Raw genomic sequence first — 144,179 nt, 5'->3', positions numbered from 1 at the left:
ATCTCTAGAGAAACCACCCCCAACCTCCAGATGTTTTGGACTCAAATCCCCATTTTGCCTGAGAGCCCTCAGTTTTTGGACAAGAGGAATGATGACACAGAGGTCTGGAAAGGGTTAATAAGGAATTATGTCTGACAGACAATGCAAGAAAAGGAAATAGACAGGTAAACTGTTGTGATCTCACCACTTTATTATTAGTATTAGTATCATTCAATCAGAGGAGACACAGATTACTTTTTCAGATGCCGAAGAGATGTTTTGCTATGCCCGATGGTGTTCCTCCCTGTTCTTTCTCAGGCAGCTCAGCCTTTTTTGTGGGGTGATGGTTGCACCCAGGCCTTGTAATGTGGTGGAGGTGGAGGTGGAGGTGGAGGTGGAGGAGGAGGAGGAGGAGGTGGTGGTGGCGGTGGTGGTGGAGGTGGAGGTGGCGCAAGACAGCAAACATATCCATATCCTTGGGATGAACAGGCGCAGTTTGCACTGGCATCCACACCATAGGAGCAATACTTGCCACAGCCTCCATTACAGTAACTGCCACATTTTTTGCCTGTATTGGCTGAAAAAAGATAGTCCAGGGTTAGATAATGATAAGACCAGGAAAAGATCTGCAAGGAGAGATGCAAGTGGTCCCCAGGAAATTGATTCAACAGCTAAGCCCTAGAGACAAGGGAGTGATGTGGCAACAGGAGAGACAGCTCCACACAGATGTCTCCCCAAAAATGCATCTCCAACAAACAGAGCACAGACAAAAAACAGCCCTGAGGCCTAGACTATGAGCAACCTTCCTATCAGCCATGCAAAGGAAAGAGATGTGATGAATGGCACTCACTCAGTCCACCGTCAGGACACAGACTCTCAGCAACAGCTTCAGCCCCTTGTCCAAAGGCCCTCAAATGGAAATTGAGGTTGAACACATCTCTCCTTATTTTTTAAAGCCCTAAATGGCTTGGGTCCAACCTATCTTCGGGACTGCCTCCTTCCATATAATCCTCCCCACACACTTAGATCCTAAGGGAAAAATTTGTTACAGCCTTGTAAAACAAGGCTGTCTATGATCTCCCAGAGGACCTTCTCAGTTGTTGCTCCCAGATTGTGGAATGGCCTGCCGGACAAGATCCGTCACATTACCACTCTAAATAGCTTTTTAAAAGCCATAAAGACGGATCTCTTCCAGCAGGCCTTTCCTGAATAATTCTCCGGCTATCAGAAAGAAAATCTAATTGCTGACCTCTGACTTCACCACAATTATTGTGTTGTTTTTAAGTATCTTTTGTATTTTAAATTGTACATTGTTTAATTATATTTTAAGGAGGAGTGGGTTGTGGGTTCGGATTGTATAATTTAATCTTGTAAACTGCCCAGATTGCATTTTGTAGAGAGGCGGGATATAAATAAATTTTATTATTATTATTATTACTATTATTATTATTACTACAAGGCTGGGCTTTAATTCAGATAAAATGCTCCCCACTTCCCAGGGTCAGGCCATTCAACCAAATACTGAAGGGCAGGAACCTGGGATTACTGAAAGCCTTTTCCCACATCACAGAGATTTTAAAATGGGATGATTGTAAAAACTCAATAAAAATGTAATTAGAAACAAATGGTGGAAATAACTGTTAAGGGAGAGTGCAGTGAGATGCTCCCAAATATTAAAATCCAATTTGCATGCAAGGATGTCAGTCAGTGCAGAGTCCTGTGCCATCCTTCCCCATCCTTTCTCCAACATTCATGGTTAAGGATTGGCTGACACATGATAAGCAAGGGACTGACCACCAGTCTTTGATAATCCATATTGAAGCAATAAATACAGGCTAGCAGTGTGGAACATTTTGAAAATGAATGTCTCGGAGTTGCAAAGCAAAAGCAAAGGTTGAAAATGCTTGAAATGTTAGATGAACTCTCAATTTGAGATCCCTAGCTGCCCTGTTCATTACAATCACAGACCTCAAGGTTCACAGGGACAGAGGGGGGAAAGCAAAAAAGGTGAAGTCAACAGAGTAATAAGTATATCTTTCATGTTTCCCAGCCATTCTCCTTTAGCAGAAGGGATGCAGGTCTACAGCCATGTCACAGACCTCAAAGTTAGTAAGGCCGGAGGGGGGAAAGCCAAAAAGCAGAAGTCAGCAGAGTAAGTATATTTTTGATGTTTCCCAGCCATGTTTGGAACTCTTCTCCTATAGTCCCAGGCACCTAGTGGGTAGTACAGTATCTGTGCCCTGGAAACCATAAGGACCTCTTCTTATAACCAAAACACTTTCAAAACTCTTTTAAAGAGTTTTTAATTTGTAGAAAGGTTGGCAAAATCTCATTGATTCTCTTCTGTCAAGAATGAGAAAAGCATTTAGGCCATGCCAGCCTCTGCCCACAGCCACCTTGCAGTCCTGACATTTCATCATCCTTAAGCCAGTTTTGAAGATTCTACAGTCTTCTTCTCTGGTACTAGATGACAGAATCTGATTTAAAGGATGGATAGACAATGCTGGCTATCTACTCCTTGCCCTTTTTGGCCTACAACTCCCATCAGTCCTTACTAGTAGCACTCATGATAAGAGATTTTGGTGTTGTAGTCCACTGCTATATGGGGACCCTAGATGGCCATCCCTATCTTAAAGACCCCCCCCCAAAAAAAAAAAAGACTCTAGGAGAGCAGTGAGTCTTCTTCACCCAGCAATTCTCTTTTCCATCCTTCACCTTTCTACAAGTAACAGAGGGTTGAAAAGGTTCATACAGAGTTTGGAAACATTGTCTTTTGGGACAATAGCTGCAAGAATCAGTGGAAATGACGACTGATGAATTCTGGGAATGTTCATCCCCAAAGGAACTTTTCCAGATTCTGTGTGACTTTCACATTAAGAGAGCAATCACCCTACTGTTCAAATCAGTAATCTCTTGGTAATGAGGGATACAAGTAAGCATCTCGGCCAACCCGGTAATGTCCAAAAGGGACACCAGTGACTCAGAGTATCATAGAATCATTGAGTCAAAAGACACCACAAGGGCCATCCAATCCACATAAACACACACACCCCATTACCTTCAGTGGCCACAATGGCCAGCAGGAGCACCGCAAAAGCAAGGAAGATGGCCTTCATGGTGAGAATCTGGTTGAGATCCCCTTGAGTGGGAACTGATCCAACAGAGAAGTCACTCACAAGATCGGATGGAGACCAAGGATATGAGCCCTGGTATTTATAGAGGACTCGGTGAATTGTGGGAAAGGGATATGGAGTTGAATGACGCAGGATCTTTTGTCTCATAATACTATTGTGTAATTCTGACCTCAAGAGGACATTGCAGGAATGTCTCACTGCCATCTCTTGCTACCATTTCATGTGGAATTCCTTGGGTGCCAGCTCTTGATATCAAAAGCATCAAGTACATCTTCAAAGAGCATAATGAGAGGCAAAAGGCCGGGATTGTGATTGAGAGTCTGGAACAAACTTTTCATTTGAAACAATGGAGGGTGTGCAAATAACTCAGTCATCAAAGGCCTCAGCTGCCTGCATGGTTCCCAGAATGCTTTGCCAATTTTCAAGCAACTTTGATACCCATTGGTACATAACTGAATTTTGCTATTTTATATAAGGGGTACCATTTTATTATTGCATTGTATTTAATTGGATAAGTATCTATGGATTTTCGTATCTACTGAGGGGGACAGATCCTGGAACCAAACTCCAGCAGATATCAAGGATCCCCTGTACCTTCCCATATGCAACACCAGCTTTATGGAGCTATGGCACACCCTTGTTTTGCAATTGAGAAAAGGGATGACCCATTATCCTTCTGCACCTCAATAGATGGGGGTCTACCCTAACCTTAACCCTAAGTTTAGCTGTAACCCTGAATGAGCTCTTTGTGGACCAAATAATATTTTAACATGTCTATATAGAAATTCATACATTTCTTTGCATGCATTCTTGAATGAATTTTGTGTTCTTGCAAACTGAAAAAAAGAGTCCAAAATGAACAGGCTGGGGGAGGGGGAGACAAGATAAAAGGAGAAGACAACAAAATGTGATTATAACCAATATTGTTAACCATTCTATTTATTTCAAACTTTAACATGTTTTATTAACATTCTTGCATAAGTCTTGAAGTATAGACTTTGGATTGTTATAAATATTGAAAATAAATAGCTGGTTACATCTGCATATTCTGCAGGATTCTAAGCTATTTCCAAGTGATTTCAAAATTATGTGCATAGCGTTGAAGGTACGTATATTTTCTTCACTTTTTCAAAATTTTGTACGCAGTTTTGCGGTCTAAATGGGATGGCAAAATTCTGAAAAGTGCCGATTTCCTTGCATTCTTCTGTTGCTGTGAGTTCTGGAGAGCCAAATTTGGCCTAGCTGATCAGAGGCTGCATCTGCACTGTAGAATTAATGCAGTTTGACCTCTTTAACTGCTATGGCTCAATGCTGTGGAATTCTTGACTCTGACGATTTGTGAGATATTTAGTCTTCCCTGCCAGAGAGCTCTGATGACACAATAAACTACAAATCCCAGAATTCCATAGCATTGAGCCATGACAGGTACAATGGCTTCAAATTGCATTAATTGTGCAGTGTGGCAGCAGCTAGAAATTTCAACAGAAATTTCATCTTTATCCCTATTTTGTGAGGAAAGATAGCAAAGGGTTGTCTCTTTGTACTTCTTGTGAGAGGTTCTTCCACAATGTAGAAGCAATGAGTGCTATGATTGTCAAAGAAATAACTCTCATGGGTCTTTACATGAAAACTGTGGAAAAGTTCCTTCTTCAGACTTCATATCCAAGCTGGATAGGGACCCTGGAGGATCAGTCCAAAAAAAGAAACTTCACCAGCTTCTACTCACAGGTGGATCTCCATCACTTGTGAGCCAAGTGTCCTAAAATGAGGATTCAAGTCCTTTAAGGATTAGAAGTACCAAACCAGAACTGGGTGTAGATATCGAATAGTGGGTTCCCAAGTTGCTTCAAAATAGGCAATGTGTGTTATTTTCAACAATATGAGGTTGAGGCAAAGCATTCTGGGAACCATGCAGGCAGCTGAGACCTTCAAAGACTGAGTTATTCAAATATCCTCCATTGTTTCAAATGAAAAGTTTGTTCCAGACTCTCAGTCACAATCGTCCTGCAATGTCCTCTTGAGGTCAGAATGACACAATAGTATTATGAGACAAAAGATCCTGCATCATTCAACTCCATATCCCTTTCCCACAATTCACCGAGTCCTCGATAAATACCAGGGCTCATATCCTTGGTCTCCATCCGATCTTGTGAGTGACTTCTCTGTTGGATCAGTTCCCACTCAAGGGGATTTCAACCAGATTCTCACCATGAAGGCCATCTTTCTTGCTTTTGCGGTGCTCCTGCTGGCCATTGTGGCCACTGAAGGTAATGGGGTGTGTGTGTTTATGTGGATTGGATGGCCCTTGTGGTGTCTTTTGACTCAATGATTCTATGATACTCTGAGTCACTGGTGTCCCTTTTGGACATTACCGGGTTGGCCGAGATGCTTACTTGTATCCCTCATTACCAAGAGATTACTGATTTGAACAGTAGGGTGATTGCTCTCTTAATGTGAAAGTCACACAGAATCTGGAAAAGTTCCTTTGGGGATGAACATTCCCAGAATTCATCAATCGTCATTTCCACTGATTCTTGCAGCTATTGTCCCAAGAGACAATGTTTCTAGCCTCTGTATGAACCTTTTCACCCCGCTTTTACTTGTAGAAATGTGAAGGATGGGTAGAGAATTGCTGGGTGAAGAAGATTCACTGCTCTTTTAGGGTCTTTTTTGGGGAGGTGACTTTAAGATAGGGATGGCCAACTGGGGTCCCCAAATAGTAGTGGACTACAACGCCAAAATCTCTTTTCATGAGTGATACTGGTAAGGACTGATGGGAGTTGTAGGCCAAAAAGGGCAAGGAGTAGATAGCCAGCATTGTCTATCCATCCTTTAAATCAGATTCTATCATCTAGTACCAGAGAAGAAGACTGTAGAATCTTCAAAACTGGCTTAAGGATGATGAAATGTCAGGACTGCAAGGTGGCTGTGGGCAGAGGCTGGCATGGCCTAAATGCTTTCTCATTCATGACAGAAGACAATTAATGAGACTTTACCAACTCTTCTACAAATTAAAAACTCTTTAAAAGAGTTTTGAAAGTGTGCTGCATATAAGAAGCAGAGGTCCTTTTAGTTTCCAGGGCATAGATACTACCCAATAGGTGGCTGGGACTACATGAGAAGGGTTACATAGATGGGAAACATGGAAGATATGCTTCCTCTGCTGATTTCAGCTTTTTTGCTTTCCCCCCTCTGTCCCTGGGAACCTTGAGGTCTGTGACTGTAAGAACAGGGCTGCTAGGGATCTCAAATTGAGAGTTCATCTAAAATTTGAAACATTTTCAACTTTTGCTTTTGCTTTGCAACTCCGAGACATTCATTTTCAAAATGTTCCACACTGCTAGCCTGTATTTATTGTTTTAATGCAGAATATGAAACACTGGTGGTCAGTCCCTTGCTTATCATGTGTCAGCCAATCCTTAACCATGAATGTTGGGGGAAGGATGGGGGAGGATGGCACAGGACTCTGCACTGACTGACATCCTTGCATGCAAATTGGATTTTAACATTTGAGAGCATCTCACTGCACTCTCCCTTAACAGTTATTTCCACCTTTTGTTTCTAATTAAAATTTTATTGAGTTTTTATAACCAAACCATTTTTAAATCTCTGTGATGTGGGAAAAGGCTTTCAGTAATCCCAGGTTCCTGCCCTTCAGTATTTGGATGAATGGCCTGACCCTGGGAAGTGGGGAGCATTTTATCTGAATTAAAGCCCAGCCTTGTCCAACAAGGAGAGCTGTGTTCAACCTCAATTTCCATTTGAGGGCCTTTGGACAAGGGGCTGAAGCTGTTGCTGAGAGTCTGTGTCCTGACGGTGGACTGAGTGAGTGCCATTCATCACATCTCTTTCCTTTGCATGGCTGATAGGAAGGTTGCTCATAGTCTAGGCCTCAGGGCTGTTTTTTGTCTGTGCTCTGTTTGTTGGAGATGCATTTTTGGGGAGACATCTGTGTGGAGCTGTCTCTCCTGTTGCCACATCACTCCCTTGTCTCTAGGGCTTAGCTGTTGAATCAATTTCCTGGGGACCACTTGCATCTCTCCTTGCAGATCTTTTCCTGGTCTTATCATTATCTAACCCTGGACTATCTTTTTTCAGCCAATACAGGCAAAAAATGTGGCAGTTACTGTAATGGAGGCTGTGGCAAGTATTGCTCCTATGGTGTGGATGCCAGTGCAAACTGCGCCTGTTCATCCCAAGGATATGGATATGTTTGCTGTCTTGCGCCACCTCCACCTCCACCACCACCGCCACCACCACCTCCTCCTCCTCCTCCTCCACCTCCACCTCCACCTCCACCTCCACCACATTACAAGGCCTGGGTGCAACCATCACCCCACAAAAAAGGCTGAGCTGCCTGAGAAAGAACAGGGAGGAACACCATCGGGCATAGCAAAACATCTCTTCGGCATCTGAAAAAGTAATCTGTGTCTCCTCTGATTGAATGATACTAATACTAATAATAAAGTGGTGAGATCACAACAGTTTACCTGTCTATTTCCTTTTCTTGCATTGTCTGTCAGACATAATTCCTTATTAACCCTTTCCAGACCTCTGTGTCATCATTCCTCTTGTCCAAAAACTGAGGGCTCTCAGGCAAAATGGGGATTTGAGTCCAAAACATCTGGAGGTTGGGGGTGGTTTCTCTAGAGATAGCTAAAGGCCTCAGCATAGAAAAGGAAGCTCGTAAGATGTTCCCAAGAAAGGATTTTTCGTCCCTAAAAGTCAAGGGAAAAAGAAAGAAAGAAACATTACTCTGTATGTGAAAAAAGAGACAAGAGCTGCTGCCACACTGCAGAATTAATGCAGTTTGACACAGCTTTATGTGTCCTGGCTGCCTACTATGGAATCCTGGGATTTGTAGTGGTCTCAGATAGAGAAGGCTAAATATTTCACAAAGCATCAAATCCCAGAATTCCATAGCATTGAGTCATAGCTAAAGAGGTTTAAAACTACATAGATGCAGCCAAGGTTAATAATCACACACACACACACACACACACACACACACACACACGGAATATTCTTATGGTCTGGTTGTTATACCCCCAGTGTAGCCCATAAGCAAGCCTTCAACATTTCATATATGAAAATGGGGACATATGTGAGAAAGAGTGTGGTCATGTTGTGAAAAATAATTAACGAAAAAGAACAGATATGCTAAGAGAGGCTGCAACAGTTTGCTTTTGCCTGAGCTGAGTGGGAAAAGCAATATCCTGCTTCCTCCTCTCCTCTCTCCCCTGCTATGTTAATTCAGTGCAAGGTACTTTTGCACTTTGACCTCAGTTTGCAGCAATGAAAGTAAGCTGAGGATGAAGGGGAAAGCAGTAAAAGGAAAGAGAAACTGGGACATTTGCAAAGCAGCTGTAAAAGTGGGATGGCAGAGGATTAGTTGGGACTGTCATTGCCAAATCAGGACTATTAGACGATATGCATAACTGGTACATCCCTGTCACTTAGAATCATAGAATCATAGAGTTGGAAGAGACTGCAAGGACCATCCAGTCCAACCCCTGCCATGCAGGAACTCTCAATCAAAGTATCCCCGACAGATGGCCATCCAGCATCTGTTTACAAGCCTCCATAGAAGGAGACTCCACTACACTCCAAGGGAGTGTGTTCCACTGTCGAATAGCTTTTACTGTCAGAAAGTTCCTTCTAATGTTAAGGTGGAATCTCTTTTCCTGGAACTCGCATCCATTGGTCCGTGCTCTAGTGTCTGGAGCAGCAGAAAACAAGCTTGCTTCCACCTCAATGTGACACCCCTTCAAATATTTAAACAGAGCTATCATATCACCTCTTAACCTTCTCTTCTCCAGGCTGAACATCCCCAGCTCCCTAAGTTGTTCCTCATAGGGCATGGTTTCCAGGCCCTTCACCATTTTAGTCGCCCTCCTTTGGGCATGCTCCAGTTTCTCAATGTCCTTTTTTAATTGCGGTGCCCAGAACTAGACACAGCATTATTCCAGGTGGGGCCTGACCAAAGCATACTAGAGTGGCACTATTACTTCCCTTGATCTAGACACTTGATGCAGCCTAAAATCACATTGTCTTTTTCAGCTTCCATGTCGCACTGATGACTCATGTTCAACTTGTGGTCTACTTGGACTCCTAGATCCGTTTCCCATGTAATCTCATTCAGCCAGGTGCCCCCATCCTATATCTATGGATGTCATTTTTTTCTACCTAAGTGCAGTACCTTGCCTTTCTCTGTGTTGAAGTTCATTTTGTTAGCTTTGGCCCAGCTTTCTAGTTTATTCAAGTAATTTTGAATTTTCATCCTGTCCTCTGGGGTATTAGCTACTCCTCCTAATTTGGTGTCATCTGAAAATTTGATAAGTATGCCCCCAATTCTGTCATCCAAGTCATTGATAAAGATGTTGAATAGCACTGGGCCCAGGACCAAACCCTGTGGGACCCCACTGGTCACTTCTCTCCAGGATGAGGAACGACTTAGGGAGCTGGGGATGTTTAGCCTGGAGAAAAGAAGGTTAAGAGGTGATATGAAAGCCCTGTTTAAATATTTGAAGGGCTGTCATATTGATGAGGGAGCAAGCTTGTTTTCTGCTGCTCAAGAGACCCGGAGCAATGGATGCAAGCTGCAGGAAAAGAGATTCCACTTCAACATTAGGAGGAACTTCCTGACAGTAAGGGCTGTTCCACAGTGGAACAAACTCCCTCGGAGTGTAGTGGAGTTTCCTTCCTTATAGGTATTCAAACAGAGGCTGGATGGTCATCTGTCAGGGATACTTTGATTTAGATTTCCTGCATGATAGGGGGTTGCTTCCCCTTTCTGCCAATCTGTCAAGCCCCTTATATTCATTTAGATTAACCAGGTATTCCTGTACTATCTCTTTACTAATTCTGTGCTGAAACTCCCCTATTCTGTCCTCTGCTCCATTATCCTCAGGTTGAGCACCCTTTGCCTTTTCTGAGAACACTGAAGCAAAGAAGGTTTTGAGTAATTCTGCCTTTTCTCTGTCTTCTGTTAGCATTTTGCCATCTTCTCCACTTAGTGGCCTTACCATTTCCTTCTTCTTCGTTTTGCTGTAGACATATCCAAAAAAAAACCCTTTTTATTGTTTTTAACCTCTCTAGCAAGCCTGAGTTCACTCTGTGCTTTAGCTTTCCTGACTTTACTCCTACATAAGCTCACTATCTTTTGAATTCCTCTTTGGTGATTTCCCCATTTTTCCATTTCTTTTACATGTTCTGTTTAAAACTTGGCTCAGTTGAAAGTTCCTTAGTCATCCATCCTGGTTTCTTGAGACACCTCCCATTTTTCTTCTTCACTGCAACTGTTTGAAATTGTACTTTCAATAGCTCCCTTTTGAGAAACTCCCATCTGTCCTGAACTCCCTTCTCTTTTACTATTTCTAACCATGTGATCACCCCCAGTATTTCTCTAAGTTTATTAAAATCCGCTCTCCTGAAGTCTAGAATGCATGTCTTGCGGTCGGCTTCCAGCTCCAATCAATCCTGGATGAAACGGATTTTCTAGACCCATTTCAAACCAGCTTCTGGGCAGACTATGGAGTTGAGACTGCCATGGTCGCCTTAGTTGATGATCTCCGTCTGGGCATGGACAGGGGAAGTGTGTCCCTGTTAGTGCTTTTGGACATCTCAGCGGCTTTCGATACCATTGACCATGGTATCCTTCTGGAACGCCTGAGAGAGTTAGTTATCAGGGGCACTGTGCTCCAGTGTTTCCGTTCCTACCTCTCGGGTAGATTCCAGTTGGTGCAGCTGGGGGACGTTTGCTCCGATAAGAGGGCACTTAAATCTGGTGTCCCTCAAGGAGCTATTCTGTCCCCCATGCTATTTAACATTTACATGAAACCGCTGGGAGATATCATCCGGAGATACGGGGCGCGGTGTTATCAGTATGCTGATGACACCCAAATATGTTTCTCTGTGTCTCTGACTGATGCAGTGACTAGGGATGGCATCTCTCCTCTAAATGCCTGCTTGGAGTCGGTAATGGGCTGGATGAGGGAAAACAAACTCAGTTTGAATCCAGAGAAAATGGAAGTACTGGTGATAGGTCCCCCGGGTCTGGGTGGTGAGATTTGCCATCCGGTCCTGAACAGGGTCACGCTCCCCTTGAAGGACTCGGTCCGCAGCTTGGGAGTGTTCCTAGACTCGTTGCTCCAGCTGTCATCTCAGGTGGATGCGATGGTCAGGAGCGCTTGTTATCAGCTTTGGCTGATACGCCAGCTGCGTCCCTACTTGGACCGGAGGGACCTTGTAACTGTAGTACATGCTCTGGTAACCTCTCGACTGGATTTCTGCAATGCGCTCTACATGGGGCAACCCTTGTACCAAATCCGGAAGCTACAGTTAGTGCAAAATATGGCAGCGAGATTGGTCGCTGGTTGTTCCAGGTCTGACCATATAACACCTATTCTGAAAGATCTTCATTGGCTGCCTATTCGCTTCCGAGCTCAATACAAAGTGTTGGTAATGACCTATAAAGCCCTAAATGGCTTGGGCCCAGGGTACTTGGAGGACCGCCTCTCCCCATATAATCCGCCCCGCACACTCAGGTTGACAGGAATGAAATTGTTGGAGGTCCCAACAACACGCTATGTGAGGACCTCACAGAGGGCATTTTCTATCCTGGCCCCTAGATCTTGGAATAATCTCCCAAATGAGCTCCGCTCCACTACATCCTTAGTTCTTTTTTAAAAGAATCTAAAGACGTTCTTCTTTTCCCAATCCTTCCCACCGTGAAAATCATATTATCCCTTACCCTCTTTTATTGACGACCTTGTAATGTGTATATCGACTCCCCTATTCATCTGGCCCTTTTGTTGTTATGATTACTGTGTTGTTTTTAATGCTGTTTTTAATTGATTTTATTGAGATGTTTTATACTTCAATTGTATGCCGCTTTGATCAAATTTTGGAAAAGCGGATTATAAATACATAAACCATATTACTATGCCTGGCTTCTCCTTTCCACTGTATAACAAACTCCAGGACAACATGACCACTTCCACCTAATGATCCCACCACTTGAACCCCATTAACCAGGTCATCCTTGTTGGTTAGGATCAGATCTAAAATAGCTGACCCCCTTGTTGCTTCTGGACAATGAAATTGTCTTCCAGGCAAGTGAGGAATTGGCTAGACTTTGAGGATTTGGCTGAGTTTGACTTCTAGAAAATATCAAGATAGCTGAAGTCACCCATCACTGCTACATCTCTTCTTTCTGAGTGTGTGGACATCTGTTCTACAAAGGCATCATCCAATTCCTCCATCTGATTTGGGGGTCTGTAATAGACTCCCACGCATTTGCAACACATTTGTTCCCGTCTCTGGCCTAGAGCACAATTGGGGAGGCCATTAAAAAGAGCTTAGGAACCATTTCTGTTTCAGACATCAGCTCTCAAAATGTTCAGGATAGCGCAGGATGTAATCACACTGGGTGGAACACTGTAAGAGCTATGCATTCAAGAGAGTAATTTTCTTGGGCTCCCGCCCTTCTGGGTATTAGGTAGTGAAGCTGTTACAGTGAAGCAGCACACAGAGAACCAATACCACTGGGAATAGGCCAAAGAAGTCAGTTTCTCCTCCAACAGTCCTTTAGGACTCTAGGAAAGTCCTAATATTTCCCTTCAGTGGATGACCTGACTGGGCCCTTACAATATTCAATAGGAAAGGAAGCATCTCCAGTCCACTTTCTCTCTCCCTGGGCATAATGTATAATAAAATACTATATTTTTATTAAAAACCAAGAGTGCTCTCCAATGGCTCCTCTTCATCTTGGAGAGAAGTGACCAGTGGGGTGTCACAGGATTCTGTGAGTATTATTCAACATCTTTATCAATGACCTGTGTCTGAATTTCATATCATGAATCTACACATAAAGAGCCATGCATTAATTAAATGAACCACCAAGCATCAGATGTGTCAGTAAATGCACAACCAAATGATGCATCCATACACAATACACATTCATGCCTAATGTGTATCTAAGCAGAATGACAATCTGCATACACAATAAGACTAGATGCACAACCTCACTCCCATAAACATGGACTTCATACAGGCATTCATGTCCGAACAAAATGATGTAGGGGATCTGTAGGGGAAGCAATGTATGCATAAACGAATGGGATTCTGGTCAGAGTTCAACTGTGGAATTCCCGGCTACTAGGAGTGATGATGACTATGAACAAGGATAGCTTTATTATGAAGCATTTTCAGATCATATTGTGTCAGATTTTTGGTTCAGAAAATGGCAAAGTATTATTTGATGGTCTGGTGTCCTTAAAATCAAGAAACTGAAATTAATGATTCCTTCTACCTGTTTTCAAAATGGACTTGATATGGGCTATGTCCTGTTGTTTTTGTGAACAAAATCATAGAAATGGTGGCCTGCCTCTGAGATTCTTTAGGGTCATAACAAATATTGTATATTTTATACTTTTTAAAAACTTTTGTAGTGTTTTAATTTCTATAGTTTTAAAATGTTTTTAGCCTCCTTGAGCCCTGTTAATGGGAGAAAGACAGGATATAAATCAATAATAATAATAATAATGCCAAAAAGACCAGGCATACCTTGACTTTCCACATAAAATAAACCATGTTTAAACATCGTTGTTGTTGTTGTTGACTGCTTTTGACTTGACTCATGGGGACCCGGTAGATGAGATGTCTCCAAGTCTCCCTATCCTCAACTGCTTTCCTTAGGTTCTGCAAATTCAGATCTGTGACCTCCCTGATTGATTCCATCCATCTAGCATGCAGTCTTCCTCTCTTTCTATCATCCTCCAGCTTTCCTAGCATTATTGTCTTTTCTAGTGAGTCATGTTTTCTCATGATGTGGCAAAAGTACAGCAGCCTCAGTTTGATTATCTTTGCTTCCAGGCAGAGTTCCAGCTTGATCTGTTCCAGGATCCATTTGTTTGTCTTTTTGGCTGCTTGTGGTATCCTCAGCACTCTTCTCCAGCCTCACATCTCAAATGAGTTGATTTTCTTTCTATCCACTTTCTTCACTGTCCTGCTCTCACATCCATACATGGTGATGGAGAATACCACAGCATGGACAATCCTAACTTTAGTGTTCAGTGCTATTGTTGGAAGTGTAAAAACGCTCTGCACTGAAAGAGTTGGTGCCTCATAGTGAACAGTAGTAATAGGGTTAGATTGCATGAGTAACCCAAAGTGTCCTCTGTTCTGGTCTACGTCTCCTGACTCCTCTCTCATGTAAACTGAAACTCTTAGGGATATTTCCACTCCTCACTTTCACTCTTCTCTAAAACCAGCCTAGAGGTGTAGCTAGATTAGAATAGCTCCATCAATAATTTTCCTATCTTAGATTAGAAAGATGGACCAAATGTACCAAAATGAATTTCAACACTTAGAGCAAAAATTAAATACATAGATACAGGATGGGAGACACCAGGCTTAACAAGACTACATGAGAAAGGGATCTAGGAGTCATGAGTCAACAGTGTGATGCGGCAGCTAAAAAAGCCAATGTGATTTTAAGCTGCATCAATAGAAGTATAGTGTCTAGATCAAAGGAAGTAATAGTGCCACTGTATTCTGCTCTGGTCAGGCCCCACCTGGAATATTGTGTCCAGTTCTGGGCACCACAATTCAAAAAGGACATTGAGAAACTGGAGCGTGTCCAAAGGAGGGCACCTAAAATGGTGAAGGGTCTGGAAACTATGCCCTAAGAGGAGAGACTTAAGGAGCTGGTTATTTTTAGTCTGGAGAACAGACGGTTAATAGGTGCTGTGAGTGCCCTTTTTAAATATTTGAAGGGATGTCATATTGAGAAGCTTGTTTTGTGATGTTCCAGAGAATAGGACCCAGAATAATGGATGGAGGGTACAGGAAAAGAGATTCCTTCTAAACATTAGGATCTGTTTGATAGTGAGAGCTGTTTGACAGTGGAACACTCCCTCGGAGGGTGGTGAACTCTCCTTCCTTGGAGGTCTTTAAATAGAGGCTGGATGGCCATCTGTCAGGGATGCTTTGACTGAAAGTTCATGCAGGCAGGAGGTTGGACTGGATTGCTCTTGTAGTCTCTTCCAACCCTATGATTCTATGTTTTGAGAATGAGTTTCCTATAATAAAGTGTTTAGTTTGTTCTCTAAGCCATTGGTGTCTTTGCTTCTTGGTCAGAACCTGTGTATTGCTGCACTGCACTAATTCTAATAGTTTTATCTTTGCACTTTTATGGCCTTGTTTAGTTCTTTCATAGCTGCCCTTCCCATTCCTAGTCTTCTTCTTATTTCTTGACTGCAATCACCATTCTGATCAATGTTTGATCCAAACCTTGGAATCTTTTACTGTTTCAATTTTCTTGTCATCTAGGATGTATTACTCTTATTAGCTTGTAAGAGGATAAAAATGTTGTAAATAAGTATTGAGTATTGCGTATGACAGTTTCCCCCCCAGATTATTTAAAGGACATTTTAGATGGCCCCCACTAATTAAAAGAAGAGTAGACGAGTAGTGGACAGTGCAATGGTATGCAAAGGGATCTTGTAGCACCTTTGAGACTAACTGAAAGAGAAAAGTTGGTAGCATGAGTTTTCATAGACTTGAGCCTCCTCCTTCAGATGCATGAGGTCAATGCAATGCAATGGGGAGCCCTGATGACACAGTAGTTAAATGCCAGTACTTCAGCCAAAATTTGATCCTACAGGGCTCCAGCTTAACTCAGCCGTCCATCCTTTCGTACGTCGGTAAAACAAGTGCTCAGCTTGTTGGGGGCAATTGACTAACACACTGTAAACTGTTTAGAGATATAGAAATGTAAGTGCTATTGCTATTGCTAATGAGTAATGTAACTTGCTACTACTACTGTGCATGCATGACAATATTAATGATGAAAAGCAGTTTTGCAAAGAGTAATGTAGAGGGCAACTATTGAAAAGCAATTTACCCCTCTCTGGTCAAGGCATCAGATGCCACTGGCCAGGTCTTTAGCATGACTAGCCCAGTGACTAGACCCTTTTCAGCATTAAGGACCACAAGTTACAAAACTGCCTCTGTGACAGGTTAGAAAAACTGTCTCCAGGTACAGGTTTTTTTTCCCAGAACAGTTTCAAGACAGATGTCTCTCCCCTGATTTTTCATGATCCTAGACCTTCTACTGTCTCTGTATGCTGTTCTTGGTTTTTTACTTTATAGATACCAATTTCCACCACAGCATTTATACTATTCTTTCAGAGGGGTGGAGGAGATGTGGTCAAAGGGCCATATGTGGCCTTCCATGTTTATGGACTCTGAAGGCCTCCAGGGGATACCAAAGCCTACAGACCACCTCTTTACTAGGAATATTCCTCTACTGAGCCAAAACTACACAAAAACATGGTGGTTTTGTTTCTCGTACATGCAAGTCCCTTAAAATTTAAATTCGAATTAATGTCATGATATAATTGATGTCATGTTATGAATTGATGTGATATTATAAACTTCCATTTTATAAGAAATGTGCTCCCATGGCCTGATGAGGTCAAAGTTCAATTAGGTTCACAAAATACGGTAGATCAAAAGGAAAGATGAGCAACTGCATTAGAGTAATAAATAATAATAATAATAAAGATTTTATTTATATACCGCCCTTCCAATGATCAGGGCGGTGAACAACATATTAATAACAATACAAATACAATTACAATAAAAATTAAAATACTATACAACCATATTAAAAACAAAACTAAAACCCCATCAGCCAGCTGCCATTGCCGTCGAAGGGGGGAAAACTAGCCGGCGCTTGATTCGGGGAATGCTGATCGAAATAGGAAGGTTTTTAGTTCCTTCCTAAACTGGACCAGGGAGGTGGCCGAGTGTACCCCCAACAGGGAAAGATCAGCCCTACCCTTTTATCTATTGCATATTGAGAACCTATTTGAACCTGCACTATTCATAAAGCATTGACAAGCTGAAGTATGGCATCTCTGAAGGACACTAGGTTGAACAAAATAGCAAGCAGCAGGAGGAGTAATGGAAACAATTAAAAATAATTTTGCTTTACAGAAACCCCGCAGTTGCAATTGACAAGAAGGACACAGATGGCTAAATTGTTGAGGTCTCACCACTTTTTTATTACTTAAAATGAGGAGACAAACATATCTTTTGCCAGAGTTGAAGCGAGATGGCTGGCACCCTTGATGCTGATCCTCCTTGCTGATTCTCCTGGTGCTCAGCCTTTTTTGGGGTATGATGGTGGCGGTATCCAATGTTTATAATGTGGTGGTGGAGGAGGTGGAGGAGGTGGTGGTGGAGGTGGAGGCGGTGGAGGTGGTGGTGGAGGAGGAGGAGGTGGCGGAGGTGCAAGGCAGCAAACGTATCCATATCCCTGGGATGAACAGGCGCAGTTTGCACTGGCATCCACACCATAGGAGCAATACTTGCCACAGCCTCCATGACAGTACCTGCCACATTTTTTGCCTGTATTGGCTACAAAAAAAAAGTCCAGGGTTAGATCATGATAAGATCAGGGAATGAAAGATAGGAATGATCAGGAATTAATCAGGGAACTGACTTGGCCATGACAGTAGTGGCTGGGGGCTTCCATATTAACTGGAAGGTGGACACATTCCAGGTCTTTGGGAATTTATCCAAGGTGCTGAAAATTTCATAAATGACTTTGGTACTCTGGAGAGCTAAATCAGTTTAAAACTGGAATGCAGGTATGTCTTTTAGTGTTCCCAACTAGGAAACCTGAATAGAATGGGAGCAGGCGCTGCACTTCATTATAGGAACCTTCAATTGCTACCATAAATTTTTGGAGTACAAACCAGAACAGATTTACAGGCCCAGGCTGCATCTACACTGCAGAATTAGTGCAGTTTGACACTGTTTGAATGACCATGACTCAATGTTGTGGACATCTGAGATTTGGTGAGTTATTTAGCCTACTTTGTCAGAGACTGCTGGTGCCACAACAAAATACAAATCCCAGGAGCCCACAGGAAGTAGCCTTGATGGTCAAAGTGGTGTCAAACTGCAATAATTCTGCAGTGTGGCAGCAGCCCCATTTATAGGGAAACCAAAGACTGCCACTGCCAAAAGATATTGCCCAGTTACCAGGCAATGATTTCAGGCCACTGGAGAGTAGCTAGGCTCCACAGATCTGGCTTAGAAGGAATGATTTGGTGACAAATGTCTCTCAAACACCTAGAAGGCCTGAGACTTAGTCTGAATATGCTCCTTCTGCCAACCACAAAAAGGAAGGAAACATGGTGGCCACAGTCCTTGGTCAAGAGACAGGTCCCCACTTCAGTTCTAGCCTCTCCATAACTGTACAAGGGCTCTTGGTCCTTGCAGAATGATGAGAATTGGCATCCAACACATCCACGGGGCCAGTCAGAAGGCTGGGCTGGAGCTTTAATTTCAAATAAATGTATTTTCCCTTCCTCGATAAGAAGCAGGACAAGGATCTCCAGAATTACCTAATGGCAAGGAATGGGGTTATTAAAGATTTTCTCGCTTGGCAGGGTTTAAACATTCAGGAAATATTTAGGGTTGATGGGGTTAGTTTCAAGGGTTTCCAAACCAAATTTCCAAAATTGGAGGTAAAAATGTCTGCATTCTAATCCCAGCCTGATGCTTTCCATTTTGCTAATTTTGAAGAGTGTATTTATCTTTATACTAGACTAAAAGGAAGAATAAGCAATGGTCCATTTGTTGCAACCTGCACCTCCTATCTGTCCTAGCCAGAACCACTAGTAGAAGATTTTATGGGAGTTATACCCAAAAGCATCCGTCTTAAAGAGTAAATTAAAAAAACCAAAACCAGTTGGTTTCTCCACTCAGCAATTCTCTGCTCCCATCCATTACATTTCTATGAGTATTATCCAAAATCAAAAGTTAGTGTAGCACTTGGAATAGTTACCTTTTTGGACGACAGTTCCCAGAATCAGTCTATCTGCTGGAAGAGGATTTCTTGAAGTCTAAAAGGTGACTTTTCCAAGCTTGGGGATAGCATGACTAGAGAAGTGGCCCTAGGTGCATCTACACTTTAGAAATAATGTAGTTTGATACTACTTTAAATGGTGTAGCTCCATCATATGGATCCTGGGACTTATATTTTTACAAGGTTTTTACTCTTCTCCACTCAAGCATGCCTTACAAAACTACAAATCCTAGGATTCTGTAGGATGGAGCCATGGCAGTTAAAGTGTTGTCTACGGTGCAGATACACCCAAGGTCCCTAAAGGAGACAATCCTATATTTACCCTTTGGGTTAGACATACTCTCAGGAAATACCTAGTTCAACTCTGCTACCACTCTGAAGAAATATTGCTGTATGACACCACTTTAACTGCTATTGTTTGATCCTATAGAATTTTAGGATTTATAGTTTTTTGAGATATTTAGTCTTCTCTCTCAGAGAGCTCTGGTGCCATAACAAACTCCAAATCCTAGGATTCCACATCATGGAGCCGTGACAGTTAAAGAAGTGTCAAACTGCATTAATTCTGCAGTGTGGCAACAGACTGTGACACACTAATGTGTTCCACCCAATTCCCAGGTTACCTTCAGTGGCCACAACGGCCAGCAGTAGCACCGCAAAGGCAAGGAAAATGGTCCTCATGGTGAGAGTTTAGTTCAGATCCTCCTCAGTGACAAGTGATCTGTTGACAGGTGATCCAATGATGGGGAACTCACACGATTGGATGAAGAGGGAGTCTCCAAATCCCAGTATTTATGGAGGATTCAATGAATTCACTTGGAGTTGAGTGACGTTGGGATCTTTTGTCTCAGGATACCATTGTGTCATTGTGACCTCAACAGACCACAGCCAAAATGCTTCATTGTCATCCCTTCCCATTTTCCACATAGACTCTATTTGGTGCCACTTGATACTGGAAATTCTCACCTTCTAGATCTTGGTCTCTGATTTCACAGAGTAATAGCACATAACTGGTGCCTTAACAGCTCCCGAGATCAAAAACATCAAGTATTGTCTCCAAGGAAAGTGAAAAGATCACAGTCAAGATTATGGCCTTTGACAAGGATCACAACATCAGAACCGGAAATAAAATTTTCACTGGAGACAAATGTTGGAATAGCTGAAAGGTTGAAGCCCTGAAGCTCCCTCATGGCTCCCAGAATACTTTGCCCCAAAATTTCTCAAAATTGATCCTAGAATGAAACTTTGTACAGAATTTTAAAACTTCTGGTTAAACACACCTGTCAATAGGTTGCAGACAGGAGACCATGGGTGATTGTGATAAGAACCGTCTTTGACACTTAAAGTCATGTGTATCCCGTCAGGAGAAAGACAGGATACAGCATGTGCGATAATCTCACAAGTTTCTCCTCATAGGGCATGGTTTCCAGATCCTTCACCATTTTGGTCCTTTTCTTCTGGACACACTCCAGTTTCTTAACATCCTTTTTTAATTAATGATGCCCAGAACTGGACACTAGATTCCAGCTGAGGCCTGACCAAAGCAGAACAGAGTGGCACTATTCTCTTAATCTAGACACTATACTCTCACTGATGCAACCTAGAATTGCATTGGCTGTCTTAGGTAAAGCATCACACTGCAGACACATGTTCACTCTTAGATCCCTTTCATGTGTATTGCCTTTAAGCCAGGTGTCATCCATCCTATATCTGTAAATTTCAGCCTTGATTTGAGGGCAAGGATCATAGACTGTAAATCCACAGAAGAAGCTCTTTTCTCAGTCATAGAATCCTAGAGTTGGAAGAGACTACAAGGGCCATCCAGTCCAACCTCATTCTGCCATGCAGGAAATCTCAGTCAAAGCATTCCCTGACAGATGGCCATCCAGCCTCTGGTTAAAGACCTCTAAGGAAGGAGACTCCACTTTCACAGGCATGGTTGGTGGGAACCCAAGAGAGGGTCTTCTCAGTGGTCGCCCTACGGAACTTCCTCTCTAAGGAGTCTAAAATGGCCCCCTCTTTGCTGTTCTTTCATAGGCAAGCAAAGTATCATCATCATCATCATCATCATCATCATCATCATGAACAAGGAAGTAGGAGTATTGTTTTAAACCATACTACTTCACTTTAAGAAAATTTTTTTGGATGTGTATGTTTTTAATATATAGTTTAATTCAGTTTTAATATTGGCTTTTTGTATGTTTTTAACTGTGATCCTTTTAATACATGAGCTGTTTGGAGTCCCAGTCTTGGGGGGAAATGGGGACAATAAGTCAATCAATCAATCAATCAATCAATCAATGCCAGTATTCTATATCAGCTACATAGGTTAAATCTATATTGTAGAATTAATGCAGTTTGATACCACTTTAAGTGCTGCAGCTCCATCCTATGGAATCCTGGGATCTGGTGCCTAACAAAACTACAGATCCCAAAATTTTGTCAAACGGAGCCACGGCAGTTAAAGTGGGGTCAAACTGCATTATTTCTACTTGGTCTAGACACATTTTTAGTAAAGCATCATGATACCAGAATCTGAAATTATTTACTTGTTTTATTTTACTTATTTACAAATAAGGGTGTTACTTAACTAAGTAATTTATCTTGGCCTCAGAAACATTGGAAACAAATGGAAACATCATTCACTCATGCTCCAATCCCTGACCGAATGGACCTCTTTCTCCCCATGCAAGTGATGCACAGTGAAGCAGATTGGGAAAGAATTACAATTGTATCAATAATGTCATAATTGTGACTGAATACCAATTATAAATATGGTACCTAGATTCACCCATCTGTAATGGTTCTGTAGCCATGATCCTCATAATCCCAACCTGAAGCTCTGTCAATAGGCTTCGAAAATGGATGGTTGGGTTCTTAAAATGATGGGCGATGTGGCACAGGGGTATGAAGATCAAAGGAGGAAGCCTACAGAACAACTTAGGATGCTGGTGATGTTTAGCTTGGAGAAGAGATGATGGAGAGGTGATATGAGAGTCATCTTTAAATATTCATATATGTTGTGTGTAAGATGGAGGTTGTTTTCTGCTGCTCCAGAGACAAGGGGCACATCTACACGGACAGAAAAATCTAGTTTACCTTTGGGTTACCATGATCGATGGTGACCAAGGGCTTATCTACACACACCAAGATGACTTCAGGAGAACCAGTCACACATTTCTCCTTTTCAAACACACCTTTGTCCAATAAATCACAGTATGCATGGCCACACAGATATGGTCACTCTAGGGTTTTCCCCCCATCTCCCCATGTGCGTGAATGTATGCATTTCTGTGGTCCTCTCCCCAGCCTCACACTGATGCTATAGAGCAGTCCACCAATAGCATCCACACAGATACTATTGCACAATTACATGAAGGCACAAATATTTGGATTTTCCACTTAAAACTGAGTCTTTCAGCACACTTGCTTATTTTTCATTACAAGAAACCAAACAGTGTAATCCTAGGCATGCCTGTCAAGCATAGGAATGCAACCTGATATTTTTTTAGTTCTTGGTTTTCGTTGTTGTGTGCCTTCAAGATGTTTCCAATTTATGATGACCCTAAGGCAAACGTATCACAGTTTGTTTTTTTCTTGGCAAGATTTATTTAGAGGAGGTTTGCCCTTGCCTTGCTCTGAGGCTGACAGATGCCCAAGATCAGCCCATGGATTTCATGGCTGAGATGGGATTCAAACCTTAGTTCCCAGAGTTGTAGTCCAAAGCTCAAAGCACTGCACCACATTGCTCATCCAGAAAGAGACTAGTGGTGTCTTTGAATTTCCATTGTGGAAAAGGCCTTGCATTGTGCACTTTGTTGATTTCTATCACTGTGCTTGGCATGTGTGTGTTTGCAGAAAACTATCTGGCTCTTGATGCTGCACAATGGAAACCACTGTCAAAACAATTGTTCTTAACCAGGAGACAAAAGAGACAGACAGTCCCAGAACGGAGAGTTCCATTGGAGCAGAGAAAGAAGTTGATGGCTTTATGTTTTCAGTCAGTGTCCAACTGGGGCTCAAAAAATTGCCGTGGCCTAAAATCATGGCAAAAATGCTCTATACTGTCCCTAGAGGGTGGTGGGGAAAAATCTGTGTTTTTTAAAGTAAAATGTACAGCCCCCCCCCCCCCATCCCCAAAGTTTCCTGGGCGATAATGCACAACACCAACCAGCCATCTCTGGGTTCAGCCTGGTTAATATCTGGATCATCAGGAAGTAGTAGGGGGACTTCAGCCAGGACTAGGAGAGACTCCTGTCTGAAAAACTGGACAGATCTACTGCTAGTCAGAGCTGACAGTACAGGGCTGGATGGAGCAAAGTTCTTCTGACTCAGCATAAGGACTCCTCCAGATGGCGCAAATGTGTGGGGCCTTGTGGTATTTGCAGCTATATTCTCTTAGGTGGCTTCCTGCTAGTGAGACACTCATGCATAAATCATGCCATACGCATGGGTTGAATTATTTGCCATAGTGCAACAGACACATTCTGCTGACAGTGGCAGAAGTGGAGTTGCACATACAGCAACATTGTGCACGAAACAATAACACCCATAATCCACAAAACAGAGATATCTTTACTAGGCCAACCAAAATGCACAAAATACAGGATGCAAGCTTTCAAAGTTCCACTGGCTTCTTCATCAGGCAAAGGTGCTAAAAATCATACAGGAGAGAGAAAAATATGAGGATGCTAGAGTCACAGGCTTACAGTTTGTCCAGTTGTTGTTGCTGTTGTTCTCAGTTAAGATGGTACAGAGGGATCCATGTAGACAGAGACCATTCCTCCCTTTTGACCTTGTGGACTCTGGGAGACAAAGAGTCCTAAAGTCCAGAAAATATCATTTAAACTCCATTAGCAACACAAAAAGTTTGTGAAAAGATGGATATCCCTCCCTACCATCTTAACTGAAAACAACAGTCTGGGACCTTGATATATCACAGGGAATCAGCCCTGGTGATGCTACTGAGATGCTTTGAAATATCAAATCTGACCATGGTAACACATGCTTTAATTCCATCTTGGGTGGATTATTGTAATGGACTTACATGGGGCTGCCTTTGGAGACTTTTGGAATTCAGCCTAAAAATCAAGCAGTGTGCTGGTTTTCTAGGATTTGGGAATGATGGTCTCAGTGAGAGGTAAGGGAACCATGATTTATTCAGTTCTTTATTTTTTAAAAAATAGGGGTCTGGGAGCTTTGGAAGACTCCTGGAGGGAATCGGGGACCCAAAAATGGGATTCTGGGGGCTACATGCAGCCTACAAACGACACTTTCCCTCACCCCTGACTGAAGGTCAATCTACACTATAGAAATAATGCAGTTTGACACCACTTTAAAGGATGTAGCTTCATCTTATGGAATCCTGAGATTTGTAGTTTTACAAGGTCTTAGTTTTCTCTGCCAAGGAGGACTGGTGCCTCACAAATCTTCAGATCCCAGCATTCTGTGGGATGGAGTTATGGTAGTTAAAGTGGTGTCAAACTGCATTAATTTTGCAGTGTAGATGCAGCCATAGTGGATGTGATTGATTGATCGATCGATCGATTGATTTTATTTTATTTACATGCAACTTTTCTCCTTATGCAGGAGCCAAGGTAGCTATGCAACATCATGAAGCTATACAGCCCATCAGAGTGGGCTATATACCAAAGTAACTAAAGATTTTATTTTTAAAAGCCCATTAAGAGTCAGTGGAATCATTATTAGGGTGCGGACTGTGCCAGGTGACACCCTAAGGAAGGGGGTGACACCACTGCTCTCAGACACCAACCATTTGGCAGAAACAGTCTGTGGAATTCATCTGCTTCCCTTTCAAATGCTTTAAAAGATGGTGGGAGTGGGGAGAAGCTCAGAGGGAGAAGAACGGAGAGGCTCCAGATTTTTTTTAAAATTCAAATGTCATTTTTTAAACTTTTTTAAAAATTTAAATTCTTAAATTCTTTTTAAAATTTTCTTTTTAAAAATTACATTTTAACCAAATCGCATACGTAAACACATTTAGGTTGTACCTATGATATTGTCATTTGAAGGTATAATTTTAATTTTGCTAGTTGTTTATGTCACAGCTATTAGCATTACACTCAATGGCATATGGGAATTACGATTTACGAGTAACATTTAGTGCAAAAAAAGCATTGCTAAGGATTCTGTAGGGTGTGAAATGGGAGGAGGTCAATGGGAAGTGTGTGCCATCATGAGTTACCAATCGTGGATGACACCAACCCTAGAGATGCCACTGTTAAGAGCGGGGGCAGTGCTTCCAAGCCTGGCCATGTGGATGACCATCACAGCCGACTGGACTGGCCTGGCTCTCAGACTCAAGCACCCTCATTGCCCTCTAGTGCCCTCTAGTGGCAGTTTCTGGAAAAACCTTGAGTGGGAAGGGTTTTTTTTTGCAATGTAGCTACAGATTTGTAAAAATATGAAATGTCAACCCTAAGAAAAAGAACATGGTCAAGACCAGTTAAAGGATAGTTAAACTATGCATAGCATTAAAACCATTTAAACAGTTTTCAGACTGCTCCTTTCCTTACTGTTTTTAAACCTCAGTTTAAAATGGTCTTATTATCCAAAGCTATTGAAATTTTAGTCAAATACAGTTTATAATCTGGTAAATTTTGATATTTTATATATATATATATATATATATATATATATATATCGGTTTGTTTTATATTGAGTTGTTGTATTTCTAATTAGATAATTTGTTTAGAATTACGTTGCATTAGTTTTATGTTTGTATTACTCCTTCCTTCCTCTCTCTCTCATTCTCTGTGTATTAGATTGTGGCACCTTTGCCAGGGCTGACTGTTTTTAATATTAAAAATTTAAATATTATAACAGCAATACCAACATTTACAATATAGTGATTAAAAATAATAAAATAATAAAACACTATACTCTTCAAAACTCTTGCAGTCGTTCCTCCAAAGCTTGTTCGAACAGAAGTTTTTACCTTTTAACAAAAGGACAACAATAGGGGGAAGCTGGTTTAAATTGCTTTAAAAGGTGTTCCCTTTTCCAGGGGCAGTTATCAAAAAGGCCTTCTCCTACATTCCCATCAAATACATTTTTGAAAGTGGTGAATGAAAAAAAGGATCTACCCTGGGGCTGTGAATATTTATTTCTGGTTTATTACAATGACAGATCACCTTTCTTTGTAATGTACTCGAGGCAGTTCAACATTTAAAATGTTGGCCTGGAATTTGCTTGATGCAACACCAAACAGGGAGGGAAGAGGAAAAATGATCAAACTATGGGCATCTTGAAAACTGTAAGAGGAAGGTCAGAGAATGGGAGGGGTCAGGATGAGTGGGAGGAGCCAAAGGGCTGCCTCTCTCTACCAAACCAACAGAGGGCGACATAGTCCATCAAAGTGTCTTTCTCAATCTCCATTGAGGAACATAGGACCAGATGTTGGCCCAGAATTTTGACTCAGAGACTCCTGTCCCATCAGAACCATGGACAAAAGCTGTTGCTTTTTGCATGTAATGTGCATACTCTTTCGTGGACCTTCCTGTGCCCCTCCCCATATATATATATATATATATATATATATATATATATATATGCCTTCTACTGAGCTACAGAGCTAGCAAAAAATCCATTTCTGGATAACAACTCAACCCTTGTTTCGGACAGCATGGTATAATCTACCTTAGCTATGCAGTGACTTCCTCAGATCAGGTCATTCTGCCTCATTCCTGGTCTGCCAGAGTCTTAAACAAATGGTGACGTGAGGATTTGAACCTGGAACATTCACCATGTATGGCATGCACTCAGCCACTGGGTTGCCACACAGATTACCTGTCCAGCTCCCTATATATATAGCAATAGCAATACATCAATAAGCTTTTGTACAAGGAAGCATTCTCCACCAGCTGCCTTGGATACTATTTGGAGAGAAATAGTCATCCCTGGAGTATATTCATAAATAAATATTACTCAAACATGAGATTCTGATCCCCATCATCTCAGGTGGGTCAAGGAATGTCTTGCTTATTCAATAGGCAACAAAGAGACTAGACACAACTATTGGGTTGGGGAAAAGGGGAATCCCTCATTATATGGAGATAGAGTCAGTCAAGGAAGCCATGGCTGCCATGAGTTTGTAAGATCTGATCAAGGCAATGGAGAAGATCTCTGATTCATAGGGTCACCATAAGTCAATGTTGACATAATAGTGTCAGGATTATGGTCCAGACATGGTCCTGCCATGCTTAATTGCTGTGCTTGGGTATTTGTGTGTAAATGCAGGATGGTGGGTTATGCTATCCTATTGGTGATGCTGAGGAAAAGAAAATATTGTGTATCTGTAGTGGCCTGGGATAATGAGCTACGTGGGCAGCTATGTGGGGAGAAAGTATGTGCTGCAGATACCAAGCCCGTTCTTGTGGGAAGATGTTACATGGTATGGGGAGGAGGGGTGAAAGCAGGGAAGACATGTTTTGAGTTGATGGCAAATTTGCAATAGGTGAATTGCTTGAACTCTAAATATACAGAGTAATCAGAAAAAGACATATCAGTCCTGACAGCAAAACTACGTGCTGTGATCTACTATCCTTACTGAATAAAACTTTACTGAAGGCTTGTGCTCCTGGAGTTAGCCTGAACATTGCAGACAACAATTAATAACATAATCCAGGGATGGAAGAAGGAATTGTCAACAAGAAGGTTTCCACAAACAAATATGCCAACAAAAACCATCTAAGTTCATACCTACACATCATGCCACCCTGCTTTTCCAAACAATAAAGGATTGTTGGGTTTTGAAAATTCATGTGTGGGCAAACAGACCCTAATGTTTCCAAACTGGAACATCATATCTTTATCCTAAAATAACAGAGCATTAACCTAACATTTAAGAACTGCCATTAAAAAAAAAGAGTTTCTCTCAAAAGACCATTTTAAATGCAAAATTGTGGAGGGGAGGAATGTTGGTGGTTTTAAAACAGTCATCTTTCAGACTTCTGAAACCCCCTGCTATGCAAAAAAAGAATAATCACAGAACCCTGCCACTGAAATAACTACTAAACCAATTTGAGCATGTACTGAAGATATATAGTGTAAAAGGCCAACATCCTCAGACTTTGTAGAGATCTCTGCATACTAGCATTGTTCTGTTTTATACACTCATTGTCTAGTGTTGCCTCAGTGCCCCAAAGGCTCCAAATCCTGTCTGATCTTGGAAGCTAAGCAGGGTCAGTACCTGGAAGGCAGACTACCAAGGAATACCAGGTGCTACAGGCTGTATTTAGTGGAAGGCAATGGCAAAACCAACTCTGAGTATTCCTTGCCTAAGAAAACCCTAGAAAATTCATGGGGTCCCCAAAAATCAACAGGAGACTTAAAGGTGCGTTTGATACTTGTAGCAATGAAGCTATGGAGAACATCAAGTGTCCTCCTAAATCAGGCCAAAGGCACATTGAAAATCCAGCATTCTGTTCATACAATCGGCAATCCATAGATGTCTGTCAAGAATTCACAAGCAATTCATGAAGACCAGCACTTTCTTCAACTCACATTCCTCAGCAGCTGATATACATAGACTCTAGAGACCAGGGTTCGAATGTCCTACTTAGCCATGGAAACCTTTTGGGTGACCTTGGGTGAGTCACACACTCTCAGCCCCAGGAAACAGTGTGATAGGTTCTCCTTAGGATTGCTGTAAGTTGGAAACAATTTGAAGCCATACAACAGCAACGAAGTACAGATTTTACTATTTTAATATAAGGCACACCATCCTACTATGTCATTGTATTATACAGGACCTGAGCATCCACAGATTTTGGTATCCATGATGGGACCTGGAACCAGACCCCAGAGGATACCAAGGGTCCAATGTACCTCTGATACAGGCAGTAATACATAGCCATCTCCATGAATCTATCTAATTCCATTTTTAATCCAGCCAAACTAGTTGCCACCACTACCACTTTATTATTGAATGATATTCCACTATAAATTCCACAATTTAATTATTTGCCAGAATCCTGTTGATTTTTTAATCTATTTAAGTACCCTTTCAGAAGCAGATAGACTTTTTTGTCTGATGCAAAATGACTCTATTAAATTTAACTCAAGTAGAGTTGTGCATGCCACTTAGTAGCACACTGCACAAAGTAGCACTTAGTAGCAAACCGCACAAAGACGTTCATCTGCATTGCACACTGATATGCATAGTTATAAATAATAATAATAAAAAAGTTATTGTCCAAGGAAGCAACCTCTCCATGCTCTGATTGAATCCAGCCCACTTGCAACCATGCCATAAAAGGCACAGCAGTGAACCCCCTTGACAAGGTACCTTCAACCTTCCGGAGCCACAGCAGCCAGCAGTGGAAGCCAAAAGGCAAGGAGGACACCCCTCACAGCAAGAGTTTGGTTTGGATCTCTCAGTGAGTCCTGACAGCAGGTGCTCCCATGAAGGAGAAATCATTCAGAAGGCTAGATGAAGAGTTTGGTCTTCTTGTTATTGTTGGGTGCCTTCAAGTCATTTCCGACCTAAGGCAAGCCTGTCATGGGGTTTTCTTGGCAGGATTTGTTCAGAGGATTAGTTCTTCCCCTGAGACTGAGAGTGTGTGACATGCCTAAGGTCACCAGTGGGTTTCACAGCTGAGCTGGGAATCAAACCCTGCTCTCCAGAGTCAGAGTCCAATACTCATACCACTATGCCACCCTGTTATTTATTGTGAGTCTGACAAGTTGATGACAGAGCGTTTGGTTTGGACCCGTTATTTATGGGCAGTCTGATGAGCTGAGGGAAAGTTTTAAAAGAGGGTAGTGCATTTGTGTATTGTCCTGGAACACACCTGTGGCATCCTGACCCAGACGTGCATTCCTAGCATTTCCCTCCCCTCTTGGCCATGTTATTATCCAAGGATCAAGTGAAAAAGGTTTCACGGGCATCTCCCACTCCCTTCCCAGATGGAGTCCTTTTGGTGCCCAGTGCCGGAACTCACCTCCCTCTATATCCGGCTATGCAGTTCCAGAGAGATGAGATGGACAAAGGTGAGCTTAATGGCCCTTGAGATCAGAGATGCTGAGCACACCTTAGAAGAGAAGAATGGGAGATAAAAGATCAAAATAGAGATTGAGGTCTCTGAAGTTGCTCAGAAAGGCAGAAAGACCTGGGCCAAATCTTGCAAGGGAGGAAGGCAGTATTTCAGAAGAGAGAGCAAAGAATAGGATTGGTGGTGCAGAGAAACTTGTGTGCTGGTAGATGAACCCATTGTTAGGCAGGGTAAAACAAAGAAGCAGCTGCAAGGAAAATCAACTCATGTGAACCATGGGGCTGGTAGGAAAAGGCTGCCATTCCAATCTCAAGTTGCACACTTTGAGTTCCATCTTCCAATGACAACAACATGCCTTCCGGGTTTGAAAACTGGATACTTGAAAGTTGGAAGGATGTTACATGTTTTTATAGCCTACTACAGCCATTGATTTCTAAAACTATCCCAACTGAGTGTCCTCCTGATAAGTTGACTACAATTCCCATAGCCTCAGCTATGACTCATGACTCATTACCATATTAATTGAGGAGAAAGGGGCATGTAGTCCAGTGGTTTGAGAAAGGCTAGGTTAGGCCAAGTAAAGAACAACACCTTCTTCCCAAGGCTTGGAAAATTTATTGAGAGGAGTGGGAAATTCAATTACTAATCCCAGGCAGAGCAGATTCATTAAAACATGGGATTCATAGTCATGTAGACTTATAATTCAGCTAGTGATTCCACAGGTTTATCGTAACTGGGATAAACAATTGGCTTTAGGTCTTGGACTACAGTTCCCAGAATCCCACAGCCACCATGGCCAGGAGACATGCTGATTGGGGGATTTGGGGATATATAGTCCACAAAAGTAACTTCTTCAAGCTGTTTTCTTCTAGGGTTCCATTTAACCTTCTAATTGTTGGTGAAAAATAAGGCCCTATCTACACTCACAATATGCATCTGCTTTATGTTTCTTGGAAATTCATGGCTTCCTCACAATGAATATATAATGGGATTATAATGTGGTGAGGTACAGCAAACTCTTTATTACAGGTCCCCAGCCACCACCATCATCCCATCCTTGTAGAAACGTACACAAGACATTTCATGTTCAATCCAAACTTTAATAAAAGCCAAGAATCTAGCTAGACACTCATCTTCAAAACAGAATTTTGAGCATCTCAGGAGCTACAGCTGCACACAAAAACTAAAATAAAACCTCTGCTTTGCAGACTAGAAAAAAACCCCACTACCTATTTTCTTATTGTTCAACCAACATCTTTGCCTACTCTCCTAACTTCAATAATACAAATACTAATAGTTTGGCATCAGGCATATAGAGTGCTAGCTTGTGGTTTCCATATCAGTGGAGTGATGAATCCACTCTGGGACATAGTTCAAACTCTAAAGGAGCTATGCAAGGTGCTGACCCTTAACCCTCAAAACAAGTTTGTAATCTTAGACAACCCCATTAGAATAAAAACCAGAATGGATTCATCACCCTAATGATAAGGGGAGCCACCAAGTTCCACATACATATAGTATGGTGAGAATCTGGAAAAAGAAAGATCTTGCCAACTGAAGCCAATGTTGTTTCTGTCATGGGTAGCTTGGCAGTGTTTCAAAATGTCTTTCTCATGGGTAACTCAATAATTCTTATTTTGGATTCCAGTTGTGTATCGCTCTCCTTGAACTGCATTCCTTCCTGCAGTAACCTGATGAGGACACGCCAGTAGGTAAGTGCTTCCAAATCTGAAAGGCAGGATGAGAAATGCTAGGTTTGAGCAGTGTTCATTTCACAACCATAAGCATGTGCCTTACCCTCATTTCAAATGGAAATCTAACTTTGCATTTTTTGCACAACCAACTTAAAAAAAAAACTGGGGAAGGAAAATGGCACTTCAGGTAGAATGTGCAGTGGGCATTTCCACCTCTTCTGATGACACCTGAGGTTGACATTGTGGACACCACCACGTAAGTCTTTTCAACCCATCTAGAGGTCCAAAAGCTGCCTTCTTCACCTCGTGCCCTTCAGGGCATTTATCTCTCCTATAAATCTGTAGCTGTAACCTTTGCTTCTGTAACTTGCTGTGAAGCCACTCCAAGCTAAATTGAACAACAGAGTGCAGCAAGGATTCAAGGTCCGAGAGTGGCAACATAGAGCCGAGGGAGAGTGGATGGATCCGGGCAAGATACAGAGCCTCATTCTTAATTCTGTTACCTGGAGCAGGTGGGGAGGGTGGGAGGGAGAGAAGAGAATTCAAGAAAAAGAGATAAAAGCAGAGGAATCAATAGAAGCAAAATAAAATGACTGCCACCCTGTTATCACAGTTCAAGGATTAGCAAGCTCTGAAATTCCAAGGTTTAAATTTCACTCTCTGGCCTCAATCTTCAATCCCCGCAACATATTGTAAATAACCACATGCAAAGCTATGTTACAATGAGCCACATAATCTCCGACCCCACCCCAACTTAATGAAAAACCTATGAAGCATCTGACCCACGTGGCTATTCTGTGCTTCACAGGGGGCAGGAAAGCTCAGAGAACTGTTTGGACACCTTCCCATAGCCAGATGTGAAATGATTACAGCATGGGACCACTGGCAGATCTCAGCACATCATTTCACATCTGGCTACATGGACATAGCCAGATGCTTTTCCAATCCTGCCTGCTCACTGCAAAGCATGGAATAGCCGTGTGAGGAGGCTTCAGGGGCCTTTCAGTGAGTCAGGCAAGGGCTTTTGGGCACAGAGGCTGGATGGCCATCTGTCAGCAATGCTGTGGTTGTGAGTTCCTGCATGGCAGAATGGGATTGGTCTAGATGGATGGCTCTTGGTGTCTCTTCCAACTCAATGATTCTATAAAGTTAGGCTGGCTCCATCTCTTTTATGTTTCTGGCGAACAGCCTAAACATCATTGTTCCACATGGCATTCAGTGTTTCAAATTGCTGTTTTACTCGTAAATGATTTAAAACTGGATTTTAGGATTGTTTTTAGATAGCTCTTAGAAGTTTAGGGAGTTGTTTTAAAGTGTTTTTATAATGTGTTTAACCTTTATTGTTTTAATTGTTTTTTATTTCTTCATTGCCTCAGGAGCCTTTGTGGACAGGGAGTGATACAGAAATATTTTAAACAAATACATTAAAAAATAAAGGAGACAGAAAATGGCTAAATTGAGGCTATCATAGTTTGGATATATCATGAAAGTCATGATGCTTGAAAACATTGGTAATGCTCTATAAAGTGGAAGAAAGAAAAGAGGAAGACTGAACAGCAGGTGGTTTGCCTCCATCAAGGAAGGAGAGGTTTGCCTCTCAGTTTACAAGACATAAGCAGAATTGGTAATAACAGAGTATCTTGGAGGTCTCTCATTCAGAGGGTTGCCATATATCCAAACTGACAACAATGTCCATTGTCCCAAGGTGAAGCTTTCAGGTTGTTTTAAAATGTTTTTAAGTATTTTGGTCTGTTTTTAAGATATTTTTTTTTAAAAAAACCCAACAACTTTATATTGTTTTATTTGCTTTACTTTGTTGTGCATCGCCTCAGCAGCCCCTGCGGGCTGGGAGGCAAACTATAAATACCTTAAATAAATAATAAAATAATAAGCTCTTTGGAGTAATAATAGGTGAGGAAACATTTGAGAATATATTTCCTCCTCTCCTAGTTTACTCTGAAATGCTACACACCACCACAATCCCTACCTCAGAAGGGAACCAAACCTTAGGCGACACTAAACTTACCTAGCCCTGAGAAATAGGTTTGGTCCAGGAGGGTGTGACACACAGGCTTGGCTTTGCGAAGAGCTTCCAAAGCCTTTCCCCGATCAAACTCTGGGCTTAGGATATCAGTGGATGGCTCAGTTGCAGGAGAAGAACACAGCTGAATCTGGCAGTTGTAAAACACAAGGAAACCTCCGCCCTCAAAATTTAGAATCAGCCTAAACATAAAACAAACAATTTCTTAGTTTGTAAAAACTGGAGTAGCCATGTGTCAGTATCTGAATCCCTCTGAGTTTCTGCCATGCTTGTTTGTCAATAATAATAATAATAATAATATTTATTTATATTTCCTGCTTCTCCCTTCAGATCGAAGCAGGATTACAACAGTAGAAACATCATAAAATTCATAGATAATACAAAATACATCAATCAAAATAAAAAATAAAATATAAAGGGGAAGAGTTGTTACAGTGTTGCTCACAGTTGTAAGAATGGAGTCATCATATTCAGATGTTCAAAATCGGATTAGAGGAGATCCATTGGATAGGCCCACCAGAAGAGATCCGTCTTCAATGCCCTCTTGAAGGCTTCCAAAGAAGGTATAAGATGGATCTCTTCTGGGAAGTTGTTGCAAAGTCTAGGGGCCATCGCAGAAAGCATTTTACAAGAGGTGGTTTTCAACCAGGTTTTGAGTTGTTCTAATATTTTTGTGCCAGATGTCCTGAGAGCGCGGGGCCGATTGTGTAGGGAGAGGCGTTCCCTAAAGTAACTCAGGCCCAGGCCATGTGGGCTTTATAGGTAATAACCGACACTTTGTATTGCACCCGGAAGCTAATCGGCAGCCAATGTAGAGATTTCAACACCGGTGTAATATGCTCTGATCTCGGTGTCTTGGTGATCAGTTTGGCTGCAGCATTCTGAATCAGTTGGAGCTTCCGAACTTGGTACAAAGGTAGCCCCGTGTAGAGTGCATTATAGAAATCTAAACGAGAGGTTACCAGTGCATGTACTACTGTTTCAAGGTCCCCCTGAGCCAGGTAGGGACACAGTTGGCGTATCAGCCAAAGCTGATACCATGCACTCCTGGCTATCGCCTCCACTTGAGATGTGAACTGTAGAGACGAGTCTAGGAGCACTCCCAAACTGCGGACTTCATTCTTCAGGGGGAGTGTGACCCCGTCAAAGATGGGTTGGCAGATCTCCCCTGCTGGACCAGGGGCACCTATCACGAGTACCTCCATTTTCTCTGGATTCAGCTTGAATTTGTTTTCCCTCATCCAGCCCATTACAGACTCAAGGTAGGCATTCAGAGGAGAGATGCTATTCTTAGTCACTGCAGCAGTCGGAGACATAGAGAAGTGAATCTGGGTGTCATCAGCATATTGATAACACAGTGCCCCATCTCTCCCAGCGGCTTCATGTAAATGTTAAAAAGCATGGGGGACAGACTAGTGCCCTGAGGGACACCAGATGTCAGTTCCCTTTTATGAGAACAACTGTCCCCCAGCATCACCATTTGGAATCTGCCCAAGAGATAGGAACGGAACCACTGGAGTGCAGTGCCCCCAATACCTAGCTCCCTCAGGCGCTCCAGAAGGATACCATGGTCAATGGTATTGAATGCCGCTGAGATGTCTAAGAGCACCAACAGGGCCACACCTCCCCTGTCGATGCCCAGACGAAGATCATCGACTAGGGCAACCATGGCAGTTTCAACTCCGTATCCCGCCCTAAAGCCAGTTTGAAATGGGTCCAGATAATCGGCTTCATCCAAGACAGCCTGGAGTTGGAAGGCGACTGCCCTCTCGATCACCTTGCCCAAAAATGGTAGTAAAGAGACTGGCCTATAGTTGTTCCTTATCAGGGGATCTAGAGAGGGTTTAAGAGTGGCTTAACCACTGCATGTTTAAGCGCTGATGGAAATTTCCCCTAAGGGATGCATTTATTACAGTCTGAAGCAGTGATGTTACAGCATCTCCTCCCTGAACGGTCAGCCAAGATGGGCAGGGATCGAGGGGGCAAGTCATCCTCCTTACACATCCAAGGAGCTTGTCCACTTCATCGGTACTCACAAGCTCAAAACAATCCAGTCTAACGCAGTCCGCGGAGTCAATGGATACCTCTCTCATAGTCTCTGTTTTAATGCCGGCATCCAGATTGACCCTTATCTGAGAGATCTCATCGGCAAAGAAGTCATTGAATGCGTCAGAGTAGGCTGCTGTTGGTTCTAGTAATACGTTCGGGGTGGGAGGCAGTTGGATTAGCTCTCTGACCACTCTGAATAGCTCTGTATCTGCTTTGCTTTGTATTACCGGGTGATGGGTAATGTCATAGATTTGGTGTTGCTGGATGGAAAAGCTTGTTTATCTATTCTGCAGTTGGGTAATGAGCAGATGTAGGAGGAAGGGAACAGGCACTGGGAGCTGCCAAAGTCTTGTCCTGGGAAGAAGAACATTGTGGTTTAGGAACTAATGAGGTTTGTTCATGGGAAAAGGTTTGATTTGTTTGTACTTTTAATATACTGTGTAACTGAAATTGCTTTAGTCCTATCAACATTGCCATGCTGTGAAATACTTTAGTTTCTGAATAAAGCTGATTGTCTTAATACTGAAGTCTGTATTTCTAAACTGATGTCAGCCAGTTGTTAAGATTCCTGAATAATACAAAAATGCATTCAGAAAAGGCCTTCCATGCCAGTGAACTGGAGATAGAGAGGCGCTGGACACAAGGTGAGCTGAGCTGCAAGTCACTGTGTCCAATGTACAAGAGATTGAGGAGTTGGATCAAGATGAGGTTCAAAATGAAGGGAGGAATGAGGGGGGATATATCTCTACAAATACTTTTCAAGTAATGTTTATGGATTCCCTCACTCAGCTGGCCCTGTGTTGTTATTGTGACTGTTTTTAAATGTTGTTTAAAATGTTTTTATCTTGGTATATTTTTTATCTAAATTCTGTATGCCGTTTTGATCAAAGTTGGAAAAGTGGGATAAAAATAAACTTTTTATTTATTATTATTATTATTATTATTATTAAGTCAGTGCTCTCACCTTGAAATTCCTCCCTGAGAACTGGAGAAGGGCCAGGCTATGAAATCTGGCAAGCTTACACCTCCTACACTCTAAAACAGTGCTTCTCATGCTATCTGATGTATGGGTTCGGAATCTTTTTTCCTAATGTGCCATTGTTTCCGAACTGTATTTATGCTACAACTGTTTCTTCCCACTGGCCAGCAGCCAATGGTTCACAGAACAACACCACTCCATGGATCACTACTTTCAGTAGCGCCAGGCAATTTGGATAGGTTCCTACCCACTCCAGGTCTTTTAGACCTGTGGGGCTTTCCTGCCATGAAGTATCTCCTGCTCATTTCTTGTTTCAAAAACAAAGTCTCTCCCTAGAACTAAAGAGAGTGATAAGAGACAACAAGATAAAGAGCACAAAGTGCTATTGTGGGAGAAAATGTAGGTGCCCAATCCGACAAGGAAGAAAAAGGGAAAGAAGAAGGAAGAGGAGGAAAGAAGAGGAGGAGAAAAAAAAGGAGGAAAGAGAAGCTCATTGGTCTAGAAATTATGATTCAAAATAAAAAAAAAGTATTAACAATAAGAATGTACAAGCCACAAAAGAAAACACAGAAATTCTTCCCACAAAATATATGCAAAATACAAGAATATAGTTATGACAAAATGATTATAATGGGAGAGCGTAATGGGGTTATAGAATCCAAACTGGATAGAGTTTCAGGGAAAAAATAATAAAATAAAAACAAAGGGCGCTCCCAAACACAATTTTTTAAAAACCTATTGGATAATTTAACTTTAGTTGACATTTGGAGACTTAAACATGGAGAAATAAAAGACTATATTTCTTTTTTTCAGAACAACACAAATCTCATTCAAGGATAGATATGTTTTTGGTTTCTAACTTTCTACGTCTGAAAAGTAGTTCAAGGGATTTCAAAACAAAATTATCTCCAATCATAACCCAATATCTTTTACCTTTAAAAACACAAGTTCAGATTTTATGTGGCTTTTAAATGATAACCCATTACACAATTAAAAAAAAACTTAGAAAAAGTAAAACAAAGGCACAGTACAGACCAGCTTTAAATGGTGCACATTTTAACTCCGGAGGGACACTGCAGCCAGCAAACCACACAACGTCCCTCCAGAGTTAAAAGAACCTGGTTTTTCTGGGTTCTTTTAGCAGTGCCAGGGTTACGTTGTGAGTGCGCCAATGGCGCGCTCATGACGTAACGGACATGCAGTGATGTGTGCACGCTGTGAGTCCGTTACATCAAGATGGCAGCGCCCGTGTGGATGGGACCCCGCCATCAGGCCGCCACCATTGCATACTAGGGTTCCAGACTGTGCGGTTGCTGCACAGTCTGGAACCCTAATATCATCGCTGCCACGCCCCTTTCGGCCTGTCTGTCTCGGGCCTAACTACTTTTAAAAAAGAAAACATTGGGAAAGGAACAGATATAGGGGTGAAGCAGATGGGACAAAAGGAGCAGCCAGAGGCTAATCCAGGCCCAATCGCTTCAGAACTGTGGCAACCAGATGGAGCAATCCCAAAGCCAGCCACTGCCATGGTCCCAAATGGGCCACCAGCAGGCGTGAGTTTTGCTGTTCCTTTTCAGGCAATCTTGGGTAGCCTCAGAGCAACCTCCAGGCGGTTTGGGAGCATGTGGTGTTTGAATGCCATACCCCCAAAGTGCCCAGAAGTGGGATCTCTTTTCCTGTAACTTGAATACATTGCTCTGGGTCCTAGTCCCTGGAGGAGCAGAAAACAAGCTTAACATCCCTTCAAATATTTAAACAAGGCTGTCATGTCACCCCTTAACTTTCTCTTCTCCAGGCTAAACATACCCAGCTCCCCAAGTTTCTTCTCATAAGGCATGGTTTCCAGACCGTTCACCATTTTGGTTGTCCTCCTCTGGACACACTCCAACTTGTCAACATCCTTTTTTAAATTGTGGTGCCCAGACACAGTATTCCAGGTGAGGCCTGACCAAAGCAGAACAGAGTAGTATTATTACTTTCCCTGATTTAGGCACTATACTATTGATGCAGCCTATAATTGCTTTGGCTTTTTTAGCTGCTACATCACACTGTTGACTCAAGTTCAGCTTGTGGTCTACTAAAACTCCTAGATCCCTTTTGCATGTACAGTGGGACCTTGTTATTTGCTAGGGTTTGGTTCCAGGGCCTCCCATGGATACAAAAATCTGTATATTTAAGTCCCACTAAATACACTGGCACTGTAAAATGTATAAAATGGCAAAATCAAATTTTGCTGTTTGGGTTTTATATATTTTTAAAATATTTCCAAATCACGGACACTTTCCATGGATAAAAAAAATCCATGTATATGGAGGGGTGACTGTACAGTTGTCAAGCGAAGTGTCACACATCCTGTATCTCAGCCTTTCTTTCTTTCTTTTTTCTGCCTAAGTGCAGTATCTTACATTTCTTCCTGCTGAAATTCATTTTGTTGGTTTTGGCCCAACTCTCTAATCTGTTACAGTCATTCTAATAGTACCACTGAATTCTGCTCTGGTCAGGCCCCACCTGGAATATTGTGTCCAGTTCTGGACACCACAAATTAAAAAGGATGTTGAGAAACTGGAGCATGTCCAAAGGAGGGCGACTAAAATGGTGAAGGGTCTGGAAACCATGTCCTAGGTGGAACAATTTAGGGAGCTGGGGATGTTTAGCCTGGAGAAGAGAAGGTTAAGAGGTGATATGATAGCCCTGTTTAAATATCTGAAGGTGTGTCATATTGAGAGAACCAGCTTGTTTTCTGCTGCTCCAGAGAGCAGTACTCGGAACAATGGATGCAAGCTCCAGGAAAAGAGACTCCACCTCAACATTAGGAGAAACTTCCTGACAGTAAGGGCTACTCGACAGAGATAGTGGAGTCTCCTTCCTTGGAGGTCTTTAAACAGAGGCTGGATGGCCATCTGGGGATGCTTTGATTGAGAGTTGCTGCATGGCAGAATGGGGTTGGACTGGATGGCCCTTGTGGTCTCTTCCAGCTCTACGATTCTATGATTCTATGAATCCTGATCCTGTCCTCTGAGGTATTAGCTACATACACACATTGCTATTTTAAGAGAACAATTTTAGGTAAGACGTAGGGTAAAGGCCAGCTGAAGTTGGGTGGAAATTTTATTTTTCTCTACTGCAACTCTCTGAGAGATGTATTCCAAGCTCTGGTATGTATTATGTAATACAGTGAGGAAAGTACAGCATGTATGCATCCCCACCAGGAATGTTTTGTGCCCCCGGCACATTTTTGTCATGCCCAGGTCTCTCTTTTTGTCACTTCTTTAAAAAAAATGCACCCCAAAATTTATACCTAGGAACTGGATCTCTCCAATCTCCCCGTTTGTTTGCCTTATTGGCTCTTGCAAACTCGTTGGCGCGGATGCTTCCATACAGGCCAAAATGGAACCGCAGCCACTTCCAAAGGTCACCAGCAGTGTCTTCGGCAAGCAATGGCGAATCTCCATCATGCTCCACTTGTGGCATTTTTTGAAGATCATGGGCATCAGCCACTTTTTCATCTTCCCTCATGAGAAAGGAGCTGCCCTCACAAGCTGCCAGCCCTTGACCAGTTGATCTCTGTTTGGATGATTCTGAATCTGCGCTCTCACAGCTGGCCACCGCTTCCTGAGAGATACCAAAGGCCAGAAACAAGTTCTTTCCATGGACCTAGAAAATAAAGTATTGTTTATGTAAATGTTTGTGTATTGTTTGTGTATTAAGCACCTTCAAGCAGACTTAATATCTCACTAAACTACAAATCCCAGAATTCCATAGCATTGAGCCATGGCAGTTAAAGCAGTGTAAAATTGCATTCATTTTGCAATGTAGATGCAGCCAAGGTCTTTATCCTTCTCTGCCAAAGAGTGCTGGTGCCTCACCAAACAAATCCCAGGATTCTAAATGATGGGGCCATGGAAGTTAAAGTGGTTTCAAACTGCATTATTTCTACAGTGTAGATGCACCTTGTGTTGCCTCTTTTCCCTCACTCGTCTATCACTTTGTACCAGTCAAATTACATTGGAAGAGGATAACAGTCATGGAAACTATTTCAACATAATGTGCAAATGTGACCAGTTTAAGGTAAGGCTGGTAATTCTGTGGCCTTCCAGATGTTGTCAGAGAGCATCTCCCCTGAGTCCTAACCAGTATACAGCCAACAATGAGAAATGCTGGGAGTTGCAGTCAACCAACCTGTGGAGAGCTGCATGATTCCAATTACTGGCTTACAGTAAGGGTAGAGAACTTCACTTGGACCGAGGGCCAAATCCGACTTTAAAGAAGAGTTCCACATTCCTACAGTTCAAGATAATCACTGGTCCAATGATCCAAAAAATTCCAGCATATTTTATCTTATTTAGCATATTGTAGCTCTTCCTGCAAAGAGACTTTGTAGTGTTTTGGAATGGTGGAAAATCCATTTGGAAACTGGGAAGCCACGGAATCACAAGGAAAGAAATGTATTCAGCTGGAGCATGATGCAAGCCAGCTTGGTGTAGTGGTTTAAGCATTGGGCTATGATTCTGGAGACTGGGCTCAGTCCTGGCTCAGCCATGTAAACCCACTGGGTGACCTTGGGCAAGTCACATTCTCTCAGCCTCAGAGGATGGCAATGGCAAACCACCTCTAAACAAATCTTGCCAAGAAAAACCCATGAGAGAGTCACCATACGTTGGAAATGACTTGGAGATACACAACAACAATGCTGTGATTCCTGGAGGGACAAACTCAACCACAGGTTCTCTAGCCATGCTGTGGACATACAAAATGTTTAAGCAGATAACAACATATCTACAATCCCAGAGGAATCCAGAGGGTCCAGAAAGGAATGTCTTCATTCTAGAACCAAAGTGGGTCCAGGATGCTTCTATCACTGAGCCAATCTCTCAAATTCATAAAAGGAATGTGAAGTTGAAGGCATTCATGGCCGGCATCCATAGTTTTTTGTTGGTTCCTTGGACTATGAGGCTGTGTTCTAGAAGAGTTTATTCCTGACGTTTTGCCAGCAGCTGTGGCTGGCATCTTCAGAGAATGCTGGTATGGAAGAGAGTGGGGTTTATATGCTGTTGGTTGAGAGAAAAGCAATTCACATGTTAATCTGTGTACTGTTCTGTTGTTGCTGAACCCTGTGGACTTGTCATTCAACCCCACTCTCTTCCATAGCAGCATTCACTGAAGAGGCCAGCCACAGCTGCTAGCAAAACGTCGGGAATAAACTCTTCTAGAGCACAGCCTCATAGCCTGAAAAACCCACAAAAAAACTACTCATAAAGGGAATTTGGAAATAACAGAGTCTGTAAATTCCTTGGAGGAAGGACCTGCGCTCTTCTGTTTCTGATACACTTGTGATATCCTGTATATGTTAAAGTTATTTTTACTTGTTAATCACTATTTGGAGGTCTTTAAACGAGTCTGGATGAGCATTTCTCAGTAGTACTTTGGTTGGGTATTCATGCAAGGGGCTTTTGTTTCCAGTTCAACTCTATGATTCTAATCCATTTTTAATTTTAAAAAGCAATTGCTAAAGAAAATCTTTTCCTTTAAAGAAAAAGATGCAAAAACGAGCTTAGTATAGTTGAAAATGATCGGTCCTAACTAGAGCCAGTTCACTATGACAATAAGAACTTGGTTAGTCAAACCTTAGGTAAGTTCCATTGCTTCAATGGCTCTAATCATGACTTTTTAATTTGTATATTTTAAAGAATGTACTCATATGGGTATATTTTAATGATACTGCACTATATTTTAACTGTTGGTTTTATGTGTTTTCTGTTTCTTCTCTCTCTTTTTTATGTTTTGTATTTTAATATTTTTCTGTGTCTTGTATTTCCTGCATTCCCCAAATTTCTTTGATCTCCAAATGTGCATGACTAGATTGGAAATAATAATAATAATAATAATAATAATAGTAATAATAATAATAATAATATAAATTATAATAATATAAACTATTCTCCCTGTATTGGGAGAAAAATGGGATATAAGAAAATAACAACAACAACAAGTTGTACTCTACCTTGAGCCTTAGGAAGGCAGGAAATAAATAATAATAATAATAATAATAATAATAATAATAATTGGGCTTATGCCAAACTAATTGGGGCTGGAATGCTGACTTACCTGGGAGTTAAGTTCCAGTTTTTTCTGTAGGGTACATCTTTTGAGCAAGCATGGATAAGATCATATTAGAAGAGTAAACTGTTTGGGCAAGCCAAATGCAGCAAGACTCACCTGAGCATCGGACAGCACCAGTGTTTTCAGATCATTGGGGTTCATCTGTTTCGTGCTCCCTCCCACTTTGGTCACTGTCTGCCCCACAAAGGGAGAGCAGAGGAGTTGAAACTTCTTTACGGATGGGCCTTCAGGCATTGCGGGAGGAATTAAAAGGCCAAGGAGCCAGCTGAGGTCGGCAGTCAAACGAAAAGCTGCAAAGTTTGTCAAAAATACCGTTCTATGCAACAGATTTTTACATGGATTGCAGAACTTCCAAACAAATAAACTAAATGGCCAACATAACTACACCTTACTTGTTTTTGGATTGTGATATACCACACTGTAGCTGCAACAGGGGAACCCTGAAGAGTGAACCAGCGGACTGGGACCTTCAACCAAGGTAAAACCATGTTTTTCTTCTCAAATTTGGACCGGATTGGCATGTTTTACCTCAACATCTACCAAAATATTCCTGATGCAAAAACATGGAAGTTTATCGCACTGGCCCTGAAACGGGCCCAGTGCATTCTAAAACGTGCGTGCGCACAGGCACGCACTGAACGAGATGGGGCTAAGAACCCCATTTTACCACACGCTGGAACGCCGCCTTTACTGCCGGGAGTTCCAATTGCGTCCCCGTTCCATTCCAGAGGGCACCATTTCTGAGAACGCTTTAGAACAGTTCTCAGAAATGGTGCCCTCTGGATTGGAACGGGGATGCAATTGGAACGCCCGGCGTCAAAGGTGGTGTTCCAGTGTGCGGTAAAATGGGGTTCTTAACGCCATCCCGTTTCGTGCGCACCCGCGCACGTGCACATTTTAGAACGCACTGGGCCCGTTTCAGGGCCAGTGCGATAAACTCCATGGTGACTTTTTGAGGGATCCATTGTCCTCTGCCTACAAAGGGGCCTGTGGCCTCACAGGAATGGAGACAGATTGGATTGCAAAAGAGAGGTCCTTGATACATAAACGGACTTTAAATTTCCTGGACTTTGCCCAACTGCCACATGGCCAGAGGAGAAGGGGCCAGCCTGCTAAAGATATGCTCCCCATAATGGGCTTGTAAGAGGATGGGAACTAGCTAGGCTGGCTGTTGATGGCTAGAAATAGAGGGAATTCCAGAAGAGGAGCTGGCTTGGTCTCTCGCAGTGAAAAGGCAGTCAAGTGGCTTCTCAAAACAAGCAGTTTTCTAGTGGTACAGCCAGTCCTCCATATTCAAGGATTCTACATCCACGGATTCCAGCATCCAGAGCTTGAAAATATTTCTCACGCACAAGAATTCCCCAAAGCAAACCTTGCTTTTGCCATTTTATGAAAGGGAGACCATGTTCAAAACTGAGTTGAAGATCATCCTGTTCAGGGAAGCATTCCCAGGCATTGCGTGACTATTATTTGTTATTTGATGTTTTTAATTCTTTGCCTGCTTTATTTTATTGAACCCTTTCCTGTACTGTTACGTATTATTTATATGTATTATGCTATTATTTCTTAGAATGTACGCCATGGGCAGGTTTACCTTTATGTATTTTATTGTTTGTATGTACAGCACTGTGTAAATCTACAGCACTATATTAATAAATAATAATAATAATAATAATAATAATAATAATAATAATAATACCATCTTAACTAAGGCACAGAAACAACACTATAGAAATAATGCACCTGGACACTACTTTAACCGCCATGCCTCAACCCTATGGAGTCCTGGGATTTGTAGTTTGCTGGGGCACCAGAGCTCTCTGGCAAAGAAGGCTAAATATTTCACAAAACCACAAGCCCCAAAATTTCACAACGCTGAGCCATGGCAGTTAAAGCAGATGCAGCTCTGAAAATTGTTCCCATTTAAAACACTTCTGCTTGTGTTGGCATTCCCTGGGTCACTTTGCCTCCTTCTTTTCTTTGGATGCCTGCACTCTATCTCCAAAGGCTCTACTGAGATTTTAAATTACTGCCATGCTAGGAAAATTTCATGGAGGGGGGCAGAATTCCTACTGGGGAGGGCAATGCCTTCATTTCCCCCCCTCTGTAAATACACCCACCTTGATCCAACCTAAGATGCCATGCTGTATAAGGGAAACCATTCAGATGTGCATGCACACATTGACTCACCAGGTGCATAGTAAAGCAGGGCACATGTCAACACCCTGAATCATTTTCCAACTCTTCAGCCAACCTAGATTCTAACTCTCAGCCTCTGATAACTTTGTTTCTAAACTCTGCTGGTGATTTGCTCTCCTTCAGAGAAGCTTCATTCCCCTTCCTGCTTTTCCAGATGATGGTGATATAAAGTTCATTCACAAATCTTCCCTTGCCCTGATCACTTTCTCTGGTAGACCTAATTCATAGAGTACCCAACAGCTCCTCTACTGAACAATCCGATCGGTCTCCCTCCAGCCTTATTTGCAACTGCAGGCAATTGCAGAAGTTGCAGACCTTTGAGTTCCTAATGTCCATGGTTCTTTTCTCTGTGAGCCACCTTGGGTCCCTTCTTGAAGAAAGGAGGCATGCAAATGAGGTAAAAATAAATAAATAATAATTATATTGAATAATAATAATAATAATAATAATAATAATAATATTTTTACTTCACTCTCGCCATTCCTTGAGGCTGGAAGTGGGGTACAGCGCATTAAAACACAATTAAATTGAGGAATTAGATAATTGGGTAAAAGATATAAGTGAACATTAATCTATCAGTTTTCCAATTCTCTTCATTTCCTTTAGTCATAACATATGAGATATCTACAGGAAGGGAAATTTAAAATGTATATTCATATAACTGAGGAGAAAGTAACAAGGAAAGATATATCCAGTGTTAAGACTTTACTTTTAAGGTTAATGTAGTTTGTAGGATGAATGGGGTATGACTGAGATATGTAATCTCTGTAATGTTTTTATGTTGTATGTTTATATGTTTTTATATGTATATTTCAATAAAGCTTAATTTTTAAAAAAAACACAATTAAAAATGCCCTAAACCACGGTTAAAATACAATACTATCAAATCATGAGAGCCAGTGTGGCGTAATGGTTTTGAGTGCTGGACTAGGACTCTGGCGAACAGGGGTCGAATCCTGGCTCAGCCATGTAAACCCACTTGTTGGCCTTGGGCAAGTCACACTCTCTCAGCCTCAGAGGAGGGCAAGGGCAAGCCCCCTCTGAAGGAACTTGCCAAATGAGAGGGTCGTCATGAGTCAGAAATGACTTGAAGGCACACAACAACAGCAACAACAACAACAACAACATTAAAATGCACTCATATTGAGGTAGAGGAAAAAGTAGCCTCCTTCAGATGTACTGTACTCTATGCCACACACTCCATTAATCTGGCATTCTCATGCTCTCCAACATTTCAAGGATGAAAACTGGGTCACTGGCTGAGCAACATCCAAATGTAGTCAAGGTGGCAAAAGTAACCAATGAAGAAACTAATGAGAAACTAACTGTCCCAATTGAAACCTCTCTGCTGCAATGATGAGAGCTTTTAAAAAATGAATCAACCTTACCAGCACCTGGCCTTCAGGAGTCACACCAACTGGCTTGCAGATCAAAGCTGGGCAGCCATCCCATTGGTTTGACCCCAGAGAGTCAGGGACCGATGAGAATCGACGTTGGGCTGTCAGCCAAACGGTTTGACCCCGAAGAGTCAGGGACCAACAAGGCTCAAAATTGGGCTAGAAGCCAATTGGTACGACTCCGGACGGGCTGTAAGACAGTTGGTTTGACTACAGAGAGTCAGGGACCAATGATGATGATAATGACATCCAATTGGTTTGGATGTCCAGTACTGGGCACCACAATTAAAAAAGGACATTGAGAAACTGGAGCATGTCCAAAGGAGGACGACTAAAATGGTGAAAGGTCTGGAAACCATGCCCTATGAGGAACGCCTTAGGGAGCTGGGTATGTTTAGCCTGGAGAAGAGAAGGTTAAGAGATGCTATGATAGCCCTATTTAAATATTTGAAGGGATGTCATGTTGAGGAGGGAGCAAGCTTGTTTTCTGCTGCTCCAGAGACTAGAACCCGGAGCAATGGATGCAAGCTCCAGGAAAAGAGATTCCAGCTCAACAATAGGAGGAATTTCCTGACAGTAAGGGCTGTTCGACAGTAGAACACACTTCCTAGGAGTGTAGTGGAGTCTCCCTCCTTGGAGGTCTTCAAACGGAGGCTGGATGGCCATCTGTCAGGGATGCTTTGATTGTGAGTTCCTGCATGGCAGAATGGGGTTGGACTGCATGGCCATTCTTGGGGTCTCTTCCAATTCTACGATTCTATGATTCTATGGTTTGACCCCAGGGAGCTGGGGACCGGTGAGGACCAAAGTCAAGGCAGCCAGTAACAACTCCTCCTCAGGAGAATGAAGAGACAAAAGCAAGGCGAATGGCCCTGAGACAGTTTGTCCGCAGCAAAAGAGAGGCTATAGTCAAGCAATTTCGGAAGGAAGGCCTGTGGCCATTTTATAAGTTTCACTCAGAGATAAGAATGTGAAAAGTGAGCCAGTGAAGGGGCTCCATTTTAAAAAATTTCCTCAGGAATAAAAAGGGGCTTTGCCAAGCGCGCCAGGAAGGCGAGGAGAAGGCGAGGCAGGCCGCTGTTAAACAGCTCTACCTCAGAATTTAAATTCACATTTAAGTATAATATTATCTTTAAAAAACCATAGCATTTGCTTTAAAATATGAACAATTACCACCAAAACGCAGATTTATCCTGTCAAATTGAGTTTTTAAAAGTCTGACAGGAAAACGAGTTCCTAGATGCTGCTGCTAGTGCAGCGGACAAAAAGGAACTGAGGGTGTTGGTGGGAAACCGGCTAATAAAGCAGTTGGAGGGTGGAAGGGGCTACCACCAAAACGCCTCTAATATCTCCAAGAAGGTTCCAAAGCTAACTGTGCAGGCAAAAAGCAAACCTTGATTTTGCCATTTTATAGAAGGGACAACATTGCCTGTGTGTCATATTTAGCACGTCTCCAAATATCATACAGGTGTGTGGTACCTGACACACCTAGATGTCTGGGACAACAACTCCCATCATCACCAGCAAGCCCATTGGCTGGGGATTTTAGGAACTCATCTGGCAAATAACATACAGGATACGTCTGATTTTACCAAACCACGCATGGGCTGTCCTGAACCTTAGACAGATGCCTCCTCCACTAACTAATGTCTAATCCAGACCTGCACAATTTGGAAGTAGGCAGGGGCCAAAATTAAAATTGCCAAACTTTTTCAGGCCGCAGATAGGTTTTAATTAATTATTATAATGAATTATTATTATTGATTTATTATTTATTAAATAATATTATTGTCAGCACCTTGCTCTTTGTTGAGAGAAGGCCGAGCAGAGTAGGAGCCTTGAGCAAGGTGACCAGATGTCATAATAACCAGAATGGAGGGAAAGAAACCATAAAATGGAGGACATTCAAGAAAAACGTAGGCAACATTGCAGAAGAAAAGCTAAAAACAATAATATAAATTCACAACATTTATCAATATAAATGCACAAAAAGCTCTCCTGATGCCCCCCATGCCATTGTGCTCCTGAGCTAGAAAAGCACATCTCACTCCAGAAGATTAATATACTTGAGCAGTTTGCACTCTATGTCTTTCTATAATAGCTGCTAAATTGAATAATGGTAAGTATATGGGCCACTTAGGTCCAAAACACACTGCAGAAATAATCCAGTTTGAGACCATTTTAACTGCCCTGGTTCAATGCTAAGGAATCCTGGGAACTGTAGTTTTCTGAGACATATATCCTTCTCTATCAGAGAGTACTGGTCCCACAACAAACTACAACTCCCACAGTTTTTTGTGGGTTTTTTGGACTATGTGGCCATGTTCTAGAAGAGGTTATTCCTGACGTTTTGCCTGCATTCTCTGAAGATGCCAGCCCCAGTTGCTAGCGAAATGTCAGGAAGAAACTCTTCTAGAACATGGCCAGATAGCCTGAAAAACCCACAAAAAACTATGGATGCTGGCCATGAAAGCCTTCGACTTCACATTACAATTCCCACGTTCACTAGCATTGAACCAGGGCAGTTAAAGTGGTCTCAAACTGGATTATTTCTGGAGTGTTTTGGACCTTACTTTTTTAAAAAATAATCCAAACATAAATGCTGCTTTGAATTTTTTTTCCATGTCCCAGCTGTGAAATGGTTGGGGGGAAAGGAGAAAGTGTTGGGGGAAGGGGCTGCCAATCTATCAAGTCCTAATATATTGGCAGTCCCTCCCAGCATCACTTTCTCATTTCCTCCCAACCATCTCTTAACTGGGAGATGGAAAGAATTTTTCATCTCTAAGAATTAGGTGATGCCTTCAAGGGTATGTACAATTTTCGGCCAAGTAAGTGACCCTGGGCACGTCACATACTCTCAGCCTCTTTTGAAGAAACTTGTCAAGAAAACCCCATAAGGTTGCCTTAGAGTCACCATAAGTCAGAAAGGACTTGAAAACACAGAAGAACAACAACAAAAGTCTGCAATAGTTTCATAGGTAGTACATAGGAATAGGAGCCAGTGTGGTGTAGTGGTTTGAGTGTTGGACTACGACTCTGGAGACCTGGGTTCGATTTCCTGCTTAGGTATTGAAACCCACTGGGTGACCTGGTCATCTCACACGCTCTCAGCCTCAGCAAGGCAATGGCAAACCTCCTCTGCACCAGTATTGCCAAGAAAACCCCAGGATAGGTTCGCCTTAGGGTTGCCATAATAAATCTTGCCAAGAAAAGGGCCGGTCAGAAACAACTTGAAGGCATGCAACAACAATAGCAGTAACATCACCAAAAGGGCTTTTCCTTCCTTTTTTTAAGAGTATTTATACCCCGCCCTTTAACCCTAAAGGCTCTCAGAGCAGCTTACAATTATTATTGTTGTTTTTCATTAGCCGGTTCCTTGCCCTGAGGCTTACAATCTAAAAGGAGAAGGTGGTGGGGCAGGGGATCAGGCCCAGCAGCTCTGCTTTCCCTCTGAGGCCTGGACCAAGGCAGATGGACTGAAGCCAGGGCTCTGCTTCTTAATCTAGGCCAGGCCCGATGGAGCTGGGAGGCGGATGGCACCAGATGGCCTGGAGGGAGGGCTCTGCTTCTTAGCTTAATAATTAAACCTCCCCACTGAACACACCCAGATGCAGCCATCAACATGGCTAGGGAGCATAGTGGTGGCGGCCCTGGCAGCAGAGGGAGGTGACAGAGATGGTGGTGCCTATAATGCAGACTAGCAAACTTTACCTACAGCTGTGCCTACAGAGCCCACAAACTCCTGCTGCAGAGGGAAGAGTGGGAGGGAGAGGAGGGATGAAAGAGGGAGGGAGCAAACTTAGAATTGCAAAAGTGGAGAGGAAGGTCTCCTCCAACAGGGCACAGGCTGGTCTGACAATGAGGACACCCTCTGAGCCTCTTCCTCCTCCTCCTCCTCCAGCTCCTTCCTGCTCAAGCTGCTGGCTGGCGCAGGGGCTTTTGCCCCATGGGTGTGGCACTGCTGGCCAGACAGCTTGCTGGGGAAAGTGTTGCTGTGAGGCTGGGGGGGAGCCGCTCTTTGGTAGCCTCACCTAGAATAATGTTCTGGGCACCACAATTCAAAAAGGATGTGAAGAAACTGAAGCATGTCTAAAGGAAAGCGACTAAAATGGTGAAGGGTCTGGAAACTATACCTTACCAGGAGAGACTTAGGGACCTGGAAATGTTTAGCCTGGAGAAGAGAAAGTTAAGAGGTGATATGATAACCCTGTTTAAATACTTGAAGGGTTGTCATATTGAGGAGGGAGCAAGCTTGTTTTCTGCTGCTCCAGAGAACAGACCCGGAGCAATGGATGCAAGCTCCAGCAAAAGAGATTCCACCTCAAAATTAGGAGGAACTTCCTGAGAGTAAGGGCTGTTCGACAGTGGAACACACTCCTTCCTCGGAGTGTAGTGGAGTCTCCTTCCTTGGAGGTCTTGAAACAGAGGCTGAATGGCCATCTGTCGGGATGCTTTGATTGAGAGTTCCTGCACGAGCGTCTATGATTCTGTGCTCCAGCAGCAACAGCAGCTTTGAGGGCAAGTGGTCTAATCCTCTTGAATAATATTTCCGATCTCTTTGGTTGTGAAAGCTGAACAGTGAAGAAAGCTGATACAAGGAGAATCAACTTGTTAAAAATACAGTGCTTCAGAGTTACAGGGATACCATGGGCTGCTAAAAAGACAAAGCAAGCCTGAAGTCTTACTAGATGCCAAGATGACTAAGCTGAGGCTGCTGTGCTTTGCAGGTATCATGAGAAGACACATTAGAAAGGACAATAATGCTTGGTAAGATGGAAGGCAGTAAGAAAAGGGGAAGTTTTCATTACAGGTGGATGGATTTAAGCAAGGAAGCCACGGCCCTGGGTTTGCAAGACCTGAGCAGGGCTGTTGATAACAGCATGATTTGGAACTCTCTCATTCATCTGGTTGCCATAAGTCAAATTTGACTTGATAGCAATTTACAACAACGGCCCTTTCTAAGTAATGATGCCAGGGGTTGCAACTGTGACATTGGCATGTGCCATCTAAGAGTGCATCTACATTGTAGAAATAAGGCAGTTTGACCCCACTTCAACTGCCATGGCTCCATCCGACAGAATCCTGGGATTTGTAGTTTTGGGAGGCCCCAACATGCTTTACCAGGGAAGGGAAAATACTTTGTAAAACTACAAATCCCAGGATTGCATAGGGTGGCGCTACAGCAGTTAAAGTGGTGTCAAACTGCATTATTTCTACAATGTACATGCTCCCTGCGTAGATGATGTAGAATACTGGTATTAATTGATTGTCCTCATAAAAAGCCAACATTAAAAGCAAATTAAACTAAGTATACACATCAAAATATACTTTTTAAAGTGAAGTGGTACACCCAGTGAGGTTTTTAGATTATTTTTTCAAAGACATTTGTACCCATTTGACAGGTTTGTTTAACTGGTTTGTTTAACTGGAAGTCTTAACACCACATTAACTGCAATGGCTCCATCATACAGAATCTAGGGTTTGCAGCTTTGAGAGACAGCAGCAGTCTTTGGCAGAGAAGGCAAAAGAGCTTGTAAAACTACAAATCCCAAGATTCCATAGTAAAGTGGTGTCAAACCTGCACAATTTCTACAGTGTAGATTGACCCAAAGCCTCAATGATTTTAAGTGACTGTGAAAGATGTAGGAAATGAGGCTTCACTCTAAATTGCTTATAGATTTCAGCCCTGGGCAAAATGGAAGCTGTACACCTTATTTTCTTCTTCTTCTTTTTTGGAGGTTGGAGGAATACAAGCATCAAACACAGCCAGGTTTTTTATTTAGGATTCCACTTTATTGTGCCATTTGCTATTCCGCTTGATCTGAGATAGGTAAAGACATGATTTATTTTCACTGAAACCTGCTCAAGGACATTACAGCGTCTTTGTATTCGTGGGCATCATCGCGGCTGCCTCAAACAGAGCTCAGTCTTTTTCCAAGAGGGAAGATGTAAACAATCAGCGTATTTCCACATTGTGATTCCCATCATTTTTAAAAGAAAAAGAAGAAAGCCTATGGGAATTGTATTGTTAAAGCCATTTGATCCACAGTCTCCTGGCCTTAAAAATAATAAGCTGGTTGAAGAATCCCAACCAACCCCAGTCCGCCATCTGGACTCTCAAGGAAAATCCTTATATCAGAGTAAAGTATTTGTCCATCTCATCCAGGGCAAGAACTTGGCAAAAGTTACACTTTTGGACTGAAGCTCCCAGAAAGCCCATAATTTCCTCATAGCTGGCGGACAAATCCCTCGATCTACCAGCCAGCATTACCTTTCTGGCTAGGGTTTCTGGCAGCTACAGTTTTAAAAAGTAACTTTTCTACCCAATAATGTCTATTTTGACTGAATGCCTCAAACAGGAAGCCATCCCTCATTGTCTGATCCTCCTTCTCCCTTCTCCTTTTCTATTCTTGTTCTATTTTTAAAAAACCAACAATGCCACGCATTTAACCAGGACATGGAAAGTACGACTCATTGTCCATCACCATAGAATGGAGTGGGGTTGCCAACTGACCAGAGCAATGGGCCTGTGCAGCTCTTGTGCGTTTTGCTTTTTTGCAGCATTTTAATCTGCTATTCCAAAATCAAGAGGCATTTTTTCCAGCTGCGGACAGAGATCTGCCCAAACCATCTGTAAATGTGGCATGCAAGGGGGCAACTCAAAGCACAAGAGCTGGGTGAGGTAAAGACAATGGCGATCCTACCTGAAGATTAGGTGCAGTCTAAAAGGCTGCTGTTATCCCATATCACTTTTTATTTAGCTCATGTGGCAAGTTTGGCAGCACAGGAGTGGTGGCTGTGTTTGGGATTTAAAAAGTGACCTTTTTTGTTTGCATTGGGGAAATCTTACCGCTTATCCAGATGATTTGCAGTTTTTCCATATTCTCTGTCAAGTTCTGCTTGTATTGGGGAGGGGGAGAGTATTTAAGGGCATTAGAAACTCCCTCCTTCAGTTTAATGTCAGGAAAGGGAATGCGGAATTGCTGCTTGTAAAGTAAGAAACATTAGATTCATCACTAGTGACAGAAGGGGGGAAATAATCAAAATTACAGAAATGGAATGAATTTAACACTGGCACAAGCTGCAGGGAGTTGTCAGATCACTAGATCCATGGGATCCCCTAGGCAGTAGTGGATTCTGCCAGCTGTGATCTCAGCTACCCGAGTCAGAAACCTTGGGAATCTTTCTCCCACCTTTCAAAAGGCTCTAAATTCTTGGGACCCTTTTTCAAATCTTCAGCTTGTCATTTATGGTGGGATTTTACTATATCTTATTAAGGAAACCCCGTCCTAGATTTAGAAAAGAGGAAGACCTCAATCCATCCTGGTAACTACCTGGAAGCCTAAATTCATTGCAAGTCAAGGTGCTCACCTATAGCCCACTATTGCATCCAGGACTGGCAGGTAGGTGGACAAACATAACCCCCCAGCAGGGCAGAGTTTGCACAGTGGCTGCCAGTGGCTGATTCCCCACCTGAGAAATCATTGGGACATCGCTGAATTGTGTCCAACTAGTTCTCTTTCTGTTTTACTTTCACCAAAGAAAGTGCCGCCCCATATTTTTTAAAAGATGTGAGCAAAGATGTCTTTCAGAGGTCTTTCAGATATCATGGCCTTGCACCTCCCAACATCTTCAACACTGGTTTTGCTGGCCAGAGCAGAAGGGAGCCACAGTCCAACAACATCTGGTGAGAAAGACTTTGCCCAGCCCCATTTCATGGTCCTCGTGCCCATTCACCTTACATAACTATAGTGCTGTGATTCATTCCATCCACCCATCCATCCATCGTGTGCCCATCCATCTGTTCACTCACCCATCCATCCATCCATCCATCCATCCATCCATCCACCTACCAAACCATCCATCCATCCACCCACCCACCCACTCATCCACCTATCCAGCCAGCCAGCCAGCCTGCCATCCACGTACCTGCCCACCTGCCAACTCATTGGTCCAGACACCTACCCAACCACTCACCCATCCATCCACCCACTCACTCATCCACCATCCACGCATCCATCCATCCATTCACTCACTCATCCCTTCATCCATATCCAACCTTTCGCCCAAGCTGGGTCTCAAGGCAGCTTTAAGAAAGGGGATGGGGGGGGTAAAGCCTCAATCGACTCTAGAGGTTTGCAGTTTGGTGAGACATCGGAAACAATTTGGCCATGAATCCTAAATGCCCCCCTCCCTAAACTGCTAATCCCAGGATTCCATAGGGCATTGACATAACAGTTTAAGTGGAATCTTGGCTCTGTAATTGTGTGGTGTGAATGGGCCAGTCTGAGCTGCACAAATGGTTTGGTTTTTCCAACTTTGTTGGGCTCAGGGCTGTCTGTCTGAAAAGCCTTATTTTGTGCATGTCACATGGAGCAAGATGAGAGCTCCACTGGGTTTTAAGTCAGTATTTAAGTCATCACGTCACAGTTGTATGGAAAAGTTGTTCACACAGCCAAATCTTATCTATGAATGATAATGAATGATGGCATGAGGAGCATGGGGCAACTTTCCCCCAGTGTGTCCAGGGACCACATTCCCCAGCATAAGCCCATATATCTCTATTTCCATCTCCATCCCCTCTTAAAATGTCACCATTTTGAGAGAGACTATAGAGGGAAACTGGGTTATTTGGGTATTGGGATGTTTTTAGGGATGGGATGAGGTATTTTCATGTGCTTTTGTGCACTTGTGAGGCTTTCTATGTGATTTTTTTAAGGCAAAATTGCCTGGAATCACATTGAAGTTTTGAAAAAAAAGTGGTGAGTTGGGAGTTTTTGAGGGACTGGTGGGGGCTTGCACCATGCCCACACCTTATTCTAGCTGATCTTGGAGTGAGCATTTTCCAAGTTAAGTTAGTCCAAGGAGGATCTCTGTTCTCCTAAACTTTTTGAGTGAAGCAGGAGTCTTGAATAGATGATGAAAGTCAAGAAAAAAGCAGAAACATGGCTGTCCAAGTCATCGGGTGCAGAGTTTTGTTTCATTTTCTTGAAAGAATTAATCGTTTTTGTCCGTTGTACTGAAGGTAGCTTTCTGAACCACTGCTGGCCAAAATGTTTCCATTTGTTCTAACAGTTGATGGCCATCTTCACAGAGTTGAATCCAAAGATGGACCCTTTGGCCTTCAGAAAAGCCACCTCCAAAGGCCAAAGCTTGGAATGGTTCTACTAAGACTGGTATACCCTTCAAGAAAATGGGCAGAGAGAAAAAAACCAAAACTTAAAGAAAAACAATCCGGTTTTGCTCAATCGTGTGATTCGTCTATGTGTCTTGTACATCCATGGAGGGCAGAAGATGGTTACCCTGTGATGATGTCTCCATGGTTTTCACCTAAGACCAGGCCATTCCATGAGTCTTGCTTGGCACTAGCCTGGGGAGACTGGCTGACGCTTGCCTGGTAACCCTGGGGGGAAAGTTTGAGGGATGCCATGGTGGAATGAAGAGTGGAGCTGTGCCCGGACGCTGTAGCGAGTGGAAACGCCTGGAATGGGGAAAAAGCAGGGCAGGTAGAAAGAGAAAGAAGAAAATAGGTGGTCAGTAGAAAGATGGAGGAGGGGACACAATACCTTCCCAACATGTCACAGATGAAAACCAGGATATGCATTCACAAACAACATCAGAGTGCATTCAAGACGGCAAAGTTACTAATGAGGAAGAACACACAAACCAGGAGAGGCTGCAGCAGTTTGCTTTTCCTGGTGCCCACTGGCTTCCTCTCTGGAGTTAATTGAGTCCAAACTACTTTGAACACAATTTGCAGAAGTGGAAGTAAGCAGTGGACCAAACGCCTTTTCGGTTGCCCTCTTCTACACCATTTCCAACTCCACAATATCCTTTCACAATACTCTAAATTGTCCCACACCACAACTTTGTATTATGGCTTATGTGACATTGGCAGTTTTATCCCCTTAAACCACACCTTTTCCATGTAAGCATCAACCATAAAAGGTTGAGATTTTTTAAACCGGCCCTGCCTGTCCTAACTTTATTAGGGGGTGGGTAGGAAAATAAATAATATAATTTAAAAATTCCTGCTTTTTGCCAGGCAATCAAAGTGACATACAACAAGCTAAAATACATCCATATATACATAGTACCCCCCTTAAAACAAGATTAAACAGTATAAGATTAAAACTAACATGCAAAAATCCAAATAATAACCATGCCCAGAATTCAATAGATGGGAAGTCTTATTCGTGGCTGAGTATTTTATTCTGGGAAGGCCTGCTGGAAGAGATCCGTCTTAATGGTGTTTTTTTAAAGCTCTATAGATTGGTAATTTGATGGATCTCATCTGGCGGGCCATTCCATAAATTGGGAGTGGCTGCAGAAAATATCCTCTGGGAGGTCGCTGTCAATCTGGTCTTTAAGGGGTGTAGTAGATTCCTCCCAGAGGACCTGAGTGTACGGGGGGGGGGGGGGGGGATTGTATGGAAATAGGCAAACCCTTGGGCCCAAGCCATGTAGGGCTTTAAAGGTGATAACCAACACCTTGTACTGTGCCTGGAAACTAATAGGCAGGCAGTGAGTGACTTCAATATTGGTGCTATATGGTCACTCCTTGCTGTTCCTGTGACCAACCTGGCTGTCATATTCTGTACTAACCTGAGTTTCCAGACTAGGCACAAGGGTAGCCCATGTAGCATTGCAAAAATCAAGTCTTGAGGTTACCAGTGCATGTACTACAGATTCGAGGTCACTCCGTTTCAGGAAAGGGCACAGCTGGCGTATCAGCCAAAGCTGATAACAGGCACTCTTGACCATCACATTCACCTGATTCATCATCTGAAAGCGACAGGTCAAGAAGCACCCCCAGACTGTGAACACAGTCCTTCGAGGAGAGCGTGAACCCCTCTAGGATTGGAGGTTGCAGCCCAATACCTGGTTTGGGGGGCCCTACCATAAGCACCTCTGTTTTGTCTGAGCTTCTTTTCCCTCATTCAATCCATTATTGCCTGAAGACACTGGTTGAGGGGAGAGATGCCATCTGTCATTGTTGCTGATGATCGGGACATGGAGAAATATATTTGGGTGTCATCAGCATACTGATAACACCCAGCCCAATATCCACGGATGATTTCTCCCAGCAGCTTCATATAGATGTTAAATAGCATTGGGGACAGGATGGTGCCTTGAGGGACACCACAATTAAGCTCTGTTTTTGAAGAGCAACTGTCCCTGTGCATCACCCTCTGGAACCTGCCTGAGAGGAAGGAATGGAACCACTGTAACTCAGTGCCTCCAATTCCTAACTCTCTCAGGCATTCCAGGAGGATGTTGTGGTCTATTGTATCGAATGCCACTGAGAGGTCTAGCAAGGGTTACGCTCCCTCTGTCAATGCCTAGATGAAGGTCATCAGTTAAAGCGACCATGGCAGTCTCCACCCAGTCCTGAAGCCCATTTGAAATGGATCAAGAAAATCGGCTTCATCCAAGACCATTTGGAGCTGAAGAGCAACTGCCCTCTCAATCACCTTGCTCAAAAATGGTAGATGAGAAACAGGCCTATAATTTTTTATGTCCAGGGTGTTAAGGGAGGGTTTTTTCAAGAGCGGTCTAACAATCGCTTCTTTCAGAGAGGATGGTATATGGGGTTATTGGAATTGTGATTATAATACTTTCTGTACATGGACAGACAAAGTATATGACAAATGGAAAATATAAAAATGATTAAGGAAGGAAAAAAATATTTGCATAAATAATCAAAAAATTAACTTATTAATTAATTATAATAACCTTGTTTCTTTTTTACTTTTAAGAAAGGTGTATTAATGATTAACAGTTCAGTGTGATTCCTTGGCATTGGGGAAGCTCCTACAAATTTGTTGTATTTGAAGTTGTTTATTTGTAGTTATGTATGGGGTTTTTTTTTGTCTTTGTCTTCTCTGTTTATGCATTTGTAACATAACGTATGTGTAAAACTAATTTTAAAATTACCAGACAAAATGCCCTTCCCCAAAAACAAAATCCAAAAAGCAAACCTCGATTTTGCCATTTTATTTAAGGAGTACCATTTTACTATCCCACTATATAATGGAACTTGAGCATCCATGGATTTGGGTATCCACAGGGGAGCCTGAAACCAAACTCCAGTGGCACCTCTAGGGTTGGTGTCACACACATCCACACACACACACACGCACCCAGTGTCACCATTGGCAGATACCAAGGGCCACTTTTTTATTTTAAAAAAGCTGGAATGATTTGAAATTGTGGTTTTAGGTGCATGCTGACCAGAAATCCCACTATTATGGCGGCAGGAGAAAATATTTTAATTACATCAGAAATAATAATCAAGATTCACCTGAGGAATTGGACTGAGGTGCCCATAATGAGATGAAATCCCCGGTTCTGTCTTGATGGGACGCATTTCTTCAGTGGTGTTGGTAGTTGTGGTGCTGGTGCAGGCAGCTGAGCTGATGGCTGAGGTAAGGTTTTCATTATTACTTGCTGGTCCTAGATAATGATGAGTGTGAGGAGTGGAGAAGAAGAACACTTGTTAAACCAGATCCTTCTTGAAAAACTAAGTGCCAGTATGGTTAGAGCTATCAGCATGCTCCATGTTACTAGAGAAGTGGGTCCACTCTGGGTGTCAGCGAGAAAACCTGGAATTGATTCACACTGCCCCACTGACATGGAAATTGCCTTTGAGCATGGTATATTGGATATGACTTAGATCTGACTGATGTAAGCCCATAGCAGGACATACCTAGGGTCCGTCCACACTATACAATTGTAGCACTGTCATTCCACTTTAACTGTCATGATTCTATCTTATAAAATTGTGGGATTGGAAGTTTAGGAATTCTAAATACTAAATTTATTAATATTATATTCTGCCATTCTAAATACAGTGTGCCCTTACTATCCGTGGGGGAATCAGTTCCAGATCCCCCTACAGATAGTAAAAAACGCGGGACCTTAAGTCCTGTTCTTCCCAATGGGTGCATGCACTTAGTGTGGAAAAATGAAATGCACAGATATAGGATGGCCGACACCTGGCTGAATGAAACTACGTCTGAAAGGGATCTAGGAGTCCAAGTAGACCACAAGTTGAACATGAGTGAACAGTGCGATGCGGCAGCTAACAAGGCCAATGCAATTCTAGACTGCATCAATAGAAGTATAGTGTCTAGATCAAGGGAAGGAATAGTCCCACTCTATTCTGCTCTGGTCAGGCCACACCTGGAATATTGTGTCCAGTTCTGGGCACCACAATTCAAAAAGGACATTGAGAAACTGGAGTGTGTCCAAAGGAGGGCAACTAAAACCATGCCCTATGAGGAAAGACTTAGGGAGCTGGGGATGTTTAGCCTGGAGAAGAGAAGGTTAACAAGGGATATGATAGCCCTGTTTAAATATTTGAAGGGATGTCATATTGAGGAGGGAACAAGCTTGTTTTCTGCTGCTCCAAAGATTAGAAGACAGAACAATGGATGCAAGCTACATACATACATATATATTATACTTACCGGCAGTTGGCTTAGACTTGTTTACGTTCTTTGGTTTACGTTTCCTGGTTTGGATCCCTTCTTTTCTCATCGCTAAAGGCCTTGGGACCTATAAAGAGGGATTCCAGACTGTTAAGGGCAGTGGTGGAGAAAGTGAGGTGACCTGCAGCCCTAAAGTTCCCTTTATGGGCTCCCCACACCCTCCAATTTTAAAAATAAAATCAGGCAAAAACTGCTCTTACCCCATGGAGTTTCATATATAAACCACAAGCATTACACACTGGCTCGCCTTCCGCATTCCTGCGCCATAGGGTGGTTGTGGTCGTCTGGCAATTGGCACACATGAGCCCCAACCGACGGGAGGCTGACTGTGGGAACAAGAATCCAAAAGCAAGAGCAACTGGCTGTTAACAGTGGCCTTGAGCAAACCAACATTATCCCCAGTTGAAAAGCTGTCAGCCATAGTATGGCAGTTCAGGGGGCTTTTGTAGCAAAACCATGAGTCAGGTGAGCAGCTTAAGTCATTGGAGAGAGGAAGAGGATACAACCTGAGGGTGATGAGTAGTAGCCTTAATGGAGTCCACTTACATAAATCTTCCTGTTGAATTAAACTGCTATAGCAATATAATGTACATATACTCCTTGTTATAATAACAAGAATTGGTTGTGATGGATGGGCAATTAAGACCTGTTAACTTCACACAAGACCTGCCCCTCATAACTGCTAGAACTCAGTTGCTGAAATGGATCAAGAGTGGATCTTGGTGGAAGATGTTATCCCTCTGCATCTGGCTATGGAATGTAACCAAATGTTTCTCCAATGCAGTGGCATCTCTAGGGTTGGAGTCATCCATGATTGGTAACTTATGATGGCACACACTTCCCATTGACCTCCTCCCATACCACAACATACAGAATCCTTAGTAAGGTTTTTTGTACTAAAGTTATTCATCAATCTTAATTCCCATATATCACTGAATGTAATGGTAATAGTTAGAATTATAGAATCATAGAGTTGGAAGAGACCACAAGAGACAACCAGACTCCTAGATCCTTTTCACATGTAGTCTTGTTAAGATAGATGTGCCCCATCGTGTATCTATGCATTTCATTTTTTCTGCCTATGCACAGTACCTTACCTTTCTCCCTGTTGAAATTCATTTTGTTAGTTTTGGCCCAGTTTCTAACCTATTCAGGTCATTTTGAATTTTGATCCTGTCCTTGGGGTATTAGCTACTCCTAATTCAGTGTAATCTGAAAATTTAATAAGCATGCCCCCTATTATTTAATCCATGTCACTGATAAAGATGTTGAATCGGAAACTGGACCCAGGACAAAACTCAGTGGCCACTGCCGAGCACCTTTTGGGTTCAGCCAGTCAACCAAGTAAAAATTCGAAAGGGACGCAGGATCACAATGTGTTCCATTCTAGATGTGTTCCATGAGGCTGCAAACATGGGCTTTACTAGCCTGAACGTCTTTGTTGGGGGCCATTTCCACCACCATGAGCTACACCAGTGATGGCGAACCTTTTCCAGTTCGCGTGCCGGGGGCGGGGCTTTTACCCCCAGGATGGGGGCTGAGTGCCGGGGGCGGGGCTTCTGCCCTCTGGGGGCGGGGCCTCTGCCCCCTTTTCAGAGGGAGGAGCCTCTGGCTCCTGCCCCAGCTTTTGCTGGCCCCTGAGGGTCCCTTCTGGGGCCATCAGAGGCCGGAAAAAGGGCCGCGGAGGACGGCAGGCCACCCTCCGGTTTTTGCCGGCCCCTGAGGGTCTCTTCTGGGGCCATTAGAGGCCGGCAAAAGAAGGGAAAGGGAGGAGGAGGAGGCTGGGCACGCGCGGCACGCATCCCAGCCGCCTTCTCCTCAGCCTTTCGCGCAGAGCGAAGGGAAAGGCAGGAGGATGAGGTTGGGCACGCGTCCCAGCCGCTTTCTCCTCGGCCCTTCGCTCCCCACGAAAGGGCTCTATGGAGCCCTTTCATGCGGAGCGAAGAGAAGCCAGGAGAGAAGGAGACAGACGCGCGCGCCTCTTTCTCCTCCTTCCAGGCGCCATTTTCTGGCTTCCCACTGTCTAAGAGAGACAACGGGAGGCCCAAAAATGGCAGGGAGGAGGCGGAACGGGCACGTGCCCTTTCCGCCTTCTCCCTTGCCCCGTGCCCGGCGAAATGGCGTAGCGTGCCACCTCTGGCACGCGTGCCATAGGTTCGCCATCACGGAGCTACACTGTCACTCCTAAAATGGCCGGAATTGAGATTGCATCACTTCTAGTTCCATGAATCAGTTGCCAAATGGCTAATCTTGAGCGTATGGGGGAGAGCACGTTATGGGGGACCCAAACCACAATGTTGTTGTGGTGTTTTGAGATTTTCCCCTCTTATTGTTGGCTTAATATTTGTCCAGACTCTTAAAATATTTTGAGGGCTCAGGGGGCTTCAGAATCTTGGGGGTGGGTACAAAAGGGGATCTCAGAGGGCCACATGTAACTGCAAAGTGCCGTTTCCCCACCCCAGAATAGATCTATTTTAGGGTAGAGTGGCTATTCTGGATCCATGTTCTGCATGGGGTGTATGTGGGGTGAAAGCAGTCCTTAACTGTGGGCCTGACCCCACAGATGTGGCATGGGCCACATTCCTAGACCAGGACAAGCTCTTCCTTACCAGCCTCCTCTGGGGCTTAATTAGTGGCCGGTTGATGCCATTCATCTTGTGGTAGAGTCCACAGGCATTGCACAGGTAATGGCCGGTGCCATCTCTCCGCCATAGTGGGGTGGACATGGCCCCGCAGTTGACGCATTCCCGGCCTTCGCTGTAATCGTCAAAATAGTCTGGAGGCACTGCAGAGAGAAGGAATGAAAAAAGGAATCAGACACATGAAACAGTAAACACATTTGGGCACATGGGAAGCTACCATGCATTGTGACAATTGAGCATCAGATAATCCTGAGCTAGAGAGATGCAAACCACTAGTCAATGAACAGTCCCATTCCATGTGTCCAACAACAACAACTTCTTCATTCTCATAGTGGTCCCTCCACATTCGCCGGGGTTAGGGTGAAGGGCCCCCATGAATGTGGGAAAACCACAAATGAAAAAAACCACCATTCTTTTAACCTAAGAAAACACCTCTCTAGGAATTTCCAGGCCCTCTATGCACCTCTATGGTCAAAATCTACCAGAAGCTGACCACAGAATCATTCTGGAGGACCTAGGAATGCATAGAGAAGTGTTTTCTCTAGGAACTTCTTGGTTCTCCAGTATAACGCTATGGTCAACTTCTGCCAGAGTTCTGCTGGAAGACCTAGAGATTCCTAGAGAGACTATATTCCTCAAAACTGCATTTACATTCCCCCAAAAGGAAGACCAAAATTTCCTTTCCTCTTTGTTTCCATTAGATACAGAAACTACTCCAGGTGAACCAGTACATCCTCTCACATGGAGACACTTTTGAAAATCTGTTGGCTTTTCCCCTTCCCATCATCTCCAAGACACGATGGTCTAGGAGGACTTCAAGAGCAAGACTAGGGTTTCTGTATATGTGGTGTGTGTGTGTGTGTGTGTGTGTGTGTGTGTGTGTGTTGTGTGCCTTCAAGTTGTTTCCAACTTTTATGGCAATTCAGGGTTTTCTTGGCAAGATTTGTTCATGGGGGTTTGCTATTGCCTTCCCCTGAGACTGAGAGAGTGTGACTTGCCCAAGGTCACCTAGTAAGTTTCATGACCAAACTGGGAATCAAACCCTGGTCTGCAGAGTCATAATTCAACTACTATGCCATGCTGGCTCAATGCTCTGTGTGTGTGTGTGTGTGTGTGTGTGTGTGTCCTTCCTTATTCCCTCATTCTGTCCCCTCTAGCAGAATCTCTCAGTGTTGCTCATAATGTTATGCTCTTTTGGATTGACCCAATACAGGGTATGCAAAGGGATATTGTGTGAACTAGCATGGTATAGTGATTTGAACGTTGGACTATGACTCTGGAGACCCGGTTTTGAATACCAGCTATGCCATGGAAACACACTGGGTGACTTCACACGTCACACACTCTCAACCTCAGAAGGAGGCAATAGCAAACCCCCTCTGAAGAAACCTGCCAAGCAAACCCCATAGTGGGGTCGCCTTAGGGACACCATAAATCAGACATGGCTTGCATACAACAACAATAACAAAGGGATCTTGCAGCACCTTTGAGATTAACTGAAAGAGAAAAGTTAGTAGCAGGAGCTTTTGCAGACATGAGCCTACTGTTTCTGATGCAGCTAGTCTCAAAAGTGCTACAAGATCTTTTTGCATACTGATTTTTGAGACTAACAAAGCTGCATCTTTGAAATCTACCAATAAAGAGTATTACTCCAATATGGATTTTGGAACTCCTTGTTAATTCATAGGGCTCCCACTAGAGGGAGCCTCATCCCACACAATTCTTAATGCAAATCCATTGTTTTACCATTTAGCCCAATGAAAGGATCAAGTGGCATAACTTGGACTGTGTGAAAGGCATGCTTCAACACTTTAAAGATCCTTCCAACTCAAATTGGAAGTGGAAATCCATCTGCTTCTTCAAGAAACTTGCCCAGAGACAGACAGAAATCAATTGCATAACATAGGGAACAGCAACGTACCAACTTCTTTCTTTCAGATAGTCTCAAAGGTACTCCCAAGATCCAAAGTTCTGCATCTTTCTGCTGGATAGGCACACAAATTTAACCGCCATGGTTTGATCCTATGGAATCCTGGGATTTGTCGTTTTTTGTGGCACTAGAGCTCTCTGACAAAGAAAGTTAAATAGCACACAAAACTACAAATTCCAAAATTCTATAACATTGAGCCATGGCAGTTAAAACCGGTGTCAAACTGCAGTAATTCTGCAGTATAAGATGCAGCCCTGATTACAAACTTCTACACCACTGAGATGCATGTCTGAGGCAGACAAAAGTGAAATAAATTGACCTTTGGGTTACAATTCCTAGCATCCCTTGGCCTGTGGCAGGGAATTCTAGGAGCTGCAATCTGCTATGTCCTGTTTTGTCTCCAAAGACCTTGTTTATGTGCAAATTAATATTTTTGCTTGATCCTTTTTGACTTGTAAGCACCCTTTCTTTTTGGAGAAAGATCAGATATAAATTCAATAAATAAATCATGGAACAAGTGACTTCGAAGTTACATTTTCCTTAAAGGCTCTTAAATCCCCTGAACCCCCTTTGCCTCCAAAGCGAACAAAACCCTGCAGGGTTATTATCATTCCTAGAAAATGCACTGCCAGGAAAAACATCAAGCTGGCAAACAACGATCTTCTGGATGGGAATCATCAATAAAAAGTATGAAGCAGACAAGCAGATGCAATGCAGGGGGTGGAAGAAGGCATGGGGCAGAGAAGGGAGGCGGAAGGGAAAGTGGTGTCCTTGCTGTCGGCTTTGTTCTAGGTTTATATGTGGCACATGCAGAGGCCGCCTGGGATTTATCATGCGGGAACAGAGGCCTTGTTTGTACTGCACCCTGGAAGACGGAGACAGAATATACATAATGTCCAGGACTGGGGTTGATAAACTGTGCAATGTTTTTGGAAGGCGTTCAGCTCCTCCGCTGTGCCAGACAGAAGCTAGAAAAAATTGGAAAGCAGAGCACAGCAAAAAAAAAAATGAACAAGGAATGGAGTCCTGTGCATTTTTAAAGGACGAATACTAACTGCAAAAAGAGAACTTGACTCCAGAAGGTTCCAGTATATTAAATTTCTGGCTAAATTGGGAGCAGTTCTTTTCCAAGGCTTTATTCTGATTATTCAGTTCTTTCCCCAGGTAAATGCAACTGAGGAAGTAGACATTAGACTACAGAAGCTCATGCTGCCAACTTCTTTCTTCCAGTTAGTCTCAAAGGTGCTACAAGATCTCTCTACATACTGTTTTTACAGACTAACACAGCTATATCTTAGAATTTCCCCAGGTTTTTTATACACCATTTTGGTGGTGCATCTCTACAGTAGAAATAATGCAGTTTGACACCTCCATCCTAAAGAACCCTAGGACTCATAGTTTTGTGAAACACCAGCACTCTTGGGTAGTGAAAGACCTTGCAAGACTACAGGTCCCAGGATTCCACAGGATGGCCCCAGAGCAAGTGGTGTCAAACTGCATTATTTCTACAGCATAGATGCACCCCAAAATGGTGTAGAATAAACCTGGGACCCTTTTCTCTAAAGCACTACTTTGATTCCACTTCAGCTTCCAGGTTTCTGTTATAAGGAATTGTGTGGTTTCCAGTTTAAGGAGGCGTACTTAGAATTCTCTGCCAGAGAGTTCTAGTACCTCACCAAATTACAAATTCCAGGATTCCTCAGGATGCAGTCAGGGGAGATGAAGTGAAATCATAGCACTGATAGAGGAATGTCTCAGTAAAGAAAACCTCTCACAAGGAAGCTTCTTTTTTAATAAAGCATTTCTCCCTCCAAGGTCCCAAGGCCTTTGGATCTGTGCCTTGCAGTAGCTAAAGAAGGATACTCCAAAGTTGCCATCCCTCTTCCAGCTAAGGCTGAATCTGCACGGCAGAAATAATGCAGTTTGACACCGCCTTAACTGCCATGGCTCAATGCAATGGTAAATATGGGATTTGTAGTTTTGTGAGCTATTTAGCCCTCTCTGGCAAAGAGCCACAATAACATACAAACGCCAGGATTTGATAGCATTGAGCCATGGCAGTTAAAGCGGTAGCAAACTGCATTAATTCTGCAGTGCAGATGCAGCCTCAGAGAGTGGCAAGGGAAAGCACTTTGATTTATGGCTTTCCCTCCTCCAACGACAGCTCTAAATCCAGCCATTATGGACCTCTTGACACCAATCTTTTCCCCTAGAAATTTGGAAAGGAAACACTTATTCAGACAGCAGCAAGCTCTGAACAGCAGGAAGAATAGGTTACCACAGGAAAGCATATCCCATTCAGGAAAGATTTATGCCTCTTTGATAGAGCTTTCGAACATTTCCCTTTCTGCTATTTCAAGGAACATTCACTCAATGGGCCTGAGCCAGCAGCAAGTGAGCTAGAAGGGAAATCCTGCCACATTTGAAGGGAGAGCTTCCTTTGTGCTCAGAATCTGCACGTCACATAGGCTGCATCCACACTGCAGAATTAATGTAGTTTGACACCGCTCTAACTGCCAATGGCTCAATGCTACGGCATTTGGGGATTTGTAGTTTTCTGAGCTGTTTAGCCTTCTCTGTCAGAGAGCTCTGGGACCTCGACAAACTGCAAATCCCAGGGTCCCATAGGATGGACCCATGGCAGTTAAAGCAGTGTCAAACTGCATTATTTCTGCAGTGTGGCAGCAGCCTTAGTTACCTCTCCCCAAGGGTGTCTAGAAGGAACCCAGGTAGTGCATCCGTTCTGGGTTTCAGTCAGAACTGTAAAGGAACCTCCCTATGCAAGGGGCTGAATTGTCCTCCAAATGGGTTCAGGACCTGGATAACTTCTTTAAAGTTTGTACTAGTCCCTTTGCTGTTGTAGGAGGCACCAACTGACACTTGCAACAAGGTGTTTTTTGTTCACAAGGGTACAGCGAAGTTATCTTTTCAAAGGAATATAATGAGCTGAAGCAACATCACTTGAGTGTAATGAGTAGCATTTTCTAAGTATCTTTTGACACAATTTGTTTCAGGTAATCTTTAGTGACATAGTGGCTTGAGCGCTGGACTACAACTCTGGAGACCATGGTTTGACTCCCCAGCTCAGCCATGAAACCCACTGGGTGACCTTGGCCAAGTCACACTCTCTCAACCTCAAGGGAAGGCAATGGCAAACCTCCTCTGAACAAATCTTGCCAAGAAAACCTCATGATATGTTTGCCTTAGGGTTGCCATAAGTTGGAAATTACCTGAAAGCACACAAAGCACACACACACACCATTTTAAGCAACACATAGACAATTTTTATGGGGGGATATGCCATTCTTTTATTAATCCTAACTACAACCCCTAGCAAGTAAAAGCAGTGAAACATACTGCAGTCAACTTCCAGGGGTAGCCATGTTGGCCATATAGCAAATCCAATAATATCCAAAAAAATTCACCAAACGGTGATACTTTTATTGGGCCAGTCAAAATCAGTGTTGCCAACAGGCTTCGAAGATATCCCCTGGAAAGTTTTACCAAAATCCAAAATTCCCAGAATTCCCCAATATTTATTATTAGTATTCAGTCAAAATCCCCGGAAAGAAATTAATTAAATTCCCGAATTCCAGGGAATTCCCTGGAAATTAGCAACACCGGTCAAAGTAGATGATACACACGTTGCAGTCTTTTGCAGCTCCACTAGCTTCTTCAAAGGTGTTTAAAAACCATACAAGAGGGGAAAAGTTGAAGATGTTAGTTATAGGCCTGCATTTTTCTGTTTTAGTTCTTAGTGCAGATAGTATGAAGGGGGGGGGGGGGGTCTCCTGCAGGCTTAACACCTGGCTTGATGAAGAAGCCAGTGGAGCTTCGAAAGCTTGTATGTTGTATATTGTGCATTTTGGTTGGCCCAATTAAGGTATTACTGTTTGGTGGATTTTCTGAAGTTGCAATCTTTTATTTTATTTTCCCCAGCATTGTCACAAGGAAGGAGGGGAAATGATTTTGAATGTGATAACAAGCATTGGAAGCAAAGTATTTCTAAAGAGGGACTTTGTAAACTCTTCATATACTGATTCATATGACTGGTCCCTTAAATTTAATACTGTCTACACTACCATTCTTCAGGTTCTGTCAGTTCTCCATCTCCAAAACCCTTGCTGCTGCTGCCTGCTTTTATCATCACTGCAATGCCTTTCATCTCCAGTCTCTTCTCCCCTTTCTGAGATGGCAAAAGGTTTTCGGTCATGCCGTCCGAACCTTCTGTTTATAGACAGAGGGAAATGTAATATCAACATCCCTATGGCTTGAAAAGCACCTTGTCAGATTGGCAAAGCATCTCCACCATGGAGGAGCCATGTGCCAAGACCCAGGGAGGCACTTACAGGGAACGCTTTCTCACCATACCACCTCCCTCCCCCCCCCCCAAAAAAAATCCTAAGTTTCCTAAAACAATTTGTTATGATAAGGAATGGCCTTGATAAATCGGGCACCCCGCCACACCGAAAGTAATCTCTGCAAGGATGAGCAGGGCCAACTGGGAAGGAATGAAGGGAGAGGGAAGAAAACAGATTCAGAAAAGCCCAAGGTTGTACAGAGAAATTATCTGTGCTTAAAGCAGATGCTTTCTTCTTCTTAATTTTTTCAAATTGATTTCCAAAAAGTAAAAAAGAGTTTACACACAATATGTGAAACCATCCTTTGAACATTTTTTTTAACATCCAATACTTCCTACCTTCGGAGAGTTGGTGCTGACTAATTCCCATAGTTTTTTGTGGGTTTTTCAGACTATGTGGCCATGTTAAGTTTTGGGCCACATAGCCCAAAAACACCGCAAAAAACTGGATGCGGGCCGTCAAAGCCTTCGACTTCTTCACATAACTCCCATAATTAGATTTTTCTTTCTATCATCACTATTTGGTCTCAGCCCTCCATCTCTATGGAATCTTTGTCTTTATCTTTATCCACAGATTCAAGCATCCACAGTTTGAATATATGTGTGTGTGTGCGTGTGTGCGTGTGTGCGTGTGTGTGTGTGTGTGTGTGTGTGTGTGTGTATAAATTCTCAGAAGCAAACCTTGATTTGCCATGTTATGTTAGGGAGACCATGTAACTATGCCATTCTATTTAATGGGACTTCAGCATCCACGGTGATGGTGGGGGTCCTGGAACCAAACCCCAGTGAATTCTAGGGCCCACTGTACTTATAATAATAATATAATATATAATAATAATAATAAATTTTTATTTATATACCGCCCTGTGGCGAACCAATCCGGGCGGTTTACAACATTAAAATAACATACAGCATAAAAACAATATATTTCCCTCCCCCCTTAAAAAGTTATTAAACAACATATCTAATTTAAAACCACAATAACTAGTTAAAATAACAATAAATTAAACAAAATAATACCAACCAATAAACCACTGCAACTTCAGTTCTAAAGAAAAGGTGGCTTTGGAGACATTACTGAGGAGGGGGGAAATCCTGAGATCCTGAGGCCGGGATATTTCAGTCTGGGAAGGCTTGCCTGAAGAGATCCGTCTTGACAGCCTTTTTGAAGCTGTCCAAAGATGTTAATTGACGGATCTCATCTGGCAGGCCATTCCAGAGCCTGGGGGCGACAACAGAGAAAGCCCACCGGGAGGTCGCTGCAAGCCTCTATTTTTGAGGCTACAACAAGTTCTTCCCAGAGGACCGGAGAGCGCGGGGAGGATTGTATGGGAAGAGGCGGTCTCTATTTGTTCATTTTCCCATTCGTCCTATTATTCCTCTTCTACGCAGCTGCTTTTTCATTCTGATAGAGCCTTCTCCATATTTGCCCATCCCTACCTTCCACAGTCTCTCTGGTCTTGCGATGTTGTTCTAGATGCTGGCTCAGGGATTCTGGGAATTGCCGTCCAAAAATGTAACACCCCAAACTGTGAAAGCATGGGCAGAGTTTTTCAGACCACATGCCCAAACTCTGAAAAGTGTAGGAGTCACAGTCAGAGGTTTTTTCAGGTTACAGTTCCCAAAGTCCCCCAAGTAGAATGCTCACTGGGGGAATCTGGGCACTGTAATCCAAAAAGGTCAATTTCCCAAATTCAGGTCTCAAGTAACCCTTTAATCTGATTTAGCAGAAATGTCTATATCTTCTTACTCTCTGGACGGGACCAGATGCTTAGTCATTACCTCCTATAGTACGATTGGGAATAAATCTATTTCACATCTACTCTTCAGCAACATGAAATGCAAACACCTGCTGCAGAAAATTCAGCATGTGCCTCTTCTTTCTTTCTTTGACACACTTGTGTTTGGAAACCTGTCAAAAAGTGGCCTCCTGTGTGATTAATTCAGTCTGTTTCAGAACTGGGGAAAGGAGCCTCGATGTTTCTCTTTTCCAAATGGTTTGGGGCTATGCTCTGGTTTTGACATTAAAAAATCTCACAAGGGGTTCCAGTCACCCCTTAAGGCACAGTATCACAGCTTTTGGTCAACCATAGAGGTGTCTAGGGTGCTTTCCAACATTTTACTAAGGCAGAGTGCCTATTGTTGTTGTTGTGTGCCTTAAAGTCATTTCCGATTTATGGCAACCCTAAAACCACATCCCAGCAACAGCTACAAGCCTTGAAGCAAATCAAATAATATATACAGCACTATTATGACCATGTTTCTATACAGTCATTTCTGGCTTTTTTAAGCTTATGGCTAAACATTGCTTTTAAAGAAAATTGATTGAGATATCATTATTAACTATGGATATTCTTGTGTCAGTATTTGAATTTTATTTCCCAAATATGTTGATTTTATTCTCTAGTAAAATGAAAGAAAAAAACACTATACAGATGTACATTTTTGAAATCACCTACATTAACATCTCAAAACCCTGTCCTTTCTCAGCCCTGCTGTCTTTATCCTTCTGCTAAAAAGCTCCAGATCCACTCTGTATTCCAAACTTTTCTATAACATTTTCTAGTTTACATTCTGAGACTCCATCCACACTGTAGAAATAATCCACTTTAACTGCCCTGGCTCAATGCTATGGGATCCTGAGAGTTTGTGGTGGCAGCAGAGCTTTCTGACAGAGAAGGCTAAATGTCTCATGAAACTACAGTTCCCAGAATTCCATAGCATTGAGCCCAGACAGTTAAAGTGGTCTCTAACTGGATTTATTCCCACAGTGCGGACACAGCCTGAGAATTTAAGTTCTTGATCAATAGCTCAGTTCCCATGTTCAGCCCATAGAAGACAGCAGCATCTGCAAACATCCCAGTATCAGCACCCAGTTGCGCATTCTAAAATCCATGCACCTGGCTTTCAAATCAGGAAATTTGCTTGTTTAATTGTTATTTTTAAGAATGCTTTAAAGGTTCTAAATCAATAAGTTTCACTTAAGCCATCCTTTCTTCTTCTTTTTCAGGTCAAACAGCCTGGGGAATCAAAACAGAGGAAGATACACTTTAGTCCCCTGATCGTGGGGCTCATGGCTTTGAGAGACCAAAGTCTGCCGAAAATTCGTGCAAGAACATGGCCAAGGAAGGATACTTGATCCAAATCAGTTGCAGTTGAGCTTCTACAAAGTTTCTTGGCCAGATCTCTGCCAGTCTACCATGCAAGAAGTGGAATCACTGAGTCCTCGTCTGAAGACTCAAGCGGTTGAAATTTTAAGAGTACCCAATGGGACCCCCCCAATTATGGCCTGTTTGTTAATGGAGAGCCAGTATTGTGTAGTAGTTTGAGCATTGGACTATGACTCCGGGGAATCAGGATTTGAATCCCATCTTGGCTATGTAAACCCACTGGGTGACATTAGGCAAGTCACACTCTCTCAGCCTCAGAGGAAGGCAGTGGCAAACCCCCTCTGAGCAAATGTTGCCAAGAAAACCCCATCTTAGGATCTCCATAAGTCAGAAATGACTTGAAGACACACCACAATATCACACACGCGCACACACACACACACACACAGGACCACAAATGATGGAGTGGGCAGGGTTCCAAAACAGACCTCTTTGATAGCAATCCTTCTTGAAGGATCTCCAGCCTTTGTACATAAAACAAACAGGATGACATTCAGCCGGGATCTGTCTTTTGATGGTCTTATCAGGAATAGTTAACATATTCAGGCCTGTTGCTTCCAGCCTGCCTTGTTGCTCCCAGATTAAGGTATGTTGGATGCTTCCAGGGACATAGCCAAGGGGGGGGGGGGGGTTCTTGGGGTCCAGACCCCCCCTTCCATTAGAAAAATGAATGGTGTGTGCTGCTGCGCCGCCACACCCAAGCCCCATTATAATGGTGGCACTTAGTCTGGACCCCCCCTTCCTAAAATCCTAGCTACGTCCCTGATGCTCCTCTACAGAAGCGATGGCCTTTAGAGCTAGAAGGGGACCTTTGAGGTCATTTAGTCCACACCTTTGCTCAATGCAGGACATTGCAATTGCAGCAGAGGCAGGAATCATGTGGTTTCCATGTGGCCTTCAGGGTCATTTTGTTTTAAAATGAAACAACAAAGGAGAGTTGTATAGAGCTGCCAGGTCTCAAAGTCTGAGTCTCCAGTTTCCATAGGTCATCTCCAGGTGGGAAATGCGGGTGCAAAATTCTTTGGGGGACTCTGCTCTGGGCAAGAGGGAAAGAGCTGTGTGCAAATTTCCAGCTCAGCTAATGCAGCAAAAACTTAGTATGATTTGTTGGTAGTGGTGGTCATGGTGTGTGCCTTCAAATCATTTTCTGACTTGTGGTGACCCTAAGGTGAACCAATCATGGGGCTTTCTTGGCAAAATTTGTTATGTGGGGGCTTGTCTTAGCCTTCTTCTGAGGCTGAGAGTGTGTGACCTGCCCTAGGTCACCCAGTGAGTTTCCATCCCTGAGTGGGGTTTCAAATCATGGTGTCCAGAATTGTAGCCCAACGTCACACCGGCATGACGACGACGACGACGATGACGATGATACTGTATCATCCCAGTTCCCTTCAAATTGGGATTTAATGCATAACACTTCATGATATCACCAGGGGTCTCAAGTTTAGGGCTGGAAATCTCAGGGTCTGGGATGATCTTGAACTGATTACACTAAAGTTGCAACTTCATATGCATCCAAGGAGCCCAATTCTCTAATTGAAAAACACCACTACACCTTGTTTCAGCCACAGGCACATACCCTCTCCTTCCCCCCCTCCAAAGGAAGTGTCTGGTCAGTTCAGTTTTCCTGTCAACAACAGGTACACAGGTTGAAAATGACCCTTGGACTTTAAAACAGTCCATCCCAACACTGCAGTAACCCTTGACAGGTGACAATCTACCCTCTTCTTAAATACAGTCAGCCCTCTGTATCCACAGATTCTTTATCCATGGATCCAATTGTCCACAGTTTGAAAAATATTTTTTAAAAATATATATATTCCCCAAAGCAAAATTTAACTTTGATGTAGAAAACCCCATGACAGGGTTGCCAAAAGTCAGAAACAACTGGAAGGCACGCAACCACTATCACCACCACCACCACAGCATAAGGGACGCAATTGTATTTAATGGGACCTGAGCATCCATGGATTTGGGTATGAAAGTGGGTGGGGGATGTCCTGGAACCAAACCCCAGTGGATGCCAAGGGTCCACTGTACCTCCAGCAAAGGTTTCTCCTCCCAGCTTAGCAGCTGAACAGGTAACTCCTGATTAAAGAGTACTTAGCCAAGTTCCAAAGGAATCATGGGATCCTAGAGTTGGAAGTGACCCCAAAGGCCCTCTAGTCCAATCCAATTCTGCCATGCAGGAAGATACACTCAAAGCACTCCCAACAGATGGCCATCCAGACTCCAGTCAAAAACTTCCAAAGGAGACTCCACCACACTTGGAGGCAGTGTATTCCACTGTCAAACAGCTCTTACCATTAGGAAGTTCTTCCTAATGTATAGGTCAAATCTCTTTTTAGGTGGAATCTATGGGCCTGTACAGACAGGCCAAAATAAGGCTGCTTCAGGTTACTTTGGAGGCATGCTGTTTAAATGACACACACATCTTAAGAGGCCAGAAGCTGCGCCAAAGCTGCACTCCAGACTGGAGTGTTGCTTTGGCACAGCTTCCGGCCTCTTAAGACGTGTGTGTCATTTAAACAGCATACCTCCAAAGTGACCCGAAGCAGCTTTATTTTGGCCTGTCTGTATGGGCTCTATATTTCAGAGGAAGGAACTGGCAGAACTGCTTCTGAGTATTCCTTGCCTAAGAAACCCCTATGAAATTCATGGGGTCACCATACATTGACAGGTGGAGTGGAGACATAATACTATTATTGTGTGAGGGTTGTGTGCCTTCAAGTCATTTCTGACTTACATTGACCCCTGGGAATTTCTTGGCAAGATTTGTTGAGAGGAGATTTGCCACTGCTTTCCCCTGAGGCTGAGAGCCTGTGACTTGCCTGTGGTCACCCATTGGGTTTCATGGCCAAGCGGGGAGTTGAACCTTGGTCTCCAGAGTTGTAGTCCAGCATTCAAACCACTACACCATACTTGTTCACAATACTATTAATATGTGCCTTCAATTTGACTCTGACTTACGGTGCTTCTCTCATACAGTTTTCTTGGCAAGAGTTCTTCTGAGAGGTTTTTTGTCACTGCCTTCCTCTAAAGCTTGCAACCAGATGCCAAATACTCAAAAGTACCACACCACCCTGGCTCCTTTTCTGACAATTTGCATGTGGAGTTGTTCTTCCACAGTCATATTTTAGGAGCTATCCTTCATGGTTCAATGCAAAAGTTCACATCCTGTTGACTTCCTGGGATAGGAGGAAAAAACATTTCCAAGAAAGTCCCCTTCTCAGGCCAGTTCATGAACTTTTGTTCAACCTATATAGATTTTTGCAAAAATCCTAAGAGTGTCAGGGTCAAGGTTTGGTCTTTAAGGTACGAATATAAGGAAGGAAGGTTAGACATGATGTTTGTGCATGTATGCCTTCAAGTTGCCTAGCGACTTATGGTGACCCTATGATTTTCATGAGGTTTTCTTAGGAAGGAAAACTCAGAGGTGGTTCTGTCATTTTCACCCTTTGAAATATATCCTCCAGCACCTGGTATCCATGAGATACTTGGTAATCATATCCAAGTACTAACCAGCACTGACCCTGCTTAGCTTCCAAGATCAGACAGGATCCATTGCCCTTGGGGTATTACAGCAGGTCAGCGACATGATACAGGTATAAAAAAATTAAAATGTTGTGAAAATATATAGAAAGGCCATCTCATAATATAAGAATCCAGTCGGTTATCCACCAAGAATCTCCATCGAGATAATGGGAGATTAGGGCAGATAAAAATGAGGACATCATCCATTTAATTTGTGGAATTCATTCTTACATTTCTCCTTGTTGAAATTCATTTTCACAAGATGAAGGGATAGCTGCCCACTCGGAAGGCTTTCAAAAGGACTGGATAAATTCATGGAGATGAAGGACCATCCATGGCTGCAATTTAAGATTGCCATGAGTGCATCTACACTGTAGAAATAATGAATTTTGACACTGGTTTAAGTCCTGTAGCTCCATCCTATGAAATCCTGAAATATGTAGTTTTACCAGGTCTTTTGCCTTCTCTGCCCAAGAATGCTGGTGCCTCACAAAATGACAAATCCCAGGATTCTGTAGGACAGCGGTTAAAGTGGTGTCAAACTGCATTATTTCTTCAATGTAGATGAACACCATACATCACCTGCAATAGCGGAGGCAGCATGCTTATCAAATTTGCAGATGACACCAAATTAGGAGGAACAGCCAATACCCCAGAAGACAGGATTAACATCCAAAATGACCTAAATAGATCAGAAAACTGGGCCAAAGCTAACAAAATGAATTTCAACACGAAGAAATGTAGGGTCTTAGGGCAAAAAAGATAAGGCACTTAGGGAAAAAAAATGAAATGCATAGATATAGGATAGGGGACACCTGCCTTAAATAGACTATGTGTGAAAGCGATCTAGGAGTCCAAGTAAACCACAAGCTGCACATGAGTGAACAGTGCGATACAGCAGCTAAAAAGGCCAATGATTCTAGACTGCATCAATAGAAGTATAGTGTCTAGATCAAGGGAAGTAATAGTGCCACTCTATTCTGCTTTGGTCAGGCTTCACCTGGAATACTGTGTCCAGTTCTGGGTGCCACAATTCAAAAAGGATGTTGAGAAGCTGAAGTGTGTCCAAAGGAGGGTGAAGAAAATGGTGAAGGGTCTGGAAACCATGCGTTATGTCACTGCATGGTATGGACTACTTGTAGGGGTTTGACTCGCCTTGCAGATATCAGGGTTTCCACCTGATTTGGGAAAAACCAGGATCAAACTGGTTTTCCTTTTGATCTGCTGGGGGGGGGGGGGCTTGTTCTATGGCTGCATCTACATTGCAGAAATAATGCCATTGATGGCACCACTTAACTGCGTGGTTCAGTGCTATGCAAATCTGGGATTTGCAGTTTGGTGAAGGGTTGAGCCTTACAAACTCCTCATCCCAGGATTCCATAGCACTGAGCTGTGGCAGTTAAAGAAGTGTCAAAGTGCACTATTTCTGCAGTGCAGATGCAGCCTCTGAGGAAGGCAGTGGCAAACCTCTCGCTGAATAAAATCTCACCAAGAAACCCTAATAGATGGTTTTGAAGACACATAATAACAAGAAAGGTGGAGGAACGCATAGAAATGCGGTGCCCACATTGTGAAACACATGGTGCTTAATTTTTTTTAGAAAACAGTATTATTCCCATATGTTCATATTTCTCCTGGTTGTTAAGCAGGGGTTCCCCCTTAATTTTTTGGTAGACTAGCATTCTGTGTTATTTACTGCAATCAGATTTATGGCTACTCTAAATGGAAAGCAGTGGGGTCCAGGAATTACTCTGGCTTATGTTTTTTTTTTCTGGTGTTGAGGCTTTTAAAATGTCTTTTTACTTCCAATGGCTGGGGGAGAGAAGCTTTGGAAGGGATTTTTGCTACTTCTGGCCAAAATCCATAGGTGCTAATGACCAGTTGAACCTTCAGGTTAACTTTTGGGATCAAGGTGACATTAGCCTCCCCAGCCCCCAACTGTTTTGTGTTCTCTTTCATTAGCATTGCTTCCAGAGAACCTCCTGAATTGTAAACTGCTAATGAGAGCACAGTGGGATCTCCATTTGCAAGCCTTTTCTATATGTCTGCTTACTGTTAATTCCCTTTTATTTATTTTAATTGCATTTACATTCTGCTTTCCCCCCAAGATGAGATCCAAAGTGTCTGCTGCATGCCTTCAAATCTTACGATGACCCTAAGGTGAACCTATGATGGGTTTTCTCTTGGCAAGGTTTGCTCAGAGGAGGTTGGCCACTGGCATCACCTGAAGCTGAGAGACTGTGACTCGCCCAAGATCACCCGGTGATTTTCATGGCGAGAGAGGAATCAATCCCTGGTCTACAGTCATAATCCAACACTCAAACCACTATGCTGCATTGGCTCCAATTGCAATATAGTTTAACTCAAAATAGCTAAAACTGTATATAATATAAAGTGAGGCAATGTGGTGTAGTGGCTTGAGCGTTCGACTAGAGCTGCTGACACACAGCAGAATTAATGCACAGGGGGTTTCTTTGTGGGTGTTTCAGGCTATGTGGCCATGTTCTAGAAGAGTTCTCAAACATGGCTCACAGAGCCCGAAAAACCTACAAAAAACTATGGAAAGCCTTCAACTTCACAGAATTAATGGAGTTTGACCCTGCTTTAAATGCCATGCTTTGATATTATGGAGTCCTGAGGTTTGTGATTTGTGAGAGATATCTCTTTCTCTGCCAGAGAGCTCTGGTGCCATAAAAAACTACAAATCCCCAGATTTCATAAGAGGGGGGCATGGCATTTAGAGCAGTTTTAAACTGCATTAATTCTGCAGTGTGGCAGCAGTCTCAGATTCCAGGAGACCAGGGTTCAAATTCTTGCTCAGCCACGGAAATTCACAGGGTAATAACCTTTACCAAGTCATACTTTCTCTGCCTCAGAGGTAGGCAATTACAAAACTCCTAGGAATAAATCTTGCCTAGGAGATGGTTGCCATAAATCACAGTCAACTTGAAGGCACATGATAAAAATTTGGTAGTTGACTAGTGTGGTGGTTTGAGTGTACATACTCCGCCACATGTCTTTTTTTCAGCCATGAACAGCCAAGCAAAAATGAAACAATTTAGCAGGGCTTACTGCCTCCCATTTTGTCAAGCATTATCATCTTTTCCATTGAGTCACATCATCTCACAGTATGTCCAAAGTACAATAGTCTCAGTGTAGCCATCTTTTGCTTCAAATGAAAGTTCAGGCTTGATATCCTCTATGAACCATTAACCTGTCTTTTTAGCTGTTTGCAATATCTGCAGAACTATCTGCACCTTTCTTCACTGTCCAGCTTTCAAACCTACACACAGAACTCAGAAATACTATGGCCTGGATCATTCTTTGGCCTATTAATTTGCATAACTTCCTTTGGGATATAAACGAACTAAAAGAAATAAAATGTGCCTGGGATCTGTAGTACAACAAAGCATTTAGCCACCTCTGCCAAAAGAGTGCTGGTTCCTCACAAAACTACAAATCCTAGGATTCGGTAGGACGGAACCATGGCCAGTTAAAGTAGTGTCGAACTGTATTATTTCTGCAGTGTGGATCCACCCCAACAAACAATATGCTTTTCAGACAATAACTCCTACAATCCTTCAGCTCACAAAGCTGGTGCTGTGCTCACAGAAGGATTCTTAGCACTGCTGAGAGCCAGCTAGGTTGGCTAAGAGAGCCTGGGGAGATGTAGTTAAAAAAAAGTAACTTTACTGAGCTCTGATCCTCCTTGCTCTGATCTAGCTGACTTTTTCCTTCCAGGTCTATCTGTCTTCCAGAGTGGAAGATGGTTTGGTTTGTAGTGGTTTTTAGTGTTGGACTATGACTCTGGAACAAATACATTGCTCTGGTCTCAAGGGATTTGCAAAAGGGATGAATCAGACCCTGTTTCTTTGGATGTTTTTTTTGTTTTGTTTTGTTTTGTTTTGTTTTGTTTAAATTAATTCCCTTAATATGGGTACATGTGGGGAGAAAAGAAAGATAACTTTGCCAATAACTCAGTCTTCTGCCTTCTCCACCCAACCCACTCCTTTTCTTTTCTTTTCCAGATGTTTAGAATAATTATTTTTACAATGCCTTTGAAATGGAGAGATAGCTGAAGGAATTATGGGCAATGGGTCTTTCTGAAACCATTCCAGAAGGACATTGTGTGCTAAATCCAATTGGTAAAGGTAAAGGTAGACCTGTTAAATCAGTGGAACTTCCCTAAACCTTGACTCATCAAGGGGTCATTGATTTACTGACTCCATTCCAGGTGGCTTTCGCAATTGCATTAAGGCCCCTGGGATTATTTTTGGAGCACAAAGCAGAGACTGTAGAAGTAATTAGCATTTCTGATTAAATCAGCATTCACTTCAGTGGTGTTTGATTGCTACAGGAGTGAAGGGTGAGGTGACCACATTTGTAAATGGCAAACCAATGACTCCGATTTGCACAAGAGGACTGCAGAAAATTCCATTTAGTAGTGTAGGTTCTCCCCAAGTCTCCAGTTTTCATGGGTCATCTCCAAATGAGGGGCAAAGGTGCACACAAGTGCAAATTTTCTACTGGGGTGGAAGAAAGGCAAGAAGAAAGGGCTATGTAGCACCTTGCCACCATTTCCAAGGCTTCATTTATTCCTTCCTTTTTGCTGGTTGGATTTGGTTTGTTTTTGTTTTCAGCATATTAATATATTAAATTAGGATTTCAGCATTTTAGTGTTGCATTTTATCATTTGTTTTTGAGTGTATATGTTCTGATGTACCACCCTTGGTGTAAAGGGAGATTAATAATAATAATAATAATAATAATAATAATTTCCTGCAACTTGCAAAGACCCTTTTTTTTGGGGGGGGGAGGAACTATGGATTTACTTATGGTTTTTGTGGAGTATATTATGTTAGTATTTTATCATTTTATAGTGTGATGTTTTATCATTCGGTTTTGATTGTGTATGTTCTGATGTACTATCCTTTAGAAAGGGCATTATAAATAAACATAGGAACTTCTGACACTGGATGGGAACATGATGGAAAACATTTAAGAGGCCTTGTAGCATTCCGAGCAACATTCTCCTCCAAACAGGAATGGTCTGTGCTAAGTTCATGTTGACCAGCAAAGGGAACTGATTTTCCAAAACACTGTTCTTTCATCTTTCCACTTTCCTCTCTCTACCTCCTGAGTGATCTGAGCAAGGCTGTTGGATGTTACATGTATGAATACACCAGAGAGGTATCAGCAGAGCTTAGAGAAGTTACTTTCCCCAGAAAGTCCTGGCTGGCATGGTCACTGGTAGCATCTGCCCAGTTGTATCCCAAAAAGTAATTCTCCCAAATCCTTGTACTTAGTGCTTGGCTGGGTTGGCCACATACCTGGGTTGGCACTTGGTATCTGCTGGGGTTCAGTTCCAGGACACACGCCTCTGGATGCCAAAACCCATGGATGCTCAAGTCCCATTAAATACAATGGGTGGTAAAATGGTGTCCCTTATACAACATGGCAAAATCAAGGTTTGCTTTTTTGCATTTATATATTTTTAAAAATACTTTCAACCAATGTATGTTTGAATCCATGGATAAAAAATCCATGGATATAGAGGACTGATGGTATATGCATACAGCATATCACCTAACTTTCCTGATTTGGCAGAGATACTTCTTATTAATCCTCTATTGTTCCATTTTTAAAGCTTCTTTTTAAATGTCCCAGTTTCTCTCTCCTCCTTCCACTTTCCCCTGTTGTCCTCAGCTGACTTCAGTTGCTGCAAACTGAGTTCAAGTGAAAAAGTCCATTAACTCAGCAGGAGGAATAAGAGAGAAAAGGGCAAAATTTTGCCCTTCCCAGTTGGCTCAGAGAAAAGCAAACTGCTGCAGCCTCTCCTAGCTTGTGTGTTCTTCCTTAACTACCTTTTGCCATCTTGACCACACTCTGACATCACATGGCTGCATGTATCCCTGTTTTTGAGAGCCAGTGTCATATAGTGGTTTGATTATGACTCTGGAGGGTTCAAATCCCAGCTCGGCCATGAAAACCCCCTGGATGCATGAAATCCTGAATCCTCTTGTTTAAAGTAGAATAGACCAAACAAAATGCTAAATCCAGCACATCTGAGTGTTGGACTACAACTCTGGCGATCAGGTTTCTATCCCATGGAAACCTACTGGGTGACTTTGACTAAGTCACACTGTCACAGCCCCAGAAAAACCAATGATACAGTTGCCTTCGGGTTGCCATAAGTTGGAAAGGACTTGAAGGCACACAACAGCAACAACAACAGTGTAGGTCACTGCCATGTATTCAATGGCCTCTCCCTTATTTGGGATTATCAATAGGATTCAAACCATCATCTGAGATGTATTAAGCAAAACTGAAGGCATAAAGCCTCAGCTTAGGAAATTACTTTTTAAAAAAAGGTATTCCATTCCCTCTGCAGTGTTTGCAAAATGATATCCATTGTTACAGCGCTCAAAAAGTAACTGGGGGTTGTTGCTTTCTCTTACTTAATTAAAAATACCTTAGACTTAGAGAGACAATGACACTAACCTGTACAGTTCCTAACTAGATGCCTCTAAAATGTCTTTAAAGCTGTTTTAAAAAGTAACTTTAAGAGGTAACTAGAAAATGTTACTGGCTGAACCCATAAAAGTACTGTATCGCTGTTTCTCCTCATTGCACCATTTTGGAAACAAACGTACCTTTGCTGCACTCTCATTACTGAAAAGGTAGCTAGCTACAGTAACAACATTGCTTCTCACGCCTTGCTTTCATCTTCTGCTCTCTGTTTTTCATTCATAAGGTAAGTGCATGAAATCTGAACCATTCTATACAAAATGGCTCCTGACATGCAATGTCTAACAATAAACTTCCTTTTTAAATTTTTTAATTAAAATTTTGTTATTGAAACAAAAAAAATAGATAGACAAGGATAATTACACACCAACACAAAAGAGGGGGAAAGCCAGTTACTATTTATACTTGTTTTTGTTGTTGCTATTGTGTGCCTTCAAGTCATTTCTGACTCTAAGGTGAACCTATCATGGGAGTCTCTGGGGCTGAGAGGATGTGACTTGCTCAAGGTCACCCATTGGTTTTCCTTGGCCGAATGGGGAATTGAACCCTGATCTGCAGAGTCCTAGTCTTATGTTCAAACCACTAAACCACACTGGTTGTCACTACTTATACTTGGAGACATTAATAAAAAAAGCCAAGGTTCAAATCCTGACTTGGCCATAGAAACTGACTGGGTGACCTTGGATGTGTCACACTCTCTCAGCCTCAGAGGATGGCAATGGCAAACTCCCTCTGAAGGAACTTTGCCAAGAAAACCCCATGATAGGTTCGCCTATCTTGAACATAACTTGAACAACTTGAAGATACACAACAACATCATATACACATGTATACACATAATACTGTAATTAATATTATGTAATATTAAGCAATAATGCATAATACCAATAAACACAATAAAAGACTTCCAGCTTATTCCTGTCTCAATCCTTAACTTAACCATCCACATTTCTTTTTATCATGCAAGGCTAAGCAATTAGACAGAATCTATCTAAACTTTTCAAATCCACAAACGTTAAGATAGATTTCATCCAATTACTTAGCCTTAGAAGATAAGATAATTTTTTTTAAAGTCTTGCTTGATCAGTGACCACAGTTCGGATCCCATCAGTGTATAAGAAGCCTCTACTTTTCTGACGGCTTAAGTACTGGAGAATTGTCAGAAAGTGGAATCAGTCGAAAAGTGGAACCTAGGTTTGTTTTTAGGTTGCAAATTCATTTTGGCTTTAAAAACAAAAACAAAACATAAATAACACACTATATATCACTTTTGAAGGTGAGGGGGCTCTGCTCTTTCTGTAGGCAAGCTCTGAAAGGCAAACCCCCTCTGAAGAAACCTGCCAAGGAAAGCCTGTGTAGGAAACCACTTGAAGGAACATAACCAACAACAAAGATGCACCCTGAGTAGCAGTTAAAGTGGTATTCAAATATGATAACTGTGTAGTGTGAACGAGCTCAATCGATGGGCTGCGAGCAGTCTTCCTGTCCCAACCTGCTTGTGAGTGAAATGAGACAGTTATTGGCAGAGATTTCTCCAGTTATGTGCCATGTTTATTGGCCATTTTCCTCTCCCTGGTCACTGTCAGCTGATACTTCATCCCATCCTTCCTCACCCTCTCTCTGCACTCTTCCATCTCCTCCATCCTCTTTCCTCGAAACCATTCATTCCACTTTGTCCCTGCCAACCTGAGGCTGAGTATCTGTGGGGCACTGGTTTACCAAGTTAATCATAATCTCAAAATAAACTGAAGTTTCAAAGTTCACCCAACTTTAGCCAGGTTTCATATTGCCAAGCCAGCCTGTCCGCGGCAACAAGTCTAGCCCAGGGCAATCCCCACAGCCTTCCATCGATCGCCCCGGGGTCGTATGGAGGAGTTTGAACCCCTCTTTCCCTCCCCAGGGCCAATCTGATCGAGATTCAAGACTGCTTTGATTCCCTTCCTTATCTGAAGCTTTCAGCCTATCTTCTAATGTCTGCTATTGTAGATAAAAAAGCCCAATCAATTGAGTCAGAAAATGGCAAGTTCTATTTCCCTCTGATAACTCTGGGCCATGCTTTTTTATCAGTGTTTGTGTGAAGACCCAGTTTGGAATTGATCTCTGCAGATATCTCTGATATGAGCCTCTGTTAAAACTCCCTGCCAGTTCTTTTCCTCCATCATCATCATTATCATTGTCATCATCATCATCATAGCTCCAATTTTTATTAGAAACCTGACTCCAAATAGAGTAGACCCAAGCAGAGCAGGCCTTTTGCTGCATCCACACTGCAGAAATAATCCAGTTTTGACACAAATTTAACTGCCCTGGCCTAATGCTATGGAATTCTGGGAACTGTAGTTTGTTAGTACTAGACATAACAATCAGTTACGACTAGACATCAAGGGGAAGCCTTTACCTTTTTAACCTTTTTAACTACCCTGGCTCAATGCTATGCAATTCTGGTAATGATAGTTTATTGTGGCACCAGAGCTATCTGACAAAGATGGCTAAATGTCTCACAAAAATAGAATTGAACCAGGGCAGTTAAAGCAGTGCTAATACCGGATTATTTCTGCAGTGTGGATGCAGAATCAAGTGCTGAATAATGAGCCAACACAGGCAGAAACCCCACTGATCCAGTGGGTCAACCAAATATAGGCAGGGGTTCAAGCTGTCCTTGTTATTCTCAGTTTCACGGTCTACCAGGACTGGAGCTTTGGGCCCTAAGTGATCTGAATTCTATGCAAGAGTCTAGGAATCTGTGCGATATCCTTGGATAAGGCAGCCTGTTCCAAATTGTGTCCATTTTTGTAAAGTGCTATTGTGACCCTATCTATCTGGGAAAGCTGTAGACCGCATGTGAATGTAACCAGGTGCTCCCTACCAACTGATGGAGACATAGATTCCTAAGAGTTGGAAGAGACCCAAGGGCCATCCAGTCCAACCTCCTGCCATGCAGGAATTCTCAATCAAAGCATACCCGACAGATGGCCATCCAGCCTCTGTTTAAAAACCTCTAAGGAAGGAGACCCCATTACACTCCAAAGGAGTGCATTCACTTTTGGGAAGCCCTTACTGTCAGGAAGTTCCTCCTAATGTTGAGGTGATATCTCTTTTCCTGTAGCTTACAGCCATTGTTCTGGGTCCTGTTCTCTGGAGCAGCAGAAAACAAGCTTGCGCCATGCTTCATGACACCCTTATACCCTTTCAAATACTTAAACAGGGTTATCATATCACCTCTTAACCATCTCTTCTCCAGGCTAAACATACCCAGCTCCCTAAGTCTCTCCACATAGGGCATAGGCTCGAGACCCTTCACCATTTTAGTCGCCCTCCTTTGGACATGGTCCAATTTGTCAACATCCTTTTTAAATTGTGGTGCCCAGAACTGGACACAGGATTCCAGGTGATGCCTGACCAAAGCAGAATAGAGTGGCACTATTACTCCCCTTGATTGAGACACTTTTTAGTTACAGCATCACACTGTTAACTCATATTCAGCTTGTGGTCTACTAAAATTCCTAGATCCCTTTCACATGTAGTCTTGTTAATCCAAGTGTCCCCCATCTTATATCTATGCATTTCATTTTTTTTTGTCCTAAATACAGTACAATAGCTTACATTTCTAACACATCACACTGTTGACTCATGTTTACCTTGTGGTCTACTAAGACTCCTAGAACCAGTGGAGAATTCCTAGTGTGAAATACTAGAAGACAGTGTTGAGGTGACTAGATAAAATATCATGGATGGAGGCATGGTCTTTCACCACTCTGTGGAAGGTCTTTGCCTTGCCCTCCTTATGGCTTGCAAAATCAGAAGGAATGGGGCTAAAGAAGAAAGAAGAATGATCATCACTATTTGTGATATCACTATTTATGATGATAATATCATCACTATTTGTGATGATAATAGCAGAACACCCTCAGAGTGTAGTAGAGTCTCCTTCTCTGGGGGTCTTTAAGCAGAGGCTGGATGACCATCTGTCAGGGATGCTTTGATTGAGAGTTCCTGCATGGCAGGGGGGTTGGACTGGATGGCCCTTACGGTTTCTTCCAACTCTAGGATTCTATGAATCTATGATTCTATGAACTAAGAGAAAGAAAAAGAGAAAGAGAAAGGCAGAAGAGAAGTGGTAATAGTAATAGTAGTTGTTCATCTGCTGAGAAACCAATTTACGTTTTCAGCTGAATGAGTTAGGAGGATTGCAAACAAAGAATAAAAGTATTTCCCCTATATATTTCCTGCCCTCTGGTTTTCTGAAATCACCTGTGGATGTCCTCCTTCATTCCTAGCATCTGTTCCATTTCCTCCCGTGTGGAGGTCCTTTCCTCTTGCTTTTTTGGTTGGTTCCATTCTGACACCTTGCAAGATCCCCTCTGGGTTAAAAAGTGCAGTGATGCTTGTAAGTGTTTCAAGGATACCAAACTCTAGGCCTCAAGGCAACTGTTCTGATGGACATGTGTTGGCTCTGTGGCTGTTTTTGTTTTTCCTAAGTGCCTACAGGTGGCTCAAATAGCCCAAGAAACCAACAATTATGTATGGCAGGGGTAGGAATCATGCTGCTCTCCAGATGCTGTTGGATTACAGTTCCCAGCATTCCTCATCACTAGTCGTGCAAGCTAGGGAATGCTCAGAGTTGTAATCCAATGACATTTGCAAGGCTGCATCATTCCCATCCATGGTTTCATGGATGCTCTCAAATATTCAGATTTGTTGCAGTATTAGTTAATTCAGCAGTAAAGTCTGGATTCACTTTTCTAAAAAGTTCATATTCCTTCCAGCCCTCCTGGAATGGAAATCGTAAATGCCCCAACAAGGCACACAACACTAGTAGGTAAGTTCTAACAAGTTTCACTGCCCAGGTCAAAGGGTGGTTCAGAGATAATCTCCACCTCTATTGGAATGTATTGTTTCGCTTTGCAATGGCCCTTACTGGCTTCACAATGGATCTTTGTCAATTGTCCATTGAAAGCAATTTGCTAGAGTTACAGTTGGAATCCATTATAGCACTCCCTTTCCATGGTGATGGGATTGTATGGTCCTGTGAGGCATGGGGCTATGCTGACTGGCACTGGTCCTGTCAAGGTCTCCCACATTAGACATGGTTTTGCTGCAACTATAGGGCAACAGCAGTAATGGGGAAGGATGCCAGCTGACGATCTCTGTGGCACTCGATCTCTTGTTAATACAGGTTGAGTCTCTCTTATCTGACATTCCAAAATCCAAAGTATTCTGAAATTGTCCACGTGGATGGTTGAGATAGTGATACCTTTGCTATCTCATGGTTCAGTGTGCACAAACTTTGTTCCAAGCACAAAATTATATTTTAAAATATTGTGCATGAAATCTCCTTCAGGCCATGTGTATAAGGTGTATATAAAACTTAAATGAATTTAATGGGTAGACTTGGTTCCCATCTTCAAGATGTCTCATTATGTATATGCAATGATTCCAGGAATGAAGAAAAAAATCCAACAGTTAAAACACTTCTAATCCTGAGCATTTCAGATAAAGGAGATTCACCATGTACTGTGCTGAAAGAGGCCAAGATGGTCCATTTCTGAATTCCTTTTACTTTGAAAACCCTTATGATGAGACAATCCAAAAAAGACATATAAATGGGTACAAGCAAATCAAGCCTGAACTCTTCCCTAGAAGCCAAAGTGACTCAAGCAAGGCAGTTGTATTCTGGACATACCATAAACTGGTATGACTCATTGGCAAAGACCACAATGTTTGATAAGGTGGAAAGCAGTAGGAAAAGTGGGAAACCACATTACAGGTGGATTGATTGATTCAATCAAGGAAGCCACAGCTGCCTTGAATTTGCAAGACCTGAGCAGAACAGTTCAAATGACCAGAATTCTTGAAGCTCTATCATTCATAGGTCAATAGGTTGAAGTCAACTTGATAGCATTCAACAACAGCAACAACTTAGTATACTACCACTGAAGAGCCAGCATGGCATATTGTTTTTTGAGTGTTGAACTATTATTCTGGAGATCAGGGTTTGATTCCCAGCTCAGCCATTAAGCCCACTGGGCGACCTTGGGTTAGTCACACACTCTCAGCCTCAGGGAAAGGCAGTGGCAAACCTCCTCTAAACAAATCTTGCCAACCCCATGATAGGGTTGCCATAGGTCAGAAGTGACTTGAAGCCACACAACAACCAAAACCACTAAAGTTAAAAAAATATAAAGTAACTTGATCTCCCAATTTCTCAGAAATAATTGACAAATCTGGATACTTCAAGTTGCTACCTTGCAGCACAAACACACTCTTTCCCATCCATTTCATTGTCAGTTCAAATGCTGACACTAAGCACAAGGCGGCACCTGCACCATGAAATCTTCCTCCTCTATCATTTAAGTGAGGCCACATTCACAATTAAGTTTAATGACTTTATGGTTTACACACTCTTTTAGACTGTTTATAATGTGACATTATGACTGTACATACCCCACTGTCAGATCTGCTGGTGTTTACTGTTTGCAGAAGTATAAATATTTTAACCAGCCAATTAAAAAAAAACCTCTTTAAACTCAAAAGTTACGGTTACACATTAAATAGGACAAAGTTATCCACTGTTAAGTTGCAGTTGTACTAGTATCTACTTATACATTTGTTACTGAAGAAAAGTAATAATTACTGGTTGAGTCTCCCTTATCAGAAGTTCCGAAATCTGAACTCTTCCAAAAACCAAAACTTTTTTCATGGGTGGCTGGGATAGTGGCACATTTGCTGATGGTTCAGTGTACATAAGCTTCATTTCAGGCACAAAATTGTTTAAAATATTGTATAAAATTGCCTTCAGGCTATGTGTATAAAAAGTGTATATGAAACATACATGAATTCTGACCTTAGTCTTGGCTCCCATGTCCAAGATATCTCATTATGTATTTGCAAATATTTCAAAATCTGAAACAAAATCTGAAAACCAAAACACTTCTGGTCCTTCATATTTGGATAAGGGAAATGTAATCTGAACATGTAGCCTGTTTTAAGTTATTATTAGTTCTAAGCTCTGCTTCAGAAACCTGGACATGTTAATAAATTGCTTACTAAAACTTCTAAGGGCCTGAGACATGGTTGCGATACGAGGAATTTACTTTATTTAGGCCACAGCTCGGCAGATGTTAAGCAGAACATAATGGTCCACCAAAGGAAGCCAAGTGCAAAATAATGATGATCATAAAGTCCACAAAACAGCATCTAAGCAGCCCTGCAATGTATTTTCATTTTTAAAAAATGATTTGTCTCGTTGGTCATTGTCCAGTTTTGCTTTCACTCTGCAAACACAACACTTTCTCCCTCCTCTCTTTCTGACAACTGCAAAAATAATAGACAATTGCAACATGAACAGAACTTCATTGTCATTCTCATTATCTCCCAGGACCAAATTCTTCTAGAAAGACCAACTTCCAGACACTAGGAAAACAAACAAAATGGTAATGGACTCTAATATATTGAAACACTATGGAACTGACACAAAACTATTAGGACAAGGAACCTGAAACTGCAAAATGTGTGTTATCTTTCCAGCCAATCACAGTCGTTTTTCCTATAGTAAATTCACATTAAGGCTTCACTTCATGGAAGAAATTACCAATATTTCATATTTTCAAACATTTTAAAAAAACATATTATTGGGTTGCTTTTCTAGGGATTTGGATGCAATGGGCTGGATCTACACTGCAGTATTAATGAAGTTTGACAGCAGTTTAACGGCTATGGCTCAATGCTATGGAATTCTGGTGTGTGTAGCTTTGTGAGCTATTTAGCTTTCTCTGTCCGAGAGCACTGGTGCCACAACAAACTACACATCCCAATATGCCATACGATGGAACCATGACAGTTAAAAGTGGTGTCAAACTGCATTAATTCTGCAGAGTGGAAGCAGCCTTATGCAATGATCATTTGTACTACAAAGAGTAAGTATTTCAGCACCCAGAACAATGGATCAATGGAACTCCTAGGTCTGAAAACATACTAGAGAGTTATTTAGATCCCACCTTGCTGCCCATACAGTGACTCAAGGTGACTAACAAAATTTAAATTGGGGACACTATCAATTGAAACTTATTTAGTGTGCATGGAATAGCAACTGTTGTGGCATGTACGGAATGGATACAAATGGTGGTGAGTGGGTGGTATATCCTACAAAAGGCCCCTTCTCTCTGGAATCTATGGCAGAAGCAGTCCATGCTGCAAAACTTTGTTGCATGTCTCTATTTTGTGTACCCAATGTTGGCTACGTGATCCTTTAGAAATCTGAAAACACCATTAATAAACCCAGTAGTGAGTTCAGAGCATATCTGTTTATGGACATGTCAGAAATGTTGAACGCCGGCCTTTATGCATGATCTCAGAAGAACCCTGCAAATCTCCAGAAAAGCTTTGTGAGTGCGATTTTCAATTTTCACAATTATAGCCAACCCTCCCTATTCACAGATTTTGCATCCATGGATTCAACGAACCATAGTTCGTAAATATCCACCAAAAGGTAATAAACAATTCCCAATCTTCCTTAAAATTATTCAAGGATTTCTTCTTTATCAACACTGCCAATTTGTCCATTTTAGCAAGTTAAAATTGTCTTCACCAGCAAAAGCTTGAATAACATCCTCTGCACCTTTTAATTGGCCTAAAACACTATCATTGCGAAGTGTTGTTTGGATTATGTTATGTTTTGTTGCATGCCCAACGCAGCTGGATATCTAATCATATGTTGTAAATGTACACACCAAACACCCTTTCCACACAGGTTGCATTTATTTTCCCCCTCCAATATGACCATGTATACAGGTACACAACCACAAGGAGAAAAATTCACATGAAATGCATGGTACATGGAAACAGGTCCAGCGGTGTCCAAAAATTGCTGATGCAACTTTCTTAGGAGCTGCATGGAAATCTTCCACCAATCATGTGTTTTCAGATTCTGGTAGTCATAACAGCCAAACAACAAAAATTGTAATTGCAATCTAAGCTGTGAGACTGCGGTTAAATTTTTAGTGTCAAAGCTACAAAAAAGATCTACTGAGGTTCTAACAGGCTTCAATTTGCCTTCAGAGTAATCTACGCCATTTTGAGTTCTATCTTGTAATCTTGGGAAGGTTTAATGGAGCCGTAACATTCGTCTCCTTTAATATGAAAGTTTTAAAATCAGCCTAACGCTTTCTATTTGCACATTCTCAGTACAGTATTTAGAAACGGCACTTTCTAAATGTTTTTGGATTTACACCATTTTTAGACTGCTTTTAGGAGTTTTTTTAAAAAATATTTTAATATTTTTTTAAAACTGCTTTTATCCTTGTATTTTTTAAATTATATTTTTATTTGATCATTGCCGCAGGAGCTGCAATAGACTAAAAGGCAATATAGAAATACTTTAAAGAAATAATAATAAAATAAATTGTGGATGGATATGGCCATTCATGCCCCCTTGATGGTGCAAAACAAGTAGACTGTTAAAGAATTTAATCTCAACCGGATTATTATTATTTTTTAAAATTGTTATTTTTAAAAAAACAAACTTTTAAATTTAGATACATTTTATCTGTGCCTAATATTCACAAGCACCTCCTTGTAACTCTTCTTTCAATCTGACCAAGGCAATATCGCCCAACATTATTTTGTTCTACAAACCCATTTATTTCTTACGAGTGCCACAAAGTTAATGTATTTAATCAATAATTCAATCAACCACAATTTTATTTCTTGAAAACCAAAGAAAAGGAAGGAGGTGTAAATGACAATCCCCCCCCCCCCATTCAAGAAAGAAAATCCATACGGAAAGCTGAGCGACGGTAATTTGTTTCTGTTGCGTGCCTTCAAGTTGTTTCCAACTTATGGCGACCCTAACATAAAGCTATTATGGGCTTTTCTTGGCAGGTTTTGTTCGGGGAGGGGTTGCCTTTGCCTTCCTCTGAGGCTGAGAGAGTGTGACTCGCCCATGTTCACCCAATGGGTTTGCATAGCTGGACGGGGAATTTGAACCCTGGTCTCCAGAGTTGTAATCCAACGCTAAAAGCATTGGCTTCTCAGTGAGGATAGTAGCTTTCTCTTACTGAATTATAAATTATCTCATATTGGCACCAATGACTATCACAGAGAGATATAATGATCATGCAAAAATATTTTAAGCAAATCAATCAAGAAAGTATTTGGTTAAAAAAAAGCACAACATGAACCAAATAGACAAGGTTAATTAATTCCTTTTTTTAAAATGCCTTAACTCTCTTTCTTGACTTGCCACTAACAATTCAAGGGCATATTTCCCTACAAAAATGAATATAGAATAATCTCCTGGGTGGTTTTTTTTTTTCTTTTTTAGAAATACAATTCTGTATACAAGGAAATACAATTCTGCCTTCAAAACAAGAACTAAACCAACAATCTCCCTTCCCAAACTTATCTCTATCTAAAAGATGTTTCCTCATTATAATCTCTTGAAATTTTCACAAAGAGCGACAAAAGCTGCAAAGTGGTAGCAAACCAATTTAGACCAAACTTGATTTAGGTGTAAAGTTTAGACAGCTCATGATCTTGAGTTTTCTTTGGTAACTATCTCGAGTTCCCTTTAAAGACCAAACCAAAATTGAATTTCCTAAAGAAGGGAGACACAACTTTGCAATAAAGACTTTCTCTCTATGGGGCAGAGGCTCCTACTTCAATAGGACTAATTACAGAAGGCTAGTTCTCTGCCTGCCCCATGAAAGGAGTCTTATTCTTGCACTTGGCTTGTAAAAACAAACTGGGCAGGAGGCTTTTGCAAAGGTCAGCCTCTTTTGCAAGCCTCTGCTACCCAACCCAAAGTGTCCGGAGTCTTGCCAATAAAAAACAATCCACAGGTTCATGTGCGTAGCAAAGGTAGCCATAACGCTGGGTGCACAAATGGAAAGTCTGAACTGTTGGCTCATATAGCAAAGTGCAAAGTCAGGGTGTCAATCAGATGACTGAAGGCCAAATCCAGGGAGAGCTACATGCTTGGAAGCTCATGTGGGAATGGACAGGACAGCAATGCAGGGGAAGTCATGGCTAACTCATCCAGGCCTCCATCAGAATCAAAACAGAACCTTCATCTTATTTTAATGTCTCCAGGGGTCCTTGCAAGAGCCAGTGTGGTGTAGTTTTTTGAGCAATGGACTGTGGTTCTAGAGACCAGGGTTCGAATTCCCGCTCAGTCATGGAAGCTCAGTGGGTGACTTTGGGTGAGTCACACACTCTCAGCCCCAGAAGCCCCCATGATAGGTTCACCTTAGGGTCACTACAGCTCACACTCCCTCACCCCCAGAGGAAGACAAAGGTAAGCCCCTCTGAACAAATCTTGCCAAGAAAACCCTGCAATAGGATAACCTTAGGGTCTCCACAGATTGGAAACAACCTGAAGGTACACAAGACCAACAGCAATTGTAGACCTTTCGATTCCCTGCTCATCCATTAAACCCATTGGGTGACTTGCTCTCAGCCTCATGGGAAGGCAAAGTTGAACCTCCTCTGAACAAATCTTACCAAGAAAACTCCATGATAGGTTCACCTTAGGGTTGCCATAAGTCTGAAATAACTTGAAGGCACACAACAACAACAACAACAACAACAACAACAACAACAACAACAACAACATTCCACTTAAACTGCCACAGCTGCATCCTATGGGATCCTGGGAATTGTACTTTGGAGAGTTTCTTATTCCAACTGGATGTGATTCTGGATCAGTGTTGCCAACAAGACTTGAAGATATTCCCCAGAATGTTTTACCAAAATCCCCAGAATTCCCCAATATTTACCAGAATATTCAGTCAAAATCCCTGGGAAGAAATTAATTAAATTTCCCAGATTCTGGTGAATTCCCCAGAAATTGGCAATGTTGTTATGGATTCACATTTCATATTGAAATGCAGGGCCTGACTTTAAAAATACAGTGGGACCTTCCCTTATGTGGGGGATCTGTTCTGGATCCCGCTGAGTAAAGGGAATTCTGCGTATGCTCGCACCCCAATGGGCACATGCACCGTTTGTTTCATTGTTGCGCAGTTTCAGCATATGCTTGAAGCTGCGTATACTGTGCTCATGTATGACGTGGGTGCACTGTATATGTGTATACATTACATTATTATTATTATTATTAGTTTAATTTTTATGCTGCCTTTCGCCCAGAAGGGAACCAAGGCGGCTCACAAACAAAAACACATTAAAAGCTTGTAACAATTAAACAATTAAAACTTCATGTAAAAACAATATAAAAATACAAACATTAAAACCACAATAAAAACATGATGCCCACCCCATACAAAAAGCCATCTCATGATCACACATTTAAATGGAGACATATTCACTGGCCCCAATAGGCATGAGTTGTCGGCACATGTAATAAATGTCCTGGTGGGATTTCTTTCTACTCATTTATAGAGCTGGGGAGAAATTACTCTTTTGGACTACAATTTCTATTAACATCTGGGACTTTAAAGTGGAAAAAAACCAACTTTTCCAAGCTCAGCAAATTTGTCTATAGAGTTCCATCCTTTTGGAGATTTTCAAAGCATCAAAGAGTGTGACGGGGAAATAGGTAATACTCGCTTGAACTAAACAGTACAGGCAGAAAATACAGACTATTTAGAGATCTAGTTACACTCATTTCACACACACACTTTACAGTATTGTGAGGCTGGGGTCATGATAAATCAGATCTAGTAACCATTGCGCCACAACGTTGGAAATGATCCAGTTCCAGCACTGTGTTGAATCATTCCCCAAATTTTTCTTGGCTTGAATTGAAACCAAACTGGAAGTAACTTAACATCGTTGCTGAAGCAAGAGCACATTTGTACTCTTTCTGTCTACATTTGTTGTTATGTGTCTTTAAGTCAACTCTGACTTATGGCAACCCAATACTAGGGTTTTCTTGGCCAGATTTATGCAGAGGAGGTTTATCATTGCCTTCCTCTCAGGCTGAGAGAAAGTGACTTGCCCAAGTGGCTTTCTAAAGCTTAGAAATCCATTTTTGGCACAGTGTCCTTGGGAATAATATCGCCTTCCTGAGTTACCTTAAGGACATATGTGTTTATTCCTTAATCCAGAGCTCTGCTTCCCACATTATTCTGGTATTCCTCCTTGTGACGATTCATGTTAGGAATACTAATGTGACATGTGATCACATTACACATTACGCCAGCATGGTGTAGTGATGTGAGCATGGGACTACAACTCTGAAGACCAGAGTTCAAATCCTGCATACTCTCTCAGCTTCAGAGGAAAGCAAGAGCAAAGCCCCTCTGAACAAATCTTGCCAAGAAAACCCTGTAGTAGGCTTGCCTTGGAGTCACCATACATCAGAAATGACTTGAAGACATACAACAACAAAAACAACAACATTGTGACATGTCCCACAATTATACCCACAATGCAAAAGTTTATGCCCATACTTGCGCTATGAAAATTAAGAAAGTTGGCAGGTTTTTAAAAACTTAATAGCTAAAGAACTCCTGACTGTTCGGGGAGATCAGAAAAAAGCATAATATTGTCAACTGGAGCAGCCAAAGCTTGGACAAGTTAGGAGTGGGTTTTTTGGACTACAACTCTAAGTGGTGTCAAACTGCATTATTTCTGCAATGCATATCAGACGTGAGGGATAAAGTTGCCAGGTAAGGACTATCCCCAGCCCTCAGATTTCAGGGCTGACCTGCACAGACCTAGGGATGACTTCTTGTTGCAAAGAGCAGCCTCTGGGGATGGTATTAAGCATGATACATTAAGCATCAACCACAACTACACAGAGCATGTCATTCAAGTAAGTAGGCCCTTGGTATTGCCGGGGGTTTGGTTCCAGGACCTGCTGTGGATACCAATATCCATGGATGTTCAAGTCTCATTAAATACAATGGCATGGTGAAATGATGTCCCTTATATAAAATGGCAAAATCAAGGTCTGCTGTTTGAAATTTATATTTTTTGGGACTATTTTCCATTTGTGGATGCTTGAATCCATGGATAAAAATCCATGGATATGGGCAACCAACTGTATAAAGCCACCAAGTTTTGTCATTGTGTGTCTTCAACGTATCTAACAGGGTTTCTTCTCAAGTTTCTTCGCAGCGGGTTTGCCATTGCCATCCCCTGAGGCTGAGAGTGTGACTAATCAAACCCTGCTCTCTATAGTTGTAGTCCAATCGACACACATTTCCAAGGCAGTGTTCTCACGCTGCATTTCATCCTTGTCACAAAGTGGAGCCAGCCAAGCCCTGAGATCTGGCAACAATACTGAGACACCTTGGCCGGTTAAGCAGTTCAAAAGCCAGGCAGAAGTTGACTCCTTGCATTTTAAGGTTGTAGTGCATTTAATGGGTGATGGTTGCCTTCTGATTCCCTCCCTATCATCTGGCCTTTGCAGTCCGAGGCCATGCCTGTCTCATACCTGTGGCACGTGGATGAGACAACAACATCCCAGGTGGCTTGCATTTCACACACAACCCAGCCACAACATCTGCAACGCTAACAAAATATCAGGGATGAAGACTGCAAATATTCACAGTTCAATAAAAGTCAACAACAACTATCTTAAATATTTTAAATATTAAGATAAAAGAAGAAGTCAGTGACAACTCTCAGCTGAATATTGTGAGGGAAAAACAGCTTTACTAGCTGATGAAAAATGACTCAAGACCTCCATGTCCTTCGATCTTGCATCAAATTGTTGTTGTTGTTGTTGTTGTTGTGTGCCTTCAAGTCATTTACATCTTATGGCAACCCTAAGGGTGGCATAGTGGTTTGAGTATTGGACCGTGACTCTGGAAATCAGGGTTCGATTCCCTGCTTTACCGTGAAACCCATTGGGTGACCCTTGACAAGTCACATGCTCTCAGCCTCAGGGGAAGGCAATGACAAACCTCCTCTGAACAAATCCTGCCAAGGGAACCCTGTGAGAGGATCGCCATAAGTCAGAAACAACTTGAAGGAACACAACAACAACAACAACAACAACAACAACAACAACAACAACCGACTCGTGGAGTTTTCTTTACAAGATTTGTTTGGGCGGTTTGCCTTTGCCTCCCTCTGAGGCTGAGAGAGTATGACTTTCCATGGCTGAGTGGGGATTTGAATTCTGGTCTCAACTAAATAAAACAAAGGCTTTACCTCACTGGTTGCATTCTACAATGTGTAAAAAAAAATTTCTTTTTATTCTAGTGTGAAAATACAGGATTGGGGTCCAGAGGGAGAGCAGGGTCTGAGTGCGCTGTTGGGTCTTGAGCAGCGCATGGCTATGCGCAACTGCACAGAAGCAAATCCCAGTGTGTTCAAAGGACTAATTCTACTGGGAAAGACTGTAGCTGAACTTGGCTATGGGGTAATGCCAAGAGCAGCTGGCTTCCTACACTATTTTTAATGTCTAAAAGGGTTCCTAAGACAACGCTCCTTCTAAAAAAATCATTGTGTCAAACTGAAAGTTACACACACCAGTCGTAGTTTTAAACCTATCAGTCTTTAGCGTGGAACTCAAACATGTCACAAAAACTGTGATATTTGTTGCTGTAGTTCTCTGGGGTTTTGTTGTTGTTGTATTATTTTAAAAATACCAAACTTAATTTCTCTTGTTTCAGGTTATGTTCTGGCAATATCCAGTGGCAATATTTTATTCCCACTCTTGGGTGAAATTATTTTTCATTCTAGGATGTAGCAGAATAAAATATATCTGTCATCCCTTTGTTTTTTGAATAATAAAATAATTATTATAATAATTATTTTTATTATTATTATAATACACAGTGCATCAGTGGATCAGTGAGACGGCACTTTTACACTATTTTGTTGCGTGTTTCAAGTCATTTCTGACTTATGGTGCCCGACCCTATTGTTGGGGTTTCTTAGGAAGATCTGTTCAGAGGCTGAGAGGGTCTGGCTTGCCAAAGGTCACCCAGGGATTCGAACTCTGGTCTCCAGTGGCATAGCTGAAGATTCAAACCATGACACTACGTTGGCTCTCTTACACGATAGCACTCTTGAAAATTAAATTTAATCAAATTAAATTAAACATTAGGAGGAGAAATTTTGCTTTTCAACCCAGGGAAGCACCTGAGGAAACTGTGTCCCAATTTTAACAACAACTATGGAAGACTTGTGGTGCAGATCCAAGACATTGCTACAAACAGTCCTTTAAAATAATGGAACAAATGGCAATGAGGGCGACAACCAGCAAAGTCCTGCTTCTTTAAAGCTATCTGGAAGAGCCCACTATTAATCTTTCAACTTGTTTATATATATTTAAAAAACTATTCATCCCCCCCCTCCAAAGAAATCAGCATTTTAGGTTCCCAAATTGGGTAACAAAAAATAACAATAGAGATGGCTTGTGTGTTGAAAAAAGCCCTGTCTCTGTGTGTAAGTGTTACATCAACTCACACTGCAGGGGTGAGAAAATCTAAGAACAACAACTCTAATGCCCTCCTCCTTTTCAAAGGATCTCTTTTTAAAAAGTATCTTCACTGAAGCTAGGATAGATACATTGCTTTAAATGTAAATCAGTTAAGGAACTGGTTAACAGATGCCTGAGCAGAGCATCAATTGCAATTAAATCAGTAACAATCAGCATCATTTGGAATACTGCCTTTGCCAAAGCTTACAAATGTTACTTTTTTGCACTACAACTCCCATAAGAGAAATACTTAGTGACTTACAACTCTCAGAAAAATTATTTTGAATTACAACTCTCACTAATCCAGGGAGAGAAATACTTTTTGACTCCTAGAAGGGGGGAGGGGGTTACTTTGGACTACAACCCCAGAAGAAGAAAAAATGCTATCATTCCAAGGGTCTCAAATTCTGGGAGCTGTAATCCCTACAAAGGTGTAATTTCCAAGTTCTAGAGAAAGGTAACATTACAACCCGGCACATTTTTAAAACCTGAAATGCTGGGACTTGTGGCCCTCCTTCCAAAATGACTTTTCCAAGCTATAAAACTGCATAAACATGACCCTCCTCAAGGGTCTTCTCTTACCTATGTTGCCGTGTCTGGCAGCTCCTGGGGTCCCTCGATTTGGGAGGTTGTGGAGCATGGAGCTATCAAAGTGAGATGCAGTCCAGCCGGTCCCCAACTCGGGGCTCATGTAGGTTGCCGGATAGGGGCTGGAGTAAGACCCCCCGAAATTCCGGGTGTACTGTTCTCTTCCATTGGCCGTAATGCTGAGTGAACTACTGTAAGCAGCCACCTCTCTGGAGGTGGTGGCCGAGATGGGGCTGCTGGTGGCAAATGAGAACCGGGGAGACACCGAAGGGTGAGAAGACCCTGGGTTGTAGGCCACACTCTCAGCCCCCGGTTGAGTCCAAATGGAGTGGCTGGAGACCGGGCTTCCCTGTTGGGATGAGGCACCCCCTTGGAGATAAGGCAAGCTGGGGATCATAGTGGTGACCCTGGTGGTGGGGATGTAGACTGGTGAAGCGGCGGCTGCACTGTGCATAAAACCACTGGCCCCTTCATAGGAGGGTGGGCCGTGGTTGGTTGCCATGGCCAAACTCTGGTACATTGCGGGAGTTGCAAAATGGACCTTGGTCCAGAAAGCCAACCTAGGCCAGGAACCAAACTATGGTGAGATATCACTCAGGTGTCCTTCTGCTCCAACAAGGGGCCATGCAGTTCCAAATCAGGTCCAGAGAGGATGGTTCAAGATGGGGGGTGATCTAGAAAATTTTGAGAAGGTTCCTTGTGGTGGTTCTCTCCCATGGATCTCCAACCAACTGGGATGGGGGCGATGTCTTCAGCCATGCATTGTCCACACCACTTGGCTTCGTGTGACTCCTAGGAAAGAAGGGCAGCGCAATGTCAGACCTTGGTTGGCATGTGAGTAATAGAGGGAAGAGTGTTGCAAGGAGAGGAACGCCCCTTGATTAAAGGCAGCTGAGGTTAGGAAAGCTCCCCCCCCCCAAGCTCAAAAGGTGAGAGACTGGACATCTCCTGAGGTCAACTCCCCTTGGTGCAGGGACTCCATTAGTCAACCCTTTGTCCCCAAGTAGTACAAGGTAATTTGAGCCTCCCTTTGTGTTGTTAATGAAGCTCAAAGTTTCTTGTTTGATCTGAAACCACATCATCCCAGACTGTGCCAGATGTGGTGTCTACACTAGGGAAAAAGGGAGAGAAAATGCAATTAGAAGGAGCCATTTGGAGGCCAACAGACTTTATCACACCCTTGTCACACCTAGTTGTTACAATAAATGCAAGCACACCTCAGACAGGAGAGTCAGCGTGGCGTAGTGATTTTGGTGTTGGGACTACAACTGTGGCATAAAATAATATAGGAACAGCTACGGGGGATTCAGCAGTAGTGATGGGTGACACTAAGTCAACTCTCACAGAGAGAATGGTAGTGTCACCATAGCTGACACTTGTTGGCACTGAGTAAAAGGCGGCAAAAGGTGTCCCTCCTTGCGAGACCATTTCACCAAGAAGATCCTTTAGATGAGACAGCTCAAAAACCAACAAATAGAGTGGAGGAGGCCATACAGAAAACATGTCCAATAAAACAAGTGTAGTTAGAAGATCACTAGGGGGAAAAAACACCAAATGCATCTGAGGAAGTAGACTGCAGTCTACAAAAGCTCATGCTGCCAATTTCTTTCTTTCAGTTAGTCTCAAAGGTGCTACAAGATCTCTCTACGTACTAGAAAAAACAATAATGTTAGAAAAGGTAGAGGATAGAAGAAAGGGAAGAAGACCACAAACCAGATGGATAGACTTGATCAGAGTGTTATGGGCAAGGGCTTACAGGATCTGGGCAAGGCAGTAGAGGATTAGGGTCTTGGAGATGTCTCATCTACAGGGTTGCCATGAGTCGGAGCCAACTCGAGGGCAGCTAACAACAACAATAACAACGAGGTTCAATTTCCAGCTCAGCCATGAGACTGACTGGGTGACCTTGGGCAAGTCACATGCTCTCAGCCTCAGGGCGAGGCAATGGCAAACCTCCTCTGAACAAATCTTGCCATGAAATGCCTATGATCGGTTCACCTTAGGGTTCAATGTTAGTTGGAGATGACTAGAAGGCACACAACAACAATAACAAAAGGAACCACAAGGTTAAGAATTTTATTTTAGGAATTTACAGTGTGTGGGGTATGCAAAGGTGGTATAGATCGCATCTAAACGGAAATGTCACTATACCTCCCATTCTTGTGATTATACACATAGTCAGAACACACTGAATTATTCGAACTCTGTGCAATCCCATCTATAAAGGCTTGCATGATGCATACATGCACACAATGTGTTATATGTATGTACAGCTATGTACACTTAAATGTAAAATGAAGGTGCATCCAGGCTGATTGAAGAGTTCCTGTTCTTTCTGATTTCATACCGGGTTTAAATAAACAGATTTGGGTGTAAAAAGTCCCTGGTCAAACTGGGAGCTGACAGAACATATTCTGGGATGAACAAAACAGAGTCTCCAAAATGAAATCAGAAAGAACAGGCACAAAATCTGGGACTTTCTGGTCTTTTAACAAGTCGATCTGGGTGTGCCCTCATGCTTCTACCCTTCGAAGAATTCAGCCTCCAAAATTCCTGGAGGTTATGAAACCTTAATCTTGACATCTAGGGAATTTGTGGGTCTCCCTTTCCTATGACACCATTAGCAAGCTTTATTGCCTCGGTGGCATCCTACACAACCCTAGGGTTTGTACTTTGGGGAGACACTAGAGCTTTCTGGCTTTTGTTTGTTTGTTGTTGAATGCCTCCAAGTCATTTGTGATTTATGGCGACCCTAAGGCAAACCTTATCATAGGGCTTTACTGGCAAGTTTCTTCAGACGGTGCCATTACCATCCTCTGAGGCTGAGAGCGTGTGACTTGCCCAGAGTCACCCAGTGGGTTTTTATGCTTGAGCAAAGAATTGAACCCTGATCTCCAGAGCCATAGTCCAATACTCAAACCACTATGGACTAATGGAAGTCACACACTCTCAGCCTCAGGGGAAGGCAATGGCAAACCTCTTCTGTACAACTCTTGCCAAGAAAGCCCCATGATGGGGTCGACATAAGTTGGAAATGACTTGGAAGGCACACAACAACAACAACAACAAATCAAACTATGAAACAGACCTTGGTGGTTACTCAGAGAGAAGAGAGAAAGAGTTTCTTTGCACGCAACACTTTCCTTATCAGAAGGTTTCTTTCAAGTCTGCCAAAAGTACCAGACGTGGCCCTTGGATATAGGCTCCAAAGCGAAGGTTTATTTCAGTGCCCTCCAGAGAAGCCAAGCCACAGATCCTCACCCTCCTGGAAAATGGAAAAGGCAGGCAAAGGTCTCTGATCCAGCGGACATCAAATACAACGGGAAAGTAAAATGGTGGCTGGTATATACAATGGCAAAAATCAAAGTTTGCCATTTGGAATGTGTGTATATACACACACACACACACACAGAGACACACACTCCAAATGACATACTGTACTTTGATTTTGCCATCTTATATAAGGGACACCATTTTACTATGCCACTCCATTTAATGGGACTTGAACATCCACAAATTTCATATATATATATATATATATATATATATATATGAATATTTGCAAACCATGGATAAAGAATATTTTCAAGCTGTGGATAAAGAATTGACAGATTATATATGTATATATATATATATATATATATGTATATATGAATATTTTCAAGCTATGGATAAAGAATCCACAGATTACACACACACACACACACACACACACTGCATCTCCACTGTGGAAATAATCCAGTTTGACACCACTTTAGCTGCCCTGGTTCCATGCTACAGAATCCTGGGATCTGTAGTTTCTGGGAGGAACCAGCCCTCCTCGCAGAGAAGGCTTTGCAAAACCAGAGATCCATAGGATGGGGCTACAGCACTTAAAGTGGTGTCAAAGTGGATTATTTCTACAGTGGAGATGCACCCTTGGCGAACGAAGAGCTGTGTTCAAAGGTGGGTATGGAGAACCTTTTGGAAAAGGGCATCGCAATGCAGAAGTGAACCTCCGTGATTTGAAGTTCGTTTCCACGCGAAGAAGAAAATCACGGGAAATAACTAGAAAGTAGAAATCTGGATAAATGTCCAAAACATTTCAGGAATCCCCGATTCCCAAAGAAAAGCTCTCTCTTTCTCTCTTTTTTCCTCCCTTCCCCCCTTTTTGCAACCGAATTAAGAGCCTTTCCCTTCTCCGTCTAAAACCAATATTCTTTGAGGCTTAGAATCCGATCCGATTCAAGGCTTCTTTCTTTTCTGCAAGGGTTTGCTTTCCAGAGAAAGGGAGAAACGTCCCTGTTTTTCCTCCCTCGCTGTGAGTCGAGTCGGGCTGCGTCCCCACTGCAGAAATAATCCGGTTTCACACCACTCTCGCTGCCATGGCTCCATGCTACGGAATTCTGGGATTGGCAGTTTGGGAAGCTCTTTCCCTTTCTCTGTCAGAGAGCTCTGGTGCCACAAGAAACTCAGAGTCCCAGGATTCCATAGCACTGAGCCAGGGCAGTATAATGTAGTACTGCATATACACTACATTATATTGCTATTCAATATACTAGTACATATGTCTATATACTAATAATATATGCTATATGATGTGATGTCTGAATATACTGTATGAGTAAAGCAAACCTTGTAAACTAGATCATCCCACCCTGAAAAGGCGTTTTCCCTGCCTTTCTAGGTCCCACGGAGCTTCTCCAGCGGTTAATTCGGATTAAGGCTTCCCAGCCTGAGATGGAACCGAATCCATCCATTCCAGGGACTTCGCCCGGACCCTTAATACAGGAGCATAAGAAATTACTAATGAGAGGAAGGGGTTTTTGCAACTACATTGTAGAAATAAAGCAGTTCGATTCCACTTGGAGGGCTGTCGCTCCATCCTTTGGGAGCCTGGGATGTGTAGTTTTGCAAGGTCTTCTCTTCCAGAGAGAGAGAGAGAGAGGGCTCTCCACCGAATTGCAAACCCCAGGATTCCCTCCGATGAGGCCACAGCAGTTCAAGCGCTGTCGAACCGCATTATTTCTGCAGTGCAGATGCGATGTAATTGAATGCTAACTAAGGACCGTAATGCGAGAAAGTCGACCCTTTCGGTGATTTGAAGTTTGTTTCCACGCGGAAAGAAAATCACTAGGAACTAAAAAATGAAATCCACTGGAAACTAGAAAATCACTTCCCAAAATCTCCTTGGAAAATGTAGTAGTTAAACCCTGCAGAGTAAAGTAGTTCTTCTGTTCCGTTGTATTTGAAAAGGAGGCGTTTGGGATAAGAGCCCCGTTCTTTGTGGCTTCTGCGTTTTGCAAAGTTTGGAAACGTTTCCTTTGAAAGCGGACCTTGACTGCTTCCAGAGATATAGTTTAATTCTATTTTAATGCACCCTTCTTGGTATTCTTTTAATTGTACTGTTGTTGTTGTTTTTAAATATTGCAAGCCGCTTTGCATTCCAGTTTGGGGAAAGTGTAGGATGTTATTATTATTATTATTATTATTATTATTATTATTATTACAAACCATCCTGAGTCCCAGTTTTGGGGACAGTGAGGCATATTATTATTATTATTATTAGTAGTAGTAGTAGTATTATAACAAATCACCTAAGTTCCAGTTTTGGGGAAAGTGTTCCGTCGTAATAATAATAATAATAATAATACTATCCAAGCGAATGACAAACTCTCCCTCCCACTAAAATCACCAAGATTCAAAAGCTGACTGGCTATTCTTATAGTTGGATTAACTTTCAAACACTGTACGCAATGCTTATTTTAGGGCCTATAATGGATGGACTATACACTTTACTTCTCTCTCCCCTTTTGCCAAAAAAAATCAGGGTTTAACTATGATATTTTCCGAAGCAGATTTTTGGGAAAGGATGTTGGGAATGCAATGAAGGGTTCCTTTGCTTTCAGTCTTTTTATCTGGAGGTCTTGCAGGGAGAGAGATAATTATGAAAAGAGAAAAGCCATATTATTACACAGTCTATGAGATGGACGCCAAAGAAAGGATTTGATTTTCCTTTTCCTTTCTGCTCCCAGGATTTTTAAACAATACATTCTTTCTCCCAGCTTTGCAGTTTCTTAAAAAGAGACAAAATGGTGAGGAAGGAGGGAGAACAAGGCAATCCATGAAATCACCTTGGAAAAGTAAAAAGCCCCATTTAAAGAACACTTTTGTAATGAATGGTCATAACTCCCATAAAGAAAGGGTCCAGCTGCCTTCGAAAGCTCCCTGGTTTTTGCATCTTCCTTGTTTTTCTCTGTTAAGAAATCTTTTATACATATATGCAACACACACACACACACACATTATATTGATTATATTATATTATATTATTGATTAGACAGATATAGTTCTCATATATATATATATATATATATATATAAAATTACTCACAGCGCTTTGAATTCAAAGACTAAAAATGTGAGATATATATATATATATCAGAGTGTGTGTGTGTGCGTGTGTATGTCACTTGGTATATATGTCTATGTGTATGTGTCTATATATATATATATATATATAGAGAGAGAGAGAGATTATATTATATTATCACAAACTCATTCATATACATATAGACACACAGATTCAACACACACACACACACACACATATAGAGAGAAATTATATATATATGTACACACACACACACACACACACACACATAGAATCCACAAAACCGTGTGCTATACACACATATACTCCTTATATATGCTGTGTGTGTGTGTGTGTGTGTCTGTGTGTGTGTATCCTATATATATAGGATATAGAAAGAAAACCCTAAAACTCCCAAGACTCCCAAACCTACTTACAGTGGAGTGTGTATAATATATACTTGGGACTCTATGAAGTTTTAGGGTTCTCTTTCTGTATCCTATATAGAATATATATATATATATATATATATATATATATGGTTTAGAAAAAGAACCCTTGAACGTTTTAGAGTCCCAAAGCTCTCTCTGTGTGTGTGTGTGTGTGTGTATCTCCATTGTAAGTAGGTTTGGGACTCTAGGCTCCCATTCCTATCATAGGCAAAGAATATTCAAGAGATGGTTTTTCTTCTGAAATATAGCCTACAAGCCCCTGGTATTCCTTGGTGGAATCTCATCCAAGTACTAACCAGGGCTGACCCTGCTTAGCATCCCAAGATGGAATGAGATCTGTTGCCTTATAGGGCCTTGAGGCCTCTCATAAAGGCCCTATCTTATCTGAACTGCAATGCTGAGAAAAGCCATGGCCTCTTCTGTACTTGTGTGCGTGTACATAATTATATAAATCCTGTATATATAGGATTTCTTCATATACGTGAGACCCACCTCACTTTGTGTACTATATGTCTGTCTGTCTGTCTCCAGGGGGTAGCCGTGTTGGTCATATAGCAAAGTACAGTAACACCCCAAATCCACAAATCTGTGATACCAAATGCACACAATACAACTTTGTGCCTTTCGGTTGGCCAATAAAGGCATCACTGTTTTATGGATTTTGGATGTTATTGTACCATAAATAACTATACCTGTGTAGATGTGCTTTCCAGTGGCCTGTTGTCTGGCCTAGCAGTGGAAAGGGCTTAAATACCATCCTAAAGGTACCAGATCCTGTTTGCATCTTGGAAGCCAAGCAGGGTCAGCCCTGGTTAGCACTTGGATGGGAGACCGCCAATGGATACTTACCTTCGGAACTGGCAAAACCGTCTCTGCAGATTCCTAACCAAAGAAAACCCCATGAAATTTATGGGGTCACCGGAAACAGACAGAAGACACACACACACACACACTGTCCTTCCTATACTATAACACTATAAAGGGAATGCACTGTATAGTAATGTATTATACCAGACTGGACTGGAGTATTAAAAAATAGATACTAAAATACTAAAAGAAATCTAGTAGTACTGAAATAATAATGATTTTGAAAATCTGGTCAAAGGGGAATAATAATTCTAATATTAATAATAGTTGTATCATGGTGATGATAATGATAGTATTGATAATTAAATGTGTGTGTGTGTTTGTGTGTATAGATAGATAGATAGACAGACAGATAGGTCTATGGACATATTCATATGTACAAAGAGATAGGGAACAGATAGATAGATATAGATAGATAGATAGATAGATAGATAGATAGACACACAGATCTATATACATATATATATATGAATAGATAGATAGAATTTGAGCTACAGGACTTCGTCAATGACCACTAATGTTTTGCGAACAGACCTTAACACTATCTATCTATCTATCTATCTATCTATCTATCTATCCATCCTTCTACCTATCTGAATGATCTGGGATATATATACTGTATATAGCCACAGATATATACAGAGAGAGAAAGATCTGGGATAGAAGATTTAGATCTCGGATATATATATATATGTTTGTGTGTGTGTGTGTGTTTGTGTAGAGAGAGATCTGGGATGGATTTCCCCGTAGAAAACCGGCGGGTATTATTCATTAATAATAATAATATTAGAATAAAAATGTAATGTAATAAATGTATATAATAAAGTGACAAGGAAAATACCACGAAGGCCCCGTTTTTCAGGATTTTAGCAGTGAAAACAGATCGCCTCCTGTTTTCGAGCCATGATTTCTTTAGTCTCTTTATTTCCCTCTCTGTTTTCTATTTACTTTCTCCTGCCTTAAAGGAAAGCAGAAGAAAGAAAGTTGGAGGCTGGAGGTTTAAGGAGGCAGCTGGGGCTTTACTACGAGTCTGAGGCGCCTTGGAGGCACGCAGCAGCAACAACAGCAACAACAGCAACAACAGCAACAACAGCAGCAAAGTGTATTGTTTTAGTGCCTTATGGCATCGTGTCTTTTATTATTGCTTCATTTTTGATTTATACATGCCTGATGTCTCTGGCGTTATAAACAAACAGCATCATTATATATTATGGGACCCAGTATTACAATAGAACTAAATCATTAGAGTCATCATCCTCATCATAAATCAATGGGTCGCTTTAAATGGTTGAAATCTTGCTTGAAATAAATGCTAATAATAATAATAATAATAATAATAATAATAGTAATAATGAATTCCATCTAATTTAGGACAATTACTCTCCAGACTTCGGGGGAAACTGGCAAAACTCAAAAGTTTTAAACAGGAGAAAAGAGAAAAGATTCAAAAGGAGAGAAAAATATATCTGGATTTAAATATACAGAGAAAAAAAGGGGGATCAACTACTTCTGCGTTTAACTAAAAGAAATGCAACTCTTTTGGAGAAGTAACTCTAACAAAGTTTTCTTGAGATTGAAAAGAAATAAAAGCGGGATCCGACCAAGTTCAGAGAAGGCCTTTGGAAACCAAGGAGGAAAAGAGGGAAAGAGAGAAAGAGAGAAGGAGATTAGCTCTAATATAAAGATATGGCTGATAAATAGAGAGTGAAAGATGTTGGTGAGATATATAGCCTCAGACCCTTGAAAATAACCAACGGATTTGGCCAAGTTACTCCCGGATTTCACGGCTCTTGTCCAAATCGTTACTTTTCACAAATGAAGCGTATTGAAGAAAATGATAGAAAGGGGGAGGACGCAAAAGAAAGAAAGAAAGAAAGAAAGACAGAAAGAGAAAGAAAGAAAGAAAGAAAGAAAGAAAGAGGTAATAGGTACTAGGTACGGAGAAGTGCATACTGATTTATGGTTCATTCTGCAAAATCAATGTTTTAGAGGTATGTTTCGGTTCAATGTTTTGTGTTTACCTGATTATATGACCAATAACAAACATTTCAAAATGTAACGAAGAAATCGTTACTTTGTCACAACTGGAGTAACTGGTTGAAGAGGAATAATAGGAGCAAAACCATGGAGCCAGCGAGGAAATTGGTTTTATCTGTCTGTGTGCATATATATATACATATATTATAGGAAATATATATAGGACATCGGTTGTGTGTGTGTCTGTATGCATACACACACACATATATTATAGGAAATATATATAGGAGGTTGGTTGTGTCTGTGTGCATATATACACACATATGTTACAGGAAATGCTGTTTTATATATATATATATATATATATATATATGCGCACACAGACACACAAAACCAGTTTCCTATATAGACACAATCGACTGATTCCAGGCCAGTTTGAATGAACAACTGGACAGAGGCCAATCGAGTCCGGAGTGTGAAGTTTGTTGTGTTGTTGTTGTTGCTGCTGTGTGCCTCCAAGTCGTTTTTGACTTCTGGCGACCCTTATTATTATTATTATTATTATTATTATTAATTTGCATAAATCGGAAAAGACTTGAAGGCACACAACAACAACAACAACAACAAAAAGCAAAAAAAGTGTACATCGAGTGGAGATGGAGGGAAAGAAAAGAGGAGAAACCTAGCGAAGAAATGGAAGAGAGAGAGAAAGAAAAGAAGAGAAAGGAAGAGAAACCGTCGGGAGAAAAGAGAGAGGAAAAAATATGGAGAAAGGAGAGGAAACCTTCGGGGAAAAACAAAAAGAAAGAAAGAAAGAAAGAAAGAAAGAGGAGAAACTATCCGAAGAACAGGAAAAAGAGAAGAAAAGATGAAGAAAAAGAAGAAACTGTTGGAAGAAAAAGAGAGGAAAGCTTCGGAGAAAAAGAAAGAGAGAGAGAGGAGAAGCTGTCGGACGAAAAGAAAAGGACAGAGAAAAAAAAGATGAGGAAAGGAGGAGAAACTGTTGGAAGAAAAAATATGGAGAAAGGAGAGGAAACCTTTAGGGGAAAAAGAAAAGAGAAAGAGAAGAGGAGTAACTATCGGAAGAAAAGAAAAAGATAAGAGGAAAAGAAGGTGAAGAAAGGAGGAGAAAGCGTCAGAAGGAAAGAAAGAGAGAATCTATCGGAAGAAAAGAAAAAGATAAGCGGGAAAGAAGGTGAAGTAAGGAGGAGAAAGAGTCGGAAGGAAAGAAAGAAAGAGAGAATCTATCGGAAGAAAAGAAAAAGATAGAAGAAAAGAAGATGAAGAAAAGAGGAGAAAGCGTTGGAAGGAAAGAGAGAGAGAACGGCGGAGAGGAGGAGAAACCTTCGGCAGAAACCCCAGCTGCGTGGGCCATTAAGTAAAAAACGAATTGTTTGAACTTCGGAAGAAAAGAAAGAGAAAGAGGGGAGAAAGGATAGATAAAGAGGGTTTTCAACAGGGAAAGAAACGTTGACAGGAGCAAGAAGCCAGACTCACCTGCCTCTTTGGCTTCCCCTCCAAGGTCCGCAGTCTCTTCCAAAGGGGGCCTCTTTTGGGGTGGTTCTGGAGGGTCTGGGGTTTGTTTGCTTTTCCGGATCGGGGCCACTCCGGAGCGGCGTGTGAACAACGGACTGAGAACCAAGAGCCAGGCAGCGGAGGGGAGGAGGAGGAGGAGGAGGCGGCTTGCAAGCTCCGCTGGGAGGAGAAGGAGGGAAGGAGGCAGAGAGGGAAGGAAAGGAGGGGACCCTGGGAGCACCTCCCAGGCCTTGCAGGGAGGAGGAGGAGGAGGAGGAGGAGAGCCCATCATCCCCACCCCCGCGTCACGTGGAGCATGGGCAGAGCAGCTCTTGCACCATCCGCCGGCGCCAAGGGTCATTCCTGGGGAAGAAGGGCTGGTGGGGGGGCACATATGCTGCCCATGCATGCCTAGGTACTGAGAGTTAGAAGGCTGCATCCACACTAGAGAAATAACCCGGTTTGGCCCCGCTTTAACTCTTTCCTGGCTCATGGCTATGAAATTCTGGGAGCTGGAGTTTGTTGTGGGCCCAGAGCGGAGCAGAATTCCGTAGTCTTGAGCCAGAAAAGAGTTAAAGCGGGCCACAAATGCCCACTCAGCATTGGCATGGAGACATAGACAGTGCAGGCACAGCCCCCATCCCTAGACACCTCCCGACCCAGCCCCACTTTTAAAGGGTGCACTTGGGATGTGGGTTGTTGGAATATGTGTCCTTTTCCCCTGATGTGTGTTTTCACTGATGGGTGAGTGGGGGGCACATGACCACGCATGCATTGGCATAGAGACATACAGAGTGCAAGGCATCCATCCCTAGACACATCCAGGCACACTCACACATGCATGCACACATGTGTGTAAAAAAGGAGGAGGGAAGGGGGCCAAAAAGAAAAGGTGGCAGGAGCTTTAGGCATCATTGCCTTTTCTTTTCACATGAGCTGCCATGGATATCAGCCCACTTCATTTGATGCATTACTATCACTCAGTGCTGCATCTGCAGAAGAGGTGAGTTTATATCCATCAAAGCCCATGTGAAAATACTAAGGAGCCGTATTCCTTCTTCCCCCCTCCCTCTTGCTTCCTCCACACACACACACACACACACACACACACACACACGGAGATGTGTCCTGTGTGCCTTCAAGTCACCTGTCAACACAAGCTGATCCCATGAATTCTATACATGTACATATGTGTACACTCTTACATGTATTTGTGTGTGTGTGTATGTATGCACACTTGTATACACACGTTCATATACACATACATAGTGACAAATATACATGCATACATATATTTATACACACATATATGCACCATGGACACATAGATACATAGACACACAGGCCTATGAACATATTTATAGACACGTGCCACTCATGCCACTCACTGGGTGACCTTGGGCAAGTGACACTCTCTCAGCCTCAGAGGATAGCAAAAGCAAACCCCTTCTGAAGAAACTCATCGAGAAAGGCCCATGATAGGTTCTCCTTAGGGTTGTCATAAGTCGGAAACGACTTGAAGGCACTCAACAACAACCAACAACTCCTACATTCAAGACCTTCTTCCTACCATTTAGATGGAATCTCTTTTCTTGTACTGTGACTTGAATCTAGTTTGTGGAGCAGCCAGAAACAAGGCCTGTGGAACATGGAATTTCACTGATGATCGATGTGTACTTTAAAAGTTTATAAAAGACTCATACTTCCAACGCTGGAAAAATAAACATACTTTCTATTGTTCAAAGGGAAGACCTGGCTGCTTTAGTTCCACACGGAACCTGTGTATTTCGTATACATTGTGTATACATGGAACCAAATGTATTTTTGAAAATATGGTTGGCTTATATTAATGTGCTTAGTTGGTATTTATATCCTATATACATTCTCTCGCTTTTTCTTCTTGGCTTCACTTTTCTTTCTTTCCTTCTATATTTTCCTTACAATTCTGTGTTTAAAACCCAATTTAAAAAAAATTAAGCAGAATGAAGCAGCTCTTACAGTAAGGTCTTCCTAGGATGGATCCACAATATGATGGCATGGGTTGGGTCCACACTGCAGGAATAATCCAGTCTGACACTACTTTAACTGCCATGGCTCAATGCAATGGAATTCTGGGATTTCTAGTTTCTTGTGGCACCAGGGCTCACTGATAGAGAAGACTAAATGTCTCACAAAACTACAGTTCCCAAAATTCCATAGCACTGAGCCATGGAGTTTTAAAGCAGTGTCAAACTGAATTATTTCAGCACTGCAGATGCAGCCCTAATGTTTAGGTGGGATCTCTTCTCTTCTCATTTGAATCCATTGATTTGTTCCTTTGGAGCAGCAGAAAACAAGCTGGCTCCATCTTCGACATCTCTTCTGACATTTAATGATTGCTGTCAATCTATCCTTTGCAGGATTGGATGGGGAATTCTGGGAGCTGTAGCCCTCAAGCAATGAACCTGTCCAAGTGAAGCTTCCTGAAGAAATTACTTTTTTTAAGGGCAACCTGATAGATGGATTTGGAGGAAGAGAAGAGGACAGAGTTAAGGTGAACACTAGAATGATCTTGATTCTGCCATGACACCAGTCATCCAAATGGAGTGTGTCAATGGCTGCGTTTTCCCTAGCTGGGCTTTTCAGACAGGCTGCCAAAGAAACCCACTTTGGGAAAGTCATATGCTCTCAGACTCAAGGGAAGGCAATGGCAAACCTCCCTTGAACAAATCTTGCCCATGTTGAGGCCGCCTTAGGGTCACCATAAGGAAAAAAATGACTTGAAGGCACAGCTACAACACTGGCCACAGAGGTTTTATCTACTGATTTCTTTGTGCATTTATTTATTTCATTTTGTGCCTCTTTTCTCCCAGATTAGACCAAGGTGGCTTACAAAACATGCTTAAAAACTACAGCAGCAGGCCACATCAATATAACAAATCAAAAATGTAAAATCCTTAAAAATACTCAATTAAAGATATGAAGCCATTAAATGCATACCAAAGCAAACTACTCACCTGGCTATTTCAAGTTCCAGGATACTCTCCTTGAAACTGGACTGAGACAGGAGAAGAAGGTTTCTTTTCTTTTTATCACACAAACACACATCATTCCTTCACATTGAACGGCTCAAAATAGTATGCCTGATTTTTTCTTCTTCTTCCCTACTTTATCCTTACAACAATCCTGTGAAGTAGCATAGGCTGAAAAATAATGACTGGTCCAAAGTCACCCAGTTAGCATCACAACTGGGTTATCCTTACTGTTTTTTCCCATGCCCTGTTCTTAGTTTCTGGTCTATTCCCCCCCCCCCCCCTTTCTTTCCTAAGGTTGTATCATACCCTTCAACTGTCTCGATTTGGAAGGGACAACACCAAATAATTGCCTATCATCCCACCTTTCCACCTGCTTTTTAAATGTCCTGGTTGTGCTCTCCTCCTCTCACTTTATCCCTTTGCTTTCCCCTTCCCAGTAGACCCAGGCAAAAGAAAACTGCTGCAGCCTCTCCTGGCTTGTGTGTTCTTCCTCATTAAGACTTTTTGTCCACTTGAACATTCTCTGATGATGCTTGGCCATGTGCGTCCCAGTTTTCATCTGTGAAATATCAGAAGATATGTCATTTCACAGCATGTGAGCCAGCATGTCACAGTGGTTCAAGTGTTGGACTATGACTTTGGAAATCAGGGTTCGATTCCCAGCTCAGCTATGAAACCCACTGGGAGACTTTGGGCAAGTCTCATGCTCTCAGCCTCAGGGGAAGGCAATGGCAAACCTCTGAACCAATCTTGCCAAGAAAACCCCATGATAGGTTCGCCTTATGGTCTCCTTAAGTTGGAAATGACTTGAAGACACACAACAGCATGTCATCTAACATCAGGCATAGAAAACAAGAAACCTCAACCACATCTTCATGAAAAGTCTTCTTTCTCCTCTGTTTTCATGGAGCTCCCCAGAAATTTTTTGCATCCCAGCCAAGGAAAGTCCATGTACTGTTCATACTGTCTTCATGTGCAACTGGATCTGCTTCTTGTTTTTCAGGACAGTGTCACATGGCAAGTGACCACATGTAGCAGGGCTTTCTCTGTACCCCCATTTCTGAACTTCCTTCCATGAGAGATCCAGTTGTCCAGTTAGAATCAAATCTCTTCCTACAAACTTGGTGGGGCTATAAGCAAATGTTTCCCCTTGACTTCAGTTTGTTTTTATTTTATTTTAACAGATATTTGTAACTTGAATTTTAGATATATTTTGTAACAGGTACGAGCAATTTGTGATTGACATTTTTTAGAATTTAGATATCTGCCAGTTGTGGTGTAATCTGTGTATTTTTTGTGGGTTTTTTTTTCACATTTTAGATGGAATTGTTAGCTGCCCTAAGCTCTTAAGGTGAAAGATGGGCTATCCACCCATCCATTCATGCATCACAATAGCAACACAAAGGATAGTGTAATATCCAAAAAATACAAGGGGCTGTCTGAATCTATACAATGAAACCAATTCTACCAGCTTCCTTCTTTCAGTTAGTTTCAGAGGTGCTACAAGATCCCCTTTCATGCTGATTTTCCAGACTAACAAGGCTATGTCTTTGAATTCTACTAATCCTTCAGTCTACCTCTTCACCAGTAGTTGGTCTTTTGTAAGGCTAATGGCTCCTAACTGCCCATTTACCCAGCCTGTAAATTCTTTGCTTTACAAATGAAGTACAGCTAAAGGGAAAGAAAGCAGGGAAGCCTGAAGGAGTGGCAGATGATCCCACCATCCTTCCTAGTCAAAAAGGCCTGGGGTCTGGATTCTTTGAGCCAAGCAACATCAGAATACTAAAGACAGGTCACACAAAGGAGCTGTTTTGCCAGGAGAAACATTCCAGAGATTTACATGTGCAAGACTGTCTGGCATGTGAAGTCGAAGGCTTTCACGGCTGGCATCTATAGTTTTTTTTGTGAATTTTCTGGTTATGTGGCAATGTCTTAGAAGAGTTTATTCCTGACAGGTCGCCAGCATCTGTGGCTGGCATCTTCAGAGAAATGTCTGGCAGGCATTATTTTACTCATAGCCTTAATGTTTTTAGTCCCAGGTAAGAAGAGCCCCCCAGATGGGGTCAATTGAGCCCTCCAGCATATTTGTTCAAATTGCACCTAGCAGGAAAGCTGGAATGCCAAGCTTCATGCAAGCAAAGCAATGCGCAAAATGCATGCATGTTGTCATGTACAAGATCACTTCAGTTCAGAAACCCAGACTTCAGTAGTGAAAACCAGAAAACCCTTATTCAGAAACTATAGATGTTCTCCATAGACTTATGTTATCAGGACTGAGAGCCCAGTGTTAACACAGTATAATTAAAACTTACAATAAAGGAGAGTGAGAGCCAGTATGGTGTAATGGGTTAAATATTGGGCTGGGTTCAAATCCCCTCTCAGTCATGGAAACCCAGTTGGTGACCTTGGCAAGCCATACTCCCTCAGCCTCAGCAGATTGCAAAGCCCTCTGAAGAAACATATCAAGAAAACTCAGTGAGAGATTTGCCTTATGATTGCCATGAGTTGGAAACAACTTGAAGGAACATAACAACAACAAGCAATAGAGAAGAGAGGGGGAAATGATCTTGTTTTATTTTGTGGGTGAATGGGATGTCAGATCACTCAAAATTTGAATTATTTAATATCTTGATTATACTGTGTTAATGCTCGGCTCTCAGTCCTGACAACCTATGTGTAGTTTCTGAATGAATGTTTTCTGATTTTCACTACTGAAGCCTGGATTTCTGAACTTAAAGTGTTCCTGTACGTGACCCATGTGCATTGCTCTGCAGCCAGGCAGTCAATCTGCAATCAGTATGTATTATGCAAAGCGAGTGAATGTGCCAAATTTCTCTTTTTTCCCCACAATCTAGTTTCTTAGTATTTTGTATCATTTCTTTTGATTTTGCTGGTCATAATGAGGAAAGTCGAAGACCGTTCTACAGAGTAGCAAAAACACAGCCCTCCAAAGTTATTTTATCTAGTCAATTCTTGATCTCAAGAATCAGTTACCCGTTTTCAAGCATATCTTTGCAGTTTGAAGGGCCATCAACCTGTCCTCATTAAGTAAAAGCTGAGCATGTTGAGAAACCAGGAGCTGTAAAACCAGGAGACCAACAGGATGATGAATCTGCTCCTGATTTCAGTCTGAATTTAAAACACGTAGCGGTTTGGGTGTTGCACTATGACTCTGGAGACCAGGGTTCAAAACCTCACTCCGCCATGGAAACCCACTGGGTGACCTTGGACAAGTCACACTCTCTCAAACTCAGAGGATGGCAATGGCAAAACCTTTCTGAAGAAACATGCCAAGAAAACCCTGTGATAGTTTCAGCTTCAGGTTGCCATAAGTAAAAAATGATTTGGAGGCACACAACAGCAAACCACAATTCCAAGGTTCTGAATCTACTGGGGGGTAGGGTTCAGCATTTTGGGACCTTTCAATTTCAGACTGAAACCAGGAATGGATTCACCACGGCAAGAATCATAATGCCAGGGTTCAGGCAGGGCTTCAGGGATTTGAATGTATGATCACCTACATGATGAAGATTGCTGGTTCTTGCAGATAGTATGCTTTTGAAAGCACAAACACTGGCCACTGTGCTGTCCTCCAGCGACCTTACCTTCTTCAAGTGAATGCCCCATCCTGTGTTCCCCTCCCATTTTTCTCAAGTACATTGAATTTTAAATGTAATAAAATTGCATTTATAACACACTGGCTGTTTTGGAAATCGCTTTGTGTTTCCATGTGTGCCTTCAAGTCACCAGTTGACTAATGGTATCCCCATAAATTTCACAGGGTTTTCTTAGGTAAGGAATCCTAAGAGGTGGTTTTGCCAGTTCCTTCCTCTGAACTGGTATTTACAACTGGTATATACGACACATGATATTTGTGGATAGTCTCCCATCCAAGTACAAACAAGGACTGACCCTGCTTAGCTTCCAAGTTCAGATGGGATCTGGTGCCTTTAGGATGTTAAGAGGTCACTTCAGTGGAACCTTTTTGGCTTGAAAAGCAGTTCAAATCATATTTTCTTCCTTAAATATTCAGGCTGGATGTGTTGTTGCTTGGATAGCCAAAATGGTATCACCCACCCATCCGCACACACACAAAGGATTTGGAATGGAAATAATATTTGTAAATATTCAAACTCCAGATAAAAGAGTTTTTCCCTCATAGTGCTGTGAAAACCTTATGAAAAGAATCCTGAAGCAACAAGTATCTTAACAATTTGAGACTTATTCTGTAAGAAAAAAACATTCTGTGAGAGGCTTTTATGAGAAGAAAATAGCATTTTATGTGCAGAAAATGGCACTTTATGTACAGATTTGTTATTTTCTCCACAGAAAGCAAATTTCCTCCACAGAAAATATTGTTTCTGGCACAATACTGTGTGGATATTTCACATGACAAGATTTTGAAAGACTTTCTCACAGCAGAGAAAATAGGGTTGAATTCCTTGCCGAAGAGAACAATATTTACATATATTTACAGGAGTTAATGCGTGTTTTAGGGACTCAGAAAGCTTGCAGCAGTGATTTTATGTATATTCTCACACATTTCTTTATAAGAAAGAGAGATATATAGTACATTTCTGCATATGAATGTAAAAACCCTGACAGTGAAGAAAACTAATAAAAAGAAAACAATTGATTTGAAATGTGGTGCTGGAAAGGGTACCATGAACCATCAAAAAGAGAAATAAATGAACCTAGAAGCAAATCAAGCTCGAACTCTGCTTAGAAGCCCAAATGACTGATGTGATCATAGCCCGAAAAACCCACAAAAAACTATGATGCAATCATACTTTGGACACATTGTGAGATGGGATGAATGACTGAAAAAGCTGATCATTATGCCTAGTGAAGTGGAAAGCGGTAGGAAAAGAGAAAGACCACATTACAGATGGTAGAATTCAAAGATATAGCCATGTTAGTCTGTAGAATCAGTTGTAGAGAGATCTTCCAGCACCTTTGGGACTAACTGAAAGAAAGAAATGGGCAGCATGAGCTTTAGTAGACTAAAGTCTACTTCCTCAGATATATTGCAAATGGTTTGACTCACTCAAGGAAGCCATGGCTGTCCTGAGTTTGCAAGATCTGAGCACAGATGTTGATGAGAATACAATTAAAACAACACAATTAAAAACAAAGAAACAAACAAACAGGTTATTAGAATCTAAAACCCATAGCTGGCCAGTATATTTATTAGCACCAGCCAGCTCCTACACACAGTATCACAAAAAGACTAGAATTCAAAGATACAGCTGTGTTAGTCTGGAAAATCAGTATGCTAAGGGATCTTGTAGCACCTTTGAGATTATGGGGATGTACATGCAGCCCCTAAGGGGCAGCATGCAGCCGCCCCTTCTTCAGCTGGATCGGGGCTGCAGCAACCTCACGCCATGGCCTGATCTGGCCTTTGGAGGTCGCAAAAGGAGCCACAAAAAGCGGCTCCTTTTTGTACCTCCAAAAGGTGCTATAGCCACGGCAATGCAGCTGTATGGCGCTCCTTCGGTGCTGCATCATCTGGATGCACCGCTGGATGCGCACCATGATGCTGTGCACCATCTGGAGCAGCGCACAGCATCATTGCACCCTGGGGATGGAGTCACGGTGTGCATCATCAGGACGCTGCGCCCCGACTCCACCCACAGGCCAGCCTTTCAGGCCAATCTGTATAGAGTCTAACTGAAAGATAGAAGTTGGTAGCATGCACTTTCGTAGTCTTGAACCTTTTAAAATGTTAAAATGTTTTAAAATGTTTTAAATGTTTTCTCTTAAAACATGCATATTAGGAAGTAGGCTGAAGTCTATGAAAGCTCATGCTATCTACCAACTTCTTTCTTTCAGTTAGGCCCTATACCAGTGATGGTGAACCTTTTAGAGACCCAGTGCCCAAACTGCAACCCAAAACCCACTTATTTATTGCAAAGTGCCATGTCCCTCTGGCTTTCTAGTAACAAACTTTGGCGCAAACTGTGCTGGGGTGATGGCATGTGTGCCTACAGAGAAGGCTCTGAGTGCCACCTCTGGCACACATGCCATAGTTTCGCCATCACTGCCCTATACAGACTGGCACTTTGTGTCAGCCTGTGAGTGGAGTTAGGATGCAGCGTCCGCACACTGGACACCCTAACCCCACACCCAGGGCACCATTTTGGTGTACACTGGTCCATACAGTGCACATCATCATGACGCCCCTCTGGTGCTGCATCCACATGATGCACCACCGAAGCGCCCCTATGGCCCCTTTTTGCACTCTCTGAGGCCGGATCAGAGCAGTGGTGTGAGGTTACCACAGCCCTGACCTGGCCAGTAAAGGGGCACTGCAGACAGCAACTTTGGGATGGTCTGTATAGCCCCATAGTCTCAAAGGTGCTACAAGATCCTTTTGCATACAACAAGACAGTGTAAACTTTCAGATTTTCCACAACTCTTCATCACACTATGGGGTATAAGAAGAACAGGATGTGAGAAGACAATGAAATGTTCAATGATTAGGTTAGATCTCCTGACCATTTGCAGGATAGGGTGAGTTTTTATATATTGCACTGTTTGTTTTCCACCCTGCCTTTTTCCTCAAAATTGGGGCCTAAGGTAGATTATCAAAGAAATATAAGCGAAAACATATCGTGATTATATAAAAACCATACAATAAGCAATGTTTAAAATGGTCTTAAAGTGTCTAAAGAACTAAAACTATTTTAAAACATTTTTTATTTGTGGTTAACTGCCCTTCACTTAGCCCCAACTCATGGCGACCCTATGGAAGAGACATCTCCAAGAACCCCTAGTCTCCATTCCTCTGCTTAAGTCCTGTAGATTCAGGCCCATGGCCTTCCTAACTGAAGGATAAAAGTACAGCATGCTAAACAAAGCCCTTCTTTCATAACAGTCAGTTTCCCAAAATCTCCAAAAATGGTGATTATAGACAGAGCAAATGAGTCACTGGTTAGGTGTCGCAAGCTTTATACATTTGGAATTGCAGCCTAAGGCTTGAATCCTATTGACAGTTCCAAGTAAAGCAGAACCACTGAATCAATGATTGAATGGCGCAAGAACATTTGCATAAATCCCATTGATTCAATTAGAAGAATATTTGAAAATAGTCAAAATAATAGTCAAAAAACATGTTTTTTGAGTTTCAGGAAATCATGACAAGAGGCATCTTAGACTGATGAGAATCTTATCAATTTGCAATTCAGGATTTGTTTTGCATAAAATCTGCATGGGGTTGTTTCACACAGGAACAAGCATTTTCTGTGCAGAAAAAGATGTTTCCTGCATGGAAAACGCTGTAAACTGGGGACTTATTCTGCACAAGCTCACACTGACTGATTTGCATAGAAAACAACATTTTCTATGTAGGAAATATTTCTGTATAGAAATAATATTTCTTGACCAGAAAATGATGTTTCTTGTGTAAAAATATACAGTTTTCTCTATAAAATAATGTGTAAATTTTGCATAGAATAAGTCCAAAATTGTGAATAGACTTCAAAAATTGTGATTTTTTTAACAAAAAACTTCCCATAGAAGAAAATTGCTCATATTATTTGTTGTTTCATTTGAGATATGATGATGATGATGATGATGATGATGATGATGATGATGACGATGAATTTTTTTTTCTTACCCACATCCAAGGCTCCAGGAGGGGTACAACATTGATTAAAATGCATGAAACCATTGAAACACATAGTTTAAAACACATAAGCACTGGGCACAGTAAAATCAACCAAGCATACATGTAAAAATATACCAATTTAAAGTTCCTAGTTTAAAAAGGCCTGGCTAGACCTGCTAGAAGAGACAGGTCTTTACTATTGTTTTAAATTCAGACAGCATGTTTAGTTGTTGAATTTCTCCCGGCAGGTCATTCCACAATCTAGGGGCAGCAGGTAACAGTTTATGAAGAACTGCATTCTTACCTTCTTCTGAGGCTGAGGGAGTGTGTCTTGCCTAAAGTCACCCAGTGGGTTTCCATGGTCAAGTAGGCATTTGAACCCTGATTTCTTGGAGTCCTAGTTCAACATTCAAATCACAACACCACACTAGCACTAATGTGTAGGGTGTTTTCTGTTGTTTTCTGTTCTATTAAATTGTCTTTTATTTATGGTGACCCAATGAACAAGAGATGAACCAGTGTGTTTGAACCAGTTGTTGAATGGTGCTTGGGCGTTGGACTATGAATCTGGAGACCGGGACCTGAATCCCTGATCAGCAATGGAAACCCTTTGGGTGATCTTGGCTAGGTCCTACACTCTCAGCCTCAAAGGATGGCAAAGCCAAACACACTCTGAACAAAAACCCATCAGTGATACCTTTATTGGCAACCAAAATGCACAATATAGTTTTTGCTCTGAGCACATCGTGCCAAGAAAACCTGCCTTAGAGTCACCATAAGTTGGGAAAGACTTGAAGGCACACAGCAATAACAATTAGTGCCACCGTGTATCCACAGCCCTGCTCAGGACTTGCAAACTCAGGGCAACGGTGGCTTCCTTGATTGGGTCAATCCACCTGTGATGTATCTTTACACACCTAACCGGGGATAGAGATCTGCTGGAAAGGCCCTCTTCTGTGTTAGGTCAATGGGGGAAATCCACTGCAGGAGGATTGGGGCAGAACCTTCTCTGCTGTGCCACCCTAAAAATCATGGAATTCTTGGAGAGCCATCCTTGGAGGCTGGATTGGAGCCAGCCCTGGGTTCCTTCCAACACCAACATAAAATATGGCTTTTCTTTAAAGCCTTTGAGGTCTATCTGGTTTCCCTCTCCCCCAGATCTCTATATGTACATGACCTGCTTGAACTGTCCAAATTGTTGAAGAGTTTACTATCCTTTTAGAACAGTGGTTCTCAACCTTCCTAATACAGTTCCTCATGTTGTGATGACCCCCAACCATAAAATTGCAGTGTCTTGGTTCCTAAGGCCATCAGAAATATGTGTTTTCCAATGGTCTTAGGTGACTCCTTTGAAAAGCTCGTTCAACCCCCAAAGGTGTCACAACCCACAGGTTGAGGACCACTGTTTTTTTAAAAAAATTATATTTAATAATAACATAAAGACATATTGGCAAATTTTATTATATTTGATAACTGCTGCTAGAATGACAATTGCACAAAACTGAAAAAGAAAGAAAATGCCTGAGAACTGTTCTAGAAGGTTTCAGTGACTGGCTAGAATCCTGTTGGTGCCTGATCAATATCTAAGTTTCCCTGTAAAAGCAGTTAAACATTTTTGTCCAATGCAGAATGTTCAAGGTTGTGAAAGTGGAGTTGCGCAAGTGGTGGCATTGCTCATGACAGCACATGCATGGCTTAGGCAGTTACCAAAATTGTACATTGCCCATTGATATGCATTAATGTGCATTGCATGCACTTGTGCTTCCAGAAGCATGGTTGCTTTGGGTTGCACAATGTCACAATACATCAACTATGAATTTGGTTGCGCAATTTCACAATGAAGTAACAAAGCAACATTATGCAAACTCCATGTTATACTGGGGGTATAATGTTACACCCAGTATCCTCCAGGTAGAATCTCAGTTATTGCCTAGTGTTTGTAACTGTAAATGGTTTTAGCTTGTTTCAAGTATTTATTACAAACTATCCACAGATCCCATGCTACAAGGTGGGAGATAAATACTGTAATAATAATAATAATAATAATCATCATCATCATCATCATCATGTGCTCTATTTCCCAAGGTATTTGTAATGGAGAGGGTGGCAGAAGCATCTCTCAGCCTGTCGCCATTTGTTCTTAGGCTGACCTTGGGCATAATGGGATTTAGATTACGTTTGTTTCATCAGTGGGTAGATCAAAAGAGGATCTAGCCATACACACACCAAAACACTGAGTAACGTTTGGAGTTTCCAGAGGAGATAACCAAGAGGAACCAGATTGTTTCACGAGGGCCATCATGTGACCATCGCCTCCCCAGCCATTATGCATCATCTGGGCCTATTGCAGAAATCTGATAAGAAAGTCCAGGCATCCATGCCCTGCCTGTAAGGTTTCTTTAGCCTATGCCTTTGGTTTTCCAGAGCTCCTCAGCATTACTGTCTGCATTCTCTCAAACTCGATAAATCTTTTGGAGGTTAAGGAGCAACTGCTAGAGGCTAAGGGGCCACATTTACCACCAGGAGATCTTGGAGGGCTTTATGCTCTCCCCAAAATTGCCCTTAAACATCCTTTAAGGGTGTGAGGGACATTTTTGTCCTGTTTTTGGGTTTCCCAAGCCAGTGGTTCCCAAACTTTGATTTTCCAGATGTTTTCCACTTCAGCTCTCAGAATTTGGGACTGTTGGCCAAGTGGGCTGAGGCTTCTGTGTGCTAGAGTCCAAAACATCTGCAGAAACAAAGGCGCGTTACAGACCACCCAAAAGCGGGCGGTCTGCCGCCGCCATTAGCTGTGCCGAGAAGCCCCAGCGGCCAGACCACGAGACTTCCCGGCGCAGCTAAAAAGAAGCGCTGAAATGGCGCCTCTTCTTGCCACCCAGAAGTGGCGCCATGAGGCGCTAGTCGCGCACTCGTGGCATCACTTCCGCCATGTGACGTCTGGACACTGTGCGTCCGAGACGTCAAGATGGCGGCCCCCGTGTGGACGGGCGCCACCATTTAGTATGCGCTCCGCGCGTGCTAGGGTCAAGGGCTGTTAGGAAGGTAAGACCCTTCCTAACCCTAGCACGCCCCTTCCTAACCCTAGTACGCGCAGAGCGCGTCCTTTTTGGCGGTCTGTAACGCGCCAAAGTTTGGGAACCACTGGTCCAAGCCATTTTAGATTCAGAAGAGGCCTTTTATTTAGAATAGGAAGCCACTTCCTGTTAACAGTAAACCACTTTCTGTGTCCTAATCCTAATATGTTTGGGACAAGGAGGGAAGATATTGAGAAACTTCCCCCACAACCCCTAGAGAGCAATTAAAGGCATCTTCAGGCAAAACTATTAACCCTCCATTTTTTTATTTCTGGTTGGCCAAGAAAATACACCCGGCGAGGCTACATGTGACCCACAGGCTGCACTGTGCCCACCCTTACTTTAGCTCTTTGGAGATATAAGTAATAGACATAACTTGTTTTAACAAATGAGAACTAAACTTTAGAAATTATATTGCAGCCATTAAAAATGAGGAGAAATACTTGAAGAGTTAGGAAGCCACTAAAGGATAGTATCATGCTGGGAAAGAATGTGATCCTCCCTCCAAGAGACCAGGTCCTGGTCTTCCATCCCTACTCGAGCTCTTAAGTCCTCAAACTCTCATGTCTAGAAGTAGCATTTTGACCCTTCAAAGTGAGGAGAAATACTTAAACAAAATTCAGGAAACAGCTAAAGGATAGTATGGTGGGAAAGAATGTGATCCTTCCTCCAGGAGACCAGGTCTTGGTTTTCCACCCCTACTTGAGCTCTTAAGTCTAAAGTCCTAAACTTTAGAAGTGGCATTTCAGACATTCAGAATTAGGAAGAATACATGAACAAAGGTTAGGTAACCCCTAGGATAGTGTCATGGTGGGAAAGAGTGTGATCCTTCTTCTAGGAGACCAGATCTTGACATTCCACTGCTGCTCAAGCTCTTAAGTCCTATTTTACTGTGAAGCCAAAGCCCAACCTTTTCCAGGCAAACATTCTCTGAAGATGCCAGCCACAGATGCTGGAGAAACGCCAGGAAGCAACTCTTCTAGAACATGGCCACATATCCCGAAAAACTCACAAAAGATCTTCTCTATTTTATTCTCTAGGGACAGTGATGATGAAGCTATGCATCCATGCCAGAGGTGGCACTCAGAGCCCTCTCTGTGGTTGTCCCAGCACAGAGTTTGCCAGGGTTTGTTACTAGAAAGCCAGAGGGACACGGCACTTTGCAATAAATAAGTGGATTTTGGGTTGCACTTTGGGCACTCGGCCTCTAAAAGGTTCACCGTCACTGCTTCAGGAAGCTCAGGGACATCATTAGGGAGGTGCAGGGAGTGCAGATCACACCAGGTGGCTGCCTAAGGGGAGATGACACCATTGTTCACCCAATATCTGCCTTTGGTAGAAGCAGGCTCTACATTCTCCTATATCAATTTAAAATGCTGAAGCTCAGTGGAAGAGAAGGTGTGAGTGGGGCAAGGCTCAGTAGCTGGAGAATGGAGAGGCCTCAGGGTTGTTGCTTTTTGAATTTACTCTTTTAAAAGAAAATTAAAATTATCTTTAAAAACATCACATCTTATCAAATTTACACTTTAACCACACAAACCTATGTACATGTAAATACATTTGGGCTGTGCTTATGATATTGTAATTTAAAGGTGCAATTTTAATTTTGCTAGTTGTTTATGTCACAACTATTGTCACAACTAGCACAACAACGCGCAGCAACATCTATATGTTGTGCATCGCTTATGTCAAGATGGTGGCACCTGTGTGGATGGGATGCTGCCATTAGGATGCCGCCGTGCTGTGCTAGTGTTAGGGACTGTGCGGTTGGTGCGTGGTCCCTAACCCTAGTATCAGCGGCAGCACAGCACTTCGGGACCATCTGTCCCAGGCCTACAATTCCCAGAACTGTAGGTTCGTTTACGTATGGCGTGGGTGCAACCATGCTGATGCCCAAACGGAAGGGAACGCCATAGCTTCTGGGCAAGCAAGAAAGGGACAAGATGTCTTTTCTTGCTCACCCAGCAGCCGCGCTGGGTGCACCACCCTGATGGGTGACACCCCACAGTCCGCATTCCTCGCACTCCCCTAATGATGCAATTGCTCTTAAATTTGTGGCCATTTGGCTTCTTTTCATTGAAGCCAAATGAAAATTAGCAATAATAAGAACTCTTTTGCAGGGGGTCAGAAGGGAGGTTCAGCGGGTCCAAAATTATGGCCTGGGAGCCCACTGTCCATATTTTCCCCTTCCATACCATATATAAGTAAAGACATGAAGGAAGGGGTTGAAAGTAACCATGATATTTATTACATAAGTAAATGAGGAACTTCTTCTGTAGTGATGGGAGATCCCAAGTGGTCTCTAGCATTGGGGAAGTGATGAATCAGAAAGACATGCATCTTGCAGTCACAAGGAAGCAAGGTCATGCGCAGACTGCCCACCTGATGCCCTTCTTTGATTCCTTGATCAAAACTAGGTGTGTGATGGTATGTCAGCCTGACAGGAGAGTCTAAAGGTTGGCCGAACAACAAGAGAACAAAACTGCTGAGCTAAAAGATCAAAGAAGAATCAATCGATTACTAGCCAACCTTCAAGGATGATAAGAGGAAAGCAGCCATAGATTCTGGTTCTCGAAGTTTGAGCGTTTCCTAATGCTTGGCTTACAAAATTTTGAATATTTTTTTTTCTTTTTGTTTAAAAAAAGGAAGAACTTTGCTCTCTCTGTAGACCAGGGCGGGTTCCGGATATGGCATCATTCCCCACCTACACCTCCCCATGGGCTACATGCCCCCATAGCAAATGGATTTCTAAATGCTTGATTGAAATTTTAAGTGATTGCAAAGGAGGAAGGGGGATTGCCCTCATTTTTGCCCCTCCCCAGTAGCTACATCTCCCATACAGAAAGGTAAAGTACAGGCTGAGTCTCCCTTATCCAGAAATCCAAAATATTCCAAAATCATCCACATGGGTGGCTGAGATAGTGATGCCTTTGTTTTCTGGTGGTTTCATTTATGCAAATTTGGTTCATGTGCAAAATTAATAAAAAATAGTGCATATAAAGTTACCTTCTGGCAATGTGTATAAGGAGTATACGAAACATAAATAAATTCCATATTCAGATGTGGGTCTCATCTCCAATATATCCCATTATAGATATGCAAATATTCTAAAATCTGAAAAAACTCTGAAATCCAAAACACTTCTGGTCCTATGCATTTTAGAAAGGGAGACTCATCCTATATAATAATAATAATAATAATAATAATAATAATAATAATAATACCTTGTATATAGACTTTGCTTACTTGAGAGCAAAGGGTCTTCTTTGCATGCATTTTGTGTACTTTCAAGTCATTTCTGACTTATGCCGAACCTAAGGCGACCCTATCATGGGGTTTTCTTGGGATGAAACAGATGGGCAAAATAAAGCAGTTTCCAGCCACTTAGGTGTGGGGTGCTTATATGATTCATGCCTCCAAAACAGGTGGAAATTGGAATGAAGCCACGCTGTGGGTCTAAAAATTGGAGCAAAAAGAAGCTGGAATACTCAGTTTTAGTTTTTTGCACCTGCATATAAACAGTCTGGTGCCAATGTGGTGCTGTGGCAAAGCCAAAAAATAAAACTGTGCCAACTCCAATGGATGTAATTACAACATACACAAACCAGTCAGTCCAACAGGGGGGCATGGGGTGAAAGGGGTGAAGGGGGCATGTATAGGGGGGCCTCCATGATTGTGCCTTGCCAATATACCACTCTGCATACTGATGCACCAATGCTTTGTACCGGCAAAGCATCGCATGCACATGCAACTGTGTGTCCGAACAAGGGGATGGTCGTGCAATGGGATGGCACCGGGGCAGAACCTGGAGGTCTCTGGTGGTGTGTTTGTGCATAGTGAGGAGGTGAAAAAGAAAAAGAAAAAATTACCCAGCAGATGACTTGACCCTGAACCATGCTCTTGAGAGTGGGCCGTGTGGACAGCAGGGTTTCAATCCGCTCTTTTTCCTACCCATCTACTCTGGCTCCTAGGCAAGTTTCTTCAAAGCAGGTTTGCCATTGCCATCCTCTGAGGCTGAGCAGTGGTGTCCCTAGGGTTGGTGTCACCAGTGCGGGAACTCATAGTGTCACCCCCCTCATTGACCTCCTTCTTCCATTTCACACCCCATAAAATCCTTAGTATTCCTTTTTTGCACTAATATTACTTGTAAATCATAATTTCCATGTACCACGGAATGTAATGTTATTGCTGTGACATAAAACCACTACCAAAATTAAAATGATACCTTCAGATAACAATATCATATGCATAACACTAAATGTATTTACATATACATAGTGAAGATTTGGTTAAAATGCAATGTTTTTAAAGAACATTTTAAAAGAATATTTTTTTAAATAAAAAACATCAAAATTAAAATTTTTAAAAATGACTATGGGATCTTGGTTGTACCTGTGATGGAGATGTCCCAAACTTAAAATTTTTTGGAAGAGAATACATAATTTGATTCAAGAAATGTTGGAAATTAGATCCCAGTTAAAACCAGAAATATACCTGTTGAATATGTTAAATATATAGCCCTCAGAAATGGAAAGGAAATAGTGGAAAATCTTATTGTATTTGATCTCAGCAGCAAGAATAACGGTAGCACAAGTGTGGAAAAAAAGCAGAACTTCCAACAATAGATGACTGGTTATTGAAAATATTAGATATGCAAGACATGGATAGATTAACATCATGGCTAAATCATATGGATATCAAAAAAAAAATGAGGAATGGTCTTCTCCCGCACATCCCTAGTGATGCCACTGAGGCTGAGAGAGCGTTTGACTTGCCCAAGGTCACATGGCTGAGTCAGGATTCGAACCCTGGTCTCCAGAGTCATAGTCCAAGGCTCAAAACAATACCCTGCCCTTGCTGTCCAAATAAAGCTAGCCAAGTCTCAAAGTTTCCACCGGCCTCTTTTTGCGTGTCTTTGTCTCTCTGCATGTGTCTCAGAATTAATGAATATATGGATCCACCTTCTTTGCAAAAGGGGCCTGATCCATCAGGTTAAACATTCAAAAGCTCTGTCCATTTAAAAAAGAGGTTGTTTTGTTTTGCAGGGCAGAGAAGCAAATAAGAAGCAGCTGGACATGTGCTTAATTCCTTTGAAGTGGATGGCTTTTCCAAGAGCACTTAACTCTGGCCTGGATGGTCCCCTTTGTATTTAGACAAGAGCTAATCCCAAAGTTACATGGAGAAGACCACGGATCCTCCAAATATATCACCCCAAAGTTAAGTCCCTCTTCAAGGAACTGGATTACTTGCAAGTAAATTATTTATGATTGGGGTCTCAAGGTGCAGCAAGGCTGAAATTAAATGTAAACTCTCTGTATACAAACCCCAAGTCAGTTAGTCACGGAGGCCCTGCCTTGCTTTCTTCTTTTGTTTTCTCTTTGATTTATTCTTTAGCCTTAAACAAAAATAGTCCTGATGTTTAATTTAGGATACCGGTAAGCTGATGGGGTTTTGCAAAAAAAAGTTGACATTTTAATTTTAATTGTTTTTAATGGATGGAAATCTCACTCTGTTCAGAAGAGAAAGGAGCGCTTGAAAATCCAGCGTTAATCCCATAATCGAGGATTAGATTTCCATCAGAGAGTGCTGGGTTCAAGGTGGCAGCTTCCACAACTTGGCCTCTGTGTTCCTGTCTGCATAATGGAAACAATTATTATTGTGGATCAAAATGGTGGCTTTTAAAACACAGGTGTCTTATCCTTCATGTAATGAATTAGCTCCTCGATTGTCCTGTCTGTATAATGGAAATACATTACGACTGCGGATCAAAATGGTGGATTTTAAATCACAGGCATCTTATCCTTAGTGCAATGAATAGGCTTCTTATGGAAAGCATAGAGATGATAGATGAGAACAACAACAACAACAACAAAGTAATAATGATTTATTTATAGCCCGCCCATTCATGGAGAATCAGGGCAGGTTACAGCAGTAAAAGAATACATCACAGATAGATAGATAGATCGATCGATAGATAGCTTCCACAGCTCAGCCTAGCCTCAGTTTTCTTGTCTGTATAATAGAAATAATAATAATTATTTTTAATAAAGGTGAGCTTTATTGATATATATTCAAGCATACAATCGATAATACTTATTAATTTGTTATATTTTCAACAAAACATTCATAGAAAGTATAATAGAAATAATTATGATTGCATATATATATATATATATATATATGAAAAGAGGGTGTTTCCTTAGCATCTTTTACCATATCTGTATATACTACAACAATATCCCTAATCTGTAAAACAGTGACACTTTTATAGGGCCAGCCAAAATGCACAAAATACATGTTGCAAGCTTTCAAAGCTCCAGTGGCTCCTTCATCCGGAAGCATTGTTAAAAATCATACATAATAATAATAATAATAATAATAATAATAATAATAATACAGATTTTAAAAAATACAGGTCTAATCTCTGTATGATTTTTAGTAACTTTGCCTGATGGCTCTTTGGGAAGCTTGCATCATGTATTTTGTGCATTTTGGTTGGTCCTATAAAGGCATCACTGTTTTGTGGACTTGGGATGTTATTGTCTTTTGCTATATGGCTAACAGAGCCATGGATATATAACCTCTGTCCATGTTTGTGTTTGGAAATGACACGAAATGCCCAACCCAAAAAGCTTATTGAAGCTGTCATCGCATTGAAAAGTCAGTTAGTTTTCATGCAGCCTTTCTTCCAGAAAGGGACCTAAGGTTGCTCACAACATTCATGATGTTTTACTGTATTTTAATGTTGTTTTATTGTTGTTAGCCACTTCGATCTGCTTGGAGAGGCGGGATATAAATAAATTGTATTAGTATTAAACAATTAAAACCATCTAATGTAAAATTAACATTAATATGTACAAAAGTTAAAAACATAACTAAAACACAGACACAGACATCTAAAAGCCCATATTCACTATGCAAGAATAGAAAAATGTATTGGCAAAAGGAACATCACTGGTGGTGATAGTTGTGTTATTTATGAAGCTTTGTGCTTTTGTGTGTCTCTCTGTGTGATATATATATATATTTGGGGGGAAAGTACTATATTACAATCTTTTTGAGATACAGAAGAGTGGGAACAAGGCAAGGCTCCAGAGAAAGTCGAGAGAGATTCTGGAGAAGCAGCCAGAAAAGAACATGAAAAACCTCTCCGATTGGCTTGATATCTAAAGGGAAAGGGAAGGTTGGAAAGAAGGGAGCGGTTATTAGGAAGATATATATATATATATAGATAGATAGATATAAAGAGATATAGATTAGATATGCATGCATGCAAAATGCATGCAAAGTCCTTGAGGAAACCTTGGTAAAGAGAGGCTTTAAAAATAACGACCAAATCTGGTTGGAAATTTTTGGTGCAGGTAATTCACCAGTTCTGCGACTCAAGGAAATAAATACACGGGGGACATCTGGAGGAAAAGTGGGACTGCTTTTCATATATATATATATATATATACATACACACATACATACAGAAGGAGGGGTTTTTTGGCCAAGAGACTATATATATATATATATATATAGTCTGTCTCCGTGTCTGTCTCTCTATAGTCTCTTGACCAAAAAGCCCTCCTTCTGACTGCAAGGAAGTTATTCGGGTTTATATATCTGCATCTCTTCATTCACAGATTTTCCATAACAGAAGAATTCATACACACACACACACATACTGTGTATATATAGATAAGGATTCTTGCCTTATGGAAGTTCTGTAGAGCATATTTCTTAAATGCATATATATATGTGTGTGTGTGTGTGTGTGTAAGAATTTTTGTTTTAAGGAAGATCTGTGAATGAGGAAAGTGTTTCATATATATATATATATATATATATATATATAAATTTTTGAGAATTATCTGTGAAGAAAGTGTTTCTTAGATGCATATATATATATATATATGAAGAATTCTGTGAATGAGGAAAGTGCTTCATATATATATATATGAATGAGATTTCTTGTTGTAAGGATGATCTGTGAATGAAGGAAGTGCTTCCTAAACGCATGTGTGTGTGTGTGTGTGTATGAATTCTTGATTTATGGAAGATCTGTGAATGAAGACAGAAAGTGCCTCTTAAATGCAGAACGGGGGGGGGGCGTTTGGGGGTCAGAATATTGCCACTTTCGATATTTTGGGGCCGGTTCTTAGCCTTGAAATTCAGAAACGAATCCCTCCGGATTCCCTGGGGATTCCTTCTCTAGAAACGTGGGTTTTTCTCACCACAAACTGTAGCCTCGCAAACTGAAAATGCAGCGCTGCAGCCCAGTTCTGTATTTCATTTAATGTAGAAGTAAATCGGGTGGATTATTCCGGGGACTTACTCCGAAGTGAAGGGAGACCCAAAAGGACCGGAAAGCCTTTCGTGAAAAGGAAGCCCACTGCTCTCTGCTTGCGAGGCTTTCCAAGGGCAATTTGAGTCTCTCTGTTTTCATCTGTCTTTTAAAATATATATAAATATGTGTATATTTTTCACTGGAAACATATGTTCCAGTTCTTTTGTGTTTTGCAAAAGGAAACAGTTTCCAAAGAGCTGTCTCCGAAACTTTCTTTCTCTCCAAAAAGTAGCCATTTCCAGAAAGAGACACAGCCTTCTTCTGTCTGCTGCAGCAAAAAAGGCGAAGACTCACCTCTGATCTTAATAACCAAAATTTATTCGGACATAAATGTTCTTTATCCTGCCATGAATTTATTCATCCCAGATCTTCCTTATTATTCATGAAATAGCACCCTTCTTTGGATGTATTATTATTAGTATGCCTTAATAATAATAATAATAATTTTTATTTATATACCGCTTTTCCAAAAGATCAAAGCGGTTTACATAGAGTTTAAAACCAATTACAAAACACATCATAAAATAGATAAAACCAAGAGCACTAAATACAATATACAATCTAAAAACAACCATTCAATCAATCAATCAATCAATCAATAGCGTGAGGTAGAGAGTCAATGGGATCATTAAAAGCTGCTCTGATGGTTGCTTTTGCAAATGCCGTTCTTTCGACCGGAAGGAAAACGGATTTGGAATTTAGCCTGCATCCGCACTGCAGAAATAATCCGGTTTGACACCGGCTCAACGCTGTGGAATTCTGAGAACTGTCGTTTTGGGGAGACGAATTCTAAAGCGATGCATTAAAACTGAGCCCAGGGCAGTTAAATCGGTGTCAAAGTTAATTATTGCTGCAGTGCGGATGCAGCCTTATGTTCAGTGAAGGGAAAGCGGGGAACGAAACATCAAAGGCCTCGTTAGAGAGAAAGACTGTGGGAAATTATAGTTCAACTGTGAAAATGGAGAGGGAAGGAAGAATAATGGAAGGAAGGGAGGAAGTGAGGAAGGAAGGAAGGAAGGAAGGAAGGAAGGAAGGAAGGAAGGAAGAATAATGGATGGAAGGAAGGAGGGAGGATGGGAAGAAAGTAAGAATAATGAAGGCAAGGAAGGAGGGAGGGAAGGAGGGAAGGAAAGAAGGAAGGATAATGGATGGAAAGAAGGAGGGAGGAAGGGAAGGAAGGAAAGAGGGAGGGAAGGAAGGAAGGATGGAGGGAGGGAGGGAAGTTAGGAAGAGAGGGAGGCTTGTGCAAATCCAGAGTGAAACAACCTTTTCCGAAGCAACCTTGTCTGGGTGGCAAAACTGTATCCCTTGATTTTCCGAGACTGAATCAAACTTGCAAACGTCCTGGTTAAATCCTTTTACTTTTAAAGAAAGAAAAAACCTCATCTTGTGGATTTCCTTGGACTGTTCTGGTGGAAAAGAGGAAAATATTCCTCCTTCCTTCAATGGGAAAACCCTGCAGTACTGCCCTTGCTGCCCTAAGCACAGGCTTATTTTGCTAAAAGAGTAACCCCCTTTATGTAGCCCTTCCTAGAAGTAAGACCATCCTCGACCAAGAGCCCAAGGGGCTTCCTTTGGAGCAAGGGGTCATCCAGATTTATTTCTTGGCAAGCGGATTGGTTTGGATCCCTTCTGTTTGACCATGGTCACCTTCCCAAACCAAATATTTAATATCAGGGTGTGCGTGTGTGTATTTTCAAATCTCCTGCTGAGGATGGAGCAAACTTGTTTTCTGCAGCTCCAGAGACAAAGACACAAGAGCAATGGATTCAAACTACAGGAAAAGAGATTCCACCTAAGAATTAGGGAGAAAGTCTTGATGGTGAGAGCTGTTTAACATGGAAGACGTTGCCTTGGAGGGCGGTGGAGTCTTTTTTTAATTTCTATTATATAAAGTACATAACACATACAAATACCAACATATATCAGCTCTACAAACAATACAAACAGTAAAGGTACAAATATATACAAATACGTATTAGTCTATCTGTTTAAGTATCCACTTCACTGTATATGATTTCCAAACACAGCTGGATTTTCCTATATGGCTCTTTGGCTTATTCTATAGTATTTATTTAATCATTTCCTATTTCTTAGGATTCTTGGATGTAACTGAATTCTCCTATAATTCTTATACTTATTCTATGACATCAGTTTAGTTTTCTTCTTCTTTGTGTCTTTATTAAATCCATTTTCGGGAGATTCTTAAACAGAGGTTGGATGGCCATCTTTTGGGAGGGCTTGGATTGTATGTTTTCACATGGCAGCCTTTCCCAGTGCTATGAATGTATAAAATAAAGCCTAAAGCTCGATTTCCCATTCAGGTATTAACCAGGGCTGACTTAGCTTATCTTCCAAAATCTGACAGATCTGATGACTTTAGGATATCTAGACCCATTGACTTTGGTGAGTCTGGCACAAGAGGCAACTAAGTCAATGGTTCTAAATACCCAAGGCATCAGATTCTGTCTGACAGTGATCTGCTGTCAATCAACATTTACTTTCCAGACATTCAACTGGGCGTTTTTTGATTCTTGACACATCACTGTCTTAAGATGGAGGGTTTGCTTCTAAACCACCAACTCCCCCATCGCCCTTCCACTTTCTCTTCTAGGAACATGGGTTGAATTGGATCCAAATGGCAGCCAGGAGAAACTGGATTAAAATGTAATGCCAGACAAAATGGATCCTGGGAAGGGCTGCACACTACAGCACCAGTGCCTGTCACTGAAGAATATGTGTGTTAATTAAGGCTGCGTCCACACTGGAGAAATAATCCAGTTTGACACCACTTTAACTGTCATGGCTCAATACTATGGCATTCTGGGAAGTGCAGTTTGTTGTGACACCAGAGCTCTTTTAATGTCTCACAAAATTCCATTGCATTGAGCCATGGCAGTTAAAGTGGTGTCAAGCTAGATTATTTCTGCAGTGCGGATGCAGTCATTAAATTACAGCACTCTTTAAATACAGTAGCAAGACATTTCAACTTCTGCCTTCTTTAGGAGGTCAAAATAAGGACTAACTGCATCGTTTTTGAGATCCAGAACACACAATGGAAGTTCTACTTCTTATGGCCTAAATGTTACTATTAGTTCAAACTAGAATAGAGACATTGAATAAATTGGAATTATCTACCCTGCATGTTAGTAGTGTAGGATTTTGGATGTTGGTTAAGAATTCAGGGGGACTGGGGCTGCATCTACACTGCAGAAATAATCCAGTTTGACTCTGCTTTAACCACTATGGTTCCATGCTTTGGAATTCTGAGATTTATAGTTTGTTGTGGCACCAGAGCTCTCTGACAGAAAAAGCTAAATATCTCACAAAACTACAAAGCTCAGAATGCCATAGCATTGAGCCGTTGTCAAACTGCATTATTTCTGCAGTGCAGATGCAGTTTAAGGTTTATTCAGCCATGGAAAGCCGCTGGGTGACCTTGGATAAGTCACATTCTCTCAGCCTCAAAGGAAGGCCATGACAAACCTCCTCGGTATCAATCTTGTCAAGGAACCCCTATGGTAGGGAAGCCATAAGCTGGAGATAACCTGAAGCAACAATGACAATGGCGAAGACTGGACAAGCAGGAAAGCTCAGATCAACTCATTTGGGTCTGAGAGCAAATCAGGCCCATACTATTCCTGGAAGTGAAGATAACTAAATGAAGGCTATTGCACTTTGGACATATCATGAGACAACAACTGCTGGACAAGAGAATGCCCTATTTAGTGGGAGGCAATAGGAAGAGTGCTCTAGTGGTTTGAACGTTTGGCTATGACTCTGGAGAAATCAGATTTCAATTCCAAGCTCAGCCATGAAACCCACTCAGTGAGCAAACAGCCTCAGAGGAAAGCAATGGCAAACCTCCTCAGATGCTGGCGAACGTCAGGAAGAAACGCTGCTAGAACATGGCCACATAGCCCGAAAATCCCACAAAAAACTATGGATGCCGGCCATGAAAGCCTTCAACTTCAAATTTATACATGCTTTTAGGGTTTTTATATATATATATTGTGACATGCACACATCTCTACAATTGACTCCAAATTATGACTGCCTCCTCCATCCCAAGCAGACAAAGGCAACTGTACTTTGGGGTCAATCTTACTTAAATTGTAGGCAATCTTACTTTTGGGTTCTCTCATATGGATCCCAAATAAGATTGCTTGCAGTCCTCAAACATCTCTGGATCAAGCATAACCTGACAGCACAATTCAGGTCTGATCCTGAATGTGCAAATCTGCCTCCAGACACAGCTAAAGGGTTGTTCATCTCAAACCACAATGGTTTTGCCTTGGATTTGAACTCAGGTTCAGCAATTCATGCTCCCGCACCCAGAAGTCCTTCAGAGTGTCATTAGCCCTCCAGACTTGAATGAGGGGTTCATACCAATTCCTAATCCTTCCCCAGCTTCTTCCCCCTTCCCTTGGCATCATGGACACCAAAATTTAAAATATAGACTTGTGCATCTGAATGTCCCCTTCTTTTACTTATTCTTCAATTAACCCCATTTTAAACTCTGGTTTCTTTCCAGTCATATTGGCAGCATCTTTCTTTTAAAACAATGAACCCCTGTCAGTCCTGAAAAGATAAAAAAGACATTTCTAAACCAACACCCACTCACTCATGCTTTGTTTTTTTAATTCCATTTCCACCCTCTTCCTTGAACTCCAACTAAAAATATTTCCTTCTGCCTTTCTCTTTCTCCTCCAGCTTTTTCACATTCAATTTTTTTTGTTTCTCCTTCCTTCCTCTCTCCTTTATTTTGTCATTTTCTCCCCCCCCCCCCCCCCAATTTTCTTTTACTTTTCTCTCCTTTCTGCCTTTCCCTTCCTTTAGAACTTCAACAGGAGTTGCTAAAACCAGAAGGAATTTCAAGGACTCTTCTGCTTGGAATTTTGTCATCCAGCTCCTTCCAGGACTGGCTGCAATTTTTCAGCAGAAAACTGGGGAACGTTTCCAGGCTAATCATAAAAATAAAGGCAGCAACAGACAATATTTTCAGCTTGGAAAGCTGAAGTTAAAGCTTGGTCTGTATTGTAGGAAGGAGACTTGCCCAAGATCACCCTGTATTCCCTTATTACAGCAAAGCTTAAACCCCATCTGGGAAACCCTGTGGGTCACAACTCACCTCTCTATAGCCATGATGCTAACTCCTCTTAAGGAGAGAAGCATTGGTAGAACCCACTAGGCACTGTTGGCATCTGTTCCTTGGATGAAAGAATAGAGGGCATGCTTATCAAATTTGCAGATGACACCAAATTAAGAGGAGTAGCTAATACCCCAGAGGACAGGATCAACATTCAAAATGATCTTAATAGTTTAGAAAGCTGGGCCAAAACTAACAATGAATTTCATCATGGAGAAATGTAAGGTACTGCACTAATGGTAAAAAATACATAGATATAGGATGGGGGACACCTGGCTGAATGAGACGACATGTGAAAGGGATATGGGAGTCCTAGTAGACCACATGCTGAACATGAGTCAACAGTGTGATGTGGCAGCTAAAAAAGCCAATGCGATTTAGTACAGTATCTAGATCAAGGGAAGTAATAGTGCTGCACAATTCTGGAAATCTGGAAAATATGCCCTTTGAGGAAAGACTTAGAGAGCTGTGTATATTTAGCCTGGAGAAGAGAAGGTTAAGAGATGATATGATAGCCCTGTTTGAACATTTGAAGGGGTGTCATACTGAGGATGGAGCAAGCTTGTTTTCTGCTGCTCCAGAAAACAGGACTCAGAGCAATGGATTCAAGCTAGAGAAAAAGAAATCCCACCTAAACATTAGGAGAAAGAACTTCATGACAGTCAGAGCTGTGAGCATGCTGCTTCAAGGTGTGGTGGAGTCTCCTTCTTTGGAGGTTTTTAAACAGAGGCTGGACAGCCATTTTTCTGGAGTGCTTTGATTGAGTATTCCTGCATGCCAGGGGGTGGACTGAATGGCCCTTGGGGTCTTTTCCAACTCTATGGTTCTATGATTCGGTCACCAGAAGGGTAGCTGGTGTGTGTTAGTGTAACAGCAATCCCCTAGTAGGATTCCTGTGCCCCAAAATGAAAATTTCCTTCATTGCCTAGATTTCTGCATTGCAAGAGTGAAAGCCAGCAGGCTGTAGTGGTTGAACATTGGACTAGCATTCTGGAGACCAGGGTTCGAATTAGGTGACTTTGGGCAAGTCACACTTTCTCAGCCTCTGTGGAAGGCAATGGCAAACCCCCTTTGAACAAATCTTGTCAAGAGAAATCCTTGAAAAGGGGGGGGGGGGGTCACCATATCTCAGAAATGAAGGCACAAAGCTTGTCAAGATAAGGTGGCTTGAAGGTTGCCATCAGTCGGAAATGACTTGTAGGCACATACAATAACAAAGAGTGAGATACAGAAAATGGTTCACACCCAGAACTCTTTAATATTTGCTCCTGTTTGCCTTCTCTTGGTCACCTGGGCCTGCCCTTTGCTTTGGATACCTAAACTGTATTTCTAAAGGCTGAACTGTACTCTGAAGTTTCTGCAATGTTAGAAATTTGGAGACTGAAGGATTTGATTCAAGTGAGGAAGAATTCTTATTTGGAAGAGAATGAACCCTTTTTTGCACTCCCCGGTAGCTACAGTACATTCCGATAGTTGCCCTGTGCTGTGTGTATTGTGGGTAGTAAAATATTATGTTGCTTTTATCACTGTTATCATTATTACTGGTGTTGTTACTACTGTTGTATTATTATTCATAGGTTTCATAGGCCAACAGGTGTTACTAACTGGAGGTTGACAGACAACCTCCAAAGAAGGAGACTCTTCCACTCTCTGAGGGAGTGTGTTCCACTATTGAACAGCCCTTACTGTCAGGAAGTTCTTCCTAATGTTGAGGTGGAATCTCTTTTCCTGGAGCTTGCATCTATTGTTCCAGGTCCTGTTCTCTGGAGCAGCAGAAAACAAGCTTGATCCATCCTCAACATGACATCCCTTCAAAAACTTAAACAGGCCTGACCAAAGCAAAATTGAGTGGCACTATTACTTCCCTTGGACTTCTTGACACTATACCTATATTGATGCAGCCTAGAAACGCATTGGCCTTTTGAGCTGCTGCATCACACTGTTGACTCATGTTCAATTTGTAATCTATTAGGACTGCTAGGTGGGTTACAAACTGCCTAAAAGTGGCGGTCTGCCGCCGCCACTGGTTGCTATGTCTGGGAACCGCAGCGGCCAAACTGCGCGGCTCCCGGGCGCAGCAAGAAAGAAGCGCCAAAATGGTGCTTCTTTCTGGGCCCCGGAAGTGGTGCTGTGAGGCGCTAGTCATGCACTCGTGGCATCACTTCCGCCGTGCGACATCCGGATGCTACGTGTCCGTGACGTCAAAATGGTGGCCCCTGTGTGGACGGGTGCCGCCATTTTGTACGGACTCAGTCCATACTAGGGTTTAGGGGCGTCCGGAAGGGACGCCCTTTCTCAACCCTAACACGCCCCTTCTCAACCCTAGTACGCCCCTTCGGCGCGTCTGTAATGCGCCCTAGATCCCTTTACATGTTGTCTTCTTAAGCCAGGTGTTACCCATCCTATATTTTTGCATTTCATTTTTTCTTCCATTTGTGCAGTGCCTTACATTGTGTTCATATTCATTTTGTTAGCTTTGGCCCAGCTTTCTAATCTATTAAAGTCACTTTGAAATTTGATCCTGTCTTCTGGAGTATTAGCTATTCCTAATAATTTGGTGTCATCTGCAAATTTGATAAGTATGCTCCCAATTCTGTTATCCAGGTCATTGATAAAGATGTTGAATAGCACTGGGCCCAGGACAGAGCCCTGTGGGACCCCACTGGTCACTTCCCTCCAGGATGAAAAGGAGCCAGTGTTGAACATCCTTTGGGTTCGGCCGGTCAACCAGTTACAAATCCATGTAACAGTTGCCTTGTCTAGCCCACATTTCACTAGCTTGTTTGCAAAAATATCATGGGTAACCTTGTCAAAAGCCTTAGAGGAAGGCAATGACAAGCCTCCTCTGAGCATATTTTACCAAGAAAAGCCCATGATAGGTTTGCCTTAGGGTTGCAATAAGTTCGAAATTATTTGAAGGCACACAACCCACACAGTTATAATGGGACCCAAGGCAGCTCACAACATATTTTAAAACAATATAGATTTTTAATGCAAATAATTATCTCATACACAAGATAATTCTTACTCATCACTATCCCATTTCAGTGAGGCAGATTAGGCTGAGAAACTGATTGCCTCTCTCTAATTGTCGGTTTATTAATGAACACATTAATCAATTAATCAATCTGCCTTTGCTAGAACAAAATCTAATGCAAAGGGGCCTACTGCAATCCCAACTTTGGATGTACCTGATGAGGAATTCTGTGCCATCAAGAGGCTTGCGTTCATTAATGATTCACTTCACAAGAATGGACTTTCTAGCATCTTTGAGTCTTTCAAGGCTTTGCAATATTGGATGTGTGCTTTATTCAGCTATTCCTCTTAACTCAACCAAGGCAGACCCCTGATATCATTGCAGAAATATTTAAAAGAGGTTAAAGTAACCTCGGCATTTTAATTCTGGGACTGTTTGACATGGAATTCCAACGAAGAGCCTTGGTTTTGACAGAGGAAAGAATCAAAAGCACACAAATGATTAAGAATCGGAATGGCTTTGCTGAGACCACTTGGCACGGCAGATGGGTCATCCTCCAAAAGCTGTGGACGACCCAAGCTAGCTAACTCACAGAAGGTACCAAGGTAATCCAAATTTCACTTGAAGACAAAACAAAATGGCATCATGTATCGGGCAGGACACCTTAAAAACCAAGGATCTCCTTCAGACAAACCTACCCTACTGAGGATTTCCATCAAGTTTCAAGAGATTATAGATGCATCTATATTGTGAGAGCCAGCATAGTGTAGTGTTGGAGTTGGACTATGAGATCTGGGTTTGACTTCCTGTTGAGGCACAAAAAAAATCACAGGGCGACCGTGGGAAAGTCACACTCTCTCAGCCTCAGAGGATGGCAAGGGCAAACCACCTCTGAGGAAAGTTGCCAAGAAAACCCCATGAAAGATTGACTTTAGGATCACCATGAGTGAAAAATGACTAAATCCAATCCACACTGCAGACATAATCCAGTTCGATACCACTGTAACTGCCCTGGCTCAGTGCAGGTGGAAAGCTCCATGCAATGAGTTAAAAAAACAAAACAAAATATAAAGATCTTTGCCTGCTGGTGGAAATACAACAGAGAGGGGATAACAAAATCTCAATCTCTCATGGAAGGGAACTTCATAATTTGGGAGCAGCTACCAAGAAGGACATCTCCCACATCCACACCAAACACGCCTTGGGTGGTTCTGGGACCAAGAGAAAACCTTCCCCCAAAGGTCTTAAAATTTGGGCAGGCTCATACAGGGAGAGAACGATCTTTCAGATAATCTGGATCTAAGCCATCCAGGACTTTGAAGTCATAAGCACTACTTTGCATTTTGCTCCGAAATAAACAGATAGCCAGCAGAGCTGTTGCAATAAGGGGGTTATATGCTCCCTATAACCAGTGGTTGGGCATTGGACTATGACTCTGGAGACCAGTATTTGAATCCTGACACGGCCATGGAAACCCACAAGGTGACCTTAGTTAAGTCACATTCTCTTAACCTTAGAGGATGGCAAGGGCAAACCCCCTTTGAAGAAACTTGCCCAGAAAATTCCATGATAGGTTCGCCTTTAGGTCGCCATAAGTCCGAAATGACTTGTAGGCACACAACAAGCACACTAACCAGAAATAAAGATGGGCAAAGATGGGCTTAGTCCATAAATAAATAAATGTTCAGTGCTCAGATGTGTTCATTTTTTAAAAACAACTTCTCACTGACATTGCACTGCTTCACTGTCTTATCTATCGCATTGTTTTATTTCCATTTCTTTTCCTGTTTTGTTTTGCTGCACATGTTCCTGTTCTTGCCAACGACTCCATGGAAATCCTGGCTGCCATTTTGACCGGTAGGCAGATAAGAAGTATTCAAAATGAATACACAAGTAAATAAGGGAACGTGTCTCTCTGGCTTGGAAACGTGGCTGGCCCCTTGCCTGCCATCCCACCTCTTGGCCTGCATAAAGACATGTGCCAAAAAAGCCTTCTTTTGCAGGAAGGCTGCAGAAAAGAAAAAGGGTCGGCTAGGAAAGATGTGGGTGTCAACTGGAAAGCAACACTTAAGGGCCAGAGAGGGTCAAGCCGGGGACCTGTAGGTGGGAAAGCATGGACATTCAACTAGGGAGGAAGAGGAAGAAAAGTGGGTGCTGTTGAATCACCTCCTAGGTGCCTGAGATCTGAGCAAGAGTCCTGTTGCAGAATCCTATGCTCTTGCAGAATTCAAAAACGTAATGCAGCTACAAAGGCCAATGTGATTCTAGGCTGCATCAGTAGAAGTATCATTTCTAGATCAAGGGAAGTAATAGTGCCAGTTTATTCTGCTTTGTTCAGGCCCCACCTGGAATAATACTGTGTCCAGTTTTGGGGCACCACAATTCATGTTAAGTAATTTTTATTGCAATTTCCTTTAAACAGAAATATAACATTCATATTTCATAACTGTTAACATTAATCTCATTCTCCTCTCCTCTTGTAACCCTTCATTAAACTTTCATTTAATTAGATTTCCACGTCCAATAACATCATTCTTATAACATTATCATAAGAATAACATTATTATGAGAATAACATTATTCATATTCTTCCTTCATAAAATATCCTATAGGAATTTACAAGCTGTCTACTTGTACAAATAAATTTTCCATTTGTCATAAGGATCTATCCTGTCAAGTATTTTATATCTATTATTTTCATTTGTTTTAACACAATAATTTACCCGTTGCCTGCAATATTTTACATTCTGTTTCGTGTTTATTTACTTTTCTCTTCCATGGTTTACTAAACTGATGTTTCTAGGAATTATTTGAATATAATGACATACTTTTCTAGGACTCCATCTTTCTTTATAGCAGTTCAACACTAGTTCCCAATCTTCATTCCAATTTTTAAGTAATCTTTCATTCATCAGAGCTGTGAGCCTGTCCATCTCTAGCATGTCCAGTATTTTATTTAAACAGTCCTGTATCCAGTTCTGGGCACCGCAATTCAAAAAGGATGTTGAGACATTGGATCATGTTCAGAGGAGGGCCACCAAAATGGTGAAGGGTCTGGAAACTATGAAACCCTATGAGAAGTGGCTTAAAGCACTGGGTATGTTTAGCCTGGAGAAGAGAAGGTTAAGAGGTGATAGGATAGCCCTGTTTAAATCTTTGAAGGGATGACATTCTGAGGCTGGAGAAAGCTTGTTTTCTGCTGTTCCAGAGAACAGGACCCGGAACAATGGATGCAAGCTGACAATAAGAGCTGTTCGACAGTGAAACAGACTCCCTCTTTGGAAGTTTTTAAACAGAGGCTGGATAGGTTTGTCTATCATTAGGGTCACTTTAAGTCAAAAATAATTATTTGAAGACACACAACAACAACCATCTTAATCTGCTGCCACACCACAGAATTAATGCAGTTTGACAGATCTTCAACTGTCATGGCTCCATCTTCTGGAACCCTGGGATTTGCAGTTTGTTGTGGCACTGGAGCTCTCTGAAAGAGAAGGATAAATATCTCACAAAACTACAGATCCCAGCACTCCATAGCACTCAACAATGGCAGTTAAAGATGTATCAAACGGCATTAATTCTGCAGTGTAGATGCAGCTTTAGTGCTGGAAGAGCTTCCAAGGCCATCTAATCCAAGCTCTTGCCATACAGGAATAATGCAGGCAATTAGAAAAGGATTTAGAAAGGTACTAAGCAAATTTATGGAGAAGGAGAACTTAGCTAAGATT

General features: G+C 42.0%; 2 protein-coding genes across 3 annotated transcripts; both read right to left on the bottom strand.

Moving 5' to 3' along the window:
- Positions 1–31,112: 31,112 nt before the first annotated feature.
- Positions 31,113–47,724, bottom strand: NEIL2 (nei like DNA glycosylase 2). Of its 2 annotated transcripts, none has more exons than XM_089528275.1 (5): positions 47,667–47,724; positions 42,994–43,187; positions 40,076–40,431; positions 33,735–33,931; positions 31,113–32,211 (listed from the first exon to the last, which is right to left on the bottom strand). In XM_089528275.1, exons 2-5 carry the CDS (start codon positions 43,129–43,131, stop codon positions 31,892–31,894), a joined length of 1,011 nt encoding a protein of 336 aa, XP_089384401.1. In that variant the 5' UTR covers positions 43,132–43,187; positions 47,667–47,724; the 3' UTR covers positions 31,113–31,891. The 2 variants fall into 2 exon arrangements, with proteins under 2 accessions (XP_089384401.1, XP_089384402.1); XM_089528276.1 differs by lacking the exon at positions 47,667–47,724 and adding an exon at positions 45,412–45,430.
- A 7,202-nt stretch (positions 47,725–54,926) lies between these two features.
- On the bottom strand, positions 54,927–110,408 carry GATA4 (GATA binding protein 4). The gene is made up of 7 exons (XM_089528274.1): positions 110,276–110,408; positions 99,126–99,923; positions 62,596–62,771; positions 60,187–60,312; positions 59,966–60,053; positions 58,798–58,949; positions 54,927–55,974 (listed from the first exon to the last, which is right to left on the bottom strand). Exons 2-7 carry the CDS (start codon positions 99,649–99,651, stop codon positions 55,792–55,794), a joined length of 1,251 nt encoding a protein of 416 aa, XP_089384400.1. The 5' UTR covers positions 99,652–99,923; positions 110,276–110,408; the 3' UTR covers positions 54,927–55,791.
- Between the last annotated feature and the right edge of the window lie 33,771 nt (positions 110,409–144,179).

Source organism: Sceloporus occidentalis, unplaced genomic scaffold, assembly GCF_023333645.1.
Source record: "Sceloporus occidentalis isolate IW3139 unplaced genomic scaffold, rSceOcc1.0.p SCAF_6, whole genome shotgun sequence".
Taxonomy (NCBI): Eukaryota; Metazoa; Chordata; class Lepidosauria; order Squamata; family Phrynosomatidae; genus Sceloporus; species Sceloporus occidentalis.
The sequence above is the reverse complement of the archived record's forward strand: the minus strand, read 5'-3'. Positions and strand labels throughout refer to the sequence as shown.

Excerpts from the sequence above, each read along its gene's own strand:
- GATA4 (XM_089528274.1), bottom strand. The coding sequence starts at position 99,651 with ATGTACCAGAGTTTGGCCATGGCAACCAACCACGGCCCACCCTCCTAT. Across the intron at positions 60,313-62,595 it reads TTAAGCCCCAGAGGAGGCTG|TCAGCCTCCCGTCGGTTGGG; the intron begins GTAAGGAAGAGC and ends TTGTTCCCACAG. Across the intron at positions 58,950-59,965 it reads CAAGTCTAAGCCAACTGCCG|GACCAGCAAGTAATAATGAA; the intron begins GTAAGTATAATA and ends ATCATTATCTAG.
- NEIL2 (XM_089528275.1), bottom strand. The coding sequence starts at position 43,131 with ATGCCTGAAGGCCCATCCGTAAAGAAGTTTCAACTCCTCTGCTCTCCC. Across the intron at positions 40,432-42,993 it reads TGGTGCTGTCCGATGCTCAG|GTCCATGGAAAGAACTTGTT; the intron begins GTGAGTCTTGCT and ends TTTATTTTCTAG. Across the intron at positions 33,932-40,075 it reads TGGAGAGATCCAGTTCCTAG|GCTGATTCTAAATTTTGAGG; the intron begins GTATAAATTTTG and ends TTTTATGTTTAG.